The 136,143-nt window shown below is 42.0% G+C and overlaps 3 protein-coding genes and 1 long non-coding RNA gene across 22 annotated transcripts; 1 reads left to right on the forward strand and 3 right to left on the reverse strand.

Moving 5' to 3' along the window:
• Window positions 1-26,364: 26,364 nt before the first annotated feature.
• On the reverse strand, window positions 26,365-75,274 carry LOC110489916 (uncharacterized). 2 transcript variants are annotated; one of them, XR_016486633.1, is made up of 3 exons: window positions 75,109-75,269; window positions 33,082-33,188; window positions 26,365-26,552 (listed from the first exon to the last, which is right to left on the reverse strand). It is a non-coding gene; the product is annotated as an uncharacterized LOC110489916 (long non-coding RNA). The 2 variants fall into 2 exon arrangements; XR_005036076.2 differs by lacking the exon at window positions 26,365-26,552 and adding an exon at window positions 31,525-32,737 and having other exon boundaries at window positions 75,109-75,274.
• A 4,929-nt stretch (window positions 75,275-80,203) lies between these two features.
• Window positions 80,204-82,741, reverse strand: myc (transcription factor Myc). Its single transcript, NM_001124622.1, is given in 3 exon segments — window positions 80,204-81,150; window positions 81,471-82,125; window positions 82,502-82,741. Coding segments are annotated over 2 exon segments (1,221 nt in total). The 5' UTR covers window positions 82,114-82,125; window positions 82,502-82,741; the 3' UTR covers window positions 80,204-80,572.
• Window positions 82,742-98,306: 15,565 nt separating this feature from the next.
• LOC110489920 (progressive ankylosis protein homolog) lies at window positions 98,307-122,246 on the forward strand. Of its 2 annotated transcripts, XM_021562932.3 has the most exons (12): window positions 98,307-98,851; window positions 104,191-104,407; window positions 104,664-104,782; window positions 105,230-105,313; window positions 107,448-107,618; window positions 107,928-108,062; window positions 108,858-108,950; window positions 109,078-109,170; window positions 116,263-116,392; window positions 116,811-116,934; window positions 120,686-120,785; window positions 121,358-122,246. In XM_021562932.3, the coding sequence occupies exons 1-12, from the start codon at window positions 98,756-98,758 to the stop codon at window positions 121,481-121,483; spliced, it is 1,488 nt and encodes a 495-aa protein (XP_021418607.1). In that variant the 5' UTR covers window positions 98,307-98,755; the 3' UTR covers window positions 121,484-122,246. The 2 variants fall into 2 exon arrangements, with proteins under 2 accessions (XP_021418607.1, XP_021418608.1); XM_021562933.3 differs by lacking the exons at window positions 120,686-120,785; window positions 121,358-122,246 and adding an exon at window positions 117,231-117,595 and having other exon boundaries at window positions 98,308-98,851.
• A 35-nt stretch (window positions 122,247-122,281) lies between these two features.
• Window positions 122,282-133,115, reverse strand: LOC110489917 (uncharacterized). 17 transcript variants are annotated; one of them, XM_021562923.3, is made up of 12 exons: window positions 132,863-133,087; window positions 131,643-131,699; window positions 131,280-131,532; window positions 129,856-130,554; window positions 129,534-129,728; window positions 127,140-127,427; window positions 126,927-127,012; window positions 126,691-126,797; window positions 126,278-126,421; window positions 125,843-125,965; window positions 124,905-125,174; window positions 122,282-123,347 (listed from the first exon to the last, which is right to left on the reverse strand). In XM_021562923.3, the coding sequence occupies exons 3-12, from the start codon at window positions 131,432-131,434 to the stop codon at window positions 123,132-123,134; spliced, it is 2,283 nt and encodes a 760-aa protein (XP_021418598.3). In that variant the 5' UTR covers window positions 131,435-131,532; window positions 131,643-131,699; window positions 132,863-133,087; the 3' UTR covers window positions 122,282-123,131. The 17 variants fall into 17 exon arrangements, with proteins under 17 accessions (XP_021418598.3, XP_021418596.3, XP_090055930.1 ...); XM_021562921.3 differs by having other exon boundaries at window positions 131,613-131,699; window positions 132,863-133,058; XM_090199804.1 differs by having other exon boundaries at window positions 131,613-131,699; window positions 132,851-133,000.
• Between the last annotated feature and the right edge of the window lie 3,028 nt (window positions 133,116-136,143).

Below are 136,143 nucleotides of genomic sequence, written 5' to 3' on the forward strand. Positions count from 1 at the left end.
TCACTGAAAAACCCCTCATATGACCTCTTATACACACTATATTAGGCCCAGGAACTTTTCCTTGATATGGCTACTATTTTATGATCACTAAATCAGATGGATTTGGGTACTGCCTTGGTAAAGGTGTCATCAATACTGTGCTGTTCCTGTGCTGTTTGTGCTTTTTGTGAATACCCTGGTAGGTTGACTGATAGATCACCTGAACCAGGTGGCAGGCACTGGTCACAGTTTGAAGTTTTTTCTTGACTGGGTATCTTAATGAAGGCCAGTCAATATTTAGATGAATGTAGTGTTACAATCAAGGTGCCACACATCATTCACTGCTCCCTGCATTGGGCATATGAGGAAATAATTATAAAAAAAATAAAAATAAACTGCCAGTCTGGTTCAACTGTTCTCTTATAGAACATTACAGTAACATGCAATATGTTATTTAATCTGCATTATGCATTTGACATAACTCAGTAAATGTTTGCCCTTAGGGGAGGGGAAATGGATAGGTCATGCATTATTTCCTGTGCGCCATCACTTCTTATGCTAAATAGACACGTGTTTTCACCACTTATTGTAAATACATACCACTGCAATATTATCACAAGAGCTTGGCTGACATTCATTTACATTTGACAATGACACAGATTGGCATTTGGTTTGTTTGACTATAGGTTTAATCAAATATATCTAGTTTACTTCCCATCAATGCCCCGTCTGGCCTGACCTTGTCTCATTGGCCATAAAACAGTTGCCATCAGTGAAAAGGTCTTGGATAAATATTTGCTGGTCTTTAACCCTGTGCGGTTTGGTGCTGTGTTCTCTGTTTGCGTTGCCCTGACCCCAGTCAGTGTCAGAACGATGGCACGTGTGTCCCTGACGAGCGGTCCCTTGATAAGAAGAGAAGAGAGAAAAGAGAGAGGCGGTGAGGCCTTGTGGGATAAGAGGAGGAAAGAGGTGAAGGATGGGGTAAACATAGACAGACTGCTCGTTCACACACTCCTCCCACTACGCACATCACCATCAATCCCCCCTTCAGACATTACACACCTAGCTGACCAAGTGCTCTGCTTCCCTTACTCATATTCTGAGGTCAAATTTTTCCTGTGCTGTGTTCCTTGGCTTCAACAGCTCATGTTAGCTACATGTTGCTGGATGGTTGAGAGTCAAGAGAATTAATGTTTATTATTCATTGCTTTATTATCTAATCTGCAGCTTGGATATTAGGAGAGCCTCCCACTATGCTCCTCTTGAGTTTAGGAAAGCTCCCCCAAATCCCCTGTCCGCTTAATTATCCTTCATGCAAATCAGAGATCAATGCGCTTGTAAATATTTGATGTGTGTGTGTGTGTGCATGCCTTTGTGTGTGCACGAGAGTGTGCATGTGTGTGTCTGAGAGAGTGTGTATGCTGTATGTCTAAGAGAGAGAGTGTGTTTGCAGCACTTTTTGAATACGCTGTAAGTGGAGATATGGAATTAGCTGAGGAGGACGGGATTTTGTGGATTAGGCCGAGAGATTTGACTTAATGCGGGCCCGACTCCTGGACTTGGGCTATGTGTAATTCACTTTGGCGTCCTTGAAATCGCTACTGTGAGAAATGCAGCAGCTGCAACAGAGTACTGAGCGTCTCCAGATATGCTGGATTCAGTGTGCACAATCTCCACTTTCTCTGAAACAAGATTGCATGGGGGGGCCGGGGGATGTGTGTGTAATAGCTGGGGGGGGGGACATTATTGAGCCTAAGAATATTCAGATGGTGAAAGGCAGCAGAATGGGATGTTTCATCCATTGCCCTGTCCTGACAGTCCTTAATCCCATATGAGTGTGTCAGAGAGGGGGTTGTTGAACTCCTGCCTGCCTCTCCTTTCTGTTCATGGATTTGGCCTGAATTTGTGGTCCATCTAGAGACAGGAGCATGAGGAGGATTGACTGCTTTACACTGCATCATAAAAACTAAAGCCCATAGGAGATGTTCCGTTGAACGTCAGCAGCTGCCTTAAGTAATTGTATTTTTTTATTAAAAGAGAGGCTAAGGCCACAGAAAAGAGATCTCTCTCTGTATGGTTGCAAATGATCAAATCAAATCAAATTTTATTTGTCACATACACATGGTTAGCAGATGTTAATGCGAGTGAAATGCGAAATGCTTGTGCTTCTAGTTCCGACAATGATGCTTGTAAATCTGTGTAGGTTAGATCTGTGATACATAAACTCAGCAAAAAAAGAAACGTCCTCTCACTGTCAACTGCATTTATTTTCAGCAAACTTACCTTGTGTAAATATTAGTATGAACATAACAAGATTCAACAACTGAGACATAAACTGAACAAGTTCCAGTTGGTATTTGGTGTGGCCACCAGCTGCATTAAGTACTGCAGTGCATCTCCCCCTCATGGACTGCACCAGATTTGCCCGTTCTTGCTGTGAGATGTTACCCCACTCTTCCACCAAAGCACCTGCAAGTTCCCGGACATTTGGAGGGGGGAATGGCCCTAGCCCTCACCCTCCAATCCAAGAGGTCCCAGACATGCTCAATGGGATTGAGATCCGGGCTCTTTGCTGGCCATGGCAGAACACTGACCATTCCTGTCTTGCAGGAAATCACGCACAGAAGGAGCAGTATGGCTGGTGGCATTGTCATGCTGGAGGATCATGTCAGGATGAGCCTGCAGAAAGGATACCACATGAGGGAGGAGGATGTCTTCCCTGTAACGTACTGCGTTGAGATTGCCTGCAATGACAACAAGCTCAATCCGATGATGCTGTGACACACTGCCCCAGACCATGATGGACCCTCCAAATTCGATCCCGCTCCAGAGTACAGGTCTCTGTGTAACGCTCATTCCTTCGATGATAAACGTGAATCTGACCATCACCCCTGGTGAGACAAAACCGCGACTCGTCAGTGAAGAGCAGTTTTTGCCAGTCCTGTCTGGTCCAGCGATGGTGGGTTTGTTGCCGGTGATGTCTGGTGAGGACCTGCCAACAAGGCTACAAGCCCCCAGTCCAGCTTCTCTCAGCCTATTGCGGACAGTCTGAGCACTGATGGAGTTCCTGGTGTAACTCGGGCAGTTGTTGTTGCCATCCTGTACCTGTCCCGCAGGTGTTGTTACACGTGGTCTGCCACTGTGAGGATTATCAGCTGTCCGTCCTGTCTCCCTGTAGCGCTGTCTTACGCGTCTCACAGTACGGATACTGAAATGTATTGCCCTGGCCACATCTGCAGTCCTCATGCCTCCTTGCAGCATGCCTAAGGCACGTTCACGCAGATGAGCAGGGACCCTGGGCATCTTTCTTTTGGTGTTTTTCAGAGTCAGTAGAAAGGCCTCTTTAGTGTCCTATGTTTTCATAACTGTGACCTTAATTGCCTACCGTCTGTAAGCTGTTAGTGTCTTAACCACCATTCCACAGGTGCATGTTCATTAATTTATTTATGGTTCATTGAACAAGCATGGGAAACAGTGTCTAAACCCTTTACAATGAAGATCTGTGAAGTTAGTTTATTAGGGTCTCCGATCAAAAACACATCTTATGGATGATGGATAAAATAAAATGTTAATTGTGTAGATAATCCTCTAAGAAAGCAATGGTCCAAACCTCATGTCACTATCATAATCCATTCAAAGTCAGCCTAATTTTGTAAAATGGCCAGAATTAGGCTGACTAAATTAATTAAATCTGTAAAATTGCCTAGCGTAAGCTAGGAATTAAGGCTACTGGCTACCTGACAGATTGAACTTGTCATCTTTCTTCTCGAATCCGCAGGACATAAAACAATATAGAGGTAAGATGGATATCGATTTTGAGAGATGACGTAGTATTTTCAGGTTTTAGTATACACTTTTCATATTAATTTGAAATTGCTATTCTTTTTCGAAGATTTCTCACAAAAACAAGCGTATCTCTGAAGCCTTTTAGATTTAATTCAGCTCGTGTCGTACTAATTTTGCCTTTTGCAACCCGTGGAAACAACTTTGAAGACAACAACCACAAAATGTAAAATCCTCAAAAGTTGTTGCGAGAAACCTGCACCGCTACGTCAACAGAGCTCGGTGCTTATTATCGGATGTATTAGTTCACGAAATCCGGCTTTTTTGATATAATGTTAATTATATGTTGGAAAAAAAGACCCCACTGAACGATTCAGAACATGAGTAATCATATTTGTCTTGGTAAAATGTAATTTAGAACATAAGGAAGCGAAGTGTCATCACCAAAGTGCATTTTCACCAACTCTGGGCAGAGTGGACGGACACCCTATACATATTAATAACACTTTCACACAGTGAAAACTATCACTTGCTGTGTAAAATATACTGTCTGAATATACAGTCACTCACTGATGCTGCCATAACAGACTAGTGTTCCAGTGATCCTCCTCTGGCTTCTGCCAACATCAGGCATCAGTCTGGGCCCCACACAGTCCGCAGCGAATACATCTCCTTCATGCAGTCAAATGACCAAATCGCCCTTTAGTGGCCTCATGGGTGGAATGCTATTAATATTTTTCATCATTTCATCATTAATAAACATTGTTTCAAAAAACCTGCTGAAAATCCGGTGTTTCTATGTCAAACGGTTTTTGTTATATTTCAGTCTTCTGTGATGTATAAAAAGTGTAATATTGGGATGCAAACTCAAAATTTCAATCCTATATATGACATGGTACAGGTTTCATCTTTTTTTTAAGCCCCTAACCATGTGTGTGAGGTGTATACTTTTGTTTCAAAGGAGATTTGTTTAAGACTACCAAGAAACACTCTGTGTGACCTTGACTTAGCCCCCTGCACAAAGGGATGGAGTGGAACGATATTGCACTCAACGCCAGCATGACGTCTACCGGCACACAGGTCTAGGAGATCATAAAATACACAGCTGTTCCCATCCATTCAACAAAGACATACTGTAAAAAGGTGAGCAAAGTGCCAGAGTTACGTGCCACTGTGTAAAATCGACTCTGCTGTTCTCTGCTACCGCCTGTCTCTATCCCTCCATCCATCCACAGCTTGGTGGTGGTGCGCTGAGGGAGGGGTTAGGTGTGTTATTACTACAGAGAGAGAGAGGTCACCTGCCTGGCTGGCTGGCAGAGCACACTGTATACGGTAAGAGGATTAACTGGAGCAGATCCTCTGATGTCACTGTCTAGCCACAGTCTCACCCCCGCCGTTACCCTCTCTTGCACTAAATAGTGGAGAGGGGGTGGTTGCTAGGGGGGGTGAAGGTGATCATTTCAGGGGCACAATTCCATTCCACCCCGCTGAACCCAATGGTGACACATGAGATGCTTGTGGTACACGTTAAGATGCCCCCCCCCCCCCTTCCTCCCCACTGTACAGAATGACAGCCTACCAGCCTACTGACGGACACACTGTCCGCCACAGGAAACAAAGGACCATATGGAACCGGCCAAGGTGGCACATTAAGGCATTAGACCATTTGTCCTTCGAGAGAGAGTGACAGACAGAGGAGGCTACTGGCCTGGCTGTAAAATAGTGGCTTGTTAATGGGCATCAGAGTGATGCGTTCACACCTCAGTCATCATACTCTTGGCATGGTCAGCAAAGCCAGAAAGTGTAAATGTTTCAATGGCTTAAGGGTGGACACAACTTTAGGGACTTGAACTGTTGCCATGTTGATGAGTTTACCATTGTCCACTGTCTAAAAAGAGTCTTAAAAACAAATGGGACTCTCATTGGATCACCTTGCGCTGACAAAGAACACCCAATCATATGACGTTATATAGTCTACACCAGCTATTCCCCCCCAGGGGTACGTGCAATGCCGTCGGGGGTCTGCCAAATAAAAATGCGATTCACATTTTTTTTAAATATAAAAATTCTTCACATTTTCAAACAGTACATTTATATTTTCCAACGGGGCTATACATTTGGGTGAGGTTTTGTTCTCATCTGAGTAGCCTCGTTTCACTGCCAAAAATACAATTAAATCATCAGCGAAATAGCAACACAATGTCAAATACAGGTAGCCTAGACAAATAATTAACATCCAATCACATTAACCGTTAATCTCTCGTGGGAAACCTTCCCTCTTGCGCAGACATTTGGAAACGAAACATGACAATTTTAAAAATAAGCCACGGGAGTTTTTTTAACGAGAATAAATACGACTTTCAAGTAGTAAAACATGTACAGTGGGAAGAACAAGTATTTGATACACTGTCGATTTTGCAAAAATCCAGAAAATCACATTGTATGATTTTTAATGAATTTATTTGCAAATTATGGTGGAAAATAAGTATTTGGTCACCTCACTGCTCTAAAGGAGATCTGCATGGAGGAAAGGGCCAAACTACCATCGACAATGTGTGAAAACCTTGTGAAGACTTACAAAAAATGTTTGACCTCTGTCATTGCCAACAATGTGTATATAACAAAGTATTGAGATAAACTTTTGTTATTGACCAAATACTTATTTTCCACCATAATTTGCAAATAAATTCATTAAAAATCATACAATGTGATTTTCTGGATTTTTTTTCTCATTTTGTCTGTCATAGTTGAAGTGTACCTATGATGAAAATTACAGGCCTCTCTCATCTTTTTAAGTGGGAGAACTTGCACAATTGGTGGCTGACTAAATACTTTTTTGCCCCACTGTAAGTATTTGATACATCAGAAAAGCAGAACTTAATATTTGGTCCAGAAACCTTTGTTTGCAATTACAGAGATCTTACGTTTCCTGTAGTTCTTCACCAGGTTTGCACATACTGCAGCAGGGATTTTGGCCCACTCCTCCATACAGACCTTCTCCAGATCCTTCAGGTTTCGGGGCTGTCGCTGGGCAATACGGACTTTCAGCTCCCTCCAAAGCTTTTCTATTGGGTTCAGGTCTGTAGACTGGCTAGGCCACTCCAGGACCTTCTTACGAAGCCACTCCTTAGTTGCCCTGGCTGTGTGTTTCGGGTCATTGTCATGCTGGAAGACCCAGGCACGACATATCTTTAATGCTCTTACTGAGGGAAGGAGGTTGTTGGCCAAGATCTCGCGATACATGACCCCATCCATCCTCCCCTCAATACGGTGCAGTCGTCCTGTCCCCTTTGCAGAAAAGCATCTTCAAAGAATGATATTTCCACCTCCATGCTTCACAGTTGGGATGGTGTTCTTGGGGTTGTACCATCCTTCTTCTTCCTCCAAACACGGCGAGTGGAGTTTAGACCAAAAGCTCTATTTTTGTCTCATCAGACCACAAGACCTTCTCCCTTTCCTCCTCTGGATCATCCAGATGGTCATTGGCAACCTTCAGACGGGCCTGGACATGCGCTGGCTTGAGCAGGGGGACCTTGCGTGCGCTGCAGGATTTTAATCCATGACGGCATAGTGTGTTACTAATGGTTTTCTTTGAGACTGTGGTCCCAGCTCTCTTCAGGTCATTGACCAGGTCCTGATGTGTAGTTCTGGGCTGATCCCTCACCTTCCTCATGACCATTGATGCCCCACGAGGTGAGATCTTGCATGGAGCCCCAGACCGAGGGTGATTGATCGTCATCTTGAACTTCTTCCATTTTTTTATAATTGCGCCAACAGTTGTGCCTTCTCACCAAGCTGCTTGCCTATTGTCCTGTAGCCCATCCCAGCCTTGTGCAGGTCTACAATTGTATCCCTGATATCCTTACACAGCTCTCTGGTCTTGGCCATTGTGGAGAGGTTGGAGTCTGTTTGATTGAGTGTGTGGACAGGTGTCTTTTATACAGGTAACGAGTTCAAACAGGTGTAGTTAATACAGGTAATGAGTGGAGAACAGGAGGGCTTCTTAAAGAAAAACTAACAGGTCTGTGAGAGCCGGAATTCTTACTGGTTGGTAGGTGATCAAATACTTATGTCATGCAATAAAATGCAAATGAATTACTTAAAATTCATACAATGTGATTTTATGGATTTTTGTTTTAGATTCCGTCTCTCACAGTTGAAGTGTACCTATGATACAAATTACAGACCTCTACATGCTTTGTAAGTAGGAAAACCTGCAAAATCGGCAGTGTATCAAATACTTGTTCTCCCCACTGTATAAAAGCAACAGATACCATTAATAAGTATGGGCTAGAAGTGTCTTATGGTGAGCTATCGAGTGGCTAGGACAGGCAAGCCCCATACTATTGTGGAGGACTTAATTCTTCCTGTTGCTGCAGATATGGCTGGGACAATGCTGGGGGAAAAGGCCAAAAAAACTATAGACAATGCCTTCATCAAACAACACTGTTTCACGACGCATCAGTGACATAGCAGGAGATGTTCTGAAACAATTACTGCCCTCGCACACAAGCCAATGAATTATATGCGTTACAGCTGGATGAGTCACCAGACGTGGCGGGCCTGCCACAGCTCCTGGTATATGTCTGTTACGTTTATGGGGGGTGAATTAAGGAATACATCCTCTTCCGCAAACCAGGACAACAGGAGAGGATATTTTTAAAGTACTGGACAGCATTGTGACGTCAAATGGAATTTGGTGGTCCAGATGTGTTGGTATCTGTACTGATGGCTCAAAAGCCATGACAGGGAGACATAGTGGAGTGGTAACGCGCGTGCAAGCAGTTGCTCCCGACACCACTTGGGTACACTGCAGCATCCCCCGAGAGGCTCTTGCTGCCAAGGGAATCCCTGACAGCTTGAAAGACGTTTTGGACACTACAGTGAAAATGATTAACTTTGTTAAAGCAAGACCCCTGAACTCTTGTGTATTTTCTGCACTATACAATGATATAGGCAGCGACCATGTAATGCTTTTACAACATACAGAAGTATCAAGGGGCAAAGTATTGATGTGTTTTTTGGAATTGAGAGATGATCTTAAAGTTTTCTTTACTGACCATAATTTTCACTTGTCTGACCGCTTGCATGATGACGAGTTTCTCACACAACTGGCCTATCTGGATGATGTTTTTTCTCACCTGTAGGATCTGAATCTAGGATTACAGGGACTCTCCGCAACTATATTCAATGTGCGGGACAAAATTTAAGCTATGATTAAGAAGTTGGAGCTCTTTTCTGTCTGCATTAACAAGGACAACACACAGGTCTTTCCATCATTGTATGATTTCTTTGTGTGCAAATGAACTCAATATCACTCAATGTCAAATGTGATATAGCGAAGCACCTGAGTGAGTTGGGTGCACAATTACACAGGTACTTTCCCGAAACGGACGACACAAACACCTGGATTCGTTTTCCCTTTCATGCCCTGCCTCCAGTCCACTTACCAATATCGGAACAAGAGAGACTCATCGAAATTGCAACAAGCGGTTTCTGTGAAAATCAGAAGCTATTGCCAGATTTTCTGGTTTGGGCTGCGCTCAGTTTCTTGCCTTGGCAAGTCTCGCTGTTAAGACACTGATGCCCTTTGCAACCACATACCTATGTGAGAGTGGATTCTCGGGCCTCGCTAGCATGAAAACTAAATACAGGCACAGACTGTGTGTGGAAAATGATTTAAGACTGAGACTCTCCAATATAACCCAACCCAACAGTGCAGAGTTATGTGCATCCTTTCAAGCACACCCTTCTCATTAACCTGTGGTGAGTTATTCAAAATTCTTGATGAACAAATACGTTTTTATGTAAGATGGCTAAATAAAGAGCAAAATTATTGATTATATTATAAGAGCTCTTTATCTCTTCCCACGAGCAGGGTTGCGGCAAAACTAATACTCATTCTTAAGTTTAATAAATGTATCGTATAGTGTGTGTATGGCAGGCAGGCTTACAACGATGGCAAAGAACAACATTTGAGAGTGCGCTGACCCTGGTGCTAGAGGGGGTACGCAGCTGTATGTTTGACGGGGTACGGGACTATAAAAAGTTTGGGAACGACTGGTCTACACTATATCTTCTATACCCTCTAAGTCTAATTATGTCATTTTTTATGACGCCGCGTTGTGAACACCACACGGATGGTACTTAAAGAGTAAAGTCTGCCCAACAACTAAATAATACCCGGACGGGGTTTTCTCATTGCCATTTCAGCGTTTTTCAGTAATAAGTTTAACTGAAGGCTGTTCCTTGTACACTCTGGTCCTTCCAGGGTCTGGCTAAAAGACACTCACCTGGGATTATCCCTAGCCCCATTAGTTAATAACCTTCGCACAAAACCGCTCTTAAACCTACTGCTCCCACCATGGAACATGGTTGCCTCCCAAATGGCACTCTTATTCCCTATATAGTGCACTACTATATAGGGCATAGCGCACAATATAGGGAATAGGGTGCCATTTGGGACGAGCGCCATATCCCTCTACTGCAATCAATCAGCATTTAGTGCTCAGAGAGATGACGTTGGTGGCTGGTTGTGGCTGGTTGATCAGGCGTGTGTGTAATAAATTGGTCCTGTATACTGTAACATCTGCTCCATCTAATCGCAACAATCAGGATGATGTGAATGCAGATGTTAAGTGTTTTCGGTAAATAAAATAACATATTTCCCTTTAGGTTTAAAGCGTTGATCGCTTAAATCTCATTTAAAACCATTGCATTTGTTCTATGATTAGGATATGGCTCGAATTCAATAGAACCTACCATAGAAATGCTTACAGTGTCTTGGTTTACAAACTGTTTCCTGTGTGAAATAGTGTCTCAGGGGGTGTTGCACTCTAGGCAATGCTGGGTTGTTTGGTTGACACAACTGCTGGGTTGCAGGCATTGTGTCACTTAGTTGGTTTGTTTTCTTTGCAAACTGCTGGGTTATTGATGCTGGGTGCTGGGTTATTGATGCTGGGTGCTGGGTTATTGATGCTGGGTGCTGGGTTATTGATGCTGGGTGCTGGGTTATTGATGCTGGGTGCTGGGTTATTGATGCTGGGTGCTGGGTTATTGATGCTGGGTGCTGGGTTATTGATGCTGGGTGCTGGGTTATTGATGCTGGGTGCTGGGTTATTGGTGCTGGGTGCTGGGTTATTGATGCTGGGTGCTGGGTTATTGATGCTGGGTGCTGGGTTATTGGTGCTGGGTGCTGGGTTATTGATGCTGGGTGCTGGGTTATTGATGCTGGGTGCTGGGTTATTGATGCTGGGTGCTGGGTTATTGGTGCTGGGTGCTGGGTTATTGATGCTGGGTGCTGGGTTATTGGTGCTGGAAGTGTAGTTTAGTAGGGGTTTGACTTTCATATAGTTTGTTTCAGCCACCCATGAGAGTAAATGTCATTCCTGTTAGTCTGTTCTGTTGTATAGTTATCACATGGTCGAACGTTGATATTTTTGTAAGCTTCAATGGTGTATGAGTTCCCTAAAAGCCTGAATGTAAATCCCCATATTGGGATACAATAAGGTGGTATACCTTATTAGGCAATAAAGGGGTATACCTCATTATAATATTTATAAATAACTTAATACTGTAGAAGAATGTGTAAAGAAAATAAGGAAAATTTGAATTTGCAGTATGTACAGTACGAGTACGTGTGAAATAGGACAAATATAAGCACCCACTTAATTATTATTGTTATTATTATTAGGGCCCATAAGGCTCTAGTCAAAAGTAGTACACTACATAGAGAAGAGGGTACCATTTGGGACATATCCTAGGTCTCTCAGGAGCCCGGGAGAGAGGGGAAACCTCTACACTCCTCCTATTGAGGTAGGTACATATTCAGTGTGAATGGAGATCATGGAGAGAATTCTGGTTTGGGGATGGAGGACAACCAGATTTTTTTTTTTTAAAGAAGAAAAAAAAAGAAAGAAATCGGACAACTCTCAGTAAGGTCCTCAAGTTCATCAACGTCCCATTCTACTCTCTATCCTGACAGTTCTTCACAGTGCTTTCCAAAGTGAGAGAAAAAAAGAGTGTGAGAGAGTGTTAACTGTCTTCTGTAGAGCCATTCATAGCTCTAGCCCCTGGAAATGCTTCTGTGGAATTGTTGGAATGTGACTTCTCTGCGGAGATCAAAAGGGTTGAACATTAACGGTGCTGAACTCGGGTCCTGAGCTCTGCTCCCAGGGAATGTGTTTTAAGTTGAATGGTCCCGCAGGAGCCTGTGAAGATACCATGTCAATAGCAGGTAAGTCACATTGAGCAGTTACACCTGAGGCCCTGAAGCCATCGTATATCTGGTCCCACTTAAAACAAAATACAACCTGTAAAGGATTTATATAGCATACATAAGGCTTCATAAGCACTACATAAATGCTTAAAAAATCATTTATACGCCTATGTAATACTCTAGAAATGGTGCATAAACATAAATAGTGTGCTATGTAACATTTTGTAATTCACCCTGTATGCAACATTCACAAGGATGATTTGTGAAGTTTTTATGTAGCGCTTATGAAGCCTTTATGTATGCTATATAAAGCAAAGGAAAGATTCACCCATTTGAATGCTATATTGTTTTTGCACATCTCTGAGCGTTGTTCTATTGATTCACAGGGTTATTTCATGTTTCTATGTGTATCTGAGCTATTGCCGTAAAAGCCGGCAGAAACTCAGCCGGTATGACATAGCGTGACATAGCGTTGCGATAAAGCAGCTGTCAATACACTGGAACTTAGCAGGGATACAACTTTTAGATCGCAAAAACGTCTATCAAACATGTCAGATTTCAATACTGGCCGATGTCATAACGTGGGAGGTTGTCTCCTCTTGAATTAGCCATTGGTCATATTTTTTGCAATATTCCTCCCTCGAGAAATGTGAAATTTAACAGAGTATCTAGCACATTTCTCCTATTTGTCTGCCTTTTCAGTCCAAGGTGCATTGCATGGTGCCGTTGCATGACCATTGCGAATGTCAGACTCCACTCTTTGAGGCACATCGATCTGCAGGCTGAACATGGTGAAATTGTAGACTCCTAAATTGATAGTGCAGTTTGTTTAAGTGATTTTACAGCTAATTAGCTACACATGCTGATGTTGACTTTGGTGTTATTGTGTGTAGCTACCTAGCTAGCTAGCAAGCCCATAGAGAGTGCACTGCAGTGTGGTTTTTGTAGTCGACTTGAGCTGAAACAGATTTTCACAAGTTGCTACCAACCTTATTATAACGACAAAATAAAAACGTTTGTTCACAAAAAATTATTGTTCCCACATATGTGTTATTTAACACGGTAAATTATAGGAATCAAGGGTTTTGGGTGGATTTATCCTTTAATAAGTTCCCATTTGTTTTAAGTGGTATTCTATATCCCATAACCAACACACAGAAAGAGACACATACACACACACACACACACACAGAAAGAGACACACACATGCACACATGCACACACAATTAGATGAAAGAGCAAACTTTTCAGAGACTCAGACTGGCAGTTTTGCAAAAGTAAGAGAGCTGTCCATGTGTTTTGTAAGAGCTCTGGGCGTATGAGGTGAAGACTGTTCTTCAGATGACACTGAAGAGAACCGTCTGACACCTGCAGTGGTTGGGCCCTCCAGGGACAGAGTTGAGAAACAGTACCTGATTGTTCCCATGGGTTAAACTTAAGTAACATATGTTGTATCCCAAATGGCAGTCTATTCCTTATATAGTGCACTACTTTGGACCAGAGCCTGTCAAAAGTAGTGCACTAGGGAATAGGGTTTCATTTGGGATGCAACCTGGTGGATGCCCCCAATATCTGAGAGAAGGCTGCAAATGAGTAAAGATACAGCATGTAGACTAACCAAGGGAAAGAACGTAAATGAGAAGATCTTTGTGCAGATGTTCTTCAGATCTATTCATTGGTCCACCTGCCCCAGACTCAGAAAGAGAACTGTCATATCAACGTCATCCAGTCAGTGAACGAACCAACTGAACATCATTATGTTGGGTGAGAATAGGAACCTGCTGAGCCCAATAAGAACCCAATGAATGAAACACACAGGGGTGCCACATCCAGTGAGCGGTAGTTATGGAGTAGTGCCAGTGCTATGAAACTATTGTACCTCCAGGAGTATCTCTATACTGGTGCATTGGCAGCCATCCCAGGTAGAGAGAGAACTAATGAGCAGGCCTTTGGATGGGGGCCATGTTTTGACAGTGAGGGATGGGGACCGCCATGCAGCAGCTGTGGGTTTCTGTCACAGGATGGATAAGTGGGGGGGGGGGGGGGGTTCAACGGGGCCACAGAGCCTTGTCAGAGGGTGAACGGCTTCCTGCTGGTGGGCTAGCGGGGAGATTTCCAACCATGTACTGAGAAGTAGAAGCCTATAGGCAGGATGTCCTGAGGTACCGGAAGCATGGATGTCTATGTGTGTGTTTCATTCACACTTAATCTAGTGGTAGCATGTAGCTCCACAAAGAGTATTGTTTTACATAGAAAAACATGAAATAGTTCAAAGAGAGGACTGAAGGTCTACATAAAACAAATGTCCTTTAAAAAGGATAAATTGCCACTCAAAAAAGCTAAAACTGTAAAATCTTCTCCTGACTGATAAAGTCCTTGGCCTCATATGTTCTTTGACCAACCTCCCCATGCAACCTCTCTTGGGATGTGTCTCTCAGTGAGTCAGCGTACTCTGTACTGTCCACTTCCCCGTCTACGTCTGAGACCCCGGAGGGTCAGCTCTCTGGGCAAGGAGGACAGGAGGGCGGAGCAGCGTGGCAGCTGTGGTGGTCCCAGGCCCAGAGCCATGGAGTTATTTCGGGGCAGCCAGGGCCCCGTAATGAGATACATACTTGTGTGTACCGCCGGAACACAGAGAAGCCCTTCTTGTACCCTGTGGCTCTGCAGGCTCTTCAGCCCTCCCCTCGCCATGGGCTAACAAAACCAACCATTCACAGCCATAGAGCCCAGTATTCACTGTCACACTGCAGCACATGATTCACACCCACACGCCGACTGCCTAAACAGCCCTATTTACGTATGTGGTGACACATAAAACAGACATTTCATCTCAGAGGGCCTTCAGGAATAAACAATGTCTATCAACTTTTTATTCAATTTGTATCATAACCTTTTCATGAGTGAGTTTCAAATATCTCTAACGGTCGCCCCAGAGCAAGTTTTTTTAATGCGCGTGATGTCAGAATGCACTTACTGTTCCAAAATGTGTTACGCAACAGGACAGTTAACCCACGCTGCCCTCAAACCAAGGCACGCTGCTTGCGAGTTATCTAAAGGCTATGTTTCAACATGTCAATTTAAAATTCTTTTCTGACAAGTTTTCTTTTCTAACAATAGTTTGAATTCAGGTGTGTTCCCACCTCCTCATTAATTCACATAGAAGTAGACCATTTCACTGTTGCGGACAATTTATGTTTGAGGCATTACTGAGCCGAACAAACTTCTCTCTTTGATGAGAGCCTAAGCACAAACTTTATCCTATCTGGCACATTTTCTGTCTGGCGCCCACATTTCCTTCATTACTAACAATAACTTTGGACATGTGTGTGTTCCTATCAAAGGAAGTGCCTTATTAGGTTATCGTTATCATTTCTGGATATCGTTTTTGTCGGTTCTACTGTATGGACTGCCAGGTTGCAGTTGTAAATGAGAACTTGTTCTCGACTAGCCTACCTGGTTAAATAAAAGGTGAAATAACATTTCAAAACAAAACGGATCATAATGCACTTACTGTTTTATTGACGTTTTCAAGTCCTTGTGACAAATCATGCATTCCGATTCTTTGCATAGATTGTAATGGACACATATGATGTGTTTAAAATACTTTTTTGAAGGTTGTACTGGTTGTGATGAGCTAATGCTAAGCTAATTGCCAGCTATGTGTGTGGCGCCATGTTTGTTGACATGATGTTTCTGTGAGAAAACAGTGTGACCACCTCAAACGCTGATTGTTGCGCCAGTCGTAACTGGACGTTCTAAATAAGTCTTCTAATCACACCGGTTTGAGAGTACGCTACACAGACCACTGTAGAATGATCACACCCATGTGTTTGTCGTGTCAAGGGGATAAAAAGCTTTCCTGAGCTTTTTGGGAATCCTAATGTGGTTCTTTCCCCAGAGTCATTCGACAGGAAGTGACTCATCAGATGTTTAATTATCCAATTATCTGATTGGGTAGACAAAGACAGGATATGAGGTCCCATTTTACACCTCCCTTTAAGATCTGAACATCTCACACTTTTTCTGAACAGAAAGGATGCACCCGGTAAACCTTGTTGGTGTGTGTGTCCAATTTGTTTGAGTGCAGCGGCTCCTCTTTGGATAAACCTATCATTTGTGGATGCACATGATTCTACACTGCTCCTCCAATCAAAAGGCAGCATATTAAATGAGAGACGGCGCAACACGCTCCAAATTATAAACCTTTACCCGATTTGTGGTTTCTCTGAGAAAGAAAGAGGTTGAGGATTCAGTTGTTCTTGGGCTAAAGTCACAAGGCATTCTGTTTCTCAGATCTCTCTCTCTCTCTCTCTTTGACAATGACACCACAGCTATGTCAGAAACACGCAGGAAAGAATCGGAGGTAGGACTGAGCTCTGCACCCACTGGTCGGCTCCACTGTGTCTCAGACTTCCAAAGTCTAATTACAACTATCCCTAAGACATCTCAATTCACAATGGATAAGTGAATCAACAATTTTGGAATGACGGCAGCCATTATTAGATCAAAAGTGCTGCGTCATCTAGCAAAAAGTTGGTATCGCGAATCTGTCCACGTGTCAACACGTAAAACAAAGGAACCAAAATGCTGTATATTGTTGACATATTTATGGTTTTAACAATTGTGTCACTGCTGCCCTACATTTGAAATCAAATCACCATACCGTAAATAGAGCAGACGCTTGGTATCAATCATTGGTTTCGAAATACATTTAACATTGTATATCATTGATGTTACATTAATATAAACTGCAAAGTTATGTCCAGGAAGAACCAAATCACTGTGTCCTTACTAATGGTTGCATTTTGGGCACTGTAGATCAGGGCATTCCTTTTTATCACCTGATACTCATTACAAAGTTAATGTAGTTGAGCATGCTGAGCATCGGTGCCAACTGCAAAGACCAAAATGGACCGAGTTGTTTTTTACAAGTTCACCAATGTGCTTTCCAGCCTGCCATAACATGCTGAAAGCTAAACGGTTTTATGTTCATTTGCGGAGTAAACGCCTCCGATGGATAAACCTCAAACAGTTTGATCATTAATAATTCTGATTATCAACTCGCTCCGCTTTCCATTTGCAATTCAAATGACCCATGTACAAAGGGAGTGAGCACAAAAGGAGGTTGGAGAAGGTGGAGCTGGAGAGGGGGCACAGAGAGAGGGATCCTCCACCACCCTTTCCCAATTAATATCCAAAATGCTGACACCCCTCCAGAGATCTCCAAGCACCCAGCCCACATGGGAGCCGAGCTCAGCCCAGAATCAGCACAAATGGCTCCCAAATACTCTCATGTGCATAACAGATCATGTGTGGTGGTGTTGTGTACATTTGTGCACATTTTGTACACATATATATACAGTGCCTTGCGAAAGTATTCGGCCCCCTTGAACTTTGCGACCTTTTGCCACATTTCAGGCTTCAAACATAAAGATATAAAACTGTATTTTTTGTGAAGAATCAACAACAAGTGGGACACAATCATGAAGTGGAACGACATTTATTGGATATTTCAAACTTTTTTAACAAATCAAAAACTGAAACATTGGGCGTGCAAAATTATTCAGCCCCTTTACTTCCAGTGCAGCAAACTCTCTCCAGAAGTTCAGTGAGGATCTCTGAATGATCCAATGTTGACCTAAATGACTAATGATGATAAATACAATCCACCTGTGTGTAATCAAGTCTCCATATAAATGCACCTGCACTGTGATAGTCTCAGAGGTCCGTTAAAAGCGCAGAGAGCATCATGAAGAACAAGGAACACACCAGGCAGGTCCGAGATACTGTTGTGAAGAAGTTTAAAGCCGGATTTGGATACAAAAAGATTTCCCAAGCTTTAAACATCCCAAGGAGCACTGTGCAAGCGATAATATTGAAATGGAAGGAGTATCAGACCACTGCAAATCTACCAAGACCTGGCCGTCCCTCTAAACTTTCAGCTCATAGAAGGAGAAGACTGATCAGAGATGCAGCCAAGAGGCCCATGATCACTCTGGATGAACTGCAGAGATCTACAGCTGAGGTGGGAGACTCTGTCCATAGGACAACAATCAGTCGTATATTGCACAAATCTGGCCTTTATGGAAGAGTGGCAAGAAGAAAGCCATTTCTTAAAGATATCCATAAAAAGTGTTGTTTAAAGTTTGCCAAAAGCCACCTGGGAGACACACCAAACATGTGGAAGAAGGTGCTCTGGTCAGATGAAACCAAAATTGAACTTTTTGGCAACAATGCAAAACGTTATGTTTGGCGTAAAAGCAACACAGCCCATCACCCTGAACACACCATCCCCACTGTCAAACATGGTGGCAGCATCATGGTTTGGGCCTGCTTTTCTTCAGCAGGGACAGGGAAGATGGTTAAAATTGATGGGAAGATGGATGGAGCCAAATACAGGACCATTCTGGAAGAAAACCTGATGGAGTCTGCAAAAGACCTGAGACTGGGACGGAGATTTGTCTTCCAACAAGACAATGATCCAAAACATAAAGCAAAATCTATAATGGAATGGTTCAAAAATAAACATATCCAGGTGTTAGAATGGCCAAGTCAAAGTCCAGACCTGAATCCAATCGAGAATCTGTGGAAAGGACTGAAAACTGCTGTTCACAAATGCTCTCCATCCAACCTCACTGAGCTCGAGCTGTTTTGCAAGGAGGAATGGGAAAAAATGTCAGTCTCTCGATGTGCAAAACTGATAGAGACATACTCCAAGCGACTTACAGCTGTAATCGCAGCAAAAGGTGGCGCTACAAAGTATTAACTTAAGGGGGCTGAATAATTTTGCACGCCCAATTTTTCAGTTTTTGATTTGTTAAAAAAGTTTGAAATATCCAATAAATGTCGTTCCACTTCATGATTGTGTCCCACTTGTTGTTGATTCTTCACAAAAAAATACAGTTTTATATCTTTATGTTTGAAGCCTGAAATGTGGCAAAAGGTCGCAAAGTTCAAGGGGGCCGAATACTTTCGCAAGGCACTGTATTTTCATCAGCAAAAGGAAAACATGACATTATAGGCACTAACCCCCACCTCACCCCTCCCACCCACCCAGTGTGCATTAGCATGTTTATATGGGCTATTGCCAAAACTATAGTTGGTGTTATCAAGAATGAAGCTGACAATTTGCTTTAAAAAACTATCCATGTATCTTTCTCAGAATAAGAGATAGGTCAAGTCTGAAGTAGAACACTAATATATCAACCAGTTAGAGATCAACTCTCTATCCTATCACACGTTCCACATAAGTATGCTCAAATACTGGTGTTTTTTCTACGGTTGAACATATTGCTCTTTGAAGACTTGACTGAAGGCTCAAGAGGAAGCCGTCTCTCTATTTTAAGAGCAGGTAGCTGCATTCTGCGAAAGCGTATGTGATGTGATGACAACATTATAACTAGAAATGCCAGTGTGGCGATAACCCCTGAAGATGTCAACGCATACATATCCACAACTTCATGTCTCTCTACCAGTCAAAACTGAGCGATTTTTAACATGAAGGCTCTATGTAGCAAAGCTTAACCACAATAGAAGCAGATGGTCTTTGTAGTCATCATGACATTTTGTGAAATGTTTGCTCCTTCCAAGTATTGCAACACAAGGCTCTAATTTGCAATTCAAAATGTGGTTCTTTGAAGGCACCCTTCTCCTTGCATTCCAATATTATTAACAACATAACTGAACCTTCAAAAGAAGACAGAAAGTCTGTCTTTCCCTGACTCCAGAATTCAACGGTTACGTTTGAACGCCAACTTGAGTGATGTTGGTTTGCTTAACTAACATTCACACGTCCTGGATAACTTGTCTCTGCAGACATCCGCGTTGCCTCCCACAATGTTTAAAATGCTCCGGCTTTACAGCATCTGTACGTAGTAGAATGTCAGTTTGGCATAGAGGAACTACATCACTTCCTACAGCACTACCGTGTCCACTTGAATAAAATATATTGAACAAAAATATAAACGACACATGCAACAATTTCAAAGAATTGACTGAGTTACAGTTCATATATGGAAATCAGTCAGTTGAAATCAATTAAATGGGTGACATGTCTGGTGAGTACGCAGGCCATAGGAAAAACTGGGACATTTTCAGATTCCAGGAATTGTGTACAGATCCTTGCAACATAGGGCCATGCATTATCATGCTGCAACGTGAGATGATGGCGGCGGATGAATTACCTTACAATGGCGTTCAGGATCTCGTCACAATATCTCTGTGTATTCAAATTGCCATTGATAAAATGCAATTGTGTTCGCTGTCCGTAGCTTACGCCTGCCCATACCACAACCCCACCACACCATGGGGCACTCTGTTCACAACGTTGACATCAGCAAACCGCTCGCCCACAAGACACCATACACGTGGTCTGCAGTTGTGAGGCCAGTTGGACATCCTGACAAATTCTCAAAAAACAATGTTGGAGGCGGCTTATGGTAGCGAAATTAATATTCAATTCTCTGACAACAGCTCTGATGGACATTCCTGCAGTCAGCATGCCAATTGCACGCTCCCTCAAAACAAAAGTTTTGTGTGACAGATCTGCCCATTTTAGAGTGGCCTTTTATTGTCCCCAGCACAAGGTGCACCGGTGTAATGATCATGCTGTTTAATCAGCTTCTTGATATGGCACACCTGTCAGGTGGATGGATTATCTTGGCAAAGAGAAATGCTCACTAACAGGGATGTAAACAAGGACATTGGTGGCTGTGTTAGCTAGTAGCTAGCATGGTTTGAAACAGGTTTCCTGACACTATCATCTTTTATTACAGAAACTCATCAAATGGAAACTGACATGAGGGGGAAAAAAATAGTTGGCTTAAGTGTTGATGCATATCAGAGCTGTCAGTAGATCTGACAGGGTGAATGACCAGGTGGAATCCCTGGGACCAGGGGGAATCCCTGGGTCGGTAGCTCATGGCCCTTAATCTACATACACACTCCCCCTAACAATGAGTCAACCTCCACAAATGCAACCTTTTTTTAAAAATAGAGAACACATTTCTATTTAATATATAATAAACAGAACATTTCCATCATTCTCCCCCCTGTGTATTGTGATTAATAGCGAGTCTTGCGCTTTCTTTGAAATTAAAAATGCTTTGTTTGTATCAGTTTTGTTTCACACATTTCCACCGGCAAGGTCTTTTCTTTTCACTCCAGATGATAACAACATTGGTGTTCAGATCCTTTGGTGACACGGAAACAACCAGGCAGACTGATTTTGAAAACAAGCATTTATGGTCACTTCCACCTCACCTGGGTGGTTTTTTGACATGTAGTTGTTTATTAACCCATTCACCACCAGCCTTTTTTGGAGGGCATATCTTTTTTGTTTTTACACATTTTCTGCTACATATACATACCTTTCACATACACATTTTATGTACAAGTTACATTTATATACAGCAATCACAATTAAACATTAGCGAACACATCCCACACCCCACCTATCACCATAGACCACTCTCGTTTGGTTTCCATGTACATTTTGAACCTTTCTATTAGTGTAGTATCCACAGATTGTGAGCTACAGATTAAAACCTTTCCTACGAGTATTATTATATTATTGATTGATTGACTATGGCTTTCCAAATCGCCCATCACTGCTATTTGTAAGGCTCATTTTAAATGAATGTTGGGATGTTTGAACCATTCCTGTACCTTTGGCCAGAAACAAGCTGCCTAGGGGCAATACCAGAATAAATGATTGAGTGATTCTGTCTCTTCGCCGCAAAATCAGATTATTGTATGCCCCATATATATAGTATTCTGTTTGTATAATCATTTCAATTGAAAAACTCTTTGTATGTTCATATACCATGTGCCATGGAATCAGTATATTGAAAATCACTTCCCATTTGTTTTACAACCTGTTTGGCGCAGCTGTCAACATGTTTGTCGTCAAAGGAAACTGGTATATTTCTCTATATATGCCAATCTTTTTCAGCCAATTTGTATCTTTAATATTTGGCAGACAACGTTTTTCCCTACCTTCTCCCTCTTCCACTTGACTCTTCCATTTTTGTGATAATGCTGCAGTTAGTTGTAAGTTTGGATCTTTTCTGGAGGATAAATCTGAAATTGTAACCAGCTTTGTATGGCTTGTTTAATTAAGAAAGGCCGATACTTTAAACAAAATTACTTTTTCAATTAGTCGGAAAGGAGAAGTTGTAATCTGAATAAATGCACAACTAAAAATGTTGAACAAAGGATGGACCTTTCTTAATAATCTACTGGAGATCCATTTTAGGTTTAAGTCTAACTTATGTACGAGTGAAGCTTTTAGTGAGATGTTTAATGCTTTAATATTTAACAATAACACCTGGGTGTTAAACATCCTGAAACATGCCAAATTGACCCCATTATCAGTTTACAGGAAAACCTTTGATTGGTGACATTGACAGGCCAACTGACAAAACCACAGATCTGAAAAAGCCTTGGAAAGGTCAAGGGTCCATTAGAAGTCTAAAATAGAGGGCTGTGTAGTAAAATAGAGAGCTGTGTTGATCAAACCATACTGTCATTTGGACATTCTCACTTGAGTAGGAAATGGCAACAGTTCAAGAGGCAACGCTAGTCAGTTGATGAAAAGTGACTCACTGAAAGCACAGTGATGTGCTGGAAGTGGGGAGGTATACAGTTCTGAATGCCCCCTGCCTGCTCACTGAGTGTAACTTAACAGTGTGTGAACAATGCTTACATTTCTTAGCTCAGTTATCGTAGTCTTGTGAGCCTCGAAGCCAAGAAGACCAAATGTCTGATTAAAGACCACCGTTTGAATTTACATTGGAACTTTTACTATGTTTTACCATTGCACGTGTTATTCTAAGAAACCTTCCTAACCCAAACAAAGTGATGGCTTTAAATGAAATAAAAAGAGCCAGGCTGAGCATGGAGGCCAGTGATGCATGCTTCCTGGAGAGTGAGTTCCCACATGTGGGCGGATCAGCGAGGTCGGAGGGAGCAAGTATCAGCCTGCATTAGGGTTTGAATCGGGAGCGGGCATACTTGGAGCACATGCTCCTGCCAAGTATATGCACTGGACGACCTCACACGCACACACACACACGCACACAGACACAGACACACACACACACGCACACACACACACGCACACACACGCACACACGCACGCACACACACACACACACACACACACACACACACACACACACACACACACACACACAACACCTAAAACATGCAATGGCTGCACGATTTACACATAAAATTGGAATAGGTTGCATGGCATTGCATACACACATTGATATTAATAGTGTATCATGCAAACAGCAGCCAAGCCAGCTACAACCTGATCCATAAAATAAAGAGATTAAATGAGGGGTGTTCTGAGAGGCCAATTTAATTGAGGATTAGCTGGTAAGGACACAAAATGCTTAATAGGTATGTTCTATTTATATCACTGTACAGGGTCTTCACTATCCTCACTGCAAGGTGAAGACTCATCTATCTATTGTTGGTGAGGAATCAGTGATGGTAGAGACTGGCAAAGCCTGATTGGTACCTTCTGTAAATACACAATGCAAGAACGCATTTCGCTAAGCAAAATGACAACCCTGCCAAGTAGTGTTAGGTTACAAATTGTGTTGCTGCACACATATGCTACATTTTGTTTAGCGTAGTGCATACTTGCATTGCGTATGTGCGTAAGGTATAAATTAGGTTTAAGACAATTTGATTAAGTGAGCCATAAGTATTGTGATTAATTATACACTACTGTACTATTTATCACACTTTTGCTACATTGAGTGGATAAAACATTAGGAACACCTTCCTAATATTGAGTTGCACCCCTTTTGATCTCAGAACAGCCTCAATTGGGCATGGACATGATCTCAGAACAGCCTCATCTGGGCATGGACATGATCTCAGAACAGCCTCATCAGGGCATGGACATGATCTCAGAACAGCCTCATCTGGGCATGGACATGGTCTCAGAACAGCCTCATCTGGGCATGGACATGATCTCAGAACAGCCTCATCTGGGCATGGGCATGATCTCAGAACAGCCTCATCTGGGCATGATCTCAGAACAGCCTCATTTGGGCATGGACATGATCTCAGAACAGCCTCATCTGGGCATGGACTCTTCAAGGTGTCGAAATCGTTTCACAGGGATGCTGGGCCATGCTGTCTCCTATGTTTCCCACAGTTGTGTCAAGTTAGCTGGATGTCCTTTGGATGGTGGACCATTCTTGATACACACAGGAAACTATTGAGCATGAAAAACCCAGGAGCATTGCAGTCGACACACTCAAACCGACGCCTGGCACCTACTACCATACCCCGTTCAAAGGCACTTCAATCTTTTGTCTTGCCCATTCACCCTCTGAATGTCACACATACACAATCCATGTCTCAATTGCCTCAAGGCTTAAAAACTACTTCATACTTCTTGAACCTGTCTCCTCCCCTTCATCAACACTGATTTGAAGTGGTATTAACAAGTGACATCAATAAGGGATCATTCTTTTCACCTGGATTCACCTGGTCAGTCAGTCTATGTCATGGCAGCACTACCTGTCTCTCCCATCAAGAATTACCCCATGGATCTTAACTAATGCACATGGTTTGGTTACATCGAGAAGAGGAAAAATGGAAGGCTTTTAATGTCCCTTTAACAATGTTTAATGATCATAATTCTCTTCCACTAATGCAATTGTACATTGTCGGTTTTCTGCCAGACCAAGGCCAATACCTTGACATTACCCACAGTGTTTTAACCACTCTGCTCTCATTGGGTAAACACCAGTTTGTTTAGATTCAAATGACTAAGATGCTGCAAGAAAAAAATTCTGCTCCCAGAAAGTTAGGGCACCTTAACTGTAAACCGATACCGCGGCTTAGAGTTAAACGCTTGTGAAACTACAAAGGGATGAGTAATGTGGTTTCACAGAAGGGTAATTGGTACAACGTGTCAACATAGAATCATTGTGAAGACTGTCCACTCAGAATGTGATTTCTCAAAAATTCATAAGCCAACTGTTGATAGAAGAAAAAAGTCCAATTGTATGCGTTAGCAATGAAAGAGCGCATACATTAAAACAACCTACACTACATGGTGCTCGTCGAACATCTCATTCCAAAATCAAGGGCATTAATATGGAGTTGGTCCCCCTTTTGCTGCTATAACAGCCTCCACTCTTCTGGGAAGGGTTTACAGTAGATGTTGGAACATTTCTGTGGGGACTTGCTTCCATTCAGCCACAAGAGCATTAGTGAGGTCGGGCACTGATGTTGGGCGATTAGGCCTGGCTCGCAGTCAGCATTCCAGTTCATTCCAAAGGTGTTCAACGGAGTTGAGGTTGGGGCTCTGTGCAGGCCAGTCAAGTTGTTACACACCGGTCTCGACCAACCATTTCTATATGGACCTCGTTTTGTGCACGGGGGCATTGTCATGGTGAAACAGGAAAGGGCCTTCCCCAAATTCTTGCCACAAAGTTGAAAGCACAGAATCGTCCAGAATGACATTGTATGCTGTAGCCTTAAGATTTCCCTTCACTGCAACTAAGGGGCCTAGTCCAAACCATGAAAAACAACCCCAGTCCATTATTCCTCCTCCGCCAAACCTTACAGTTGACACTATGCATTGGGGCAGGGAGTGTTCTCCTGGCATCCGCCAAACCCAGATTTGTCTGTCGGACTGCTAGATGGTGAAGCATGATTCATCACTCCAGAGAACGCGTTTCCACTGGCGGCGAGCTTTACATAACTCCAGCTGGCGCTTGGCATTACGGATGTTGATCTTAGGCTTGTGTGCAGCTGCTCCGCCAATGAAAGCCATTTCATGAAGCTCCCGACAAACAGTTATTGTGCCGACATTGCTTCCAGAGGCAGTTCAAATCTCGGTAGTGAGTGTTGAAACCGAGGACAAATTACTTCTACGCGCTACGTGCTTCAGCACTCAGCGGCCCCGTTCTGAGAGCTTGTGTGGCCCATCACTTTGCAGCTGAGCTGTTGTTGATCCTAGACTTTCCACTTCACAATAACAGCACTTACAGTTGACTCGGGCAGCTCTAGCAGGGCAGACATTTTACGAACTGACGTGTTTGGGAAGGTGGCATCCTATGACGGTGCCACATTGAGCTCTTCAATCACTGAGCTCTTCAGTACGGCCATTCTACTGCCAATGTACAGTATGTCTATGGAGATTTCATGGCTGTGTGCTCAAATTTATACACCTGTCAGCAATGGGTGTGGCTGAAATAGCCAAATCAACTAATTTGAAGGGGTATCCACATACTTGTGTATCTATTTCCCACTCTTTGTTTTCTAATTGTTATTGTACAGAGAAACCATGTTAACAGTTATATCAAGGCACAAGGCGAGAACCAGATGCAGACACGGGAGGCAGATGATTGGAGTCTTACAGTGTTTATTCATCAAAACAGGTAGGCAAAAGAATGGTCGTAGACAAGCAAAAAGGTCAAAACCAGATCAGTCCAATAGGTACCGAAGAGCAGGCAGAATCGAGGTCAGGGCAGGCAGGATGATCAGGCAGGCAGGAAAGTAGTCCAGAGTCAGGCAGGGGTCAGAACCGGGAGGACTATAAAAAGAGAATAGAAAAAGTGTACGGGAAAAACACGCTGGTTGACTTGACTAACATCTCTCTGGCACAGAGAGATAGGAAACACAGGGATAAATACACTGGGGAAAATGAGCGACACCTGGGGGGGTGGAGACAATCACAGGAACAGGTGAAACAGATCAGGGCGTGAGAAGTTATGCACGTTGTCATTACAAAAGTGCCATTATAAGCCCAATTAAACAAATCCCAGGCTGTTGGCAAGCACTGCAGCTCTTCTCCATGTTCTATGTCATGGTCTGACCAAGTGCAATTTGTGAATGAAACTCTCTTCCATTTATGGTGTGTAAGTTCTCGTCCTCAGGCTATGAGGAACTGAACTCAGAGGTTTTGGTTTCCGCTTTAGGAAGTGTTTTAGCTTAGCAAATGTCTCAGATGGTGGTGAAGGACGAGTAGTGTAACTTCTCTTATCAATACAAAATACTGTATACAGTGTGCTGCTCAATGAATTTCAATGGAATATCAACAATAATATATATATATATATTGCGATTCAGTCTGGGATCCATATCACTTGTAGTGAACGCTTTGGATTGTTGCCTGAGACATTGACTAGTACTTATACTGTACTCAAAGTTTAGCAGTCTCTCACAACCCTGAACTTCAATAGACAGGTAATGTAAGAATTAGGCTGAGAATTTTTAAAAATGTTTCGGACACATAAATACAGTTTCTCTCCATACAACACATGAAATACAGAAGCTAGCTCTGTCTCTATTTTGGGAAAATGTGGAGCTTTTTTGAGGAAGCCAACATTTATTACAGAAGCAGTTTAGTAGATTCTACCGATTGATAGTGAAACTAGTCACAAAGTGAGACGCTATGCTGTCGATGAAGCATTCTCATTGCAGACCCACATTTGAATTCGACTGAAAGAAGTGCCGAACGTGAAATAACTCATGCTGAGACTGAGGATGTCCTAATATGGGCCCCTCACCTTTCGGAGTGGCTTCACAACAGAATACTGGGTCACGGTCAAGAGGTATTACGATCAGTGGTTGAAGTGTCTGACCTCAGGTGTGGACTGGGCAGCGGAGCCGACAACAAAAAAAAAGGACTGGCGCTGGGGAGGTGTGAATGAGACTGCATGTTTCACACCTCCCAGTGTAAAGGCAAACAATGCTGCTGCTGCCCAGCGAGGAGAAAGGGATTTAGCCAGTGGCAGATTGCTCAATGGGAGCGCAGACCACTGGCGCTGGTGAACAAACAGAGGGCCACATCAAAAGGCAGTGAGCGTGATCAGAGAGAGAGAGAGGCAGACAGCCCAGCCTTTTCCTGCCTGAGCGATAAAGCTTTCTTTCATCCATAATGTCACTATTGCTGATAAAGAGCTGCATTTAAAACACTACATGGTCATACATTGTGAGATTGATTGTTGGCAAGAAAGTTTTGTTCTTTCATCCTCCGCGAAAGAGGTATTGACCTAACATCAAAGAGTGGACTATCACTTAGCTGGATTAAAACTCCTCACAACTCTTATGTGACTTCTAATTGTTTTTTTTTTTTTTGTGAAGAGAGGGGTTACACTGTATAAAATCTACTTTTACAGTACATTCTGTCATTTATTTTGCCATTGTTAACCACCATTATTATTAACATTTACATTGTTGTACATATAATCACCACTTAATGCATACATATTAACCTTCTGGTCTGAATACCAATGCTTTACATAAAGTTCCCTTGTGTACTGTTCTCTAACACAGTTCTATCATTGTCGTAACATGCTGTTCCACAGTTAGTAAGTGATTCAAATCAAAATGACCATTGAAATGAACAGCAGGATATCTTGCGGTTTTGGGCCATTTTACGTTCCTTCTCACCTGCTGCACTCAATTTCCCCACTGTGAGGGAAAACATAGGAGAGTTCTCATAGGCCACCAACCCCAAATAATGTACATGTTGCTTATGTGTGAATTTCACACTACCTTTTCGATTATCATTGAATTGTAAGGCTCATATGAATGTCCTGCTTAATATAATGTTTGTGTCAACATCATAAATCAACTGCATTATACTTTTAAAAAAATACTTCAACTTCATCCAGTAAAATGGCTCTTTGGCTAGCTTTGCCACAGCCTATGTCAATAATAGCTATTTTGTAACCATTGCAACCCAAAAAAATCTTAGCGACTGTTTCAAGCAATAATCAAAACAACATTGCAAGCCTATGTGAACCCAAGATTTTTTGTTTTCTTAGTAGTAACTACGTAAATCTAGCCTATGTTGAACTGGCCAGATGGTGAAGGGCAGTTGTTTTTCCCCACGGTGGCTGTTGTACTTGTTTATGACATTCTGAGCATGTTCATGTGCCATGTGCCATAACAACCTTTTCCTTTAACAGTTGTGTTGCCGGGGTGAGTAACAGACATGACCCTGATTTGACCCTTGTAACTCAAATAGTGACAATGACCCTGCCCTGTATAAGGCCTTGCTTTAATGGCTGAAATCAAGATAACATAGACATTATCACATGTATTGAAATTCAGTCAGCTTCCACGACGGCTAAGTTACAGATAATGTAGGAATATACTCTACATGTGTTTGTGAATAGCGTGAACACGTATATGCTTCACAGTGTGAAACTGTTGTTATCAAATGTATGGAAATTCAGTCACATACCACTGCAGATCAGGGACAGATAATGTATGGTAATGTATGAGTATAGCAACAGTGTTAACACAAATATGCCTTTCAGTGTGAGAGCTGATCCCCTCTCCTCCTTTGCTGTCATAATTAGCTCCCTGCACTGCACGTGTATGTTAAGCCAACCCATTGCAAAAATCGCTGAAGTTGGAGACTTTTATCTCCCTCACCAACTTCAAACATCTGCTATCTGAGCAGCTAACCGATCGCTGCAGCTGTACATAGTCTATTGGTAAATAGCCCACCCATTTTCACCTACCTCATCCCCATACTGTTTTTATTTATTTATTTTTCTGCTCTTTTGCACACCAATATCTCTACCTGTACATAACCATCTGATCATTTATCACTCCAGTGTTAATCTGCATAACTGTAATTATTTGCCTACCTTCTCATGCCTTTTGCACACAATGTATATATAGACTCCCCTTTTTTCTACTGTGTTATTGACTTGTTAATTGTTTACTCCATGTGTAACTCTGTGTTGTCTGTTCACACTGCTATGCCTTATCTTGGCCAGGTCGCAGTTGCAAATGAGAACTTGTTCTCAACTAGCCTACCTGGTTAAATAAAGGTGAAATAAAATTTTAAAAATTAAAAAAAAAAAATGAAACAGGTTAGGCAACAATAGAACATGATTCCATTCACAGAGATTGGGAAGTCATGGGAAGGAAATGTGAGAACTGTAAAGCTAGATCTCCTATTAGGCCTTGGTTTGTACCACAAACATGTAGACACAGACAAAATGTTATTGGCAAAATGTACTTATATCTTCACTTTCAGTTGACATAAAGATCCTTCCAGTAAGAGCTCAAATGAATCCGTACCATAGGGAGGTGATTTCTCAATCACTAATCGTCAGAATCTCCCTCGGTGAGTCCTAAACTCATCAAATAGACTGTGTGGGTAGACTATCTTCAGCTGCTATACAGTACAGGTTACAGGAACACCTTAATAAGACCAAGAGCAGCTGCAGGGGGGAAAGAAACCGGTCACCCACGGCAATGCCGCAACACAGCATACACAAACCATCTTGCGGCATGTGCACTATGGTGTGTGGATAAGTTGTGTATGCAGTATGTCAGTGTAGGTTTGAGTCCTGTGTGTGGCAAGGCATCTGCCTGTGTGGAATGTGAGAATGTGTGTGTGTGTGTGTGTGTGTGTGTGTGTGTGTGTGTGTGTGTGTGTGTGTGTGTGTGTGTGTGTGTGTGTGTGTGTGTGTGTGTGTGTGTGTGTGTGTGTGTGTGTGTGTGTGTGTGTTCAATCGGCTGTAGCCACCTCCGATGATACGGGACTTTGGTGGGAAAGTCAGTCATCCTTTTCCATACTTGGTGTCAGGTTGTCCAGGGTCCCATCGTCAGTGTGTGGGCATCCCAGTTCATTCATTACCTAGATCCTGTACCTCTAGATGCTATCACCACACCAGCACAGTGTTTCTGAGTGGGAGGAAATGGATGACAGGACATTCCAGTCCCCCTGTGGAGGGAAGGAGTGGGAGGATGGAGTTGACAGCGGTGTCTTTTAATGAGATCTCTGTTTGTTTAACTCTCTCACTTTCTTTCGGATCCAATTGAACTTAAGAGTTAAGCGAGTGAGCGAGGGAGAGCACAATGAAACAAAATGAGGTGTCTAATCTAGACATCTTCTGTGGTTCTGTGGCTTCCTGTACAAAGGCAACATCTATTGTTGGGGAATTTACAGTACCTTAGTGAAAGTTATATAATGGAGATTAAGGAGTGGGTGGGGTGGAATTAAAATAATCCATTTTGTGAGTCATTTTTGCGTCATGTTTGAACAAGCGTGTGTCTGCAATGTAATCTGTAAATGACTGGTATAAAAATCCCTGTAACTGTAGAGAAAGATGTTGTTTAACTTTCGTGTTTTAAGAGAATGTGCACAGGTGAGGGTATGGTTTGTATGTATTGTATGTTAGTGTGACACTTTTGTAAGTGCATGTGGTCTATCAAGTCTATCTACACTCTTAGAAAAAAGGGTTCCAAAAGTGTTCTTCGGGTGTCCCAATAGGAGAACCCTTTTTGGTTCCAGGTAGACTCCTCTCTGAAAAGAGTTCTACATGGAACCCAAAAGGGTTCTACCTGGAACCAAAAAATGATTATTCAAAGGGTTCTCCTATGGGGCCATCCAAAGAACCCTTTTAGGTTCTAGATAGCACCTTTTTTTTCTAAGAGTGTAGAAGGTAGTCACACAGAAAATCCAGGTTCAGTGTCAGTGTTTGGTTCAGTGTAAAGAATGAACGCTGACTGCCTGTAAGAAACAAACAGTCAAATTAACTTTTGCCAAAGTGAGAGATTTATTCAGACTCAGGCATTCTGCTCCAGTCTCTTTCTGATTGACAAAGACTGATTAGTACAGATGGATGGAACGTGACAGCTACTGACACCCACCAGTCACAGGAGTACAACGTATTCAGGACACAGGCAATAAAAAGTGAAAATACAGGCAATAAAAAGTGGAAAATACAGGCAGCAGGAGCATGGCCTCAACATATTTCAGCCTAGACCAGGGTTTCCCAAACTCAGTCCTCTGGACACCAAGGGATGCACATTTTATTTTTTACACTGGCACTACACAGCTGATTCAAATAATCAACTAATCTTCAAGCTTTGAATCAGCTGTGTAGTGTTAGGGGGAGAAAAGAAAAACATGCAAGAAGGCTGAGCTTGGGAATCGCTGCACTATACTGTACCATTGTCAGTCAAACACAGACAAACAGATACACAGAGATACATACACAGATATGTAGGCACACACACACAGAGACAGGGATGCGTGCACGCGCGCACACACACACACACACACACACACACACACGTATGTACATGTACATACATGGGACTGACCTCAGTCCCCATAAAACAATACATTGCACAACGTATCATATCCTCTTTTACATCCCAGTGTTCCGTTCCACTGAGAACTGACTTTTGTTCAATTATCTTAAGCGTAATAGATGTGAATATGACATCATTGAATAGACCCCATGGGTTTTGCAGGCCTGCCTGTTAGGGAATTATGAGGATAAATACATTTTTCATGTAGTAGTGCATGGTCTATTGCTTACCCTTTCCCCAAGACTATGATAATGAAGCACTTTCTGTATAGTACACACATAAGCACACACGCACACCGTTTGCTTCGGTAGGTGAGACTTTGTATATGGACTGTCCCTTTCACTAGAATAAGGTTGTGGTAAGTGGATTTGCTAGTACATGATATTTGTGACATTAGGTACTTCCCGGTCACAGCACAGTTCACAGTGTACCGTTTCAGGGTGGGTCTTCAACATCAGCATGACTCTGAGAAAAGAGGAAGTGAGCAGCGTGCAACAACACAAAGCTACTTATTTCTTTCCTTTTTATTCATTTATTTTATTCGGACCCTCCTAAAACCCCATGGCCTGTATTCATAAAGTGTCTCTGTGTGGAAGTGCTGATCTAGGATCAGGTCCCCCTTGTCCATGTGATCGTATTCATTATGATCTAAAAGGAAAAAACGGATCCTAGATCAGCAATCAGGTGATGACCACTGTTTAAATATTCCCTAGTGACATCCCTCAAACCCTGACTAGACCTGGGGTCAGGTTCCTGACGAGGTGTGAAGTGAAATCACTTCTGATAATGTGTTAATGAGGGGATTTGTGGTACGTATGTGAGAGTGTGTCTGTATTAATGTCTGAGTTCTTTTAGTTTACTTTATTCATAGGTACACTCTCTAGGGCTGGTTTCCTATCATACAGCAGACTATTGACATAATATAAGGGACAGACATGACAACATAAAATCACGTATTGACCATAAACAAATCCCTTATGCTTTTTTTTCACCTTTTCATAACTTCCATCCAGGTGTCTTGATTTTCATTATAAATCTGCTGATCCTCGTTGATTGACAGCTGAGTAGAGCAGAGCGGGAAGGGTCTTCAACAGTCTTCCTGCAAACACAGAGAAAAATGAACTCATCAAAGGCAATAAAGCAAGAGTGAAAGTATTACCCTCCTTACTTATATGAGTGTGTATGCTAAAGCTGCTCTCAATCTAAGGTTAACCGTTTACCAGAAGAACTGTCTGGGTCTTTCGCACTTGGCCCTAGTTTCATATTGATTTATGAATCACTCCTCGGCTGCGTTTAGGATGCGTTTACACGGGCATCCCATATCTGATATTTTTGACAAATAAAATCAGATATTTTCACATCAGATCTTTTTCAGATCTAAATGGTCAAAAGACCAATTAGTGAAAAAATATCAGACTTGGGCAGCCTGTCTAAACCAACAGTGCTTGACTTGGGCACGAGTTCCAGCACCTACATTTTAGGTGCAGGACTACCGGCACCTAAAATGTTCTCTGCTTGAGCTCCTGTTCTTCTTATAGAACATTATCAAAAGTATTGTGGAGCTGTTGCACCTAAATATAAACAGTACTGGCTTCCAAAATGAGTACCGACACCTATTTCATTCCAAGTCAAGCACTATAAACCAATGACTGTATATATGAATGGACAAAGCCATCGACCATGTGACACCATTCATTCCTATGTCACTAGCGCATTGAAGCCAAATTAGGTCGGTTCAGATGGGGTCTCATGGAGACATATCATGCACAGTTTGAGCTATTCCAGGAAGTGACGTTGCAGGCTAGCTCAGTGCTGCCCCCTCATTAGGTAACTCAAGTTGAAGGCCGACCGTGGTACTGCAGGCTGCCATTAGCAACTTAATTATCCTAATAACTTAATCTGTGGGCGATTTTTTCAATAATCGGTTCAAGGACATACATCTGGTGTAAAATAAATTATTGGTACCATGATTGTCTTCAAAAAAATGTTTTGCTTACACAAACATTTATCACGAAGATTGTCATTTTTTATTCACTATAATGGGGATCCTGTTTTCTGCTAATAATGCCTGCAGTACCGTGGTCCATGGCTTCAATGAGAGTGGGCAGATTTTATCCCCTGGTCTAAAAGCAGCCCTCTTAAAGCAGAACTGTGGTTGCATTAACACAGGCAGCCACATTCTGATCTTTTTCCCACTAATTGGTCTTTTGACCAATCACAGGTGCCAGTACTTTTTCAAAAGACCGATGACTGATATAGATCAGTCTAAACCCAGCCTTGGTGACTTAAAGGCCAAAGGGTGTACGCACTTTTAGGATGCGTCCCAAATGGCACCCTATTTCCTTTATAGTGCACTACTTTCGATCCGTGCAACAGTTCAAACATATTAGCCTTTGACAGGTCTGCACAGTAAAATGCAAATGAATAGCCAGAGCAGCTCGTTCTACAGCTCTGGGTGGTCATAAACTCAGAATGTGCTGATGTCCTCCAATGACAAGCGTGTTCTTGCATACATGGGGTTAGGAGAGTTGAGACAAATCAAGGCATTGAGGAGACAAAAATAAAATACAATGTAACTAGCTTTCTGTTCTTTTAAATTGCTTAATTTACGCTACACCTAATGTTGCCTAGCTGAAGGGAACATCACTTTTGGAAAGCCTATGAGGAACATGTCATATCTTGACAGCGGTGAGACTCACACCGTTGTTGAGGAACATGTCATATCTTGACAATGGTGAGACACACCGTTGGTTCACTATTGTTTGTTCGGGTATTGGGAAACACGTTTTTTCTAAGAAATAGAACAATGTTCTTGGTTATTGTTCGCCCTCTCAATCATATTTTTCAAGGAATAGGCCAACTCTTTGCAGAATGGAATCCATACCACGCATTTTCTGTGGATGACATCATCAGTCTCAAGGACATCTCTTTATTACCCAATGCTATAAATCTTATTTTTTTAAAGAATTATGACACAATATTCCGTGAATGAACTTAAAAAGTACATATGAACATTTAATTTCAGGATTCAGTATCCACTTAGTTGTTAGGAACATTTTGCTCATGTTGAGCGCAATATAACAGCACGTCTTTGGTTTCTAGTGGTGGATGTTAATGTGGCTCGATGGTACACACTGTGTCTCCCCAGGGTTACGATATACAGTAGTCAAATCAAGTAGGCTCAACGAACCCTTCACTCACAGCAAGACTCCTTCCACAAAATAGTATTTTCACTCATATTCATTGACTCCATTATTGTCCTGCATGTAGGGCACTTTACGCCTCCCCTCAGGGGAGTGACTTCTTGGGCAGCTGTATGATTGCAAAAATATTGCGGCTACACCTCAGTGTGAGTGTATTTCAGGAGGGTGACAAAGTATTGAAAGGAATGTGTGTGAGTAAGGGGAGTGGTCGTCGTTTTAAAACTGGACCAAACTGGTATTGTGCCCTGTCCCCACTCACGTGATGATTGCACCCTATTTCTGTCAGGGTGGTATCTATGAGTGACCTGGCTAAACTAGCACAGGGGTGAAGTCTCCAGTCACATGTAGATGCAGCAACGAAGCATACGTATTAAGCACACAACAGGGAAGCGACTGTGCACCCACATACCCTAGCACACAATGTAGTCTGTCGTGTGTTACTTATCAGCTACACTGTAGATACTGTACGCACACAGACTGCACACAGGAAGTATAAAACGTTAAAGAATAACTACACTGAAACTGCTTAATTAATGTTTAAAGCATCAAAGGAGCTTTCCCGCCAAGGCGACAGAGTGCCTCTCCTTTACTACGCCATGCTTCAGTGGGAACGGGGAGTCCGATTTTGACTTGGTGGTGTTGATTCATGCAGGTCACCTGATAACAATGGTGTTAAAAGGCTGCCCTGAGGAGGAAGGCTTTGGCTGCAGCCCACACACTTTTTTTTACGGAGCAGAACAGTGAAGTCAAAGGGGCATTTCTACCTCTTCTAGCAGAACACATACTTCTTTTTTACAGCCCACCTATTGGGAAATCTGCTTCTTGCTGTACAGATTCATTCTTCACTGATTCAGATAAGCATGACATGAAGGCGGGCATTGAATCATAAAACCTTCTCACAATTCCAATACTGAGTGACAAATGGCCCTGTATCGGAGAGAAAATACATTTCCTGGTCCCACTCTAGTTGTCTCCTCTCAGAGAGTGGGGCGGCCGGGAGGGGATTCCCAGTGATCTGCTTTCAACTAGTTCCCTGAAAGCCATGTCAGCCCCCTCGAGTGATCAGTTACTGAACGCGTCCAACTCCAGCCAGGTGCTTTATATCTCAGCTGTAACATGACACCAACGGAATGTGCAACCGTATCTATGTCCCCGCCCGTCCAGCAGCGCCACACCATCCATCCGTGATCTGGTGCCCGTCAGTCATCGACAACAAGCTCTTTACTCATAAGAAGAGATTAACACCCTGGGGAGGGAGCCCTTCAACTCCCCTCCTCCCTCCCCCTACAGCGGAAATTATCTTCAGGTTATGACTTGGTTGATGACAGCTTAGAGGACCTCACTGACTATAAAGCAGTTAACATGGAACGACTAAATCAGTGCACAGCACACAGGAAGACACTACATTTTATGTTCACATTTTAGTAATTTAGTAGACACTATTATCCAGTGCAATTTACAGTTAGTGCATTCATCTAACAATAGCTAGGTGGGACAACCACATATTTAAGTTATAGTAAGCACATTTTTCCTTCAAAAAGTAGCAATCAGCAAAGTCAGTTCTAGTAGGGGGTAAAAAAGTGTGCGTGTTAGATTACAGGAGAAGGGGGTGCGGATGCTGCGGGATTATTTAAGATACTATTTGAAGAGTTAAGGTTTCAGATGTTTTAGGAAGATGGGCAGGGACTCTGCTGTCCTAGCTTCAGGGGGAAGCTGGTTCCACCATTGGGGTGCCAGGACAGAGAAGAGCTTCGACTTGGCTGAGCGGGAGCTGCCCTCCTGTAGGGGTGGGATGGACAAGAAACCAAAGGTGGCAGAAAGGAGTACTCAGGTTGGGGTTTAGGGTTTGAGCATAGCCTGAAGGTAGGGAGGGGCAGTTCCTCTTGCTGCTCCGTAGGCAAGTACCATTGTCTTGTAATGGACGCGAGCTTCGTCTGGAAGCCAGTGGAGGAGCGGGGTGCCATGGGAGAATTTAGGAAGGTTGAACACCAGGCGGGGTGTGGCGCTCAGGATAAATTGCAGGGATTAGATGGCACAAGCAGGGAGCCCAGCCAACAGTGAGTTGAAGTAATCGAGATGGGAGACAACAACTACCTGGATTAGGGCATGCACCGCTTCCTGTGCAATGTAGAGGCTTTACGGATGTTGTAGAGCACGAACCTGCAGGAGCGAGTCACTGCTTTGATGTTTGTAGGGAACAACGGTGTTGTCCAGGGTAACGTAAGGTTCTTTGCACTCTGGGAGTGGGACACTGGAGTTGTCAACCGTGATTGAGAGGTCTTGGAGCAGGCAGGCCTTCCCTGGGAGGAAGAGCAGTTCTGACTTGAGGTGGTGGGCCGACATTCAAGCTGAGATATCTGACAGGCACGCAGGGATGCGTGTCACCACCTGGGTGTTAGAAGGGGGGAAGGAGAAAAGTAGTTGTGTGTCATCTGCATAGCAATAATAGGAGAGATCATGTGAGGATAAGATGGAGCCGAGTGACTGTATAGAGAGAAGAGGGCCTAGAACCGAGCCCTCTAGAAAACCAGTTGTGAGAGTACGTGGTGCAGACACATAAAGAAAATGGTGTAAAGAAATTAATCGAAGGCAGGCATCGGAAGGTTGATGTCACCCAGTACAATGTGCGGTGAGCCATCGTCAGTAAATGTGCTTATGAAGGTGTCAAGCGCATTGAGGAACTCTCTAAGGGCATCTGGTAGGCGATAGATGACAATGCTGAGCTTGAGTGGACAAGTGACAGCATGGAATTGAAATGAGGAAATGGAGAGGTGAATGAGGGAGAAAAGAGAAAATCCCATTTAGGAGAAATGAGTAGCCCTGTGCCACCACGCGACATCCAAATGCTCTCAGACTATGAGAGGTCAACTAGTCAGATGAAGAGATAGCCGCTGGAGTAGCAGTGTTATCTGGGGTGATCCATGTCTCCATCAGGGCCAAAAAGTCTAGACTGAAGGACAGCATAGGCTGAGATGAAGTCGACCTTCTTGACTGCAGAGCGGCAGTTCCAAACGCTGCCGGAGACCAGGAATTCCACGTTGTGCGCGGAGGATACATTAAATTAGAAGGGTTGCAGCCAAGGGGTGGGGAACGTCTGTAAAGCCTACAGGGAGAGGAGCGTTTTGTGTCATGCTGAAACAGGAAAGGGCCGTTCCAAAACTGTTGCCACAAAGTTGGAATCACAGAATCATGTAGAATGTCATTGTATGCTGCAGCGTTAAGATTTCCTAGGGGGCCTAGCCTGAACCATGAAAAACAACCCCAGACTTTACAGTTGGCACTATGCATTGGGGCAGTTAGCGCTCTCCTGGAATCCCCCAAACCCAGATTCGTCCCTTGGACTGCCAGATGGTGAAGCGTGATTCATCACTCCAGAGAACACATTTCCACTGCTCCAGTCCAATGGTGGTGAGCTTTACACCACTCCAGCTGACGCTTGGCATTGCGTATTTGGCGATCTTAGGTTTGTGTGCGGCTGCTCGGCCACGGAAATCCATTCCATGAAGCTCCTGACAAACAGATGTGCTGACGTTGCTTCCAGAGGCAGATTGGAACTTGGTAGTGAGTGTTGCAACCGAGGACATACAATTTTCAGCACTCGGTTGTCCCGCTCTGTGAGTTTGTATGGCCTACCACTTCACAGCTGAGCTTCTAGACGTTTCCACTTCACAATAACAGCGCTTACAGTTGACCAGGGTAGCTCTAGCAGGGCAGACATTTGACAAACTGGCTTGTTGGAAAGGTGGCATTTAACCTATGACGGGGCCACGTTGAAAGTCACTGAGCCTTTCAGTATGGGCCAGTCTACTGCCAATGTTTGTCTATGGAAATTGCATGGCTGTGTGGTCGACATTATACACCTGTCAGCAATGGGTGCAGCTGAAATAGCCGAATCCACTAATTTGAAGGTGTGTCCACGTACTTCTGTCTATATAGTGCAGTTGACAATGCTACAAAAGAGCAAAATGATACCATCAGAAAATAACCAGCTATGATACTCAAGTGAGAGGGTGGTGTGGCACCTTCCTCTCTTTCCTTCCTCGAATATCTTGACTGAACGGTCTTAGTTTTGCAGACGAGACCACCAATGACAGGGGAGACTGAAGTACTAACACTAATTGCTAATTGCCTAGCAGAGGTGAAGAGCACACCTCCCTGTACTAATTGCTGATTGCCTAGGAGAGGAGAAACCACATCACCTCCAATACAGCCACTGATTACCAAAACTAGACCACATATGAGCAATAATATCAGTCAACTTGAGCAAAAGATTGAACAGAATATCCATGTTTTGTATGGATGTGATCTGACGTCATATTGACCCCCTGTCCCCCCGGATACCCCAGGAGACCCCCGGAGGCAGCAGGGGAACCTCATCACTTAATGGGCTGTGTGATGTGGCTTTTCCTCTGGAGAGTTGAGGGCCAGGTCTTCCTGAAGAGCTCAGGCCTCATTAGTAGTCTCTATTCTAGGGATTACCCACTGACATGCTGGCCAACAGCTGCTCCCGTACAGCCTGGGGAGGGAGAGAGAGAGGGCCAGGATAGAGAGCTGGAAGGGGTGAAGGGAGTCGCAAGACCCCCTTATGTGGATTTCCTAAAACCATAAGACAACCAGCCAGGACTGTTTCCCTGCATTTGCTGCCAATAATACCGGGAATAAATTGGTCCAATGTGTTCAGGCCACTCTGTGTAATGAGTCAGCGTGGCTAATGTTGTCCCTCACAGCTGCTTGCCTCGTAAAAGCATGAGTCCTTCTTCTGATGCCAAAGCCCACACAGCTACAGCAGAGACAGAGGTAGCACGGTAGTCTCTTAGCATGTGATTTACATGATTACGTTGCACATATGGGCGTATATCTGCATGTGGCTTTGTTTACGCTGGGCAACCCAACTGTGTTCAGTCAGTGTTGTATCTTAAACTATAGCTAGCGGAAAGAGAGTTACAACCTGTCTATGATTGGATACATGTATGCATCTTTTCTTCTCTCACAACCAGTTGCCCTAGAAGACTATAACAAGACACTGAGGTTGCATTTACATAGGCAGCCCAAATCTGATCTTTTGCCCAATTATCGGCAAAATATCTGATTAGTCAAAAGACCAATTAGTGGCAGAAGATCAGAATTTAGCTGCCTGTGTAAACGCAGCCTAAGACAGTGAAATACAGCAGTCACCAATGGGTGGTAAACTAAAGCTCCACAACAATTAACATCCAAGGAAAACTATATCCATGTTATATTCCTAATTTGTGATGGTCTAAACACCAACAGAACTAGATAAGAACCTCACTAACAGCTGATGGGGGAGCCATATCAAATTAGAGCATTATCAACTTTCAGGGCCTGAGTCGTTTTCATCAATGTCTTTTACATGAGGAGCCAGCGAGGACATCCCAGGCAGCTGCTGTGGCCATCCTATAGAAGACAGAGTTTAAGGTTGTCTCTCTACAGCTGAGGGCGATAAATTCAGGACGTAAAACATGAAGGACAGACAGCCACCCTACTCAACAGCTGCAGATCTAGAATGAATGGAGAAGGGTTTTTCTTCTAAAGAGATACAAAGATACAGAGAAGGGGAAGAAAGGAGCATTTAGTGTATAGAAACGTTCTGATGCTCAATCAGGCTCGTTGTTGGTGCACAATGTATGTCTGTGTATGTTCCATTGACACATTTGCGTACCATGATTCTACGGTTAATACGATTTCCAAAGTATATTTTAGGGCTTACCTCTTCTCCTCTATAGGGTCGTGAAAATGAAATAATGGTAGACAAGACGGAATATTCTAGGGTCCGGTAACTCTTTACTGTTATGTGGATTATTCATGCCATTTTATAAGTCTATGGTGCTGGAGATGTCACAGAGAATCAACGACAAGAGGTATATATATATATTAGAATCTGATAGACATTACACATGTGAAGTGTCTATTTAATTCGAGTCATATAGAGAGCTAATAATACTGTAATACAGAGTTCACGGTGTACCCATAGAGTAGATTACATCACAGCCCTTATCGTCTATACAAGGCCAATTGTTCTGCAGTTCGGCCCATAGGCTATATTCTATATTCTCTGCATCTCTCTGTGATTAGGCTATGCTTCTTTCATCCACTTCCAGTCTTTAAGCATGTGTCCCCACGCAAATTAAATAAATGGACAGCCAGCCTTACATTAACATTCTACAAGAGACCGCTTCCTTCCTGACAAATGAATAACCCTATTGTCATTCTGGAAGAATCCGGGTCTTTCCGTTTCTCTCCTCCTAATGTGTACTTCCTCTGGAATGAGAGATTGTTAGTCAGAAGCACAACTGTCACTGAGGCACAAGGGATGACATAATTCCCGGCACTGCACTGATATCATCCACTTAAACTCACTGACATACTGTATGCTGCGTCCACTTCACGGAAAACTTAAATGAAACATCTCGGTTTCCTTTTTAACAGCAAAGGCTAGGAAAATACCCCTCAGGTGGTCCACGTTCCAAACCACAAGCATTTCCAAGAATGCTTTTATGGAAAATGTAGGGAATATTTCCGTGAGAAACTGCATTTAAGCCTGGCACGATTAAGCGTATAACCGCGTAACGAAAGGTTATGGATGAAGACCGTCATGAAAATACAATAACTGTCACAACAAACATTTAAATAAATATATGTATACAGTACCAGTTCAAAGTTTGGCCACAGCTACTAATTTCTTTATTTTTACAAATTTCTACATTGTAGAATAATAGTGAAGACATCAAAACTAGAAATTCCACAAATGAACTTTTAACAAGGCACACCTGTTAATTGAAATGCATTCCAGGTGACTACCTCATGAAGCTGGTTGAGAGAATGCCAACAGTGTGCAAAGCTGTCATAAAGACAAAGGGTGGCTACTTTGAAGAATTTAAAATATAAAATATATTTTGATTTGTTTTACAATTTTTTGGTTATTACATGATTCCATGTGTTATTTCATAGTTTTGATGTCTTCACTTTTATTCTACAATGTAGAAAATAGGATGCATATATATATATATATATATATATATATATATATATATATATATATATATATATACAGTGCCTTGCGAAAGTATTCGGCCTCCTTGAACTTTGCGACCTTTTGCCACATTTCAGGCTTCAAACATAAAGATATAAAACTGTATTTTTTTGTGAAGAATCAACAACAAGTGGGACACAACCATGAAGTTGAACGACATTTATTGGATATTTCAAACTTTTTTAACAAATCAAAAACTGAAAAATTGGGCGTGTAAAATTATTCAGCCCCTTTACTTTCAGTGCAGCAAACTCTCTCCAGAAGTTCAGTGAGGATCTCTGAATGATCCAATGTTGACCTAAATGACTAATGATGATAAATACAATCCACCTGTGTGTAATCAAGTCTCCGTATAAATGCACCTGCACTGTGATAGTCTCAGAGGTCCGTCAAAAGTGCAGAGAGCATCATGAAGAACAAGGAACACACCAGGCAGGTCCGAGATACTGTTGTGAACAAGTTTAAAGCCGGATTTGGATACAAAAAGATTTCCCAAGCTTTAAACATCCCAAGGAGCACTGTGCAAGCGATAATATTGAAATGGAAGGAGTATCAGACCACTGCAAATCTACCAAGACCTGGCCGTCCCTCTAAACTTTCAGCTCATACAAGGAGAAGACTGATCAGAGATGCAGCCAAGAGGCCCATGATCACTCTGGATGAACTGCAGAGATCTACAGCTAAGGGGGGAGACTCTGTCCATAGGACAACAATCAGTCGTATATTGCACAAATCTGGCCTTTATGGAAGAGTGGCAAGAAGAAAGACATTTCTTAAAGATATCCATAAAAAGTGTTTTTTAAAGTTTGCCACAAGCCACCTGGGAGACACACCAAACATGTGGAAGAAGGTGCTCTGGTCAGATGAAACCAAAATTTAACTTTTTGGCAACAATGCAAAACGTTATGTTTGGCGTAAAAGCAACACAGCTCATCACTCTGAACACACCATCCCCACTGTCAAACATGGTGGTGGCAGCATCATGGTTTGGGCCTGCTTTTCTTCAGCAGGGACAGGGAAGATGGTTAAAATTGATGGGAAGATGGATGGAGCCAAATACAGGACCATTCTGGAAGAAAACGTGATGGAGTCTGCAAAAGACCTGAGACTGGGACGGAGATTTGTCTTCCAACAAGACAATGATCCAAAACATAAAGCAAAATCTACAATGGAATGGTTCAAAAATAAACATATCCAGGTGTTAGAATGGCCAAGTCAAAGTCCAGACCTGAATCCAATCGAGAATCTGTGGAAAGGACTGAAAACTGCTGTTCACAAATGCTCTCCATCCAACCTCACTGAGCTCGAGCTGTTTTGCAAGGAGGAATGGGAAAAAAATTCAGTCTCTCGATGTGCAAAACTGATAGAGACATACCCCAAGCAACTTACAGCTGTAATCGCAGCAAAAGGTGGCGCTACAAAGTATTAACTTAAGAGGGCTGAATAATTTTGCACGCCCAATTTTTCAGTTTTTGATTTGTTAAAAAAGTTTGAAATATCCAATAAATGTCATTCCACTTCATGATTGTGTCCCACTTGTTGTTGATTCTTCACAAAAAAATACAGTTTTATATCTTTATGTTTGAAGCCTGAAATGTGGCAAAACGTCGCAAAGTTCAAGGGGGCCGAATACTTTCGCAAGGCACTGTATATATACAGTTCAAGTCAGAAGTTACATACACCTTAGGCAAATACATATAAATCTTGGTTCTTCACAATTCCTGACATTTAATCCTAGGAACAATTCAGTCTTAGGTCAGTTAGGATCACCACTTTATTTTAAGAATGTGAAATGTCAGAATAATAGTAGAGAGAATTTATTTTATTTTTAATTTTACCTTTATTTAACTAGGCAAGTCAGAATTATTTATTTCAACTTTTATTTCTTTCATCACATTCCCAGTGTGTCAAAAGTTTACATACACTCAATTAGTATTTAATTGGCATTGCCTTTAAATGATTGAACTTGGGTCAAAAGTTTTGGGTAGCCTTCCACAAGCTTCCCACAATAAGTTGGGTGAATTTTGGCCCATTCCTCCTGACAGAGCTGGTGTAACTGAGTCAGGTTGTAGGCCTCCTTGCTCGCAAACACTTTTTCAGTTCTGCCCACAATTTTTCTATTGGATTGAGGTCAGGGCTTTGTGATGGCCACTCCAATACCTTGAATTTGTTGTCCTTAAGCCATTTTGCCACAACTTTGGAAGTATGCTTGGGGTTATTGTCCATTTGGAAGACCCATTTGCGACCAAGCTTTAACTTCCTGACTGATGTCTTCAGATGTTGCTTCAATATATCCACATCATTTCTCTCTTCATGATGCCATCTATTTTGTGAAGTGCACCAGTCCCTCCTGCAGCAAAGCACCCCCACAACATGATGCTGCCACCCTATGCTTCACTGTTGGTATGGTGTTATTCGGCTTGCAAGCCTCCCCCTTTTCCCTCCAAACATAACGATGGTCATTATGACCAAACAATTATATTTTTGTTTCATCAGACCAGAGGACATTTCTCCAAAAAGTACATTGTCCCCATGTGCAGTTGCAAACCGTAGTCTGACTTTTTTATGGTGGTTTTGGAGCCGTGGCTTCTTCCTTGCTGAGCGGCCTTTCAGGTTATGTCGATATAGGACTCATTTTACTGTGGATATAGATACTTTTGTACCTGATTCCTCCAGCATCTTCACAAGGTCCTTTGCTGTTGTTCTGGGATTGATTGGTGCTTTTCGCACCAAAGTACGTTAATCTCTAGGACACAGAACGCGTCTCCTTCCTGAGCGGTATGACGGCTGCGTGGTCCCATGGTGTTTATACTTGCGTACTATTGTTTGTACAGTGTGGTATTGTGGTACCTTCAGGCGTTTGGAAATTGCTCCCAAGGATGAACCAGACTTGTGAAGGTCTACAATTTTTTTTATGAGTCCCTGGTTGATTTCTTTTGATTTTCCCATGATGTCAAGCAGAGGCACTGAGTTTGAAGGTAGGACTTGAAATACATCCACAGGTGCACCTCCAATTGACTCAAATAAAGTCAATTAGTCTATAAGAAGCTTCTAAACCATGACATCATTTTCTGGAATTTTCCAAGCTGTTTAAAGGCACAGTCAAAATAGTGTATGTAAAATTCTTACCTGCTGGAATTGTGATACAGTGAATTATAAGTGAGATAACCTGTCTGTAAACAATTGTTGGAAACATTACTTGTGTCATGCACAAAGTAGATGTCCTAACCGACTTGCCAAAACTATAGTTTGTAAACAAGAAATTGGTGGAGTGGTTGAAAAATGAGTTTTAATGACTCCAACCTAAGTGTATGTAAACACACCTACTCATTAAAGGGATTTTCTTTATTTTTACTATTTATATATACAGTGCATTCGGAAAGTATTCAGACCTCTTGACCTTTTCCAAATTTTGTTACGTTACATCCTTATTATAAAATTGATTAAATAACACATTTTCCTCATCAATCTACACACAATACCCCATAATGACTGTGGCGAAAACAGGCTTTTAGAAATCTTTGTAAATTTAAAACAAAAATCAGAAATGCCTTATTTACATAAGTATTCAGACCTTTTGCTACGAGACTCGAAATTGAGCTTAGGTGCATCCTGTTTCCATTGATCATCCTTGAGATGTTTCTAAAACTTGTTTGGAGTCCACCTGTGGTAAATTCAATTTATTGGACATGATTTGGAAAGGCACAAATCTGCCTATATAAGGTCCCACAGATGTGCATTGAAGGTCCCCAAGAACCCATTGGCCTCCATCATTCTTAAATGGAAGAAATTTGGAACCACCAAGACTCTTCCTAGAGCTGGTTGCCCAACAAAACTGAGCAATCGGGGGAGAAGGGCCTTGGTCAGGGAGGTGACCAAGAACCCGATGGTCACTCTGACACAGCTCTAGAGTTCCTCTGTGGAGATGGGAGAACCGTCCAAAAGGACAACTATCTCTGCAGCACTCCACCAATCAGGCCTTTATGGTAGAGTGGCTAGATGGAAGCCACTCCACAGTAAAAGGCACATGACAGCCTGCTTGGAAAAGACACCTAAAGACTCTCAGACCATGAGAAACAAGACTCTCTGGTCTGTGAAACCAAGATTGAACTCTTTGGCCTGAATGCCAAGAGTCACATCTGGAGGAAACCTGGCACCATCCATACGGTGAAGCATGGTGGTGGCAACATCATAATGTGGGGATGTTTCCAGCGGCAGGGACTGGGAGACAAGTCAGGATTGAGGCAAAGATGAGCGGAGCAAAGTACAGAGAGATCCTTGATGAAAACCTGCTCCAGAGCGCTCGGGACCTCAGACTGTGGTGAAGGTTCACCTTCCAACAGGACAACGACCTAAGCACACAGCCAAGACAACACAGGAGTGGCTTCGGGACAAGTCTCTGAATGTCCTTGAGTAACCCAGCCAGAGCCCGGACTAGAATCTGATTGAACATCAGTCCGAAGAGACCTGAAAATGTGCAGCGACGCTCCCCATCCAACCTGACAGAACTTGAGAGGAGAAGAAGAGAAGAGAACTTGAGAAGAGAAGAATGGGAGAAACTCCCCAAACACAGGTGTGAGAAGCTTGTAGCGTCATAAACCAAGAAGACTCGAGGCTGTAATTGCTGCCAAAGGTGCTTTAACAAAGAACTGAGTAAAGAGTCTGAATACACTTCTTATGACTGGCAGCATGGTGCAAGCAGCGGTGTTATAACTCTGAGATTAGGCTGAAAATATGTTAGCATTGTCAGAAATGCTACAAAAAGGTAGCACATAGTTGGTTCTGGGGCGGCAGGTAGCCTGGCAGGTGGGCGCGTTGGGCCAGAAACCGAAAGGTTGCTGGATCGAATCCCCGAGCTGACAAGGTAAAAAAAAATGTTGTTCTGCCCCTGAGCAAGGCAGTTAACCCACTGTTCCACAGGCGCTGATGACGTAGATGTCAATTAAGGCAACCCACCACACCTCTTTGATTCAGAGAGGTTGGGTTAAATGCGGAAGATGCATTCAGTTGTACATCTGACTAGGTATCCCCATTAACCTTTCTAAAGCGATAAATGTAATAAACACTATTGCCCCTAGAAGCGTATGCAGTTCAAAAGGTAGCAAGTTTAATGGTCACTTTATAGACTCTTTACTCTCGTTCTTATCCAACCCTAGATATTGAGCTAGTTCTGGGTCCAAAAATTTGAAAAATGTGGTTCTCGGTAACAGACAGATAGATGGCTCATGACGAGAGATTGGTGTCACATTGGCTTAGATATGATGGTAGGGAGATTTGAATTGAACACTGAGCTTCAACCAATACTGCGCTATAAAAAAATACAAAAAAATGGGTAGCTGACAGCTGACTGAAGACAGGACGGCCGGGCATCTGTGCAGTTGAGTCCATTTCTGTGGTAACATGGACTCTGAACAACAAGATTAAACTTTGTTGCTCCTTGCTGAACCCCCCCCAATTTGACTGGTAAACTCATGGGTACACTTGCAATGGCTGCCTGGTATAGTGATGCAATAATTTTCATGGTAATGTAGACTGTCCATTGAAATTATGTTAACTGATGTGGCTCATGTGGCAATGGAATGTAATTTTTGTAATGTCAGTTGAGTTGAATCAACAAAGTACAGTGCATATTGAAGGCTACACTTCCTGCTTTTACTTCCTGCTTTGCTCACATGTTTACACTGGCAATGCCCACCAGTCCACCCATTATGCCATAATTTACTTGAATGGGGATACTCGTTCTATTCATTCTATTCCTAGGGCAGCGTCAATCTTTGCTTTTCGAATGGTTATTATGGAGGCCGCGGTCATACGCCTGGCCAATTACCGTCATCGAAAATTCCATGACCGTCACAGCCTTACTTGCATTGTCTTTGAAGTTGATTAGATATGCATAGCTGTTCCAGACAGCTGTGACATTTCCCACAGTTCATTTGTTATGATTAACGGGCGGTCGGTTCAATGATCCTTCTGCTGTTGTAGATAATCAAGATGTTTTTCTGATTTTAGCATCTTTACTCATTTTGTGATTCCAAAACAGATTCTCAGGCCATGCTACTCTGGTACATCATGATAAATGTTGCATGATATAAATTATATCGTCTCAGGGTAGGAGCTGATATTCGGTGGCTATAGAAGTGGCTTAGCATAATACAAGTTTGATTGATCTAATGTGAGTCGTCTGCTACTTGGATTTGCATTTGAACCTTCAGGTTGCCTAACTAATAAACCATTCAAAAATGTACAACAGATCATAGAAATTATTGAAATGGTCCAGACAGGCCTATCCGCATCAAATGTCTATGATGATTAATTCAAATATCCTACACTTTAAACTTGGGATCAATATACCTCTCTAACCCCAACTGAGGCTGGTGCCCAAAATGTATCACGCATGTTGAGTGAGGACTAACGCATTCATTTCAGTCAGTTTAGTTCGCACAGTCCTCCTAATGAGCCCTCCCCAGCTAGCTAGCTTATGCTTGTGGCTAGAAACTTCAGCGAGAATTTGAAACTTGTCTGCCGAAGTTGGGACTTGGGAGTGTTCAGAATCATTGTTTCTAACGGACTCTTGCAATGGTCATTTACACCGGCTTGACGTTACCCTTAGCTAATTGGCATGTCACGTGACATCCATAGGCCATCGAGATAATCAACACTTTCTTTTACAGGTTTCAATAGCGCATGCTGTTGCTGTTGCCAGCTAGCCAGCATAAACTAGCTAGTTGGAAAGGGCTCATCAGGGCGACTGACTGAACTGACTGAACCAAATCCATTCGTCTCCACTCGACTCTCAGCTGCACGACATACGTCATCAATTTGGGCACCAGGCATGTCCGTATAGCCTCTCCCCAACTGATTAACGTCAGGAAGTTCTTAGGTTCAACAGGGGTCATGTGACCTGAAAGTTCAGCTGGACATCTGGACAGTGGACACCCAACAGTATCTGAAGGCTACGACTGGTGTCTAAATGCGCACCGGAGCAGGACTTTTCAATGTCACGTCAAGGCACATTCCACGACATCAAGCTGTGTAATGCTTCCTACAGGTGTGATTTTAGTCCTTCTAAATGTTGACATCAACACAACAAACCTATCCCTTTCGAACCCTTGATCTGGTAGATTGGAGTTTAAACTATAGCGAGAGCTCTGTGGTTGGTCCTGTGTGTGTCCTCTATTCAACATGCAACACAAAAGGCATGTGCTTGTGATTAATTACTGCCTCTGCCATAATGAGCCCATCGCCAGTTAGGGAGCAAATTACTTCTCCAGTTTACAGAGCCCTGGAATTTCCTTTGTTCTCCTATTAACACTCAGATGTGGCCATTCATTTCAGACTCCGTTATCTGAGCTTAGATATAATGCAGTGTTTATTGGGAAGCCGGAGAATGTCTTCCATTCACTTGTACATGCCACCTTTGAACTCGCTTAAACATGTAAGGCTAAATATTTACACGTGGGACCCTGCTTGTTTAACATTGCAGACACACTTGCGCCGTAGAGTAAATGAATGAAAAAGGTTTAGACAAAACACCTTCAGGCATGTGATGGCTGCCAGGCCACTTTGTGGAGCTGGCCTCCCCAGGTTCAACCTCCTTTTGAGGGCATGTGGACTTGGGAACCAGGGGGCTAGCAGGGGGTTCGCTGGAGGGCCAAAACACTGCTGACTTTGCTGTCTCCCTCTCTGTCTCTCCATAGAGAAGAGATCAACGCATTTAGAGTTGGCTCGGGCTCTATGAGATTACGCAGAGGTGTAGAGCATCATGTGAGGGCATTACGAACAAAGAACCGTTACCATCTAATCAGTACCCAGCATTTTGCTGCTTGAATGAGACTGACAAAAGCTCAGAGTATTGTGGCAGGTCGCTACAGTATAGGGTGAGAAGGACAGATTGCAGCTGTAGTCGGATGGTGGTAGGGTTTCATGTCATATCCGCATATGCTTTCATTGCTCCATAACGTGACACTCTGTCTCACTTATTCTCCCTGAGTTCAGGGTAAAAGTGCTCTCTCTAAGCCTTGCTGTCAACACGTCATGCAAATGTTCTCATAGTCAGTTTATTGTAGAATCTCATTTCTTCACACGTAGTATTCTTAATGGGGTGGAACATCGTAGAACCATGACTTTACTGTTGCCATTTCAATAAAGTTTGGAGAGAGAGAGAGAGAGAGAGAGAGAGAGAGAGAGAGAGATTGCAGCCAGAGCCTTCTATTGACTCTCCCTCTTAATCCTTAATCATTTTACATGTGTTTGCAAATCTGGCTTATTCTCTCCCTCCAAGCGTCTGACTGTCTCTCATTCACAACTAATACAGATAAGAGCCTGTTTGAGTAGCTTCAGTATATGAGTCAGAGAGAGTTCATTTTACTAATGTAGGCCTATAGGTAAGTCAAAACTGTAACTCGGCCACTAACTCAGTCACTGTCTTTTTGGTAAGCAACTCCAGCGTAGATTTGGCCTTCTGTTTTAAGTTTAAGAACCAGATTTTCCTTTAGGATTTTGTCTGTGTTTAGCTCCATTCAGTTTCTTTTTAATCCTGAAAAACACCCCAGTCCTTAACGATTAGGCCTACAAGCATACCCATAACATGATGCAGCCACCACTATACTTGAAAATATGGAGAGTGCCACTCAGTAATGTGTATTGGATTTGGCCCAAACGGAAATGTTTTTATTCAGGAGAAAAAGTCAATTACTTTGCAACATTTTTTGCAGTATTACTTTAGTTCCAAAACTGGATGCATGTTCTAGAATATTTTTATTCTGTACAAGCTTCCTTCTTTTCACTCTGTCATTTAGGTTAGTACTGTGGAGTAACTACAATGCTGTTAGTCCATCTTCAATTTTCTCCTATCATAGCCATTAATTAAACTGTAACTTTTTAAACCATTGGCCTGATGGTGAAATACCTGAGCGGTTTCCTTCCTCTCCAGCAACTGAGTTAGGAAGGACACCTGTATCTTTGTAGTGACTAGGTGTATTGATACACCATCCGAAGTGGAATAAATAACTTCCTCATGCTCAAAGGGATATTCAATGGTGTCCTTCTTTGCGAGGCATTGGAAAACCTCCCTGGTCTTTGTGATTGAAGCTGTGTTTGAAATTCACTGTTCGACTGAGGGACCTTACAATTATCTGTATGTGTGGGGTACATCGATAAGGTAGTATTTACTATCACTACACTCTTATTGCAAACAGAATAAGTTTTCATTTTTTATTAATTTGTAAAAGATTCAAAAAACACAAATCCACTTTGACATTATGAGGTATTGTGAGCGGAGTTGAGCAGTTGGAAATCCAGCTCGTTGCACATAGAGCAGAGCAGAGCTCGGTGCTCCACGTCATTTCAACCGCTCCGTTAAAAAAACCGCTCCGTGCTCATTGGAAAGAAAACAGCTGCTTCAAATTCGCTCCATTCATTAAAATCTCAATTTAACCAGCACGCATCTGTTTTTTTCTGACAACCTGGATCTACCACTTGGTTTTGAAGTATTAAAACCAAACCATATGACTTGAATGAAAAGTATTTGAATAAACACGAAACGGTCAATGTAAGAAGCTTTCATAATTTCAAATGGGCTACATGTCATATTAAACAGCATATAAACACTCTAAATAGATCAGACAGGGAGACTAAGAAGGGAAATTAATTATTTAGGCTATAGTATTTCAATTATTTCAAGGCTATAGCCTACAAACAAATACAAAAAAATTCTATACACACAAAAAGCTTATTTCTCTAAAATGTGCAAAATTAGTGTTCGTCCCTGTTAGTAAGCATTTCTCCTTTGCCAAAACAATCCACCCACCTGACAGATGTGGCATATCAAGAAGCTGATTAAACAGCATGATCATTACACAGATGGACCTTGTGGTGGGGACATTAAAAGGCCACTCTAAAATGTGCAGTTTTGACACACAACACAATGCCACATGTCTCAAGTTGAGGGAGTGTGCAACTGGCTGCAGGAATGTCCACCAGAGATGTTACTAGAGAATTGAATGTTCATTTCTCCTCCCAACGTCATTTTGGAGAATTTGGCAGTACGTCCAACTGGTCTCACAACCCCAGAACACGTGCAACCACACCATCCCAAGACCCCCACATCCGGCTTCTTCACCTGCGGGATCGCCTGAGACCAGCCACCCGGGCAGCTGATGAAACTGTGGGTTTGCACAACCAAATCATTTCTGACCAAACTGTCAAAAACCGCCTCAGGGAAGCTGATCTGCGTGCTCGTCGTCCTCACCAGGGTCTTGACCTGACTTCCGTTTGACGTCGTAACCGACTTCAGTGGACAAATGTTCACCTTCCAATGGCCACTGGCACGCTGGAAAATTGTGCTCTTCATGGATGAATCACGGTTTCAATTGTAGATGGCAGGCAGGGTGTATGGCGTTGTGTGGGCGATTGGTTTGCTGATGTCAATGTTGTGAACAGCGTGCTCCATGGTGGCTGTGGGGTTATGGTATGGGCAGGTTCAAGTTACTGACAACGAACCCAATTGCATTTTATCGATGGCAATTTTAATGCACAGAGATACCATGATGACATCCTGAGGACCATTGTCTTGCCATTCATCTGCCGCCATCACCTCATGTTTCAGCATTATAATGCACAGCCCCATGTCGCAAGGATCTGTACACAATTCCTGAAAGCTGAAAATGTCCCAGTTCTTCCATGGCCTGCATACTCACCAGACATGTCACCCGTTGAGCATGTTTGGGATGTCCTGGATCAACGTGTTCCAGCTCCTGCCAATATCCAGAAACTTCGCACAACCAGTGAAGAGGAGTGGGACAACATTACACAGGCCACAATCAACAGCCTGATTAACTCTATGCAACGGAGATGTGTTGGGCTGCATGAGGAAAATGGTGGTCACACCGGATACTGACTCATTTTCTAATCCACACCCCTACCTTTTTTTTAAGGTACAGTATCTGTGACCACCAGATGCATATCTGTATTCCCAGTCATGTGAAATCCATAGATTAGGGCCTGATACATTTATTTCAATTGACTGATTTCCTTATATGAACTGTAACTCAGTAAAATCTTTGAAATTGTTGCATGTTGCGTTTATATTTTTGTTTAGTATAGAGTTAAATACAAATGAAACGAAAATGCCTTTTAGTGCCATTGAATCCATTTTTTTCGAAACACGAGTTTGGCCAGTCTGTGACTTCTGGTTTATGCGATGGTGCCTGGAGAGCAGGCCAGCAGCGGAGAATATACTATTTACGCTTGCTGAGTCACTGGGGATGCTAAACACCCTTTTGGCCACTCTTGCCAGGCTGGGAAGAGATGCAGAGTTGTTGTAAAAAAATTATATCGGTAAGCTAACATTCTTTAGGCTAAATAATTATTATTTAGTTGTGGACACCACACTCACTATCTTGCTCTTGGTACTCTTTGTAAGTCACCTTGATTTTGCACCTGTGTGTTTTATCAGTTTCTTCATGAAAATATTTAGCAAACTCCATGGCAGTAGCTAAAGCAAAGGGCTATAGCAGCAGTGCACACAAGAAGACTACAAATGCATGCTGGGTCGGGCATGCCCTGAGCTCGTGAAGTGAGTGCTACTGGAGCGCTACTGGATTGAACTCAGCGATTTTGGAAATAAAGCAAGCAGTAGAAATAAAGCGCCATTGTCTTTCAGCCACAAAAGGTTTGTTTAAGTCGTTGTCATAATCAGTTTTTCTGGAAGAGCACTCTGTAATCTGTGGGTGGCAGGTATTGTTTTCAAAGTGAATCAGCAGCAACTGAAAACTGCTCCGTTCCTGCTGCTGACTGATAGATTAGAGTACAACGACCAACCAATGGCTAGTCTCCAACAGGAAACACATTAGCTACAGTGTGTCCATTCAATGAGTTCAGCAGAAAACAGCTGACCACGCGCAAGTACAAAAATATTTGCTATACAAGAATCAGGCACTCCTGAAATCGGTTAGAATGGCCAAAATAATTGATTTCACTAATGTCCTTGACGAGGAGCTATTTGCCTTGACAAGGCAGCAGACAGGCTACACGCTACAGTATGTGGATAAATGAAACAAATGCTTTTTAAACCATCTTGTTGAGCAGAGTTTGCCACCAAAATCTCAGACACACAATGACTATCTGTGCAGGCAACGAACAGCTCCTGACCGACACTGGCACTTGGATGGCTGAAGAACGGAGGGGCTTTACAGTAAATCTGTCAAGAGTCTGAAGAGCATTATGTCCAGTTATTAGATTTAATGCAGCACAGTTCTAGTATGTTCAGGACGTGTGGGTATAATACATCTGTCTGCTAGACCCATGAAACTCATACAATGACAAAGGTTGACTGATTTGTGATTGATTCGTTAGTAATGGTTCATATAGTAGAAACCCTTAGGTTCGAAGCACTACTTTCTCTGGAATTGAAAATATGAACACAGAGAAACTTTCCTTTATGAAGGACCACTATGAAGGACCTTGGGTGAAGCCGTAGCCCTGGGTAGCCCCTTCTTTGTGACCTCTGACCTCAAATATGTTTCCTTATATGAACAGAGAGAGATCAGTTAGGGACTCCAATGCTAGTTAATAAATGCATTCTAAAACTGTATAAAGTTTTAGAAGCTTTATGGCTGAAATTTTAGGAGCAATCATTTCTGCTCAGGGACTGATGGGACATAATGTCCTAGATATGTCCATATATTGCCCTGTAGAGGGGGCCTGTAATCAGGGTATGTGGGTTTACTACATGATATATGGTAGTAGAGCTGAGAGTCTATGGGAGAGCCTCTTGAATGAGGCATATTTGAATGCCTCAGCAGTAGCACATCTACAAATACCCATGGGGTGACACCACCACCAGATCTCAGTCTCACTCCCAGAGCACATTGCAGTGAGTACAATGGAGAAATACAAAGTTGTAACAATGTTTGCCGGAGAATAATGAATAGTGTGCCTAGTAACTTGGGACTGGTAGTTAAGCCACAGAGGTGACCTATGGGACAGGCTGTTATACAGGGAAACCAGTGGGGCTCAGGAAGATTGAGGATGCTCAGCTGCCAAGAGGTGCAAACGACCCAGGGCCCCAGGGGGCCCATCTGTTGTGGGAAAATAAACGGTCAATGGGTGAAAAAAAAGTTGGGTCAATGGTTGAGAAAAAGGCCTGCTCCTGTGCTCCTCTCCCCCTCAGGGAACATAGCAGACAGCTCCATAAATCACCTCCAGGATGAGCCTCCTGCCCCCAGGGTGACATGACAGTCAAGAGTGCTTCACGTTTTCCTTTCCTCCCCCATTGCAAGTCCATTACAGGGCAGAGGTGTGAGCTCACTGCTGTACTAACTGCCGCTGTTGTTCTGCTGTTTCTGGTGTTGTCACCTGTGTTTTCACAAATGCACCCCCAGCAAAACGCAAAACCAAAAGGTGAGACAGATGTGAAGAAGTGATTTGTAGACTGTGATTGATCACACCCATTAAAGGGATAATCCACTTCCAGAAAAAAAAGTCATGAAACTCCTGTCAATTTGGTGAAAGCCTATGTTCTATCAGTGGGTAAAATAAAAATGTTCCCTGTGAATTAACTTCTAAATGGTCTTTCTGTGAAATCAGGAAATTGTGTAGGAATGAGTCATACAGTTGAAGTCCGAAGTTTACATACGCCTTAGCCAAATACATTTAAACTCAGTTTTTCACAATTCCTGACATTTAATCCTAGTAAAAATTCCCTGTCTTCGGTCAGTTAGGATCACCACTTTAATTTAAGAATGTGAAATGTCAGAATAATAGTAGAGAGAATTATTTATTTCAGATTTAATTTCTTTCATCACATTCCCAGTGGGTCAGAAGTTTACATACACTCAATTAGTATTTGGTAGCATTGCCTTTAAATTGTTTAACTTGAGTCAAACATTTTGGGTAGCCTTCCACAAGCTTCCCACAATAAGTTGGGTGAATTTTGGCCCATTCCTCCTGACAGAGCTGGTGTAACTGAGTCAGGTTTGTTGGCCTCCTTGCTCGCACACGCATTTTCAGTTATGCCCACAAATCTTCTATTGGATTGAATTCAGGGCTTTGTGATGGTCACTCCAATACCTTGACTTTGTTGTCCTTAAGCCACTTTGCCTCAACGTTGGAAGTATGCTTGGGGTCATTGTCCATTTGGAAGACCCATTTGCGACCAAACTTTAACTTCCTGACTGATGTCTTCAGATGTTGCTTCAATATATCCACATAATTTTCTCTCCTCCTTATGCCATCTATTTTGTGAAGTGCACCAGACCCTCCTGCAGCAAAGCACCCCCACAACATGATGCTGCACCCCCCCCATACTTCACAGTTGGAATTGTGTTATTCGGCTTGCAAGCCTCCCCCTTTCTCCTCCAAACATAACGATGGTCATTATGGCCAAACAGTTCTATTTTTGTTTCATCAGACCAAAGGACATTTCTCCAAAAAGTACAATCTTTGTCCCCATGTGCAGTTGTAAACCGTAGTCTGGCTTTTTTATGCCGGTTTTGGAGCAGTGGCTTCTTCCTTGCTCAGCTGTCTTTCAGGTTATGTCGATAAAGGACTCTTTTTACTGTGGATATAGATACCTTTGTACCTGTTTCCTCCAGCATCTTCACAAGGTCCTTTGCTGTTCTGGGATTGATTTGCACTTTTCGCACCAAAGCACGTTCATCTCTAGGAGACAGAACGCGTCTCCTTTGATTTCCCCATGATGTCAAGCAAAGAGGCACTGAGTTTGAAGGTAGGCCTTGAAATACATCCACGGGTACACCTCCAATTGACTCAAAGTATGTCAATTAGCCTATCAGAAGCTTCTAAAGCCATGACATCATTTTCTGGAATTTTCAAAGCTGTTTAAAGGCACAGTCAATTTAGTATATGCAAACTTCTGACCCACTGGAATTGTGATACAGTGAATTATTAGTGAAATCATCTGTCTGTAAACAATTGTTGGAAAAAGTACTGGTGTCGTGCACAAAGTAGATGTCCTAACCGACTTGCCAAAACTATAGTTTGTTAACAAGACATTTGTGGAGTGGGTGAAAAACAAGTTTTAATGACTCCAATCTATGTGTATGTAAACTTCCAACTTCAACTGTAGCTACATGGTTCTCCTCACAGGTAATGTGCAGTAACTGCAGTCAACTGTGGTATTTGGATGCAGTAATTGCAGAATAACTGCAATGTACTACAGTTGAACTGCAGTTATACTGCACTCTAACTGCAGTTACACTGGGAAAAAAAGTGTTATTTTGGATGCAGTATTTGCAGCATACTGCAGTTATATTGCACTCTAACTGCAGTTATACTTCAGTGTACTGCAGCTACTGCACTGACTGGAAGGGATGGTATGGGCATGCTTGTCTAGAACACATCCATCTGTTTATATCGTCATGACAAAGTATATATTTCGCTTAGATCTAAACAGTGTACTAAATTATTAAACTCAGTTTCTCCTTCAAGTACCATCTCGCAATGCGCCCTGTGTGTCTGTGGGAAACGTGGGAAAGAAGGGTCGTTGTTGCCATAGCAACGTACTCTGCATTCACTCTGGGTAGACGTGAACTGCAAAGTGAACTCTGTGAGATAGATAGAGGAGTTTGTTTAGGTGATTTTACAGCTAGTTACCTACTTCACATGCTGATATTGACTCCGGTATTATTGTGTGTAGCTATGTTTGCTAGCTAGCTACCGAGCTACCCAGCTAACAATTCTAGGGAGAAGGTTTTTGCAACGTTACCCGTACTGTCCCCCTAATGTTTGAGAGTCCGGTTTTCCATTTGTTTTTGGGAACATTTTGTTAGCAAAAACGTTGAGAACCGTTCTAGCATGTTTTGGTGTTAAAGGTGGGAGAACATTCCCTTAATGTCAAAAAATACATATATCTATAACATGGTTACAATGTTCTCAGACGATACAATATTGATGTTCCCGACAGTTTCATCAGACGTGGCAAGAACATTAATTTGTCCAGTTTTCTGATGGTTAGAAGAATATTTCATCAACATCCCACCAAACATACACAGAACATGGTTGCCATGTTCTCAGAATGTAAGATATTAATGTTCTTGACACGTTTCAGGGGAACTTTGCAAGAATATTTCTGTGTATCATTTCTCAGGATGTCGCCTGATGTTCCCAAAGAAACATTCTCCAAAATATGTTTTTGTTTCATTACACAACACAACATCTTGGTTCACCGTACTCCAATCTTCCTGCTACACCATCATGTCCTTGTCAAGTATCAGTTAATTTGACAATTCTCTCATCATTTATTTGATTTACAATTTAAGGGCTTTCTGTATCGTCTAATGTTGGTGGGGCATATTAACCTGTTTAATAACGACACTCCTGACTCATTATGATCAATAAAAGTATTTATTGAGTGTACTTTTAAAAGACCTGAGATTTGTGTCAAAGTGCATTCACCCTATTGCTAACACCTATCAAGTGCCTACAATAGGTAGGAGGGGTTAGGTATTCTTCTGGACAGGGCGTAACTATACTGGCCCAATAAGCACATGCCCTAGAGATATCCCAAATTAGGACAGTGGTTAGGGTGTTCATTATTGGTGCTAGTGTCCTGGGTTTGAGGCCTGCTATGGGAGTCACCCTACTCTCACATTCTTAACAACATACAGTACCAGTCAAAAGTTTGGACACACCTACTCTTTATTTTACTATTTTCTACATTGTAGAATAGTAGTGAAGACATCAAAACTATGAAATAACACATATGGAATCATGTAGTAACCAAAAAAGTGTTAAACAAATCAAATTATATTTTATATTTGAGATTCTTGAAAGTAGCCACCCTTTGCCTTGATGACAGCCAGCTTTGCAAACTCTTGGCATTATCTCAACCAGCTTCATGAGGTAGTCACCTGGAATGCATTTCAATTTCAATGTGCCTTGTTAAAAGTTAATCTCTGGAATGTATTTCCTTCTTAATGTATTTGAGCCAATCAGCTGTGTTGTGACAAGGTAGGGGTGGTATACAGAAGATAGCCCTATTTGGTAAAAGACCAAGTCCATATTATGGCAAGAACAGCTCAAATGAGCAAAGAGAAATTACAGTCCATCATTACTTTAAGAAATGAAGGTCAGTTAATCCGGAAAATTTCGAGAACTTTTAAAGTTTCATCAAGTGCACGAGCAAAAACCTTCAAGAGCTATGATGAAACTGGCTCTCATGAGGACCGCCAAAGGAAAGTTACCTCTGCTGCAGAGGATAAGTTCATTAGAGTTAACTGCACCTCAGATTTCAGGCCAAATAAATGCTTCATAGAGTTCAAGTAACCGACACATCTCAACATCAACTGTTCAGAGGAGACTGCATGAATCAGGACTTCATGGTCAAACACCAATAAGAATAAAATAATTGCTTGGGCCAAGAAACACAAGCAATGGACATTAGACCGGTGGAAATCTGTCTTTTGTTCTGATGAGTCCAAATTTGAGATTTTTGGTTCCAACGGCCATGTCTTTGTGAGATGCAGAGTAGTTGAACGGATGATCTCTGCATGTGTGGTTCCCACTGTGAAGCATGGAAGAGTTGTGATGGTGTGGGGGTGCTTTTCTGGTGACACTCTCTGTGATTTATTTATAATTCAAGGCACACTTAACCAGCATGGCTACCACAGCATTCTGCAGCGATATGTCATCCCATCTGGTTTGCATTTAGTGAGACTATCATTTGTTTTTCAACAGCACAATGACCCAAAACACACCTTAAGGCTGTGTAAGGGCTATTTGACCAAGAAGGAGACAAATGGAGTGCTGCATTCAGATGACCTGGCCTCCACAATCACCCGACCTCAACCCAATTGAGATGATTTGGGATTTGTTGGCCCACAGAGTAAGGAAAATCATCCAACAAGTGCTCAGCATATGTGGGAACTCCTTCAAGACTGTTGGATAAGCATTCCTCGTGAAGCTGGTTGAGAGAATTTCAAGAGTGTGCAAATCTGTCATCAAGGCAAAGGGTGGCTACTTTGAAGAATCTAAAATTAGTTTCTCTTTGAAAGATGGGAACCGGTAGAATTATAGATAGTTGAGCATCTCAAAGAGAACTCTCTGTCGTCTCTTTGAGATCCATACCACATACTCAGTGTCTTTGAGGAATCACATTAGCTTTCGTCAATGCATTTCTATCTGTAACATTCCTAGTTCAAATAAACATGGCATCTGAGTTGATACCCCGCTTAACCGTTTCCTTGTGGATATGCTCCCATTATTTTGAGTTAATCGAGGAGAAAGGGAACAACATTTTAGTAAAATGCAAACTGCAAAGGCACCATTGTTCTATTCATCCAGAAACACCACATCAAACCTGGAAAAGCATCGGGAAGTTGTGCACAAAGGCACAAAACTGGTGGCCAAAGTTTCAGAAATGCGTGAAAGAAATCTATACACATTATGAGAGTAAACAAAGATGCATAAATAGTATTTCCATGTGTTCTAAAGAAATTTCCATATAAACAATTAAAATGACCGATAAATTCAAAACGGCAATAATGAGTAACATATTTTGCTAAGAATGTGAGAGAAGCGTAACTGTGCAAATCCAGCCCACAGCCTTTGTGACATACTATCTTTCGCAGAGTCTCTCCAATCTCCAATAAAATGAAATCTTAATTTGATATTTCACAGTTGTACTGTTAAAAATGTGATGGGAAACAAGTCTATTTTGCACTCTACAAATCCTCTACATAACACACATTGTACCAACCTCTCCACCACTTTCAACAAGACAGTCTAAAGGTTTTCTGTGCAGATAGGCCCCGAAGCGTGACACAACTACCACATTAAGATAAGTTACATCCCTCTAGCCCAGTAAACGCACTATCTTCTCTGGGAGGGAGATGGGGGCAGTGGGGCACAGGAGAGGCATGAGGGAGACAGATAGGAAGAGGGACCACTTTAATAGTATGATTCAGCAGACAGAGGTATCACTTCCCCCAGATGGCAGGCTATCTCCTATTGCTTTACATAGAGGTACGTACAGTATGGGGGAGTACAAAAGCAATCAATCCCTCCCTAGGGATGGTCGGTCAGTGCTTCAGAGAGGAACAAGATCAGTGTGTCCCCAGCTAACCATCAAAGCCAACAGGAGAGGGGGCTGAAGGGGGCTTAGGTCCATGAAGCACCATAAAAGTCTAACAACCGGAACAAGAGGGCAGATTGATACACTGTACCATGCATGCTTTCCCAGGGAACTTGTCATGGATTTCGGCAACACAGGTTATTCTCCATGGCTCCATGCTCCAAATCCAACACTGAACACTCTGTCTGATGTGGTTCAAAGCCTGAGGGCTCAGAATACATCTACTCCTCTCCTTTCTAGAGCGGAAATATTACTCATCTTACGGAGAATAGGATCTGTCTAAAAACAGACCTCCAACCACTGGGATGACGAGTCGATGAGGACCTGCGGTTAGTGGGGTACATTCCCTGCTGTTAAAAGTATGCCTTAAGGTGTAATGTTTTGATGGGGCATCCGTGGAAGAAATGTGCCAGGAGAAGTTGATCACCCAGGGATCATACCTCAGCTGAGTTCCCCTCTGCTCAGCAAGCCTGCATCCATCCACACAGACAGCTGGGGGTTTGAGTGACAGGTCAAGGCTCCATACACAGGCTACATTTAGAGTGGTTGACGTGCGAGGGGACACGCTCTGACACCTGGCGACGCTGCGCTGGTGTATATTCTGACAGCAACTGACACTGTACTGCTCCTCGGAGCCAACTGCTGTCCCACTTGCCCTGCAACCCCTGAAATAACGCAGTAGCCCAACTGTGTCAGGCAGTGAGAACAGAGGAACTACAGAAATATATTTCCACCTGGCTGGCTGAATGGAAACTCTAACTCCAAGTTCTACATACGAAACATGCATTGATATCAAAGAGAGATTTGAGTGACAATTCAAGACACTCCCGTATCTAAAATTAGATTCCTCCCTGTATGAATTCTATTCATCCACTGAGTAGACCACTACAGCATGACAATCTCTAAGGAGATCTGAAGATGGCTAGGTTAGGGTTTGGGATTAAGATTCGTTTTTATTTATTTATTTAACCTTGATTTAACTACGCAAGTCAGCCAAGAACAAATTCTTATTTACAATGACGGCCTACCCAAAGGCAAAATGCCTCCTGCATGGACGGGTGCTGGGTTGAAAATAAATATATATATATAAATATAGGACAAAACACACATCACGACAAGAGAGACAACACTACACTACATAAAGAGAGACCTAAGACAACAACATAGCAAGGCAGCAACACATTACAACACAGAATGGTAGCAACACAACATGACAACGACATGGCAGCAACACAAAACATGGTACAAACAGACAACAGCACAAAGGGCGAGAAGGTAGAGACAACAATACATCACGCAAAGCAGCCACAACTGTCAGTAAGAGTGTCCTTGATTAAGTATTTTAATGAAGAGATTGAGATAAAAATATCCAGTTTGAGTGTTTGTTGCAGCTCGTTCCAGTTGCTAGCTGCAGTAAACTGAAAAGAGGAGCGACCCAGGGATGTGTGTGCTTTGGGGACCTTTAACAGAATGTGACTGGCAGAACTTGTGTTGCATGTGGAGGATGAGGGCTGCAGTAGATATCTCAAATAGGGGGGAGTGAGGCCTTTAAAAATAATTTTTTTTTAAAAATAAGCATCAACCAGTGGGTCTTGCGACGGGTACACAGAGATGACCAGTTTACAGAGGAGTATAGAGTGCAGTGATGTGTCCTATAAGGAGCATTAGTGGCAAATCTGATGGCCAAATGGTAAAGAACATCTATCTGCACGAGAGCACCCTTACCTGCCAATCTATAAATGATGTCTCCGTAATCTAGCATGGGTAGGATGGTCATCTGAATCAGGGTTAGTTTGGCAGCTGGTGTGAAAGCGGAGTGATTACGATAGAGAAAACCAAGTCTAGATTTATCTTTAGCCTGCAGCTTTGATATTTGCTGAGCGAAGGACAGTGTACTATCTAGCCATACTCGCAGGTACTTGTATGAGGTGACTACCTCAAGCTCTACACCCTCAGATGTAGTAATCACACCTTTGGGTAGAGGGGCATTCTTCTTACCAAACCACATTACCTTTGTTTTGGAGGTGTTCAGAACAAGGTTAAGGGCAGAGAAAGCTTGTTGGACACTAAGAAAGCTTTGTTATTGAGCATTTAACACCAAATTCGGGGAGGGGCCAGCTGAGTATAAGACTGTATTATCTGCATATAAATGGATGAGAGAGCTTCCTACTTCCTGAGCTATGTTGTTGATGTAAATTGAGAAGAGTGTGGGGCCTAGGATCGAGCCTTGGGGAACTCTCTTGGTGACAGGCAGTGGCTGAGACAGCAGATTTTCTGACTTTATACACTGCACTCTTTGAGAGAGGTAGTTAGCAAACCAGGCCAAAGACCCCTCAGAGACACCAATACTCCTTAGCCGGCCCACAAGAATGGAATTGTCTACCGTATCAAAAGCTTTGGCCAATTCAATAAAAATAACAGCACAACATTACTCAAGGGCAATGGTGACATCATTGAGGACCTTTAAGGTTGCAGTGACACATCCATAACCTGAGAGGAAACCGGATTGCATACCAGAGAGAATACTATAGACATCAAGAAAGACAGTCAGTTGATTATTGACAAGAAACAAGAAGCAAGAAACAACAAGAGACAAGAAGTTGTATTAGAAGGGGTGGGAGATGAGGAAATATTGGATGGGCAAGGAGGCATGCCTGAGTCAAATAGGAATCCTGACTTAATGAAGTGGTGATTAAAGAGCTCAGCCATGTGCTTCTTGTCAGTAACAACCAGATCATCAACTTTAAGGGACATGGACAGCTGTGAGGAGGAGGGTTTATTCTCCAGGTCTTTAACCGTTTTCCAGAACTTCTTGGAGTTAGACCCACAGAGAGAGAACTGCTCCTTAAAGTAACTAACTTTGGCCTACCGGATAGCCTAAGTGCACTTATTTCTCATTTGCCTGAACAAGACGCATGTCAGCCTGAGTATGCGTGTGCCGAGCCTTTTGCCAAATACAATACTTGAGGTGGAGTATCTCTGCAAGATCATAGTCGAACCAGGGGCTGAACCTGTTTTTAATTCTCATTTTCTTTATAGGGGCGTGTTTGTTAACAATACCACTGAAAATATCAAAAAAGAAGGCCCAAGCGTCTTCGACAGAGGGGATCAAGCTGATTCTATACCATTTTACAGAGGCCAGTTCATAAAGGAAGGCTTGCTCTTTAAAGTTTTTTAGCAAGCGTCTATGACAAATCAGGACAGGTCGTTTCACTGAGCAGCCATTACGAACACAGGCTGTAAAAACAGTGATCACTAAGGTCATTACAGAAAACACCGGAGTGATACCTCTCAGGATTATTTGTGAGGAAAACATCAAGGAGAGTAGCCTTTTCTGGGTGTTTGGAGTCATACCTTGTGGGATTGGTAATAGTCTGAGAAAGATTTAGGGAGTCCCATTGCTTTAGGACTTGGTTAGGTGGTTTAAGCATGTCCCAGGTCACCTAGCACAACAAATTCAGACTTAGTGTAAGGGGCTAGGAGAGAGCTTAGGGCAGGTAGGGTACAGGCCGGTGCTGATTGGGGACAATAGCACCCATCAACAGTCAACAAAGAGCTATTTGAAAGTGTAATGCTTAAAACCAGCAAATCAAATTGTTTGGGGACAGACTTGGTGGAGACAACCGAGCACTGAAGGTGATCCTTGGTAAAGATTGCCTCTACCCCACCTTTGGAAGATCTGTCTTACCCAAAAAAGTTAGAACCAGAAATGTTAACATCAGTGTTCAAAACACTCTTCCTTATCCACGTCTCAGTAATGACCAACACATCTGGATTGGAGCTGTGAACCTACACTTTCAATTGATCAATTTTTAGGTAATAAGCTTCTATTGTTTAAGTGCAGAAACCCCAGGCTTTTACGAGAGTAGAAATCAGTGAAGCAGATATCAAAGTCAGAATTGGGGCTAGCAACAGTAGATAGGCCAGGGTGTACATGCACATTTCCAGATCATCAACAGTAATACAATCAAGGCACGGCAGAGGACAGGGAGAGCTCTGCAGTGCTGATTTATGACATCTGAATGTGCATTAGATGGCAACAATATCATATTGTACAGCAATTTTATCATGTAACACGAATACAAAGCTGGCGAGAGGTGGTTAGAATAGGACGGGAGGCCAAAAGTTTGTGTAATCAATAGAGAGTCAGAGTCCCGAATGTGGGAACAAACATAGTCTGTCCCACGGTTGGGTAAAGAAAGTTTGTAGTCAACAAAGCATGCAGGAGTCATGAGGCAAAATGCACAAGAAAAAAAATATATATATATAATGACTTGGGGCTAGCCATTGTAAGTTCAGAGTCACTCGCCCCAACAGTGCGTGTGTGCTGGAGGCGAGCGAAAGCTCAGCAGAGTGGAGTGAGTGTGGTGGGGGTACCTGTACCCGACAATTGGAGACAGGCAAGGGCAGATGGTGAACAGAACAGGGTTAGGGGTTAGGGAAAGTAGGATTTTGAATGGGAGTACATTTTTTGGTCCAGACAAAGATCGTAAAACAAACGTGTGTGTGTGTGTGTGAGAGTGAGTGAGTGTCTGTGTGTGTGCATTTACCTTCTGTGTGTGCAATAACCTAATGCAATGTCTGTCAATCAGGCTAATTAATCCTGTGAGACAGACCGACAGCAGACTGACCCAAGACCCCTGATGAGCACGTGATGGAGAGAGTTGGCGCAGATCCGGAAAGGTAGTCATTAATTTTTCATTCATGTTGTTTAAACTCTCATTAAAATGCACAGTGGAGTAAGGCGAAAGTTGCCCCTAGATGCTGATCTTGGGTAAGTTAAGCATTTCCCACACAAATGGTTAAGGTTAGGATTGGTGAGGGGAAGCTGATCCTAGATCTGTACCTAGGGATAGTGCGGCCCTCTCTAGGCAGCACACGTGATCCCTAGGCTGTCAGACTGTCTTGCTAATAGGTTTGGTTTTCATTTCCAACGGCATGTGTTAGATGGAAAAGGCTGTTAAAATAACAGCCATTAGCACTAAATGGTTCATAATTAGTTAATGACACATTTTTTGAAGTCTATTACATTTATTAATCACCTCTTAGGTAAATTAAGATAAGTTCCCAGCTAACAACAAAAATCCCCATAACTTTAGAGAACATTCTATTAAGTGTCTTATTCGGTCATTATCTAAGGTTTTCATAGGAATGTTCCAGTGATATGCAAGGACACTTTCCAAGAGACCATTCCCTTAATGTCAAATAGAACTTACCAGAACGTGGTTACCATGTTCTCAAGAACTCAAGATATTAATGTTCTAGACATATTTCATGGGAACGTTGCCAGAACATTTCTGTGTATCAGTTGTTAGGACGTCACCTGACAGTCCCAAAGAAACATTATTACACATCATGACTTGTTACTGTTGACACACTTTGACATACAGTACATGATTACATTGTGCATGTATATAGTAATTATTGTTCAACATGTCCTCACCTGGGATTTGAACTCACAACCTCTTGGTTCATGGTAGACTGATCGTCGCGGTAGTACGATCTACGCCACCATGTCCATGTCAAATATCAGTTAACCTGATTACACTCTCATCATTGATTTGATGTTCTTATTTCAGCTATTTAAGGTCTTTCTGTATGTCTAATGTTGTCTAATGTTGTCTAATGTTGGTGGGGCATATTAACCTATTTTAATGATTCTCCTGAATGACTATGATCAATAAAAGTTTTTCTTGAGTGTTCTTTTCAAAGAGCTGAGATTTACTTCAAAGTGCATTTACACCTATCAAGTTGTTTCAGATTGACACAAGTGCCTAGGGAGGAGCAGTTAGGTATTCTCCTGGACAGTGGAGATATCCCTTATATTCTGAGAAAAAGGCGACCATTTTTTCAGTGTACATATTCGGTGGGACGTTGATGGAATAATCTACTAACCCTCAGAAAACTGGACACAATGTTCATGCAACGTCCCATGAAACCTGTCTAGAACATAATATCTTATTCTGAGAACATGGCAATCATGCTCTGTGTATGTTTGGTGTCATGTTAACCCTTTGACACGTACAATCACGTATTTGTGATCATTGTTGAGTGGTCCCTGCAGTGTACAATCTCAAATACGTGATTGGAACAGTAGCAACAGAACATATGACGCAACAAACGTGTCTAAACATCATTGTTGTCTAAAAAGCATCTAAATATTTTTTTGTACTAATGGAAAATGAAGGTCTTAAACTTTATTCCTCAATTTGACCTTCTTCCAAGCATCACACGGAACACATCCACAGCCAAACTCATTCCATAAACCAGTCTAAATAACAGGTTGCGCTGACAAAAAAACTAAGCAAAACATAAGTTAGCGACCTAACAGCTAGACTAGTTTACAATGTACCACATCTCTGGTGAGCACAAGAGACTAATGTAATGTTGTTTAGAAAATAAATGTGTGTCAGCTAAGCTAACAGCAGCTACATTCTTTATAATGGCAGCAATGTTTGTTTACGCTTGACAAGCGAAATCTCCCAAATCCAGAATGCCATCATAAGACGCAAATAAACAAAGTCAATGATGGCTGCGCTCATTGCCTAAAAAATATGGGGGAAGGTATGGTGGGGGGATATGATGCAGGAAATACTACTATAATGGGGGATTTAACAATAAATGGGGGCAAACACAAGAGAAGGTTATACGTTAAAAACAAATAAACCCCCTGGAAAGGGGGGTCTGAGCTGGAAACCCTGAGGTACCAAAGTTACAATCTGATGCCACGTTCAAGACAACTGGGAATTCGGGAGAAACTATTTTAACGGTCATCCAACTCTGAATTCCAACTCGGGAACTCAGGCCTCTTTCTAGCGCTCCGACTTTCCAACCTGAAGATCACTGACGTCGTGATTTTAAGCAGTGGTTTTCAGAGTTCACAGTTGTCTTGAAAGCACCATAAGTTAGTCGAGTGAACTATCCCTTGCTATAACATCTTTGGTCTGACAGATGCTTACGTGACAAACAGAATGCATTGTATGATGTCAACAAACGTGGTGCCACACATAGCCGGCAAATAGCTTAGCATTAGCTGATCATAATCAGTGTCCATATCAATCTATGCAAGAATCGGAATGCATAATCTGTCACCAGTACTTGAAAACATGACACGACAGAACAATATACAGAAAATAAGAAACTTACTTTGATAGGAATGCACACATGTCCAAAGTCCAATTTGTAAGACAAACAACAATGAAGGCAATGCGGGCGCCAGCCAGAAAATGTGCTGTGGAAAAACGTTTGTGCAAGGCCTGTTCTGACTAGAGATGCTCAATGTCTTCATATTTGATCTGGGAAAACACTAGGGAAGTGCTTGGGCTCTAGTTGAAGAGAGAAGTTTGTCCGCTCAGTAAAACCTCAAACATAAATTGTCCGCAAGAGTGATATGGGTTACAGTATGCGAATTAACGAGGAGGTGGAACACACCTCAATTCAAACTGTTGTTAGAAAATAAAACTTGTTGGAAAATAATTTGAAATTGACAAGTTGAAACATGGACTATTGATAATTAGCAGGCAGTGTGCCTTGGTTTGAGGGCAGCGCGGGTAACTATCCTGTTGCGTAACAATCACATTTTGAAACAGTGAAAAAACAGGGGCGACGGTTAGAGATATTTGGAACTCACGCGTGAAAAGGTTAATGGAATATTCTACTAACCCTCAGAAAACCGGACACATGAATGTTCTTGTAGCGTCCTATGAAACGTGTCTAGAACCTTAATATTGGATATTCTGAGAACATGGTAATCACGTTCTGGGTTAGTTCTGTTTGACATTAAGGTAATGTTCTCCTAACTCTAATTCCAAAACATGCTAAATACATTCTCAGGAGGTTTTTGCTAACATACATAGAATGTTCCCCTGAATAATGGAAAACTGGACATTCAAACATCAAGGGAACAGTACGTGTAACATTACAAAAACGTTCTCTCTCCCTAGAATTGTTAGCTGGGTTGAAGCTGGAAATGGTGGGATACATTTCTCTCTTATGTTAGAAAGATTTCTCTCATCTCTCATAAAATAGACCTATGCTTTGTGTTAACCCTCCCAAGTCCTGCATTGGTGCAAACGTCATGGATTGTGTTTAAACGTTGCTGGTTGTGTTTTAACATCATTGGTTGTACTGCAATTTATTAGAGCTGGAGAACTATAGTTATTTTCATGGATCAGCTCCTTAGTCTAATAGTGGCAGCAGCAGCACATGTATTGCTGTATGTGGGTCAGTCAAACAGTGTGAATCACTGTGCTGCTTTCTCTTGGAGCTGGAGGTAAACTGACAGCAAAATCAAACACATTGTTTAGAACATGACTCATCACGTCTGCAGAACCTGGGAAGTAGAGCAAAGATCACACTTCTGATGTTAGCCGCTTTTCTCTGCTTGCCTGCCAGCTAAGGTCCTTGCTTTCTCTCTGTAATTCCATGTTTGTTTCGTGTGTGTGTGTGTGTGTGTGCGTATGCGTGACTCCCTGGGGACATACGAAAACAGAGAGGAAGTTGTGATCTCGCAACTTTGTTGGCGTGAGAGGCAGGGGGAGGAGCTTGGTGTGTGTGTAAACCATAGAGGAAGAGGCGAAGAAAGTGGTTTCACTGCTAAAAATCTGTCTAAAATAAGGCCAATGCGTTTCTATGGGCTTATTTTGGACCTAAGCTTGTCACCTGCCCCCCGCCTTCGGGACAACGACTACCATTGTTAGGGCGGAGACTTGCATCTTGTCATATAATGCATCTTGTCATTATATACAGATCTCTAGTGTAAATAGGAAGGTGCACACAGTGGAGCGAAGGAGATGAGACCAAAAATACAACTTGATAACAATATGGGACACTGTGCTGAAGGGAGTTGTAGTTTTTATTATTCAAATATTCAACGTAGTTCAGTGCAGAAATGTGGTAATTAACTACAATGACCATAATCCTGTTCTTTTCCAGCTCTGACAGAGATGGATCCACTTTTACGCCTGCTACGTTAGGTTGGATACACACAGACTGCATACGCCGCCACATGAGAAAGGAATGTACACAACACAACAACGAGAGAGTGGACAGAGACACTTCGTGAAAGTATCTACTTTGAAAACTCGTAAAATGATTGTCAGACAGCTCTGCAGAATACTTAGGCAGGCTAGCCTAGCTAAATAGGAGGACTAAAGACAGTACGGTATGGAGAGAACAGAGATAACGTTAGATGGTGGTCTGGCTGGCACTGCCTGAGCAGGGATGAGATGATGACTTTAAGGAGTGAAATATTACAAATTCAAAGTAATACACACAACTGAGACAATTGAATATTTTAAATGTTTTGGCAATTGAATGTTCACAATTGTTGTCTTTGGAATATCCATTCAAAGCTCTAATCATTTTATTGTAAATATTTCAGAATGCATTTAATGTTGAAAAAAATGATCAAAACTGAAATCGAAAAACCGTGATATCTTTTTAAATAATCAAACCGACCTCAAAAATCAATAATCGCTCAGCACTACCACTGACATTCTTCTCACTCACTCTCTCCCTCCCTCCTCTCCTGGCCCTGTCTATCCCTTTAAACTCAACACAGTGCTCTTTTGACTCACAAACCCCAGCACAAATAAGGCTGTGCGCAATATGCATCTATGGCAGAGAGGACAATCTCAGAGGAGAATTAGTTCTAATCCAGCCAACACAGCATGATAGGCATCATTGGAATAAAACACATGACAATGCTCTCTCCATTCTGCTCTCTCTGCATTGACACCCAGCACATCCAAATACAAAAAGGTTCTACAGATTCCAGCCATTCAGCAGCTTTTTTATCTGCTTCCCATCTGAACATGGATTGACCGACGGGGCCTGAAACGTCAGGGTGTGTGTGACAAAAGGCTTTTCAGGCTGACTTTCTATGAGGTCACTGTGGCCCTTTTTCTGAATCCAACCACTCCGCGAGCGAGGCGACAGAAAAGTTGTCTGGTACCTCCGTGTTTCCATACTGTAGGCAGCATTCTGCTTCAACTATATAAATGCTAGGCTATAGCGTCTTACTAAATCTTGCCTATAAAGAGAAAGAGACATTTCACTTCCTGTATTGTCATAGTTAAGCCTATAAGTATGGTGATTTACTTGGTTGAATGCAGCGACTGGGAGTTGCTCTGGATAAGAGTGTGCTAATATATAGTCCTAATAGTCTACTAGCTAAATGATTCAAAAGTAAACGTAAAATGTGATCTCATCTCCAAGGTTGTGCTGTAGCACACCATTCTGTATGGAAATGTTTTTGTGGGGCCAGTTGTATCACTTCTGCATTTCCAACTTCTCTTTCTCCCTCCCCTATTCAGTTCAATACATAGAGATCCTATCTCATTCCTAATTCTATGGTTAAATATTCCTTCAACGTGCCTGAAGCTAGCCAGTGACTTCATTCAGCAGGGGGAGTAGCATTACATAACAGACAGACAGGCCTGTGACCACCCCACAGCTCTGCTCTATGTTTTTAATCATTCCAAGGAACTCAGGGAACTCTCTGGAGGCGTTTTACTATGAAAAACTCCCTCGTTTGAGCCTAAGAAAACACGGAAATTCAACCAATTAGAGGCCAAGACAGTGAACAAAAACTTATTCGACGTGAGTGTGTGTTTTTCATTTGATTTCAAACTGCAAATAGGATTGAATTATATTGTAGATGGCATCTGCCATGGTCACATTACCTGTGATTGAAGAGATTGACCTCTATCTCATAAAAAACGGTCCCCCAAATAAACAAATGCAATACATGAATAACATTCACACAGTACATTTTGTGGTGAAAACAATACGCTGAATAATCACAACATTCATTTCTGATTAGCTGTTTACTGGAGGATGGCAGGGTGGAGGTTTAGGGAAACCCCTTATCAGACGGTAACCACATCCATATCACTTCTAAAGTTTGGTGCTTTCTGCTTTACATGTTGTGCTGAATACTGAACGGGGCAACTAACTACCCTTTTTGGGTTCCACAACTTTATTTCTTACTGTGCCTCTCATAACCCATCTCTCACACTGAAAACATTGTGCAGGGAAGCACTTGGCAGGCAGACCCAGGTCCCGGCTGCCAAAGAAAACACAGACAGGCTGCCGTCTAATGGATAGAGAGAATGAGAGCGCAAGGGAGGGAGGGGTTGAGAGAGGGAGAATGAGTGAGAGTGTGAGAGAGAGAGAGAGAGAGAGAGAGACAGAGAGAGAGAGAGAGAGAGAGAGAGAGAGAGAATGAGCGAGAGAGAGAGAGAGAGAGAGAGAGAGAGAGTGAATGAGAGAGAGAGACAGACAGAGAGAGAGAGAGCAAATGAGAGAGAGAGAGAGTGAATGAGAGAGAGAGAGCGAGAGAGAGAGAGAGCAAATGAGAGAGAGAGAGAGTGAATGAGAGAGAGAGAGACAGAGAGAGAGAGCGAGAGAGAGCTACACATAAGTGGACCCGAGTAGAAAAGTGATGATGTCATCAGAAAGTGACGTTATTGTAAAGCAGGGCGTAGGGTTGGCTGCTCTTCACGTAGCCAGCCCACTGTAGGGGAGGACTAGCTGTGTGCTTAATCTACTCCAGCTCCTCTCTGCTGAAAAAAACACATTCTTACAGGCTGAATTACATAACGTCAGATAGTCCCCCATGTAGTCCTGCCTCCCAACATGTGCTGTCTGCTTGCACATAGTGAGGTAGTGCATTGGCTTCACACCAGACTCTTTCATAACAACTCATCCTGTGCTGTGCAATCTACTCTTACCTATATCTTTACCTATCATATTCGAAGGCCGTGCTCCCCTATTTCATATATTGCACTACTTTTGACCAGGGCTATAGGGCCCTTGTCAAAAGCAGTTGACTGTATAGGGAATAGGGTGCCATATGGGATGCAAACTAAAACAAAAACATTATGCACTGATTACATGTAAAAGCTGTTTAATTGGCTCTGAGGGTTTAAAGTGGACCAATGCGTTATATTTTCCTGTCATCCCCGATAATGAACATGTGTATCAGAGGGAGTGAACCTGCTGATCTGTGCGCAAGAGAAAAGCAGAAGTAACAGGCTATTTGCAAGAGGAATAAGAACACCACAATCCTCTAATAATTGATATCCCTCAGTGTGTCTATAGCTCAGTATGCCTATTGGCTCATTCCCAGAGAAAGCCACAAGGTTTTCTGTCTTCAGTCATATTACCGGGAGGCAAGGCCCTCATCGTAAGTGACAGACCATCACAGACTAAAAGCCAAATGAGCACCGCTACCTGGATGATTCTGGATCTGTTTTCCAGAAAGGGACCGTGTGTTATCTTGTTACCATGCAAACCAGCACAAACATACCATAAAGTGACAACAAACGTACTGACCATTGACTCGTATGGGTGCCAATATCCCAGAAGCATGACACTCCAGTGTCTTTGCGCCTATGAAACCTGACCACGGGGGGGACAATGACCTTGTATTCTGTAAACTAGTGTACACACACACACACACGTGCCGACGGAGCCATGTGCGCCTATCACAAAGTGCTAAAAGGAAGGTGTGTGCATCTGAATCATCAACGATCATATCGACGTCCTTGTTAAATGTGCAGCCAGGGCTGGATGAATATCAGCAAGAATGCTCAGGAAAATGTGATATGGTGTATAATTACGTCAATCTAGAATCGAAACGCTGCACATGCCCTTGATGGCCTAGTACTATAATAGGACTATAAACGGCTCCACCATTAAATCTAAACCCTTGACATCTTTTCATTTAAAAAATGATGTGCTGAATATAATATATTGGATATACATACATACATATCGCCAGGTCGCAATTGTAAATGAGAACTTGTTCTCAACTTGCCTACCTGGTTAAATAAAGGTGAAATAAATAAATATATATATATTGCTATAATAGGACATAGTCCCCCTTTGTTTATTTCTCTGTTGATATCAGAGACAGACGATGGATTGCTCTTATAGGCTACTGTATAAAGTATCACATCCAATATGGCTGCCTACCCTCTGGAATTTGTTGTTTTGCAACATAAAAAGGACACAACTAGAAGTGAAACAATGCAACTGAGTGCATCATCATTCACAAATATGACAAACATGGCATATAGCAAAAGGAAATTAGATAAATGTATTCATGCATTAATGAATGTTGGGCTGGTGGAGGAGGTTTTTGATGTTAGGAAATGATTATAAAACAAATAGAATATAGTAAATATTAAACATAATAACATTATCATCAACAACAACATTGCAAAAAGTGTACCTTACAATGCATTTATAGTAGGTTATTTGAAAGAAAAGCTTTCAACAGTAGAGTATTTGCAAGAAAATCTTCCAACACTATATTTATAAATGGGATCAAATGAGATGAAACAGTTCTGTGGACAACAATATTATATAGATGAGCCATTTGATATTGGACGAAATAAACATCCAGCCCATGATAAGTGATACAAAAATGTGGTAACATGTTGAAAAAAAACATTAAATTATCATCTGGAAGCTCACCAAATAAAAAATAACTTTTAACATGAAAAAAAAAAAGATTACAGGTTCCATTTGAATAAAAACATTACCGCAGTTAGATTACATTATTAGAATGCTATGCACTGAAAGGATTTTGATGGAACATTAACACATACATCGACATAAAGCGATGTATACCCGATATGGATAGTATAGAGAGAGCTCTTACCCGTTCTCTGACTCTATTTTGCGCATTATTATTTATATTCCATTTCGGATGAATAGGTGCGTGTCTTTCAAGCACAAATCTCGACCTCCTTTCCATGTGCTCGCAGCCACGCGCTCCATGAAGGGCTGCATACAGTCAGATACAGTGGGTGACGTCACGATAAGTCAGCTCGAGCCACATAGGAGCTGCAAAGTCTAGAGATGATGATAATATCACGTCCACATCGGCGTATCGACGTGCAGCACGCATGATTTATTGGGCTCGTGCTATAAATAAGGCAGATGCTGTCGGTGTAATTCATATTTCTGCAAATGCATGCAATAATAAATAGCCACCACATACTGCCAATACTTGCAGCTTGATGGTAATGTGGATGTACCATTCAGCACTTGTCATGTGTCTTGTCTATTTATTAAAATGAGTATTATTGGGAGTGGCAGGTGGGCTTCTCCATTACAACCTGATGAAAAGGCAACAGTTTTATGCAACAGCCTGCACTGCAGTATAGGGCACTCAACCCATACAGGAAAGGTATAGCTCAGGGATCATCAACTAGATTTAGCCACAGGCCAGGGCATAATTACAAATAATTTGTAGACTGAAAATTGTCCGCAAGAAGCCCACACAGATATAATATTTGGCTAAAACATCATTATTTCAAACCTTTCTTATATTTGTATTCAATCACGTGTCTCTCTATTATGCATGGGAATAGGTGGGAAAATATTTCCAAATTAAAACCACTTGGAGCTCAATTTCTGGTGTTTTTAACAGTCTTTTATGTCCAACAATGAAAATGCTCAGAAAACTTGAGGGGTCAAATAAAACCACCCGCGGGCCAAATTCGTCCCACGGGCTGCCAGTTGGGGAACCCTGATATATTTTATGATATAGGGTTGGCATCGTTGTAAAACAGTCCCTTTGCAAATAGCTACTGACGCAACAGGTTACTAGACAGACAGATATAGGACATGTGAAAGTGTCCTGTCAAGGTCTCATGTACATACCCCTTGACTTATTCCACATTTTGTTATGTTACAGTCTGAATTCAAAATGGATTAAATAGATTTTTTTCCTCATCCATATACACACAATGCCCCATAATGACAAAGTGAAAACATGTTTTTAGAAATATTTGCACATTTGTTGAAATTTAAATACAGAAATATATCTAATTTACATAATTATTCACACCCCTGAGTCAAAACATGTTAGAATTACCTTTGGCAGCGATTACAGCTGTGCGTCTTTCTGGGTAAGTGTCTAAGAGCTTTTGCACACCTGGATTGTACAATATTTTCACATTATCCATTTGTAAAAATTCTTCAAGCTCTGTCAAGTTGGTTGTTGATCATTGTTAGACAGCCATTTTCATGTCTTGCCATAGATTTTCAAGCCGATGCAAGTCAAAACTGTAATTAAGCCACTCAGGAACATTCAATGTTGTCTTGGTAAGTAACTCCAGTGTATATTTGGCCTTGTGATTATTATTGTCCTGCTGAAAGGTGAATTGGCCTATTGGAAAGCAGACTGAACCAGCTTTTCCTCTAGGATTTTGCCTGTGCTTAGCTCTATTCCGTTTCTTTTTATCCCCAAAAAACTCCCTAGTTCTTGCCGATTTAAAAGCATACCCATAACATGATGCAGCTACCACCATGCTAGAAAATATGAAGAGTGGTACTCAGTGATGTGTTGTTGGATTTGCCCCAAACATAACGCTTTGTATTAAGGACATAAAGTTAATTTCTTTGCCACATTTCTTTGCAGTTTTACTTTAGTGCCTTATTGCAAAAACGATGCATGTTTAGGTAGTTTTAAAGTCCCCACTGTCCTCATGGTGAAATCCCTGAGCGGTTTCCTTCCTCTCTGGCAATTTAGTTAGGAAGGACACCTGTATCTTTGTAGTGACTGGGTGTATTGATACAGCATCCAAAGTGTAATTAATAACTTCATGCTGAAATGGATATTCAATGTTTTATTTCAATGCTTTTTAAAATGTTGAGCCATCTACCAATAGGTGCCCTTCTTTGCAAGGCATTGGAAAACCTCCCTGGTCTTTGGGGTTGAATCTGTATTTGAAATTCATTTCTCGACTGAGGGACCTTACAGATAATTGTGTGTGGGGTAGCAGAGATGAAGTACAGTACCAGTCAAAAGTTTGGACACACCTACTCATTCAAGGGTTTTTCTTAATTTGACTATTTTCTAAATTGTAGAATAATAGTAAAGACATCAAAAACTATGAAATAACACATATGGAATCATGTAACCAAAAAAGTGTTATACAAATCAAAATATATTTTATATTTGAGATTCTTCAAAGTAGCCACCCTTTGCCTTGATGCACACACAATGCACACCCTTGGCATTCTCTCAACCAGCTTCATGAGGTAGTCACCTTAAATGCCTTTCAATTAACAGGTGTGCATTGTTAAAGTTAATTTGTGGAATTTCTTTCCTTCTTAATGTGTTTGTGCCTATCAGTTGTGTTGTGTCAAGGTAGGTGTGGTATACAGAAGATAGCTCTATTTTGTAAAAGACAAAGTCCATATTATGGCAAGAACAGCTCAAATAAGCAAAGAGAAATGACAGTCCATCATTACTTCAAGGCGTGAAGGCCAGTCAATCTGGAAAATGTCAAATGCAGTCGCAAAAACCATCAAGTGCTATGGTGAAACTGGCTCTCATGAGGACCGCCACAGGAAAGGAAGACCCAGAGTTACCTCTGCTGCAGAGGATACATTCATTATAGTTACAAGCCTCAGAAATTGCAGCCCAAATAAATGCTTCATAGAGTTCAAGTAACAGATACATCTCAACATCAACTGTTCAGAGGAGACTGTGTGAATCAGGCCTTCATGGTCAAATTGCTGCAAAGAAACCACTACTAAGAACACCAATAAGAAGAAGAGACTTGCTTGGGCCAAGATACAAGAGCAATGGACATTAGACTGGTAGAAATCTGTCCTTTGGTCAGATGAGTCCAAATGTGATTTTTCTGGTTCCAACCTCCATGTCTTTGTGAGATGCAGAGTAGGTGAACAGATGATCTCTGCATGTGTGGTTCCCACCTTGAAGCATGGATGAGGTGTGATTGTGCTTTGCTAGTGACACTGTCTGTGATCAATTTGGAATTCAATGCACCCTTAACCAGCATGGGTACCACAGCATTCTGCAGCGATACGCCATCCCATCTGGTTTGCACTTAGTGGTACTATCATTTGTTTTTTCAACAGCACAATTACCCAAAACACACCTCGAGGCTGTGTAAGGGCTATTTGACCAAGAAGGAGGTTTGGGATGAGTTGGTCAGCAGAGTGCAGGAAAGGAGCAAACAAGTGCTCAGCATATGTGGGAATTCCTTCCAGACTGTTTGAAAACCATTCCTCATGAAGCTGGTTGAGAGAATGCCAAAAGTGTGCAAAGCTGTCATCAAGGAAAAGGGTGTCTACTTTGAAGAATCTAAAATATAACACATATTTTGATTTGTTTAACACTTTTTTTTTTACTAGATGATTCCATATGTGTTATTTCATAGTTTTTGATGTCTTCGCTATTATTCTACAATGTAGAAAATAGTAAAAATAAAGAAAAACCCTAGAATGAGTAGGTGTGTCCAAACTTTTCAAAAATCATGTTAAACACTATTATTGCACTCAGAGTGAGTTCAAGCAACTTATGTTAATTAAGCACATTTTTACTCCTGATCTTTTTTAGGCTTGCCATAACAAAGGGTTTGAAAACTTACTGACTCAAGACATTTCAGCTTTTCATTTTAAATGAATTTGTAAACAAATCTAAAACGTAATTCCACTTTGACATTATGGGGTATTGTGTGTAGGCCAGTGACACAAAACCTTACTTAAATACATTTTAAATGCAGGTGTGTCCATATGTTACACAGGGCCAGTGGAGTGGAATGGATATAGGCATGACAACTTATATTATGGTCATTGGTGATGAAAGAACTAAGGATAATAAAGACAAATTCCTGCAAGAATTAAGAGAATGCTGTGGATGTCACTAAAAGTCAATGTGTGCTTAATCCAAAAATGTGGATGGAATCTCCATATGGAGGAGATGCAATTGCGACGGCTCCAAAGGCAAGCAAGAGGCCAAACTGGGCTCCGTACAGCATCTCCGATCACCTCCCAAATTTTGAAACAATGCGTATGGCTCCGTATAGCTCAGCATAGACATGATTGGTCAACGGTAGGTAAGGGCGGGAGGTCCTGCATCCCAACAGCTCTGTGCTGCTCCGCGAAACTCAATAAACAACCATGACCTGGGAGTGACTGCAAGAAAAATGGTGTGTGGAAGATTATTTTGGCAACCTAGAACAAAATCTCACCTAACACATGTTCGGTCACAAGAGACTAGTCGAAGATGATTTCAGACTTATCTTGTAAACTTCAGAGGTCAGCAGGTTCAAGGCTTTAGTTAATGAAGAGGGTTGTATGCAAATTCTGCATAACTTCTTGCATAGATTTAACAAATGGATGAAAAGTCCCTCCAGCCAATGCTTACAACATTCCTATGCTTTTGAATCCATAACAGGAAGTGTGCAAGTGCACAATTCTAAAAGGGTGGAGAATCATGACAGTCCAGGTCCTTTTTCAACTTACCTTGGTTTTCTTCCATCTGGACCATGCAGGTTAAGACATCACTAATTCTTGCGAGGCCTACACTCATCTAATATAGAAATGAGGCATAAAGCACCAAACCTTCAATAAGAAATTGATTCAGCCTCAATATATTTGACCCGTGACTGTTAAAATGGCAGTTGGTTTTGCTAGTCACCGCTAGATAGAAATAGTTTGTCAAATCCCCGACACATGTAAATGTGTAGGCGAATAAAGGTGAGTCCAATTCCATTGGTCTTTTATAACTTAAGACTTCAAAGAGAATACATTGGTGAAACCTGTGTCCCTTTTAACAGTTTTTGGACACCCTTTCCCATGAGTGAAATATATTTGTTAACTGTTACCATCAGCACCTTATATGTTCATCTATTTTAGAGAAGTGTATTTATACTGTCAAGAGTTAATGCAAACAGAGCTCATGCAAGTGTCTCCATAAGTAAAACAGACCGAGGCATGATCAAAAAGAAATGCATTTATATTTCAAATGAACATAATATGGAAAAACCATTCAGTGAAAACAAGTGTCAGAACTTCTAGACAATTGAGATCCAAAAATACATTTCAAGAAATAGTCAGTAATTATATACAAAACATAAAATCCATATTTTAGAGCGGGCATGCAACATGTGTAGCCCTATTTTTTATATTTTATTAATAAAAATAAACTTTAAATATTTTACTGCCCATAACTTCAATTGAGTCAGTTTAACATTGAAATCAGACAGCACCCCCCCCCCCCAAAAAAAAAACATACTTTCGCATTTCAATATCAACTATACACACCAAGTCTTAACTTGCATAAAAATGCGGAGCCCAATAAGTCAATGGCGCTTTGAGCTCAAACATGAGTTCTGCAGTTGTGCCAGCTTCTGTTTCAAATGTTCACTTTTCCTCCTTAGTTGCTCTTTGAGGTTGACTAGTCTCTGCTCATCTGTCTGCATGCTGTAAATGCACTCTGTAGCCTTCTTTAGGATGACCACTTTGGCTGCCTTCTCATTGTTGGCCACATCCGGTATCTCATCCCGTAGAGCGAAAAAGCTCAGCTTGAGCTCGTTCCTCCGCTGGCGCTCCAGTACATTATGAGTCCTTCTTTTGTCGTAGTCCTCCGTGTCCGATGTCCGGGGACTTGAGCATTTGCGGTTGCTGCTGATCTGCTTGAGGACCCGGCTGCTGCTGTTCTCCAGCCTCAGCCTTTTGACAGCTGGCTGCTCGTGCCGTGTGGAGGGGTGGGCGGCGTAGTTGTGCTGGTGGGTGGAGACATGGCACCTCTTCAGCACAAGGGGACTGTGATGTCTGGTCTCTGACGTGCTGGGGTCGCACCGCTTCACCGCTTGCCTCTTCTCCACAGTAACGACATCTATCTCCTCCTCGTCCTCATCATCTTCCTCCTCATCATCTTCTGCAATGATATTGAATAAAACTAGTCAGCATTTACATTATTTTTTAGGAGAAACAGCAACCACAAATCAGCCACATAACACATCATGCCCTTGTCAGAAAAATCACTGCATTCCACCCCACCCCCTTTTCCACATCAGCTGATTTCTCAACATTGCAGCCTGAAACCCTCCCCCTCAGACTAGTCTCTAGGCATATTCGACAGCGTCAACATATGCAGAGAGAGATTGCATTTTGCTCAAATAAAAACTGCCATTAAACAAAACGGTCAAGTCAAAAATCCTAAATCGCAAGAAATTATAACACTGCTATTCAGCTTACCGGAGTCACTACCACTGCTGCTGCTGCTACCACTGTTGGGTGGGGTGTCCAATGCCAAATCCGTGGGTGGTGCCACCTTACTTGGTTTGGGAGTCTCAGTTATTGGGTAGGGGAAGACCACTGAGGGATCAATGCATTCTGACGCGGAAGTATTCGGATCCTGCAAGTAGTTTGCGTTCAACCGAGTAGGACACTCTGCGTTGTCGCCAACGGCTGAATCTTTCCTAGCAGCCTGGAGCGATGCGAGTCTTTCAGACACCACTTTCTCTAACTTGGCTGTGGCAGAGAAGCCGCTCCACATACAGTCCTGAATGATGATTGACTTAAGGAAGGTTTGGGAGTAGTCGGCATCGCAGATGAAACTCTGGTTTACAACGTCGTCCCCGAGAAACTCGGTCACCATTTCTAGTTGGTCAGCAGTCGATGGGAAAATACTAGACAGTGATGGTCGGCTCGGGGAGAGAGGAGGAGTGGGGAGCAACTCAAATTTCTTCCAGATGTCCTCGCTTGGAGCCGGTGGCTGAAGCTGTCCTGGCTGCTGGTGATAGAAATCCTCATCTTCGTTGTCAACATAAAAATATGGCTGGATAGAATCATAGTCGTAGTCGTAGTTTTTACTCGCCAAACTTGAATTCAGCGGCATGGTGGCTCTTTTCTGAGAGAAAAATATGGTTGATGTAAATTAGTTGGTTAAAAAAAAAAACGAATGCATCAACTTGCATGCAAACTGATATTGGTGCATGCACATAAAATGCCACAGTTCATAAAAGCCCCGTCAAACAGCTAGCAAGCATGCAAAACCCAACAGCAGCAGCTGATACAAGTACTAAGTAGTTAGTCGGTGTGTGGCGCCCAGGACATTTAAACCGAGTAGACATCGCAAGAATAGAGGCTAGTAAAGTGCATTTATTATATAAGACATTTGCAAACATGTAACAAGTTCAAAATCTTTACCAGATAGATACCAAGCAAGTCTACTTAACCAACGGTCAACTACACGGAGAATGCAATGTCATCAACACCTTCCTTACCTTAATTTTGAAAACAAAGTGGAGAGTACTTCACTCCGAGATGTCGAAGTCGAAAACGCGAAAAATGGAGCTTGTAAGAAGTATTCCAACAAGATAGTTACGTTAATCCCTGCCAGCGTGTGCGGCAGTGAGATGTTTTCCTAGTAAAATGATTGCTGGCTGAGAAGCATTCATAAAGCGCTGAGGCTTGGTCCGCGATGTAGAAAGATGCGTTGCCTATCAATTGCTGCATGAGAATCACAGCTGAGTATTCCGCGGGGTTCAATAAAAAGGTTGTTGTGCTCTACATTTGACGTATCCCTCCGCCACAATTTTCCCGCCAAACACCCATCGCATTTTTAAGTAAATAATGAAGAGTCCCGTGTTGACTATCGATGATAATTATCGTTACAATGTTCAATATATGTTCGAATTCACATAATTCAGTCATCGGAATTTATTTCAGGAGATCCTCATTCAACTGGAACTATTTGTTGCGGAAGGAGAATTAAGTGGGAGGAGTTTCAAAAGTGCATTATTCCACAGTGCATTATACACAAAATCAGAAGTAAAAGAGTGCTTATTGGAAATTGCATACATGCATAAAAGTAGAGATTGTACTGCCCACTGCTGACCTAAAATTGGGCATTTACAATTTTATGAAGTTATTTAGCATACTTACCTTGCCAAAGTTGAGTTAAATCTGATGTGAGAATGAGAAGATGCACGACCAGTTCATGTGCACAACACTTCAAAGCCTGTCATCAAATACATCAAAATAAATGTTTCAAACAGGGTTTTCAGTAGGCCTACATGTCTCCCCCTGTTAATTCCCCAAAGTAAGGGTGACTATAGAGGGGATGAAATATTTTGCCTGGGGTGTATTCATTACCTTTTGCAACAAAACCGTTTACCGTTTAAGAAGCAAACGGAAGGAAATGAAAGGGGCCTACCTGAATTTGTCAAATATGAACTATTTTTTGTTGCAAAACGTTTGGTCTTGGAAAACGTTTTGCAACATAATCGGCATAATGGATACACCCTTAATTGACAAGACATGCAACATACAGCAAGAAGACATGCTTCTTTAGGTAGGCTACTGCTGCAGGTGAACCCAGTTGATAATTCCTGATATGTGTTGGGTGTGAGCTTTGCCTTTGGGCACACCAAGGTTAATATAATCAGTAGTGAGGAGATAAGATGTTGGCTTCTAACAGGCCAGCTATAAATGTACTGCTAAGTTTCGTTTAAAAAAATGAGCACATTGAAGGAGAAGAACGACATTGGAATGTCCTCAATGAAAACAGGCGGTTGTTCGATTGACATGGCACTGTAGCCTACCTCTTATCCATGTAGCTTTGCTACTGCCATGCTGCGGTCAAACAGACATGTGGTAGTGATGCGCTAGATATGAGAATGGTTCCGTTAAATTGATAGAACGTACCAATGGTGCATACTGTGATAAATCAATTGTACGGTTGTAGAGCACCCCCTGGCATCTAAAATTCGACAGTGCAACATCAGAACAGGTGGTGTTTTAGATTTTATTTGATGAATATAGAGACAAATGGTCTTAAAACACAATTTTTAAAAAGTGTTTATGATGAAAATCGATAAACAATGCATGGAAGATAGCCCCTATCTAATAAATGCAGGTGGAGTCAGGGCCAGTTGATGCTACTGGATTTGGATTCTTTTAAATTCCGATTTAATAAAATGTGTATACAAACAATGTATACAATAAGTCATGTCCATAGATAATGCAGGTGGTATACAATATATTTGACAGAATATTTTTCAAAATTCATAAATTAATGTACTTTTATTTTTATTAAATCAAAATACTATACTAATATTACAGAGCAAGCCGTGCTTTGTAGCACCTACTGATACAACATTATGGACTCTTAAAGGAAGGCCAAAATGTAATAAATATGGCAACTATTATTAATTACTTCTCAATTATTCTTTTAGATAAACAATTCTAATAAATGTCAACAATCCTTGCTCCAAAGGACCATTAAATTACTTCCTTTTTGTGAGAAAAAGTTTTGTCCTGGTTTCATATGGAATCACTCATATCATTTAGCTTGAGACCTAGTCCTTGCAGAAGTAAACTTAGCTCGTTACATAGGTTCCAACTACCCAGGGGCCCACTCACTGCCACTGATTCAACAGTTGTTTAGGGCCATTTCACAACTCAGTGGCCTTGTGGTTAGTGTTCACCCCAAGATTAGAATGCTTGGGACTGCCCTTACTGAGTTCTTGTCCTTGGCATACAATGTTGTAAGTTTACAAGTATATTATTGCACCAATTTCCTATTTAGGTTCCTGACATATTCATTTTGCTGCTTTTTTCAACCCTTTTTACTGCACAACCCCCATAAAAAGTTGTGGTGGAGGATCTGGAGGATACTGTCAAACTATTTTATGTAGGCTAGTAGTGTGTTTTAAAATGTATTCAGCTGACTAACTTTATCCCCCTGAGACTGAGCAACAACAAAAAAGGGTTTTGGATTATGATTAAACATGTTTTTACATCATAAGTGTTGGGGTGAAATATTTATTGATTTTTTTTTATTGAATGTGCACTGAATTTGCCATTAGGACTTGGTTGAGGGTACATATGAAAAATCTAACATTACAGTGAATGGGGACAATAAAAATTTAAAAAAGCATATCCTTATGTCCACTACAGAGGACATTTATTAACAAGCTCTTATTTAAAGTATTTAAAAATATTACACTGCTCTGCAAACTCAGCAAACTATTCCTGAGATATTTACCTATTAGAAACAATTTGATTATCAAACTCACAAATATTATAATACACAATTACACACACTTACCATAAATGTGCTAATTATGATGTTAATTGTGATGGTAGCCATTTTGAAGAACCAGAAAAAAAACATTGGGTACGTTCGAGTGGATCACTTGTCAAGTCAGTGACCATCATTGGTCACATCTTTCAATGTGTGTTGCATTATGGAGTTACAAATTGTCCGACATGTCGAATGAACGTTACAAAAAATCCTGTGATCAAATTCATGAAGTTTTGACTGCAAGTTTCTGCAATTGCTCTTCACCAACTTCATCCTGCAGCCAGAAAAACTTTTAAAACAAATGGCAACACTGCCATGTTGATATGAGCCTTGCTGTTGAAGAACCACATTAGCGTCCGACTTTTGACACGCAGGTTGAAATATCAAAACTAACTCTGAACCAACTATATTAATTTGGGGACATCCTGAAAAGCATTAAACATTTAATGGCAATTTAGCTAGCTAGCTTGCTGTTGCTAGCTAATTTGTCCTGGGATATAAACATTGGGTTGTTATTTTACCTGAAATGCACAAGGTCCTCTACTCCGACAATTAATCCACAGTTAAAAGGGTAAACTGAGTTTGTTTCTTGTAATCTCTCCTTCAGGCTGCTTCTTCTTCTGACTTTATATGGCGGTTGGAAACCAACTTTAAGGTACATTAACACTATTAACTGGACTGGAGTGTGGACCTCTTTCAATCACCCACGTGGGTATTTGCTCCTAAAAACAATTAGGTGATGGGAGAAGCAGGACTTGCAGTGAGTCAAGCATCACAAATAGAACAGAGTTCTATTTTTATGCTGACCAGACCGGACGTGTCAGAAAATAAATGTACACGTACATGTTATTTAATCATTGCACCCAAACTGCTTGCGCGTGTCAGCAAGTGTCTGCGTGGCCGGGAGCTAAAATAGAACTTGATTATTTTTGTGATGCTTGACGCCCTGCAAGTCCTGCCTCTTCAATTTCCTCATTGGCTTTTAGGAGCATATACTCACGTGGGGGATTGAAAAATAAACTGAGGTCCACACTGGTCGATTGTGACATTTCATGTAAAATAACCTCCAAATGTTTATATACCAGGACAAATTATCTAGCAACAGCAAGTTAGCTAGCTAAATTTGCCATAAAATGTTTGTTTTTCAACCTGTCCCCAAATTAATATAATTGGTTCAGAGTTTGTTTTGATATTTCAACCTGGGTGTCCTGATCGTGTCTGGGGTTGGGGGACAAAAATCAACCTAAGCGTGTTTCCGGTTTGGTCAGCATGTTATATGCTGACCAGACCACATCTGCGTGCATGTTGATTTTGTTCACCCACACCAGAAGCAATCTGTCAGTCCTGCTCCTCCTCTTTGGCACTCAAGGGTGCCAGGCTGCCCATTATTACACACACCTGCCACCATCATTACGTGCATCAGCGCTCGCTGGACTCCCATTACCTTGTTGATTGCCCCTCCTATATCTGTCTGTTCCTTGGTTAGATCCCGGTGTCAGCATTATTGTCGTTTTTGTTTTCCCCTGTCCGTATTCTGTTCCTGTCCGTGTTTCATTAAAATGTTTGCTCCCTGTACTTGCTTCTCATCTCCAGCGTCTGTCCTCACACGATCAGGACATGCAGGTTGAAATATCAAAACAAACTCTGAACCAATTATATTAATTTGGGGACAAGTCAAAAAACATTAAACATTTAAGGCAGGTTAGCTAGCTAGCTTTCGGTCGCTAGATAATTTGTCCTGTATATAAACATTGGGTTGTTATTTTACATGAAATGCACAAGGTCTACTCCGACAATTAATCTACAGATATTCAGTTTACCGGTTTTAGTTTCTTGTCATGTCTCCTCCTTCCTTCAGGATTCTTTTTCTTCTTTGGACTTTATATAGACAGCATTACAACTGACCGGAGTGTGGACCTAAGTTCATCTTTCAATCACCCAAGTGGGTATATGCTCCTAAAACCAATGAGGAGTTGGGAGAGGCCGGACTTGCAGTGTGTTGAGCTCACAAATAGAAACAATTTCTATTTTAGCGCCTGGCCACGCAGATGCTTGCTGCGTGCAAGCAGTGTGGGTGCAATGATTGAATAACATGTAGGTGTACATTTATTTTGAGACTGGCGCACGCGACGCCAACGGTGTTGTCAGCATGTTACGTTCAAACGCGCTCATTATCAAGGTGACACCCTCACACATGTAGAATCATTGAAAAGCCGAGAATGTTCTGTCCTCTCAAACGGACAACATGACCAAAGACAGTGGCATGAATGGCCTTGGCGATACGGACCAAAAAGTCCATTAGAGACGACAACAATTAATTGCTGGAGGATATAGTTTTTACTTTTCCTCCTGAGGAAAAGTCGTATACATAGACCTACAAACTCTGCCTACCTAAGAATAGAATGAATGACGTCAGGAGTCGGCAGAGGGAGGGGGGTTTAATGTGCCGACCCACGTGTGGCGCGATTTGGTTGTGTGTGTCGTGAACAACATTAGCGTGAGCAACAATAGTGGAAATGGCGGTTCGCCTTCAAAATAAAAGTCCCCTATTGAGCCTGCCGCAAATTTATAACAATTGTGGAATCATGCCAGAATTGGATTAGATCATGCTAAACAAGTTTGGAATGTTGTTATATAAATTAAACAAAATACAATAATTCATTAAGTTGACAAAAACATAACAATAATCTGTTGAAATTAAACTTCAGAATTGCATTGGGGTTATCCTTTTATGCAATGTTTTGGCCACTAAGAAAATTCAGTGCAACTTCCAGCATTTACTGTGAGCACTGAAGCTGTACCCACTTTAAGGTACAATTTTAACAGTGGCCATTTGATCATAATGTAGGCCTACCAGAGTGGCTTACCATCAAAAACAATGGAGAAAATGCATCCCATAACATTTTAACATGGAAGTAGCTGTTCTATCATTCAACCTATAGTAGCAGCCAATGTGTGGTGTTCATTGTAGGCCTACATTCCATTACGGATTACACTTTTGAGAAAAAAAGAACATGCAGGGCATGCATTAACCTGAGATAGAATAGGAGGTGACTGAAAATGTTGTTGTGATGTTTGATGCAAGAAACCACTTTACAAAATAAAATGCATTATTATTCCCATACCATTATTAGAGAGATTCAGACAAATTATGCTACCCTCTGCCTATTGGCTACTTATCTTATTCAAACCTGTCTCAAATTACAACACTGCCCCTTTAAGACATAAAAAAGCTCTTCAACTGACTCAATTTTCACAGATGTACATGTTTTGTGCTCTTGTAGGAAGCAATCACTCCCCTGTTGCTTACTACAAATGATATATAACTGGGCTAATAACTCACTAACTAGCAAAGGATATTAACTAAATGTGCACACATGGCTACATGCAGCTCTCGCTTTGATTTCAAAACAAGTGCATCTCCTCACGACCACTCATGCTGTAAACACAGTGCAGTTCAAAGTAAATGGCATAGATCCATATATGGCAATTGTCTATTTGCATATAGCCCTACTGCATCTCTGATTGTTTATGCCACACTGGTCTGTGTAAAGTTTGGGCTGAGTTGTATTTGTATTTATTATGGATCCCCATTAGCTGCTGAACTCTTCCTGGGGTCTGGCAAAATTAAGGCAGTTATACAATTTAAAAAACATTACGATACATTCATAACAGATTTCACAACTCAGTAAGTGTGTGCCATCAGGCCCCTACTCCACATATCTACAACACAAGATCCATGTGTACGTGTGTATAGTGCATATGTTGTCATGTGTGTGTATGCGTGCCTATGTTTTTGTTGCTTCAAAATCCCTGCTGTTCCATAAAGGGTATTTTTATTTGTTTTTTCAAGCTGATGGTACTGCTTGCATCAGTTACCTGATGTGGAACAGAGTTCCATGTAGTCATGGCCTATGTAGTACTGTACGCCTCCCATAGTCTGTTCTGGATTTGGGGACTGTGAAGAGACCTCTGGTGGCATGTCTTGTGGGGTATGCATGGGTGTCTGAGCTGTGTGCTAGTTGCTTAAACAGACAGCTCGGTGCTTTCAACATGTCAGTACCTCTCACAAACACAAGTAGTGATGAAGTCAAGCTCTCCTCCCCTTTGAGCCAGGAGAGATTGACATGCATATTATTAATATTTGCTCTCTGTTTACATCCAAGGGCCAGCCGTGCTGCCCTGTTTTGAGCCAATTGCAATTTTCCAAAGTCCCTCTTTGTGGTACCTGACCACACGACTAAACAGTAGTCCAGGTGCGACAAAACTAGAGCCTGTAGGACCTGCCTTGTTGATAGTGCTGTTAAGAAGGTAGAGCAGTGCTTTATTATGGATAGACTTCTCCCCATCTTAGCTACTGTTGTATAAATATGTTTTGACCATGGCAGTTTACAATCCAGGGTTACTCCAAGCAGTTTAGTCACCTCAACTTGCTCAATTTCTACCTTATTTCTTACAAGATTTAGTTGAGGTTTAGGGTTTAGTGAATGGTTTGTCCCAACTACAATGCTTTTAGAAATATTTAGGACTAACTTATTCCTTGCCACCCATTCTGAAAACTAACTGCAGCTCTTTGTTAAGTGTTGCAGTCATTTCAGTTGCTGTAGTAGCTGACGTGTATAGTGTTGAGTCATCCATATACATAGACATACTATCTTTCCTCAAAGCCAGTGGCATGTTGTTAGTAAAGATTGAAAAAAGTAATGTGCCTAGACAGCTGCCCTGAGGAATTCCTGATTCTACCTGGATTATGTTAGAAAGGCTTCCATTAAAAAACACCCTCTGTGTTCTGTTAGACAGGTAACTCTTTATCCACAATATAGCAGGGGATGTAAAGCCATAACACATGTTTTTTCAGCAGCAGACTATGATCGATAATGTCAAAAGCCGCACTGAATTATAACAAAACAGACCACAATCTTTTTATTTTAAATTGCTCTCAGCCAATGATCAGTCATTTGTGTAAGTGCTGTGCTTTTTGAATGTCCTTCCCTATAACTGCGTGTCAATGCAACAGAATCCTACTCTGGTGCGTTCTGCCTACAACAAACTCTTTTGCATAGTTCGTTTTGTTTTGGGTTGTTGCATTGAAAGTGGCTAATATTGCATTGATTCGATCACAATTGCAACAGTAAAGGGAAACGTTGATAGTGTTAAAAGGGAAAACCACTAGAACAGTGGTCACCAACCTTTTCTGAGTCTGAGATCTACTGTTCAGATTTTTTTTCTAATATGACTTAGAAAACGTAAGCCTATGCAACACTAACCAAGTAAAAACAGTACTGTAGCAGTGAAGTTTGTGCAGTAAGCTACAGGCCCAATACATTATCACCACATATTGTCTTTACTTGAATTGCCCTGCCAATGCATTGTTGTTTGGGCAATTTAAAAACAATTATATTTCCAAATTTGAGGTAGGCTATATGATCACATCAGTAATTGATCCGTTATTTTGTTACTTGCGAAGCACATCTGAGAGAGCATACATTTAAATAATTAGCTTTTTTATTTTACTGGGATAATGGTGCCTGAATCTGATGCTCAGTCTCAGTGGAGGGCGAGAGCAGCAACATCCCCCCACTCTCCCTTTCCTCCACTGACACTGACCAAAACGGGACACCGTCTTCCAGCTGATGGCGAAACTGGAGTCGCATCCCATTATTTCTGCCTCGTGCACAAATTCATGTTGTTACTCCTATGAACAGAGAAAGTGAAATATTCCTCAATATTAAAAAGACCCAAGCCGCTAATAATAACAACAATGCAAGCCTAAAGATACACTTGCCTACTCATTCATTAGTGCTGCTTTTCTTATTATAGCGCTGAGTGGAAATAGGAAGAATGCGCATTTTATGGCTTATAAAAGTGTTCAATACAAAGTGTTGACAGTGCTGAGTAAGAATTTAAACATTAATTCACATATAAAAACAGCATCGCTTTGTTGTATTGGTTGACAGTCTCTCTCTAGTCATGGTTTAAAACGTTTGAAATCTCACAGTATCATATTTTCTGTAGCTTTCTTTCATGCCTGCCACTTCACTGCAGACAAGTTCATCTGAGCCAACCGATTGGCCAGCGTCAGACCTATAGTGCACTTGATTTGCCCACTGGGCCCGCCGGGAAGGAAGAGTTTGTACAACAACCAACTTGACAGAGCATGAATAACTTTTTAAATAATAATGTGTAAATATTGTACAATCCAGGTGTGCAAAATTCTTAGACACTTACCCGGAAAGAGACAGTAGTCGTCGCTACGAAAGGTGATTCTAAAATGTATTGAGTCGGGGGTATGAATTCTTATGCAAATTAGATATTTCTGTATTTCATTTTCAATACATTTGCTAAAATGTCTAAAAACGTGTTCACTATTGTGTGTAGATGGGTGAAAAAATAAATACAAAAATATTACATTTTGAATTCAGGCTGTAACACAAGGGTTCCCAAACATTTTTGTCTCACGACTTCATTTTGATATCTGAAAATTCTAGTGACCCCAACCATGTGAAAAATGTAATTAACAGCCAATGTTTACTTTTTTTCGGGGGGGGGGGGGGGGGGCTATGGCAGTCGATTGAAAAACATTCAAACAGTATTTCTGATTCTCAACTCACCATCACATACTTTCAACGTGGGGATATGACAGTCAATTGCAAATTAGTCTGACATAATCTTATCTCACCACTACTACTAATGAGATGGCTGTTTTTGATGTTGCGCCAGAGCTTCTCAAATTAAGGGGGCGTGGTCGACAGTGCACACCTCATCTATGCTGTCACATCCAACCTGGATCGATATTTGGTTATAATGCAGACGAGAGCACTGAATCCAGCTTCACACAGATATGAGCTGGCAAAGGGTAGGCTACCATGAGTTTTATGGTGCTTTCAAGACAACTAAGAACTCAGAAAAATACGATGTCAAATCATGACGTCAGTGATCTTTAGGTCGAAAAGTCGGAGCTCTAGAAAGAGGCCCGAGTTCCCGAGTTGGGATTGCTAGATGACCGTTCAAAACGATTTTCCCCAGCCAAAGCTAGTTTTTTTCAGAGATCCCAATTGTCTTGAACACACTCAAGCTGGAAGTCTGAGTTTCCAGAGTTCCCAGTTGTTTTGAACACGGCATTAATGCTCAGTGGGAGACGTCAGGATATTTATTCATTTTGAGTCAGGAACCAAAACTCCTCAGTAGTGACCCATGAATGCGTTGTCTGCCGCATTCGGTCACATGACAGCTCGATCAGCTGTTCGATTTGACTTACCGGCATGTCAACTGAGCCAGGATCACAGTCAAACGGATCGCGAAGTAGGTCCCAAAGTGCTCTTCCAAGCGTTGGAGGGGAGTAGTCATCACTTGTGTGGGACACTTACTGATGCTGTTTTCTGTTAAAAACACGCACAGCCGAGGGAAGGGGGCATGGTTCGCTTTTGAAAGAGCCTATCCAATAAGAAGTCTTTCCTCTGAATCGGTAACTCATCTGTAGAATGTTTTTGTATTTCCCCTGCATGCTTGCTTTTCTTTCAGTTTCCCAAATATGTCTGTTTATTTGTATTGATTAAGGATCCCCATTAGCTGGTTCCAGGGCAGCAGTTACTCTTCCGGGGGTCCAGCAACATAGGCAAGGAGACACATTTTATTTTAATTACACAGAAAGTCAACCCAGTCTTTATTTTATTATTTTATTACATCCATTGTAATAAATGCGAAAAATCTTTCCAACACTCCCCATCGATAACCACCAAGCCTCGGTGTGAAATAGAACATTGTCATGCGCCAATCCCATATCTCCACATAGTTTTTGCGAACAGGCGTGCGCACGGTGGATGTGTTTTTTCGATATTTTATTAAGATCCCCATTAGCTGTTGCAAAAGCAGCAGCTACTCTTCCTGGGGTTCACACGATAATTTATTTTATTTTATTTAACCTTTATTTATCTAGGCAAGTCAGTGAATAACACATTGTTATTTACAACGAGGACCTACCCCGGCCAAACCCTAAACCAGATCACGGCCAGTTGTGATACAGCCTGGAATCAAACCAGGGTCTGTAGTGACGCCTCTAGCACTGAGAGTCAGTGCCTTAGACCGCTGCGCCGCCCGGGAACCATGAAACGACCTAATACATAACATTAATAGACAAGAACAGCTCAAGGATAGAACTACATCAATAATTTAGCCTACATATCAATACATATTCACAAACTATCTAGGTCAAATAGGGGAGAGGGACTGTGCCTTGAGGTGTTGCTTTATCTGTTTTATAATTTGAGCAATATGAGATGGAACGGAGTTCCCTGCAATAATGTCTCTATATAATACAGTACGCTTTCGTGATTTTGTTCTGGATTTGGGGTCTGTGGGGTCCCAGCTAACATCCATTTGGAGAGCATAAGCTGTGGAGTTTTTGAGTCGTTCAGTCAGAGTTTCCTCATGATTGTTAGCAATAGCTTTCATTATTTGTTTAACAGTATTATCTGACAAAGGTATTGATGTGAGTTTCTGTAACTCTCTCCCATATCAATTGCGGCCGGTAATATCAAAGTCTCTGCAATAGTGTGTGGTTTCATAGGTTAGCGGGCCTAGCAATTAACCGTGGGAATGATTCAAGTGCAACAGTCAAGTGTGGCTTTTCCCATGAGGGCGAATTTGATCTTTTAGATTTTAATCATATTCATTTAGATTTTTAAGGTTAACCACATTACAATGATTTTGAGATACAAAGACAATATTATAATATATAATATATATATTTGTCACCAGCAAAGCACCATCACACCTCCTCCATGCTTCACGGTGGAAATCACACATGCAGAAATCATCCGTTCACCTAAAGAAAATCTCACATTTTGACACACCAGATCATAGGACAGATGTCCATTGATCGTGTTTCTTAGCCCAAGCAAGTCTCTTCTTCTTATTGGTGTTCTTTAGTAGTGGTTTCTTTGCAGCAATTCGACCATGAAGGCCCGATTCATGCAGTCCCCTCTGAACAGTTGATGTTGAGATGTGTCTGTTACTTGAACTCTGAAGCATTTATTTGGGCTGCAATCTGAGGCAGCAGTTAACTCTAATGAATTTTGTCCTCTGTAGCAAAGGTAACTCTGGGTCTTCCTTTCCTGTGGCGATCCCCATGAGAGCCAGTTTCATCACAGCGTTTGATGGCTTTTGCGACTGCATTTGAAGAAACTTTCAAAGTTCTTGAAATTTTCCGGATTGACTGACCTTCATGTCTTAAAGTAATGATGGACTGTCGTTTCTCTTTGCTTATTTGAGCTGTTCTTGTCATAATATGAACTTGGTCTTTTACCAAATAGGGTTATCTTCTCTATACCACCCCTACTGTTTCACAGCACAACTGATTGGCTCAGACGTATTAAGAAGGAAAGAAATTCCACAAATCAAATCAACGAAATGTGATTGGCAGCTTCATTAAATAGTACCCGCAAAACACCATTCTCAATGTCAACAGTGAAGAGGTGACTCTGGGATGCTGGCCTTCTAGGCAGAGTTCCTCTGTCCAGTGTCTGTGTTGTTTTTCCCATCTTAGTCTTTTATTTTTATTAGCCAGTCTGAGATATGACTTTTTCTTTGCAACTCTGCCTGGAAGGCCAGCATCCCAAAGTCACCTCTTCACTGTTTTTTAAATATATATATATATATATATATATATATATATTTTACCTTTATTTAACAAGGCAAGTCAGTTAAGAACAAATTCTTATTTTCTATGACGGCCTAGGAACAGTGGGTTAACTGCCTGTTCAGGGCCAGAACGACAGATTTGTACCTTGTCAGCTCAGGGATTTGAACTTTCGGTTACTAGTCCAACGCTCTAACCACTAGGCTACCCTGCCGCTACCCAACCTCTTCACTGTTGACGTTGAGACTGGTGTTTTGCGGGTACTATTTAATGAAGCTGCCAGTTGAGGACTTGTGAGGCGTCTGTTTCTCAAACTAGACACTCTAATGTACTTGTCCTCTTGCTCAGTTGTGCACCGGGGCCTCCCACTCATCTTTCTATTCTGGTTAGAGTCCGTTTGCGCTGTTCTGTGAAGGGAGTAGTACACAGCGTTGTACGAGATCTTCAGTTTCTTGGCAATTTCTCGCATGGAATAGCCTTCATTTCTCAGAACAAGAATAGACTGACGAGTTTGAGAAGAAAGTTATTTGTTTCTGGCCATTTTGAGCCTGTAATCGAACCCACAAATACTGATGCTCCAGATACTCAACTAGTCTAAAGAAGGTCAGTTTTATTGCTTCTTTAATCAGAACAGTTTTCAGCTGTGCTAACATAATTGTAAAGGGTTTTCTAATGATCAATTAGCCTTTAAAAATTATAAACTTGGATTAGCTAACACAACGTGCCATTGGATCACAGGAGTGATGGTTGCTGATTATGGGCCTCTGTATGTAGATATTCCAATAAAAATCAGCCGTTTCCAGCTACAATAGTCATTTACAACATTAAAATGTCTACACTGTATTTCTGATCAATTTGATGTTATTTTAATGGGCAAAAAAAAAAGGATTTTCTTTCAAAAGCAAGGACATTTCTAAGTGACCCCAAACTTTTAAATGGTAGTGTACGTGGTTCAATGCACTAAAGTGGAACAATGGGTACATCTTAAAGCTGCACAAGCTCATCCCCAGAATCTTTTTACATGTCTATTTTCTAAGGATAAAGATAAAAACATCAACAACTTCATAGTTAAGAACACTATAACAATATGAAAGAAAATGAAACGTATTTAACAGGAACCAATATCCCCCTCTAAAAATATAACCCTATGGAACACTCCTTGGATAGCTTTTCAGAATGAATCAATACATTGGTCTACATGGAAAACTAAAGGCATAGAAGCGGTTAAAAAAAAGGCCCTACTGCTCCCGTCCTCTCTACCTAAATTTCCCTCGCAGTCCCTTTAGTGTCCCTTGAGTGCCGTTAGTTTGGCTGTTCAGCCTACCTTAATTATCTCTCACCCATCATAGCCCTGCCTTTCCCAACCAATCAGAGCGCATCTGGACACTGCACCCACCCATTCAGGTCAGTGTTATTGTTGAAGAAAGAAGACACACATTTCTGAGGACTATTTTTATTGTGGACAGTAACAACAATACCTGAATGTGGTGCGTGCATCGAAATGTAAGATGCCGGGGGGTTTCTTGGGTTCCTTTTTACATGTTGTTTAATAATGGGTAATTACCACAAATCACTTAATAACTTTGATAAGTTTGCAGCCATATGTTCTATTGTACAGCTAATTTTTTTGTGTGTATTTTACCCCCTTTTTCTCCCCAATTTCGTTCTTGTCTCATCGCTGCAACTCCCCAAGGGACTCGGGAGAGGCGAAGGTCGAGTCATGTGTCCTCAGAAACATGCCCTGCCAAACCACGCTTCTTAACACCCGTCCGCTGCCTGCTGCACTAATGTGTCTGCGTAAATACTGTTCAACTGAAGATCAAAGTCAGCCTGCAGGCCCGCCACAAGGAGTCACTAGAGCGCGATGAGTCAAGTAAAGCCACCCCGGCCCAACCCTCCCCTAATCTGGACGACACTGGGCCAATTGCGTGCCGCCCTATGAGACTCCTGGTCACAGCCGGTTGTGACACAGCCTTGGATTAAACCCGGGTCTGTAGTGACACCTCAAGCACTGCGATGCAGTGCCATAGACCACCGCGCAATTCGGGAGGTCCAGGGATTACTCTTCTTTAATGTTGGAGTTGCCAATACTGCTTGGCATATTGTTTATAGTATGTAGCATTGTGCCCGTTGCCATAGATGCCATTGTTTTATTGGTAAACATAGTTTTCATATGAGCATGATACTGTAGAGCTCTCCATGGTGGCCTTCCTTAAAGTGGTTGTTGCGCTGCCATGGGCGACCTTCTAGAACCCTCCCAGACGGGTCTTGGAGCTCACGCATGCGCAGAGTAATATATGACCCTGTGGTGCTGGGGCAGATCAAATAAGACCTCAGCACGGCAGGCTCTCGCACTAGGCCAGAGAGCGAGATGGTGCCATAAATCTTTATCTTGTCAGTCTCAGTAATTGGTTTCTCTCTCTCCGACAAGAGGTTCATCTCATCTTTAGGTTAATGTTCATGCTGTTAAGTTTATAGCCCTGTTTATAGCTGTGTTGTAATAGTGTACTATTATGCTTATTCATCTATATTGCATAATTATGACACTTTACTGTTATGTTGTGCATGTTTTTGCCTTATAGAACCACAATTCATTCAGAGTAACTCAAGTACTATTCCACCAAGATTCACTCCCAGTCAAGATTCATGTTATATGACGAAAAGTGTGTGTGTGTGCTTAATGTGTGTTGGTAAAGAGGAAAAGGCAATAAAAACCTTGAAAAGAGAAGCATCAGCATTGTTCTTATAGAACATCCTGTGGAGGGTCAAATCACAGTCAGCATAATTGTACTATCGTATGATAAATACGATATACAAAACCAGCTGATAATCTCTTAGAAAAAAAATAAACTACTGTAACCAAGACTTAAAAAGAACTGATATTGGCATCTGTATGCTTAATCCATTTTAAACTAATGTATAGAATTTATTACAAAAGAGACAAAATTCAAGAATTCTACAGCACAATGGCTGAGTCATGTATTAAGTGTAAAACTAACAATGCCTCAATAATAGATACCTTGTGTTTCCTAATAAGATCTAAGATGTTAATATTTCTGTACACTTTAGTATTGTAATCTGTGGCTGTCACTGAGCAGGCTGATACTCCATTTCATGGACCCAAGATCCAGAGGTAAGACTGTCCCCAATGCAATTCTAAAGTCTAACACATCCACAGTGCGATTTAAACATATTTTTTTGTGTGTCAAATTAAGTAATTATTGTATTTTGTTGAATTTATATAACAACATTCCAACCTTGTTTAGCATGATCTAGTCCAATTGGGACATGTTCCACTATTTTTATCCGTTTGCATCAGTTTCAATGGGGGACCTTTACTTTGAAGGCGAACGGTAAATTTCACTATTGTTGCTCACGCTAATGTTGTTCACGACACACACGTGGTTTGACGCCAGTCAAGGCGGGATGGCAGGCTGTCGAACGCTCAGAATATTATACTACAAGAGCTGTCTCTGGAATTCCCGATTATTGTTATGATTCAAGTCGAGACCTTATCGCTGGATTTTCTGTCTAATTTTCATGCAGCTAGCTGTCATTTTCTCCTTCACCGATGTCGAGCAATGGAGAAGCGCCCATCTGCAATTGCTGATGACCTTCTCCTCTGCACACCGAAGCATATTTCTTGGAAACTGCGAAGCGGGGAGCGTTCTGACTTGTAACGTACATTATCATCAATTGAATTGACATTTATTTCACGAGAAGTGAAGTGCCTACAATCTATTCTACCAACACATTTTTTTAAATAGTCAAGACAGAGGCAGATGCCCCTCGTTCTGTCACCCCGGCTACACTATGGTGGAATTTCCATCTCTCATTCCTTATTGGCCTCTCATCCGCTTTCTGGTGCCTTTGGCTATTACCAATGTAGCCATCGACCTCGGCGAACAGGTAGGTTTGCGACATCAAATTGACACGATACAACCTAGTTTGCGTAGGATATGTGTCGGTAGCCAACATTGGGGGTGAGGCAAGGCGATGAACGTCAAGCAGCTAACTAGCTATCTGGCACGGTCAAAACACTGTCGCGCTAACTAAACCTTGCTTGATTTGACTACTATGTTGACTTGAGCTAAGCTTTCAACATGGTACAGAATGTTTTTATCTATCCACCAGACCACCTCCACTACTAGAAGTAGTGGCCCACAGTTACATAATTTGACCATTCTAAGCTTAGAGAATACAAAACAGACGCGTGCATAAATGTATGTTTGTGTAAATGAGTGCTACTAGATATTTTGATGTTGGTAAACAGTAAACAAATTCTGCTACAGACAAATTATCTAGCTAGCAGCTGATGTAACCCATATTTAGACAATGGCTGCTCTTCTGTGTTTATATCAGTGGAGGCTCATCATCCTCAGTGAATTTCATAAATAAAAACCTTTTTAGATAAAACTATGCTAAATATATTCACATGTCACCAAATAATGGATTAAAACACACTGTATGCAATGAAGGTCTACAGTATCCTAAGCAGCACTCTAGTGTAGCACCATGGTGTAGCTGGAGGACAGCTAGCTTCTGTCTTCCTCTGGGTACATTGACTTCAATACAAAACCTACGAGGCTCATGGTTCTCACCCCTTCCATAGACTCACACAGTAAGACAACTTCCGGAGGACGTCCTCCAACCTATCAGAGCTCTTGCAGCATGAACTGACATGTTGCCCACCCAATCAAAGGATCAGAGAATGAACCTAGTACTGAAAGCACAAGTTACAGATAGCTAGCACTGCAGTGCATAAAATGTGGTGAGTAGTTGACCCAGAGAAAGAAAATAGTTGAACAAATTGATTTCTTCCAAAATTAAGGAGAAGTGAGAGAGAAAGCTAGCCATATTTCGTAGTATAAACGTTTTCACTTTCACTGTCTTAGTTAGCATTAAATGCAGCTAGCTAGCTTAGCCTACTCAAACACCCAGCTCACACAGAGAGGGAGGCTATATTAGCTAGCTGGATATGGCTATCCAACACGGGAACTCTTCCAAGTCAAGGTAAGCTTTTGGTTTTATACATTTATTGCCACTAAGGCCTGCGGTGTATTTGCTAAACTGCTTGCTGCTGACTACACTGTACTGCATGATTCTAGCAGGTTTACTAACATGTTAGTTATAGTAGCTATGGTGATTGACTATAATGTGACAATGATGTAGGCTGTGTGTAGCAGTTAGCAGTCATGAAATGAAGATTTTTTTTCACCTGGTCACAGATAGATGATGTGTTGTGCACAAGTCCACAAGCTAAGAAAAAAGGTGAGCGGAGTGCTCGTAGATAGTTGCGAGAAGGAATTACAATATATATAAATAAATAACAATCTGTTTGTATGTGACTGCTATGAAAGTGAACTGTGGTTAAGTGTGATCAGGGGTGTATTCATTCTGCCGATTCTGTTGAAAAACGTTTCTTAAACGGAAGCAAACAAAATGGGGATAAACACCTGAATTTGTCCAATAGAAACTTGTTTAACTTTTGGACTAATGATTACACCCTGGATTTTATGAATGACAGTCATCCAATATGCTGTAATAGAAATTTGAGAACTTGTTCTCAACTTGCCTACCTGGTTACATGAAGGTAAAAAAAATAAATAAGGCCATGCTCATGAAAGAATGTAAAAAAAAAAAAAAAAAATCCTCCCTCATCTTAAACGTCACCAACCACCACTGGTTTATACGATGTAGCCTAGCCTTCATTGGTGGTTAGGAGGGATTGGGCTATATATCCATCAGTGATATCTAGAGCAGTGAATGTAAACTAAAAAGCCCTTGAATTGTTATAGGGATCTAGGGCATTGATCAAAGTGAGGTCCACTAGATATAACTGGGAAATAAGAGTAGATTTTTGGTTTAATAAACGCTGTCACTGATTTAATCATTAGTAGATGTACTGATACTTGTGCATCTTTGTGGCTTGTGAAAATGCCATAATGCATGCAGAACTAAAGCACAGTTCGGTGGAGATGTTATGATTGTCCTTCCCCTGCCATAGCCCCACACCAGTGACCCACAGCTCCCATTCAGGCTCAGTCATATGACAGATGACAGGCCTAGCATCCTAGCTGGTATTCTTTCCTTGTGGACAGTGGGAGTCCAAGCTGCACAGTGTGTCTCGGAAGAGGTTAGGATTATGCTTATGTAATGGCCACGTGAGCAGATATAAATAGCACCCGGCTCCCTTCTATGGAAAGAGGCAGCTGTGGATGCTCTCTGGAGGCAAAGCTAAATGGAAGTGTTATTTAGTTGAATGACTAGTTCAGGATCACGACAGCGTGTAACGGAGAACAGTATTTTTGCATCCTGGCTGCCCTAGCAGATCATATTTCCAAACATCTATTATGTTAAAGGTCCAATGCAGTCATTTTATCTCGATATTAAATCATTTCTGAGTAACAATTAAGTACTTTACTGTGATTGTTTTCAATTAAAATGTTCCACACAAAAAAACTTAAGCAAGTATCAATTTCTCAAGCAAGAATTTTGCGAGGACTGCCTGGGAGTGGTGTGAGTGGAAAGGGGAAAACTGAAAATGAGCGGTAATTGGCAGAGAAGTTTGGAACTCTCTTTCTCATTGGCCTATTAACTAATTTACTGCATGGTGATGTCACCATGGAAGGCCAAAACTCCATCTCATCAAAACACGGTAACATTTCAGGCAGCCTTTTCAAACAGCTCTTAGACTAAAAGGGCATTAACATAATTGTAACAATTTCACAGTATTATTCCAAACCTCATATTGTGGAAATATTTATAAAGCACAGAAAAATCAAGTTTTTGACTGCATTGGGACTTGAATGGCAATTCCGTGGCTGAGACTCAGATTTTTCACTTTAAAATGTATGCCAAATAAAACCCATTGATTTCAAAGTTTAACAAATCATACAACTCTATGCACAAGGACTACTTTGAACAATTTACACAAATGTTCACAAAAACACATTTTACTGGAAGAACTGTGCAGATGCAAAGCTTGGTAACAGAATTATGGTAAAAAATTTCCCTCAGTTTTTATGCGACCAGGTTTTCCAAAAGCTTTGTTAAATATCTGCTACGAATTAATATTTAAATATGTGTAGAAAGGAGGGTGTGTCAGCTATGACATGACACCTTGAGTTTGAAAAAAATCTGTTTTGGTGATTGAAGTACAGTAAGCGAAGTAGAATTACATCATGGGTCCCTGATCTGTACTACATTGATATTCATATCCATAATTATGCATTTCTTTCTATTTCATGGTGATGTATCCTGTTTAGGTACACAAAAGGTAGAAATATGCAATTGAGTCCTTTGCATATATGAGTATTATTCTACACTCTGGCTATTATTCAAATGAGCTCCGACAAACCAAGTTTGGTTGGTCCAGACCAGACTAAATCTGAACCAATCGTAGACATCTGTCTCACAACTGCGCCATATGCTATTTTGTCCATATCGCCCAGCCCTAGCTTAGACCCTTCTTTTACACCATCTAAGGTGTTTGTGTAATGCCCGCCATCGGCTGAGACATAGCATGCTCTTGAATATAGGGTGGGTGTCATGTTTTAGCGGATAAATGTACTAAAATGGGAATAACATGGACATTTAATCTTTCAAAATGGTACCACAAAGAGATCCACGCATCAGAGAATGTTGACTTGAATGGGAATATCAGTTGTTTTTTAAATGACTGTCAATCTTCCATAGGAAACCTATTGAAATCAGAAGAAATATAGATGACAAAATAGACATTCCCATTTAAGTTGACATTCGACGGTGGGTGGACGGACCGGCGGCCATATTTGTGGTACTTATTGCAAGTTAACATTTCAATTTCAATGGTGTACAAGCTAAATTGCAGTGGTCTGAAGGGATATGCCCATTCTATTAATTCTATTTCTATGATTGAAATGACACCCACCCTGTATTCAAGAGTATGCTGTGTCTCAACCGATGGCGGGCACAACACATACACCTCAGATTGTCAATTAGGGTCTGAAACTCTGTGTTTTAAGATATTTGACATTAAAGGTTAAAATAACTTTTTTATAACACTTTTTTTCAAGAAATTATTAAGTAGTTTGGCAACCTTGTTTGTAAGCTTTTAAATTATGTCAAAATCAACCGTTAATCTTTTCCAGTGATTTAAGACATGGATGTCTCATGGTATAGTGGGATATGCAAAATGGGTGAACTTTGAGCACCTCTATCATCTGAATGTTTTGGCATTCCGGTCCAAAATGTCACTTTCTGACCACTTCTACCGACCAGCAAGAATAGTTTCATTCAAATCAAAAGGGGTGCAGTCAAAAAGTTATTGAAATCAAATGAAACAACAAAAGACAGTTAGAAGCTTATCATAACATAACTGTGGTAAGTGACTACTATAATTTCCCATTGTAGCCAATTCAGTTGCAGTAATTCCGTTAAAGATTTTTCAGTAGTTCTGTTATCGATTTGTTAGTTAGCATTGGCTGGCGAAACTACCTCAAACTTCCTTCATACTGAGCACAGAGACATAATAATGGTATCCACAAGTTCATTTGACTCTGGGGAAGTAGATACAGTTCCTAATTGCCAAAATCCTGATATGTCAATTTTTGTTAACGGAATTACAAGGCAATGTTTCTTAAACTTATAGAAGGCAAATCCTTTCTCCAAAACCAAATAAGTGTTGATATTGGTTGGCAGGGGTCTTTACTTCAACATTATTATGTTGTCATGTATTTCTAATACCTTTTGTTACATGGTTTTCTAAATTCCCTTTTCCATCCGTTTCACCAGAAATCAAAGCCATTACTTAGGCCTCATTTTTATTTTTAGATGGAAAATGATTGAAAATGCATGTAAACTCTTAGCTTTCATTTGACACCCAATTTGAAATGTTCCCAATGAGCTTCACGTCAGTGCTCATGGGTCCCTTTAAAAAAAAAATATGTAAACATTTTTTTAACATGGGAATGACCTTTACAAAGTATGTCACTGCTATCTTTTCACTGTATACAGTGTAAACCTGCCATTTGCTTACTAGTAAATCGCAGTACTAGCCTGGTCCCAGATTTCTTTATGCTATCATGTCAGCTAACATGTTTGGCATGACAATTAGTGACAAGGATTCGACATGATAGCACAAACAGATTTGGGACCAGCCTAGCGCGGCACTGGTATGAATGATGATGGTATGATGATGAGCCTAGTGGGGCTAATAAATTCTCACTCTTTCCAATCCATTCCCTTGCCCTTCTGGTCCTTGGCAGGCTCTTAACCGGGGTTTAGCAGGTTTTAAAGAGGATGCAGTTGAGATGCTAGCCAGCTACGGGCTGGCTTATTCGCTAATGAAGTTCTTCACTGGGCCCATGAGTGACTTCAAGAACGTGGGCCTGGTGTTTGTCAACAGCAAGAGGGACAGGGCCAAGGCTGTGCTTTGCATGGCGGTAGCAGGCACAATAGCATTCATCCTTCATGTTCTCATAGGTGAGGCTTTATGGGTGGTTTTGTCCCAAATTTTAATAGTAACTAACTACCCATATTTCTTATTAATTCCAAGTTATTATTTTACAATCCAATGATATGTGTCGGTTGTAAACTTTGGGTGAGCTCTTATTTTTGGGGATAATTAAGAGGCAAACCTACTACTGTTTTTCTTATATCATGTTCAACTTTTCTAATCGTTTTAGTTGTGTCATCTCCTCAGTTCTCATAGTATCCTGACTGTCTTCCCCGTCTCCAGCCCATACAGACTTAGGCTACTACATCATCAATAAGCTGCACCATGTGGACGACTCCGTGGGCAACAAGACCAGGAGGGCTTTCCTCTACCTGGCCGCTTTCCCTCTGCTGGACGCCATGGTGAGCGCTGAGTAGAGTATACGGCTTGATTTCAAGGCTGCGTCCCAAATGGCACGCTACTCCCTATAGGGCCCATTAGGGCTTTGGTCAAACATAGTGCACTATGTAGGGAATGGGGTGCCATTTGGGATGCAGGCCAGCTCTTCAATGACCCAAAGTATGGCCAGTCAGAGAGCCATAATCATGGCAGAGGGAAGCTTAAAAACACCTGACCTAGAAAAATGATTTGTAATCCTCTGCTCATCATGCTGGGTCTTAAAATGGACAGACGCCTGTCCCTGTATTTCAACGACTGCATATCTTCTCTTTGCTTGGTCGAAATCAGATTTCAATGTGGGCCTTTGGCTTGCTGTTTTTAAACAAGCCAGATAAGAACAATGGGTACTTGGTGTTCTGAAATTCTTGGGTGGAGAAGCATCAATTGTCTCTTTGTTTATTGTTTTGTAGGCTTGGATCCATGCTGGAATTCTCCTTAAGCACAAATACAGCGTCATCGTAGGCTCTGCCTCCATCTCTGATGTTATCGCTCAGGTACTCCGCAGATTGCTTCCTTGTTTTTCACTAATCTCCATTACAGTGAAGATTGGTCCTTGTTGCCAAGACTAATGCAATTGACCTCAAAAGTGGTCTTGGCAGTATGCCCTGCTCTGATAGGTTGTGACAGGGATGTGGTCGTAAGGGAGAGTCTCTAAGTTTTAATGTCATGTGAAATGCCTTTCTTGCAAGCTCTAAACCCAACAATGCTGTAATCAATATCAATGTAGTACTACAAATAACATAAGGTAGAACAAAAATACTTGAGGAATAAAATACGAAATAAGAAGAAAATGAAAAGTAGGTAAGCTACAGTTGAAGTCGGAAGTTTACATACACCTTAGCCAAATACATTTAAACTCAGTTTTTTCCACAATTCCTGACATTTAATCCTAGTAAAAATTCCCTGTCTTAGGTCAGTTAGGATCACCAGTTTATTTTAAGAATGTGAAATGTCAGAATAATAGTAGGGAATGATTTTTCAGCTTTTATTTCTTTCATCACATTCCCAGTGGGTCAGAAGTTGACATACACTCAATTAGTGTATGGTGGCATTGCCTTTAAATTGTTTAACTTGGGTCAAATGTTTCGGGTAGCCTTCCACAAGCTTCCCACAATAAGTTGAATTTTGGCCCATTCCTCCTGACAGAGCTGGTGTAACTGAGTCAGGTTTGTAGGCCTCCTTGCTTGCGCACTCTTTTTCAGTTATGCCCACAAATTTTCTATAGGATTGAGGTCAGGGCTTTGTGATGGCCACTCCAATACCTTGACTTTGTTGTCCTTAAGCCATTTTGCCACAACTTTGGAAGTATGCTTGGGGTCATTGTCCATTTGGCTGATGTTGCTTCAATATAGCCACATCATTTTTTCTCCTCATGATGCCATCTATTTTGTGAAGTGCACCAGACCCTCCTGCAGCAAAGCACCCCCACAACATGATGCTGCTACACCCATGCTTCACGGTTGGGATGGCGTTCTTCGGCTTGCAAGCCTCCCCCTTTTTCTGCCAAACATAACAATGGTCATTATGGCCAAACAGTTCTATCTTTGTTTCATCAGACCAGAGGAAATTTCTCCAAAAAGTACGATCTTTATCCCCATGTGCAGTTGCAAACTGTAGTCTGACTTTTTTATGGCAGTTTTGGAGCAATGGCTTCTTCTTGGCTGAGCGGCCTTTCAGGTTATGTCAATATAGGACTCGTTTTACTGTGGATATAGATACTTTTGTACCTGTTTCCTCCATCATCTTCACAAGAGGAGTGGTCTGGTCCTTTGCTGTTGTTCTGGATTGAATTGGCACTTTACGCATCAAACTACATTCATTTCTAGGAGACGGAACGCATCTCCTTCCTGAGCGGTATGACGGCTGCGTGGTCCCATGGTGTTTATACTTGCGTACTATTATTTGTACAGATGAACGTGGTACATTCAGGCATTTGGAAATTGCTCCCAAGGATGAACCAGACTTGTGGAGGTCTACATTTTTTTTCTGGGGTCTTGGCTGACTTCTTTAGATTGTCCCATGATGTCAAGCAAAGAGGCACTGAGTTTGAAGGTAGGCCTTGAAATACATCCACAGGTACACCTCCAGTTGACTCAAATTATGTCAATTAGCCTATCAGAAAGCCATGACATAATTTTCTGGAATTTTCCATGCTGTTTAAAGGCACATTCAACTTAGTGTATGTAAACTTCTGACCCACTGGAATTGTGATACAGTGAATTATAAGTGAAATAATCAATTGTTGGAAAAATTACTTGTCATGCACAAAGTAGATGTCCTAACCGACTTGCCAAAACTGTAGTTTGTTAACAATAAATTTGTGGAGTGGTTGAAAAACACATTTTAATGACTCCAACCTAAGTGTATGTAACCTTCCGACTTCAACTGTATATACAGGGTCAGTTCCAGTACCATATTTACAATGTGGAGGGATACTGGAGTGCTGGAAGTAGATATGTGTAGTGGTAAGGTGACGTGCTAAACAGAGTAGCATCAGCGTTTATGATGATTGTATCTAAGTGCGTGTGTATAGTCAGTATAAATGTGTGTGCGAGAAAATTCAGTGAGTCGTGTGTGTGTTGGGAGTGTGTAGAGATCTGACTGTGGTCTCCCTCCTCTCCGTGGCAGATTGTGTTTGTGTCCATCCTGCTGCACAGTAACCTGCCGTGTGTGGAGCCCCTGCTCATCCCCATCCTCTCACTGTACATGGGAGCCCTGGTGCGCTTCACCATCGTGGGCCTAGGCTACTACTACAACATCCACGACAAGATCCCCGACTCCAGTGGACTTGACGTGGGGGTACGCCGTTTCCTTAGTCGCCCTACTGGGACCTTTTTTTAAATGACAGATGGAGTTCAACATGTAGTGTGTCTTTTCTGGGGCATCAATTCATCTTGGTCTTCTAAAACTTGTCTTTGTTGCAGTTGCAGACTACCTGTGTAATAGTAGCTTATGTCCCAAAAGGAACCAGGACAATTAGGTCAATGGCCCCTATTTTATCTAGTAATCAATACTACTGCCCTCACATGAGGAGCTAGCTCTACAACTACAAAGCACCCAGATTGAACATACCCTTGTTTCCCCCTCTCGTTCCTGTTCACTTTGCAGGGAGATGCCACCATCAGGAAGATGTTGAGTTTCTGGTGGCCTCTGGCCCTCATCCTGGCTACCCAGCGGATCAGCAGGCCCATTGTCAACCTCTTTGTGTCCCGGGACCTCAAGGGGAGCAGCGAAGCTACTGAGGTGAGTTTGTAGACTACTCGGTCCACTCACCAATAATACCCCATTTAGCTCAGTCCCACTCACTGTTATTCGGCAGCTGCCAAACACAATGTCCTTTACCAGAAGTGGTCTGGATTCTAATCTAATGTTTTGTTGTCTGAGGAGAGAGGCTGCTGGCTCATGGGAGGAGGAATTTCTAATGTCAACTGTGTGGGTGGGGGGGGGGGGCTTTTGACTGCTAGTGTTCATTACCATGCTAAAGTGACTTCATACAGCCAAACTCTTAGCATCAGTTTGGCCTGTAGTACAGGCTTTGCATTTATCCACTCGCTAGGTTGATTCCCTTCTCATGATATCATAGCTGAAATGCCCAAATTAATTTGAACAATCTGTCTGGACCTTTCGTGCCTTCAGAGACCTAACCAGAGGCAAAACAATAAGCTGTTTACCAGAATGAACTAGAAATAATCAAAAGCACATTGGCTGCCAGTGGTGTTTACATGATTCAACCTGAAACTCAGAGGGTGACCTCACACTGACAGTGACTGAAAACATTCCTAAACATCTCTACTGTGTCTGTGCAAAGACTGTCACTGCCTGTTTTTATTGGTTACACACAATGCTGACAAGCCTGAGGCACATGCCCTGGTATGAACATGGGAAAATCCTAATGCGATTACAAACTAAGCTAATTGTCTTTGCTGACAGGTTTTGGCTAGTCAGTCATGTTTTAACATCTTGGCTACATTGCTGTAAGCTGTCCAAAAAGGAAATTAAATGTCATGTGAATCCTAATGACTCTTTTTGCTTGGCCAGGCAGTGGCTGTGCTCACTGCCACCTACCCTGTGGGTCACATGCCCTATGGCTGGCTGACTGAACTGAGAGCTGTCTACCCCGCTTTCGACAAGGTAAACCAATGCCAGTCTAACAATAGCCTCTTGTTGCAGATCATAACATATTATATATATTTGGGTACTGAGTCCAGGTGGCATGCATTTTATTTCCCACTAATGATAATGTTCTTTTCTTCAATAGACCAATCCCAGCAATAAGCTCATATCCGGCACACCGGTCACAAAGACTCATATCAAAAAGTTTACAGCCTGTTGTTTGGTGCTATCGCTCACGGTAAGAAGGATTTATGGCTCTTTTTTGTTTTTATTCCAATACTGTCACACAATCAAATACTATTGAGAAGTATACTAACTCTATAGAGAGAGAAAATGAGAATCCAGAGTAGAATTCAGAGCCAAAACCAAGACGATCTTAGCGCTTGTGTTCTGTTTGTCAGTTATGGCACAAAACGTGCCACAGATCAGAGAAAAACAGTTTTGAGACTCACACAAGCAGAGCGGAACATCCTTTCAGTGTTCTATGTGGGCATTCTTGGCGTTTGTTCATGTCAATGCTTCTTACATAATGATGTAGTCAGACTGGTATCCTACTTAATCATTTTCTGAACTATAGCCTATTTTTATTTTTTTGAAAACTACTCCTCGTGCGAAAAGGAAGAAGTAAGGCGAAGATGACACTGGATGGATAAACACTATGCCATAGATAAATATATACTTATGCTCTGGATAAGCCCTGGGGCTTGAAGCGCTAAGCCACCAAACGAGCAGGTATAGAACCAGCTATGCGGAATAAGTGGTTTCAATACCTGTACGTTTGGACAGAATGTACAGTGTTTGTGTAGCAGTGTTTTTTTTTGTTCTATATCTGACTTCAGGAGTCAGGTTGCAGTGTGTCAGAGTGAGAGGGAGAGGGCACACCAGGTTGGTGTACTGTTGTTTCCCCGAACACTTCTTCTCCTGGTTTAAAGGGCATAATACAATTGTGGCATTTCCAAAAACATATGTGTTTCACATAACATATCAGTTTCTATATGCATGTGAATTTCAGAGCAAAGTAATGGAAGCTGACTTCTATTTTTCATCCAGCTCTATTGATAATAGAACAGAGCACAACAAGTTGGCCTTGTAAAAGCACTGTTGAGAAAGGTATAGTTCCGCCTTGTCATAAATCCTCTGGTTTTTTTTCACGGTTTCGGTATCGGGATATGTGGTAAATACAGGGTAGAAATGGGAACAGAAAAAAAACCCTGAGACTGATTTGATGGGGAGGAAATAATGTGTCCCTAATGACTTGGGATGTGAAAAACAGGAAGTTGGTGGAAAAGCGAAGGCCTTGGAGCCACAGAGAGGAGTGGCGGTAGCATGCCAACCAGATGTGGAATTCCACTGTTATAAACAAGTGGGTGTGGGCTCAAGCCTGGCAACCAGGGTTCTGTGCTTGCCATGGTGCCGTAAGGCAGCCTAAACAGAGACATCTAAAATATGTACAGAATTTAGAGATATCAGCTTTTTTTGTTTTTGATAAGTTATTGACTTGTTGATTTGATATATCTGGTTGTTTTAACCCACATAGTTGCAGGACTGATTGCAGGTTGACTTGATTAACGTTAATGTTTGCATTTTAAAGATCCATCACAGCACCAGCCTCTTTTTGATCAATGAGACCTGACTGCATTATGGAAATGGAAGAGCGCTCGCAGTGAGGATGACTACTGGTCTGGTTTGGACTGATGTTTAGTGGGATGCTTTGCGCTGTAGCAGCAGCATCAACCAAGTGGGTGCTACACAGTTGTGGAGGAGTACGAAATCCATGCTACAGAGTGGCTGAGAGTCGACTCCAAAATAATCGATTTCTCGACTCCTTGCCCGTCGATTCCCGGTGTCAAGCTTCGATTATGCTAAGAATAAACTCCTCGACTCCTAAGATTCAGTAGTTTTGCAATGGAGGAGACTGAGTAGACTAGTTGCCGTAGGCTACTTCTGAGAACAAACTCTCGCATCTTTCACAGTAAAGAAAGAGCAAGCTGGGGGGAGGGGCACATCCAGGCAGGACAAATACCAGGCATACAGTCAGAACCATGTATCGCTAATCAAAAGCTGTATCTCACAATTTCTTGGCTTGCAATGTCTCGCAAGTTCACTAAAGTAAGGGCTATTAATTATTTGGAAAATCTATTTGAAGTATTCAACCCCTTTGTTATGGCGAGCCTAAATAAGTTCAGGAGTAAAAATGTGCTTAACAAGTCACATAATAAGTTGCATGGACTCACTCTGTGTGCAATAATAGTGCTTAACATGATTTTTGAATGACGACCTCATCTCAGTACCCAAGACATACAATTATCTGCAAGGTCCCTCAGTTGAGCAGTGAATTTCAAACACAGATTTCACCACCTGGGAAGTTTTCCAATGCCTCGCAAAGAAGGGCACCTAAAAGTTCCTTTTTTCAAGACCCTGTCTTTCAAAGATAATTCATTAAAATCCAAATAACTTCACAGATGTAGATTGTAAAGGGTTTAAACACTGTTTCCCATGCTTGTTCAATGAACCATAAACAATGAATTAACTTACACCTGTGGAACGGTCGTTAAGACACTAACAGCTTACAGACAGTAGATAATTAAGGTCACAGTTATGAAATAGGCATTTTTACGGACTCTGAAAAACACCAAAAGAAAGATGCCCAGTGTTCCTGCTCATCGGCACGAACGTGCCTTAGGCATGCTGCAAGGAGGCATGAGGACTGCAGATGTGGCCAGGGCAATAAATTGCAATGTCCGTACTGTGAGACGCGCTACAGGGAGACAGGACGGACAGCTGATCGTCCTCGCAGTGGCAGACCATGTAACAACACCTGCACAGGATCGGTACATCCGAACATCACACCTGCAGGACAGGTACAGGATGGCAACAACAACTGCCCGAGTTACACCAGGAACGCACAATCCCTCCATCAGTGCTCAGACTGTCCGCAATAGGCTGAGAGAGGCTGGACTGAGGGCTTGTAGGCCTGTTGTAAAGGCAGGTCCTCACCAGACATCACCGGCAACAACGTCGCCTATGGGCACAAACCCACCGTCGCTGGACCAGAGAGGACTGGCAAAAACGGCTCATCACTGACGAGTCGCGGTTTTGTCTCACCAGGGGTGATGGTCGGATTTGCGTTTATCGTTGAAGGAATGAGCGTTACACCGAGGCCTGTACTCTGGAGCGGGATCGATTTGGATGTCATGGTCATGGTCTGGGGCAGTGTGTCGCAGCATCATCGGACTGAGTTTGTCATTGCAGGCAATCTCAACACTGTGCGTTACAGGGAAGATTACCTGCGTTACAGGTATGCCAGCAGCCATACTGCTCGTTCTGTGTGTGATTTCCTGCAAGACAGGAATGTCAGTGTTCTGCCATGGCCAGCGAAGAGCCCGGATCTCAAGCCCATTGAGCACGTCTGGGACCTGTTAGGTCGGAGTGTGAGGGCTAGGGCCATTCCCCCCAGAAATTACCGGGAACATGCAGGTGCCTTGGTGGAAGAGTTTTTATTTTTTATTTTACCTTTATTTAACCAGGCAAGTCAGTTAAGAACAAATTCTTATTTTCAATGACGGCCTGGGAACAGTGGGTTAACTGCCTGTTCAGGGGCAGAACGACAGATTTGTACCTTGTCAGCTCGGGGGTTTGAACTCGCAACCTTCCGGTTACTAGTCCAACGCTCTAACCACTAGGCTACCCTGCCTGGGGTAACATCTCACAGCAAGAACTGGCAAATCTGGTGCAGTCCATGAGGAGGAGATGCACTGCAGTACTTAATGCAGCTGGTGGCCACACCAGATACTGAATGTTACTTTTGATTTTGACCCCCCCTTGTTCAGGGGCACATTATTCAATTTCTGTTAGTCACATGTCTCTGGAACTTGTTCAGTTTATATCTGTTGTTGAATCTTATGTTCATACAAATATTTACACGTTAAGTTATGTTATGACAGTGAGAGGGCGTTTCTTTTTTTGCTGAGTTTATTGGTATATGGGTTAAAACAAAAAATTGAATATCCCTTTTGAGCATGATGAAGTTATTAATTACACATTGGATGGTGTGTCAATACAGCCAGTCACTACCAAGATACAGTTGTCCTTCCTAACTAAATTGCTGGAGAGGAAGGAAACCACTCAGGGATTTCACCATGAGGCCAATGGTGACTTTAAAACAGTTTAATGGTTGTGATAGGAGACAACTGAGGATGGCTCAACAACATTGTAGATACTCCACAATACTAACCTAATTGACAGAGTGAAAAGAAGGAAGCCTGAACCGAATAACAAGGCACTAAAGTAATACTGCAAAAAATGTGGGAAAGCAATTCACTTTTTGTCCTGAATATAAAGTGTTGTTTGGGGCAAATCCAACACATTACTGATTAGCACTCTATATTTTCAAGCATAGTGGTGGCTGCATCATGTTAAGGACTGGAGAGTTTTTCAGGACCAAAAAGAAAGGCAAAATCCCAGTGGAAAATCTGGTTCAGTCTGCTTTCCACCAGACACTGGGAGATTAATTCTCCTTTCAGCAGGACAAGAACATAAAACACAAGGCGAAATTATACACTGGAGTTGCTTACCAAGAAGACAGTGAATCTGCCTGAGTGGCCAAATTATTATTATTATTATTATTATTAAAAAAATAAAATCTACTTAAATCTGTGGCAAGACCTGCAAATAGTTGTCTAGCATGATCAACAACCAATTTGACAGAGCTTGAAGAATTTTGAAAGTAATAATTGTTAAATGTTGCACAATCCATGTGTGGAAAGCTCTTATAGACTTACCCAGAAAGACTCAGCTGTAATTGCTGTCAAATGTGTTTCTACAAAGTATTGACTCAGGGGTGTGAATACTTATTTAAATTTCAAAAAATATATATTTTTCATTTGACCTTTTATTTAACTAGGCAAGTCAGTTAAGAACAAATTCTTATTTTCAATGACGGACTAGGAACAGTGGGTTAACTGCCTTGTTCAGGGGCAGAACGGCAGATTTTTACCTTGTCAGCTTTCACTTTGTCATTCTGGGGTATTGTGTGTAGATGGGTGAGAAAAAAATAATCTATTTAATCCATTTTGAATTCAGGTAAAATGGAATAAGTCAAGGGGTATGAATACTTTCTGAAGGCACTGTATGTTGGTGTTTCCTTTACTTTGGCAGTTACATGTATATAGCATACTGCACATTGGGCCAGATAGCCATGGCCTACGGGCTTGATGGAAACACAGGCTCAGCCTCTGACAGCCCACATGCCAAGACTTGCTCTGATTGCGTCTGACTCTGTGGGAAAGTGAACAGTGCAGAGAGGAGATAGACAAGTGTACAATAAACACCACAAAGGAAACGTTTCACTGCCAGTTTAGACTGTAAACAGAGCAAATGGGTTTTAAATTATTTTCTTTATGACATCAAATTGACTTTAGATGGCTTTTCGAGATTTAGACAGAGTGAGGAAGTCTGGTGAAAAATGGAGGAAAACCACGATTCATTGATGACTCAGCATGACCTGTCTATTTGTATAGAGTATTGTGACTGACTAAACATAGACATTCAGCAAAACATCCGAGCGTCATCGGCACGACTGCACTGCTACATTTTCTTTGACAATTCAAATATTTCTAACCAGAACCAAAGGAACACATCATATACACTGAACAAAAATATAAACGCAACATGCAACAATTTCAAATATTTTACATAAGGAAATCAATCAATTGAAATAAATTCATTAGGCCCTAATCTATGGATTTCACATCTGTTGGTCACGGATAAAAAAAAGTAGGGGCGTGGATCAGAAAGTCAGTCAGTATCTGGTGTGACCACCATTTGCCTCATGCAGCGCGACACATCTCCTTCGCATACAGTCGATCAGGCTGTTGTTTATCGCCTGTGGAATGTTGTCCCACTCATCTTCAATGACTGTGCAAAGTTGCTGGATATTGGCGGACACTGGAACACAATGTCGTACACGTTGATCCAGAGCATCCCAAACATGCTCAATGGGTGACATGTCTGGTGAGTATGGAGACCATTTCAGAACTGGGACAATTTCAGCTTCCCGGAATTGTGAATAGATCCTTGCGACATGGAGATGTGCATTATCATGATGAAACATGAGGTAATGTCGTCAGATGAATGGCACAACAATGGGCCTCAGGATCTCGTCACGGTATCTCTGTGCATTCAAATTGCCATCGATTTAAAATGCAATTGTGTTCATTGTCCGTAGCTTATGCTTGCCCATACCATAACCCTAGCACCACCGTGAGGCACTCTGTTAACAATGTTGACATCAGAAAATCCCTCGCCCATGATGCTATACACGCTGTCTGCCATCTGCAGGGTACAGTTGAAACTGAGATTCATCTGTGAAGAGCACATTTCTCGGAGCGTGCCAGTGGCCATCGAAGGTGAGGATTTGCCCACTGAAGTCAGTTACGACACCAAACTGCAGTAAGGCAGGTCAAGACCCTGGTGAGGACGACGAGCACGCGGATGAGCTTCCCTGAGATGGTTTGTCAAGAAATTATTTGGTTCTGTAAACCCACAGTTTCATCAACTGTCCGGGTGGCTGGTCTCAGATGGTCCTGCAGATGAAGAAGCCGGATGTGAAGGCCCTGGGCTGGCATGGTTACACGTGGTCTGCGGTTGTGAGGCACGGTTAGACTGCCGAATTCCCTAAAACGACGGAGGCGGCTTATGGTAGAGAAATTAACATTCAATTCTATGGCAACAGCTCTGGTGGACATTCCTTCAGTCAGCATGCCAATTGCGTGCTAACTCAAAACTTTGTTTTGCATTGTTTTGCATTGTTGTGTGACACAACAGCACCTTTTAGTGGCCTTATTGTGCCAAGCACAAGGTGCACCTGTGTAATGATCATGCTGTTTAATCAGCTTCTTGATATGCCACACCTGTCAGGTGGATGCATTATCTTGGCAAAGGAGAAATGCTCACTAACAGGGATGTAATCAAATTTGTGCACAGCATATTTGAGAAATAAGGTTTTTGTGCGTATGGAACATTTCTAGATAAATAAAATTCAGCTCATGGGACATGCGTTTATTTTTGTTCTGTGTAGTTTATAAGTTGCCTCAGTGATTGAGTTGCAATATTGTGTTATGTACGGTATTGTACATTGTTACTGCAATTAGAATGAATTATATTTGGGTTACAAGCCTGGCTTGTGTTAACTTCAAAAGGGACTACGATGAACCTAAACTCATTAGAGGAATGTTTTGGCAAGGTTATGTAACTGAGTTAAATAACTTTGTTTTTGTTTGCCCGGCTACATGTGGTGTATAACACCTCTTGTGTGTTTTTGTGCGGCCAGCTCTGCTTTGTGGTGTTCTGGACCCCTCACATCTCAGAGAAGATTCTAGTGAATGTGATTGGTGTGGACCTTGCCTTCGCTGAGCTCTGTGTGGTTCCACTAAGGATTTTCTCCTTCTTCCCTCTGCCAGGTAAGGAGTGCACAAAGTGCGTAATATCTGTTGGTTGCAGCACTAGAGTTGTGAGTTTGATTCCCCCATGACCCACACATACTTGCCATATATAACAGGAAGTGTTACAGGAAATGTCTGCTGGAAATGTCTGATCATTTAGGATTAGTCACCCAAATGAGCCTCCTAGTATGTGTTAACACAATGCTGAGCCCGGAGTCATGGTCTGTGGTCCAAATGGCACCCTTATTCCCTATATAGTGCACTACTTTGGACCAAAACTCCATTGGCTCTGGTCAAAAGTAGTGCACTATAAAGGTTATAGGGTGCCAGTAGGGCACTACAAAGGGAATAGGGGGCCATTTGGGATGCTGTCATGGTCTGCTGAGACAGCAGTCTGATTTGACGTTTCCACTGACTCGGTCCCCTGTGTGTGTAGTGACAGTCCGGGCCCACCTGACTGGCTGGCTCATGACCCTGAAGAAGACCTTTGTGCTGGCCCCCAGCTCTGTGCTCCGCATCATCGTCCTCATCACAAGCCTGGTCGTGCTGCCTTATATGGGGTAGGTGGACACCTCACTGAAATGGCACCCTATTCACTACCTTTGACTGGGTGCACTGTAAAGGGAATAGAGTTCCATTTAGTACACACGGTCTGTTTCCTTCAGCTAACATGTTTGAGTTCCTGATTCACCAGTCTCATAATAATGTAAGCTATGATGTGGCCTGAGAGATTTGATATTGTAACGAGCCTGTATGGCTACCAAAACTCACACGTAGTTTGTTATCTAGCATAAACAGCCCATGACGATAATTTCCCATGAAATAATCAAGTTGTCGTTTATTTGGATCCACATAGTGCGCACCGACCTGACGCACATAAGCGCCTCTAGAACTGACAGACCCAGCATGCCACAGCATCATCAACTACAGCAACTCATTTGCATAACATTGTGTGATATGCTGAGAGTGACGAAATCAGCTTCTATCTCCAGGCTATCATCAGACTGTTAAACAAACAGTCACCACCAGCCGGCCTCCGCCCAGTGCTCTGCACCTTAGAGAATGATGCCCTATGTACATAGTCATTGAACACTGGTCAGTTTAATAATGTTTACATACTGTTTTACCCAGTACATACATACATACATACATACAATTTATATTCTGGTCTTGGACATTGATTGTTCTGATATTCCTTAATTAAAATGTTTATGGATTGTGTGTAATGTTTATTTTTGTGTTTTACTGCACTGTTGCAGAGCTAGAAACAAGCATTTTGCTGCACCTACGACAACATCCTCAAATCGTTGTATCGACCAAAAAACTTTGATTTGACACATTACAATATGAATTATGTTCTCTTCTAAAACGGGATACCTAAAGATGGTTAATTTGAATTCAGCAAACTTTGTTTATTGCTTAGTGTGACATTTTGATTGGACTCCAATCTGACACGGAGTTGAGGAGCTGCTCTCTGTTTCATGATAAGCAAACATGAATAGAAATGTATTCCGATAAGATTTTAAATCAGAAATATGTAAATTGTCACCGTTCACCACATCACCTACCATCAAATGCAGACTTTGCAAATTCAGTGTGAGGGTATGAGTTCTGTGGTTTTATATTTAGCCAATAGCCTCATTAAATCTTTAGACCGGTTATTTGTGCATGGTTTTCAATTAAACATAAGGTAGCATAATATACAGTACCAGTGAGAAGTTTGGACACCTACTCATTTCAGGGTTTCTTTATTTTTTACTCTTTTCTACATTGTAGAATAATAGTGAAGACAAACTATGAAAGAACACATGGAATTATGTAGTAACCAAAAAATGTGAGATTCTTCAAAGTAGTAACCCGTTGCCTTGATGACAGCTTTGCACACTCTTGGCATTCTCTCAACCAGCTTCATCAGGAATGCTTTTCCAACCGTCTTGAATGAGTTCCCACATGCTGAGCACTTGTTGGCTGCTTTTCCTTCACTCTGCGGTCCAACTCATCCCAAACCATCTCAATTGGGTTGAGGTCGGTCGATTGTGGAGGCCAGGTCATCTGATGCAGCACTCCATCACTCTCCTTGTTCAAATAGCCCTCACACAGACTGGAGGTGTGTTTGGGGGGATCATTGTCCTGTTGAAAAACAAATGATAGTCCCACTAAGCGCAAACCAGATGGGTTGGCGTATTGCTGCAGAATGCTTTTGTAGCCATGCTGGTTAAATGTGCCACCAGCAAAGCACCCCCACACAATTACACCTCCATGCTTCATGGTGGGAACCACACATGCAGAGATCATCTGTTCACCTACTCTGCGTCTCACAAAGACACAGCGGTTGAAACCTTGGTAGGCTGTCATTTTAAATAAGAATTTGTTTTTGTCTGACTTGCCTAGTTAAATAAATATTAAAAACAAAATCTCATTTGGACTCATCAAACCAAAGGACATATTTCCACCGGTCTAATGTCCTTCAGTAATGGTTTCTTTGCAGCAATTCGACCATGAAGGCCTGATTCACTCTGTCTCCTCTGAACAGTTGATGTTGATGTCTGTTACCTGAACTCTGTGACGCATTTATTTGGGCTGCAATCTGAGGTGCAGTTAACTCCAATGAACTTATCCTCTGCAGCAGAGGTAACTCTGGGTCTTCCTTTCCTGTGTCGGTCCTCATGAGAGACAGTTTCATCATAGCGCTTGATGGTTTTTGCTTGTGCACTTGAAGAAACTTTCAAAGTTCTTAATTGTCCGGATTGACTGACCTTCATGTCTTACAGTAATAGACTGTCGTTAATCTTTGCTTTTTTGAGCTGTTCTTGCCATAATATGGACTTGGTCTTTTACCAAATAGGGTTATCTTCTGTATACCACCACAACTGATTGGCTCAGACGTATTAAGGAGGAAAGAAATTACACAAATCAAATCAACGAAATGTGATTGGCAGCTTCATTAAATAGCACCCGCAAAACACCATTCTCAACGTCAACAGTGAAGAGGCAACTCTGGGATGCTGGCCTTCTAGGCAGAGTTCCTCTGTCCAGTGTCTGTGTTGTTTTGCCCATCTTAGTCTTTTTTATTTTTATTAGCCAGTCTGAGATATGACTTTTTCTTTGCAACTCTGCCTGGAAGGCCAGGAGTCACCTCTTCACTGTTTTTTAAATATTTTATTTAACAAGGCAAGGCAGTTGAGAACAAATTCTTATTTTCTATGACTGCCTAGGAACAGTGGGTTAACTGCCTGTTCAGGGGCAGAACGACAGATTTGTACCTTGTCAGCTCAGGGATTTGAACTTTCGGTTACTAGTCCAACGCTCTAACCACTAGGCTACCCCAGGGTTATCTTCAGTATACCACCCCTAACTTGTCAACTGTTTTGGCTCAAACACATTAAGAAATTCCACAAATGAACTTAACAAGGCACACCTGTTAATTGAAAGGCATTTCAGGTGACTACCTCATGAAGCTGGTTGAGAGAATGCCAAAGCTGTCAAGGGAAAGGGTGGCTATTTTGAAGAATCTCAAGTAACATATTGATTTAACACTTGTTACTACATGATTCCACATGTTCTTTCATAGTTTGTCTTCACTATTATTCCACAATGTAGAAAAGAGTCAAAAATAAAGAAAAACCCTTGAATGAGTAGCTGTGTCCAAACTTTTGGACTGGAACCGAGTTAATAAAACATGCATCTATGCTCAAAGCGAGTGTTTTTGCTGCACAAGAATTTGACCTATCGACAATACTAGCTGCACTTTTACTCTACCTTATCTGTAAATACAAGTGAATGTGTCACTGCCATTTCTGTCTGAACCATATGCGACAAAGCAGTGTGACTTCAAGATGGTCATTTCACTGTGGGCAAACGGTATCTGAGCATAAATCACTATAAAAGACTGACCATAATAGAGAGGACTTTTCTTCCATTGCTTAGCAACGCCTCTCATCCGGACTGACAAGCCGAAGCCAGTATATCAGACCTGCTGCTATACTTTCTTTACCCCAGAAAAAAAACATCCGTGTTTGCTAGACGCCAGGCTATTTCACAGCAAGACATCTAGGATGACTTGCATTCTTCCAGAACTAATTCACACATTTTTCACTTGCCACACACTGTAGGCCTACAACTAAATGGCAATTTTCTTTAGTTTATTTTGGAGGAAGTGTGAAATGGGCATATTTTAGTCTATACGGCCCCCCAAAATGTATTCCAATAGGGTAAGCCTATGTACCACATAGGCCTACGGTATATCCTGTATTTTGAGCTCTACTGGTCAGTTGTTCCAGTGTTAATGAAAGCTGCTGTTTTGTGTTTCAGTGTCCACGGGGCCACACTGGGGGTTGGGTCTCTGTTGGCTGGTTTCATAGGGGAGTCTACCATGGTGGCCATTGCGGCCTGCTATGTCTATCGAAAACAGGTGAGAGAACCCCCACATAAAGAGTAAGAAACGGTATAGCAGGGTTCCCCAACTGGCGGCCCACGGGTGATTTCATTTGGCGCCCCCCCCCCCCCCCCCCCAAGTTGAGCAATTTATTGTTAGACATATGACTGTAAAAACACCAGCAAGTAAGCTCCAAGTTATTTTACTTTGGAACAAATTCCCTAAATTATTCCCACACGAGAGATATGTGACCCTATACAAATGCAAGCATGATTGTTGTAGTCATATGTTTGTGCTTCTTGCGGTCAATTTGTCGTCATGTTCCAGCCCCCCTGACCATCCCCCCGAGAAAATAGTCCCGTGCCTGAATCTAGTTGATGAGCCCTGCTGTATAGTAAGTTGCCCTTAGGCTAAGATCAGCTCACCTTGCTGAAATTCTAACATGAGCCATTTAAGCATCGGCAATCATGAAACTGATCTGGGATCAGTTCTGACTAAGCGATCAATCTATTACCTATACAGTGAAGTACAAAATAACTATAAATTACTCTTCATTCCTTTCAGCTCTTTCTTATATTCCTTTTCTTTCATTCTCTCCTTTCCCACAGAAAAACAATGAGATGGCCAGCGAGCTGGTGGTGGAGGGAGAGGACTCGGCACCTATGAGCGAGGTGTGTTCCAGAACTCAGATGGATGCCATTGAGGAGCTCCAGGAGGAGGAGCTCCAGGAGTAGAGGCACATGGAGAGAGAGAGAGAGACAGACAGACAGGAGAAATTGGAGCTGAGCTCCATTAGAAAAAAGGGAATTCCAGCGGAAGAGGACCATGGGTAGGCCCCAATACCGGACCTGAGAGAAGAACACAGATTGCTTAATAGGCTCCTTGAGTGGATGATCAGCCATGAGGAACACGCACTGTACAGACAAGCCATGCACTGAAATCCATGTAAATACCTTCCAATCCTCTGGACAATTAATGTATTCATGAACTGCAGAAATAGGATAAGTATTAATCACTTTCATCATCGTGTTACTGCTAGTTGAGCATGGGAAATAACTGATGTAGGAAAACCGGTCCTCAGCTAAGGGAAATGTGTTGTGGAGAAATTGAAACATTATTTTACTTGGATAATCAAGTAAAAGAAGCACAGCTTTATTTTATTTTAATGCTGGAACATTTTAAAAAGGACCTGTTGAGTTGGGCAAGTGTATTTTACATTGAATGGTGTTCAAGAACTAGAGTTCTGTTTTATATAGGCGACGGGAATTTGCAAAGTGTATATTAACTTGCAGAAAGGGGTCGGGAATCCCTCAGTATCTTAGTGGGTGTGTGTGACTGTGTTTGCATCATTATGCTCGTCCACTTTATGCAGTCTGGGAATGTTTCATTTTATTTTGACAAGTATAGCTATTTTCTTAATAGCACATTCTGACTGTTCGATGTACATATTGTAAAGGCATTATATTATTTGGCAAATAAATTGTTATTTAAAGAGCCCATCTGACTATTGAAACATTGACACGTAGTGAGAATTTATTTTGAAAATATTGATTTTATTTCCTTAAACTCTGCAATCATACTGCACAAAAGTGTTTACCCAAGTGGTATAATCAGTGTTAGCTTTTTTACATTTAATTTTTTTTTACCAAAATGGTCTCCAGGCAGCAACCAATGTTCACCCATATTGTGCATAAAGGACTTAAGGCAACATGGAGGACCAGGCCAGGCTTCATATGTAGAACCCAACTCAGAGGCTGCTGGTTTGACAATGAACCAGGAAACTGTTGCCAGTATCTGGATTTTGCAACAACATTGGCACAATGCATTTTCTCCAAGAGCACCTTGGTTAAAGGCAGCATGTTACATTTTGAAATAATACCACACCTTTACTCGAGTGTATGGCAGCAAGCAGAGACCTGGCATGCCACTGACGCAGGGACAAATTATCAAACAAACTTCCTGTACTCCAGTTAACCATCTCTAAAAATGCAGTTACTGCTAACCTTACAATAAAATTGTGTATTTCATGAGTTACATAAAAAATAAACTTCTAAAATTGATTCAAGGTCATGGTTTCAGTGTCAAACAAGGCTAAAATGTGCTGTGAGGAATTGACCTCTGCCTACTCTGCTCTCAACCTTTATGGGTGTTTTAGTACCCATTTACACCTGCTGTTAAAAAAAAAAGCATCCTGTGATCTGATATCTATTTAATCATCAGTTTTAGTCAGATTCCAAAAGCTCTTTTTCTAACAGGTGTAAATGGGGCCATAATGTCAATAGGCAGGAATATGTTCAGTGTTCACTCAGTCAACATGAGTGTTTTCTGTTCTGCCTGCCATGAGCAGCTTCTTCAGTGGCAAATCAGGGACTTTGAGTCCAATCAGCTTGCATTGAGGTCTTCTGGGACCTGGAGTCCATTGGGCTGGCCCACTGGGACATTGTAGTGCCGGTCATCCTCTGTGACCAGACATACACAGGGCCAGTCTTCCTTATGGTCGTCGGGAAAATAGGTGATAAACTCCTCTGTGTGTGCCATGTACAGCCTGTAGACTTGGATGGTGCACTGCAAGGCATACCCCAGCAGAAACATCTCCACCTACACTCAGGAACCAATGAGATAGGGAGTTGACGCTTTATATTTAGAACATCATTATGGTTTTAGAAAATTGGGTATTGAGAGTTAGTGGGTGTATTGGATCCATTGTTTAAGGACTTTGAAAATTAACTTATCTGTAGAAGCCTCTTAAAAGTTCCAGGGCTCGAATATTGGTTTATTCGGATCAGTTGAACGCTATAGCGCGAGTTAAATCAAAGTCATTTCCGATTGAGCCGACATATTGCAGTCTCCGAACGCGGGAACATTGCCTTATTCTATTGCGCTATAGCTCGGAATTGAATCGAGCCCATTCTATGTTATACATTCTTCCCTGAGATACTGCTCTGTCATTGATGCTAAGCTTCAAATCCAAACTCGAATGTTAATCTCTGGCCTGCTCTGACCTTCCCAAGAGTCACTGAACAATCCAGAAAGACCCTGAGGCTTAGGCTGAACTGTTGTTGAGGACAGAAGAACAGATGGTACAGTGCAAGTGTGTGCATGTTAGACTTCAAGGTTTGGTCTGTGGGAAAGCAAAAACACACCCATCCTATTGTATCCTCTTGTTTTGCTCAGCACTGATTATGACTACCGGTTAAATGGTACCTCTACTATGGGTTTGGATGGGAAAAGTCCAGCTAAAAGATCCTGGTTTACCACTGTTTAACTGCCAGGAAAGGCTGCAGTGTTGGGGAAAATATTTTCCCACGCTACCAATTACTTCACACTGGAAGAAGTTAAGCTACACAAAAGCTACCCGTAAAAAGGAAAATTCCACCCCAAAGCTATTTTGGTATTTGCAAAATACAGAAATCTGATCCGTATGATGATGCAAAACGCAGCATCATATGGTTCAGATCTCTGTATTTTGAAAGTTGCATATCTTGAAACTTTGACTGCTGACAAGCAAAACATTTTGGGACTATCAACATTGGACTAATGAAACAAATACAATTTCTCTATGAATTTGGTCAGGTCGCCCAAAAAGGTACATATTGCAGCTTAAAAAAAAAAAAATATATATATATATATATAGTTTACTTAACTACAGTTACTTTGAAAAAGTAGTTCACAACATCCAAAGTACTTTGAAAAATTGTAGTATGAAAATCTGAAATGTCAGAGTACAAATTGCAAGAACAGAATTCTCAGATTAGTCTATTAAACCAAAAGACTGTTTTAAGAGAATTGGGCAGGTCTGATGATGAAAAAGAACGAACGTCAACTTCATCCATAGTTTTTCTTTTTGCAAAAAAAGTGTGTAGTTCCAGTAGTTAGCTACACCTCTACATGGCAAGAAAGTCCTTAACTACTGAAAAAACTAAACATATTTAGGTCAACAACCACCAAGCTACTGCAAAATGTAGTTAAATGACAAGTTGAACTACATGTAGTTCCCTACTCCAACACTGAAAGACATTTAATTGATACCTATGAAAACCCTATTAGAGAAAGTGTTTGGGCTTATGTATATCTAGAAGTATTAATGCATGTTCATTTGAACAGGGGACGGGACCATGTTTGTGTGTTACGTCGCCACAGCAACCTGCTGCTCACCTGCTCCAGCCCCCCGCTGAATCCCACTTGGCTCAGGTGGTTGGACAGGAAGCTGCGTGGGCAGTCGGAAGAGTCGCGTGCGTAGAGAAGCCAGCAGAAGACGGGCACGTCTCCTCCCTCTTGCATGCTGGTGTGGAGCTCCACGGCCCGGCCCAGCATGAGGAGCTTCAGGGCTTCCAGCAGGCCGAGCTCCTCCTCCCCTCCCTGGAACACACGCTCACACAGACACAGTCTCTCCTCCGCACTGGAGCAGCCCACCGCCGCCTGCCACTGTGCACAACACACACACACGCCACATACTGTCATCACCACCATGGCTGGAAATCATATACATTGAATTATTGCTCTTTTCTCAACCGCAATTCACACACAGTCAACATTTTATGGCTGGATGTCATACTGCTCTTATCTTGCAATTCATGACTTCAGTGTCAGTCAGTTGTCACCATAATATGAAGGTGACAGTATCCACCATTTTCCCATTAGTTGGTGATATTAGGGTACAGCTACCAACCATCTAACGACAGAGGGAGAAGTCTTTGAAGTCTAATCAAGAACAGAATTCCTCCAGAGGTGGAATAGGCTGTTTGATGCCAGCCAGAGGTCTCACGTTGCGATACAGTCTACTTTCCACAGATAGGTATTAAACTGTTTCCTGAAGACTGACGATCAATCTATCCTGTCTCTTGTTTAAGATCAGGCTGCTTCAATAAAACACAGCAATCCGCAAGGGAGGGTACAGTCAGCGCAGTACACCACAAACTACTCTAAAACTGCCATTAAAAACACCCTCCCATGTGGTCATAATTACAACCATAAGGTTTGGGAATCAGCTACGTCTCCATTCAAAGTCTGGGAAAAGACATTGGTGTTTCCGCCTTAAATACAGTACAACGTGTACAGTACATAGGGCTGGGTAAGGAAGGCACGGGCGGTACCCTGTTCTGGAGGAGTTCCATGTAGCGTTTGAGCTGTTGGGCGGCATCTTCGCCTCCCTCCCTCTGTCTGCACTCTGAGGGGAACATCCACTGGCCAATCAGGCATTCCAGCTCCTCCAGCCACTGTGGATAAGAAACAGGGTTGTATTCATTATGTACCAAACAAATAGAAACTGATTAAAAATGGAGAGGGACATCCTTGAACTTGTCTAATAAGAAACATGCACATCTTTGTTTTCCATTGCAAAATGTTTAGCTACGGTGTGCACTAATGAATGTGACCAAGACACAACAGATTATCACGGCAAGCCATACTGACCATCAGGCAGCTAATGTCCATGGTACTGGGGTCGTAGGTATAGACAGTATGAGGGCTAATGACTTATATACAAGTTTTAGAGCGTACACAGCGTTAGTTATGCAAGCATGGTGTACCGTGGAAATGTGTTCGTCCTGCAGCCAGACAGGCAGCTGGGTGCTGGTGGAGAGCACCTGGAACAGAGTGGCTCGGAGGGCACAGTAGTTATCTCCTCTCACCCGTCTCAGGCTCCCAAACCTCTGAGACAGCTCAGTGTAACCCTGGGACCAGACAGGAAGAGCAAACTAGTATGAATCATCTTGTAAGAATGTCCTAAATATTCATCTTAAAATGGGACAATCTGGTATTTGAAAAACAACAACGCAGTCGCTCCTCTGCTCCGCAACAACAGCAGCAGTGGTGGGGGCGGTCAGCGGTGCCGTTTCACCCTACTCCGGATTCCATCTTTAAAAAGGTCCATAAATGAAGGAACCAATCCTTTATTTCCTTTTTAAAATATAAGATCATAGTAACTGGCTAATCAACTGACCTTTCTAATAAGGGTACTTTTGGCAGTGTTTCCCTTCCACTCTCTCTCACTGTAGGACATAATATCCACCATCGGCTCCAGACTGCATCGGTCCTCAACCTTTGGAACTGAGATAGGGAGAGAAGAGAAAAGGTGAGAAAGAGAATACTAAATATTGAATCAAAACATTTGTGGGTATACCATTAAAGGAGACACTGGTGTTCTGGTAAAAAGGAAATGATCTGAAATTGACTGACGTGTGATTTCAAACAGTGGCTCCGGGCCTGTATGTTTGACTGGCCCCTGGGGGAGCTCTTCAGCTCCTCGATACAGGTCTTCCTCGCTAAAAAAGTGGATGACAGTTAATGATGTTACTATTGACATGTCAAATAATAGAAGATAATTTTGGTTCAATTATGTGACACTGATCTGCAGTCAGTTCTAAGGTACAAAGAGAGACATTGACAAACCTAACTCCCAGATCATCCCCAGCAGGACCATCTTCTTCCCTCACTTGTAACACCTCCAAATCAGCCGAGGTGCTGGGCCCCTGATGGGCCTCTCCTTTTTGGGCCTCCTCCCCTCCCGTCTCATCCCCTGTCATGGGCCCTGCAGCAGCACTCTCCATCTCCTCATCCTCCTGTTCCTTTGTTTCTGGCACTTCTTCCTCCGCTCCTTCATCTAAGAGGTCTTCCAAAGATGGGACTTCAACCAATCCATCCTGGGAACCTTCCTTCGCTTGTTCACAGGAGTTTTGACTGGAGAGAGAGAAGTCGAGAAAGCCATTCTGTGAATTGCATGCGTTTGCACTTCACGTCATGAGAAGAGCATCTCTACTGTCATGGTCTTATGTTCTTACACCACATTCCTCTCGTACAGTCTGGCCTCAGGCGAGCCACAATGTTAGTACCATTCTAATGTTCAACTGTAGAAGACGACACTTTGATCTACCTTGTGAGGAATCATCTAAACTCAGCCACAAAAAGAAACGGCCCCTTTTCAGGACCCCGTCTTTCAAAGATCATTAGTAAAAATCAAAATAACGTCACAGATCTTCATTGTAAAGGGTTTAAACAATGTTTCCCCATGCTTGTTCAATGAACCATAAACAATTAAATGAACATGCACCTGTGGAACAGTCGTTAAGACATTAACAGCTTACAGACGGTAGGCAATTAAGGTCACAGTTATGAAAACTTAGGCCTCTTTAGTGTCCTTTCTACTGACTCTAGAAAAACACCAAAATAAAGATGCCCAGGGTCCCTGCTCATCTGTATGAACATGCCTCAGGCATGCTGCAAGAAGGCATGAGGACTGCAGATGTGGCCAGGGAAATAAATTGCGATGTCCATACTGTGAGACGCCTAAGACAGCGCTACAGGGAGACAGGACAGACAGCTGATCGTCCTCGCAGTGACAGACCACGTGTAACAAACACTTGCACAGGATCGGTACATCCGAACTTCACACCTGCGGGACAGGTACAGGATGGCAACAACAACTGCCCGAATTGTAACAGGAATGCACAATCCCTCCATCAGTGCTCAGAATGTCCGCAATAGGCTGAGGGAGGGTGGACTGAGGGCTTGTAGGCCTGGGGCAAGGCAGGTCCTCACCAGACATCACCGGCAACAATGCCGCCTATGTGTACAAACCCACAGTCACTGGACCAGACAGGACAGGCAAAAAGTGCTCTTCACTGACGAGTCGCGATTTTGTCTCACCAGGGGTGATGGACGGATTCGCGTTTATCGTTGAAGGAATGAGCTTTACACCGAGGCCTGTACTATGGAGCGGGATCGTTTGGAGGTGGAGGGTCCATCATGGTCTGGGGAGGTGTGTCACAGCATCATCGGACTGAGCTTGTTTTCATTGCAGGCAATCTCAACGCTGTGCGTTACAGGGAAGACATCCTCCTCCCTCATGTGTTACCCTTCCTGCAGGGTCATCCTGACATGACCCTCCAGCATGACAATGCCACCAGCCATACTGTTCATTCTGTGCGTGATTTCATGCAAGACAGGGATGTCAGTGTTCTGCCATGGCCAGCGAAGAGCCCGGATCTCAATCCCATTGAGCACGTCTGGGACTTTTTGGATCGGAGGATGAGGGCTAGGGCCATTCCCCCCAGAAATGTCCGGGAACTTGCAGGTGCCTTGATGGAAGAGTGGGGTAACATCTCACAGCAAGAACTGGCAAATCTGGTGCAGTCCATGAGGAAGAGATGCACTGCAGTACTTAATGCAGCTGGTGGCCACACCAGATACTGACTGTTAATTTTGATTTTGACCCCCCCCCCTTTGTTCAGGGACACATTATTCCATTTGTTAGTCACATGTCTGTGGAACTTGTTCAGTTTATGTCTCAGTTGTTGTATCTTGTTATGTTCATACAAATATTTACACATGTTTAGTTTGCTATAAATAAACACAGTTGAGAGTGAATGGACGTTTCTTTTTTTGCTGAGTTTATGTTCACAGCAGGAAACAGTATGGAACATGGATCAAATTACACTCAAAATAACGCTGAGATGCCAAAGGTGTAGAGGACAGTAATGTGGACCACTCAAGAGTAATTAATTCCTATCCCTCAAACTCATTTCACTATTAATCATGGTCATTTTTTGCTTAACTTTTAGGAAAGTAAGGACTGCATTCTTTTCATATTACATCACAGAGATAGATGGTTGAAAGCACGCCTGCACAATTCCGTTGTGTGATATTCTTTTTATGATCTTTGGATGCCCCCTAATGGTGGCAAAGGAAATTACAACCCAAAATATATATTTTACAGTTTATATCATTCAGTTAATTTTGACAAGTTGTGATAACGAACATTTCCAATGTAAATATTAGTCTACTCACCTCTTGCTGGTCCCAGATGGACTCATTCTCACTGGTTCCTTCACCAGTCCAGTGAGGTTTTGGGGAACCAGACCATTCTGTGTGGGCTCCGTAGCTCCTGTTAAAGCTGGAGAAGCCTCAGGATCCTGTGGACTGTCATTCAGGTGCGCTACAGAGCTCCTATTCTCTTTACCATCAACCCCCTTTATCACAGTGCTATACACGAGGGGACAGGGAGGAAAGATGTATGTAATGCACACTGTAAATACACAAAGAGTCACCCAGAAATCCCAATGGTTTGAACTGAAGCTACAGCCATTTTAGCCATAGACGTTTGACTTACATAGTGGGAGATGGAGATGAGGGCAGGTGAGGGACACTGTCGGTAGATGCTGCCTTCTCACAGGCCTCTGGTGGGGTGAGCTGGGAGTCTGGGAGAGATGTGACCACCACAGTGCCAAGACAACACTTCTCTGGCTCTGACAGTACATCCACTGCATTGTGGAGGGGTATTGTTGAATCCTCATCCACAGTTTCAGAGGTAATGGATTCTACTGGTATCTCAGCTTTGAGGGCAAAGGCTTCAGGGCATTTGTCCTTAGCATCAGGTGTAACTGTTATATTATCTGAGTGTTCATTCTGGACCACAGTGGAGGTCTGCTCAGCAAGTACAGCTACATCTATCTCAGCCAGGACCTTCTCTGCATCTCCTCCTCCTTGCACCTCTTCCTTATGGGGACCCTGGGGAGGACCTGAAGTGCATATCTGAGCTTCTACATTTGTGCTCTCTGTGGCTGTATCCTCAATGCTTTTGTCCAGTGCTGTAAGGATGGAGTTTGCTATGTGTCCAGTGCCTGTGTTGGGAGACGGCTCCTCAGCCTGTCTGTCTTCTGTCTGGAGGAGTCCATTCTTCTCTATAGTCTGGGGCTGGGCAATGTCTTCCTTTCCATTGGTTTTGGGAGGGACACTACAGCACACCTGCACAGTCACAACAGCCACCTCTTTGTCTTTATTGTCCTCTGCATCGTCTCCTCCCGTTTTCCTGCGACAAATCATCCATGGAAACAAAACTAGCATGTTTCAAAATACATGTACTACAAGGCAAAAGTATGGAAGATTACAAGTACTACAAGGCAAAAGTATGGAAAAATACATGTACTACAAGGCAAAAGTATGGAAGATTACATGTACTACAAGGCAAAAGTATGGAAGATTACATGTACTACAAGGCAAAAGTATGGAAGATTACATGTACTACAAGGCAAAAGTATGGAAGAATACATATGTACTACAAGGCAAAAGTATGGAAGATTACATGTACTACAAGGCAAAAGTATGGAAGATTACATGTACTACAAGGCAAAAGTATGGAAGATTACATGTACTACAAGGCAAAAGTATGGAAGATTACAAGTGCTTCATGTGTTTGCCAATGGTTTGACTTGCTAATTCAAGTGGTGTGTTCCCACTGGGCACAGACGTCAGTTCAACGTCCGGTTTTGATTTACATTTGGTTGAGTTGTCAACTAACTATTTAGGTTAAAAGTTGAATGAAATAAAATAGAAAACGTCCTTATGTTGATGATTTTTTTGCAAATCCAATCAGTTTTCCACATTGATTCAATGTCATCACATTGTTTATGGGGGTTGAAATTACCTGGAAACGCTGTTGATTCAACCAGTTTTTGCACAATGGGTTTTGATTGCAGTCCAATCAATGACTGATTTAATTAGGTAACCAATGGCAGTGTTGAGTCATAATCTTACCTCACTTCAGAATCTTTCTCGGAACCATTGTGGAATCCAGCGACCTCTCCACATTCTGATGAGGATGCTGGAACCTTGACACCCCCATGAAGTAACCCACGTATTTCCTCCACATTGTCACAGGGACTAGCAGCAGGACAACACCAGTTTCCCATTCCCACTTAGACAATGCACACCCTCTGCCTCTCGAAAGTAGGTCTTGGGTAAAATGGTGTAACGTTACTCTGAAATCCACAGAGTCTTGGTTCCTACCCTGGTGATTGGAGGAGCTTATTCAGAAATAGAGATTTTAGGTCCATTACAAACTGTTCAGAGCATTTGTAAAAACCTGACCTAAAAATCTATAGGACAGAGAGAGGATACCAATTCCATGCTGTGAGAGCCCAGGCCATACTGTAGCGTCAGGATGTATTGTTGGTCCTATGAGCAAAAGAGAACATACAGCAGAGGCTGGTGGGATGGGCTATAGGAGGACGGGCTCACTGAAATGGCTGGAATGGAATATATGGAACGGTATTGAACACATCAAACATATGGAAACCACATGTTTTACTCTGCTCCATTAACACTATTCCAGCCCTGACAATGAGGCCGTCCTCCTTTAGCTCCTCCCACCAGCCTCCACTGACATGCAGTGAAATTCAACATTAGATTTCCTATTTATTTCACCCTTGTATGAAGTAGCCTATATCTTTATACTGACTGGAATATATGTATACTGACTAAAATTACATGAGGAGCAATGGCATGCAAATCACTTTTTTACAAGGGGGAAAAAAATAGGTATACAAAAAAAGGCGCATGCGCTATTAGGACTCCGCAGGCGGCTGTGGGAGAGAAGATAAACGGTCGATGCAAATATTGGATCCTTGGGAGGTCCATACCCCCCTTACCATTTTAAACTTCCACTTCAATTGAGTAGGGCCGTCCCAAGGATCCCGTAAAGCAAACACCGAAGAGCAATAGCGGCACCTCACCTTGATGTTGCTTGTTTACCACAATCCGGTGCTGCGATTACCCTTCGGTTTCGATACATTTTCAGAAAAGACACAACATACTGTATCATTCACGGCTAGGCTGTCATAGACGCTCCTCGAAACGTGAGAATGTTGTTTAGCCAATTCAACTGACTGGCGTAATCAACGCTTGTGCCACCCCGTCCGATGCACGGAAGTACAATAAATAAATGTGGAGGGTGTGTCTTCCAACAGCAAGAAATGTGTAGTGTAGCGAGCCATCAGATTTGATGACAAATGTTGTGACGTAAATTTATTGGAAAACGTTACATATAATTTGTTGTGAGAACGCTACGATAAGGGTTATCTGTTATTCCTTCCAACATTGTAGCACAGCTAAGCTTGCAGACTAATAATAACAGTTTGCTACAATGTTACAAGCAGCATGCGCTCGAGACAAAATAACTGCATACGCAGGAAGTTTAGCGCACGACAGTTTCATATTTTGGTCTGAAACTCTTGACAGCTCAGGTCTGAAAAATGTGATTCTTGGCCAACATACACACAGCATAATGCTAAGGATATATACATGAACGACGTGCATTCGACACTCACATGTCTACTTACTTTCAACGCTGACTGCTGCTGTACACGGTTTCAAAATATAGTTTTACAGTTGTCCCACTTGTTGTGAAATACAGCAACCAGTTGATAAACGTCGTTCTGCTGGAATGGGGGGGTGTTTGACAGTTCAACATATACAACAAAGATGTTTGATATATGAAGATGTCATACTCAGCATTTTACCATTGAAAAAAAGGTCACAGTTCCGGTCTGCTTAAGGTGAAATATGCAGAAATCGCTCCGCCTTTTCCTGGTTGCTAAAATTCTAATAGTTTGCCTAATTTCATGTGACAAAAAAGCAGTCATTGCGTAGAGAATCATTGTACCATTTAAACCGCTGTGAAGTATATTATCCATAATGCAAAATATTGTATGTTTAGTGGTTTGAAGCTGGTATACAAAACCGAAACTAAAAGCAAAAACTACACTTTTTTTCAACCTTTATTTACCTAGGCAACTCGGTTAAGAACAAATTATTATTTACATTGACGGCCTACACCGGCCAAACCCAACGCTGGGCCAATTGAGTGCCGCCCTATGGGACTCCCAATCACAGCCGGTTGTGATACAGCCTGGAATCGAACCAGGGTGTCTGTAGTGACACCTCTAGCACTGAGATGCAGTGCCTTAGACTACTCCACTCGGGAGCCCAACTTCAGAAGGGGGCGCATAGAAATAGCTCACATAGAACCTCTACCTCTTCTTAGACTTGCTTTCAATGAGAATGACAGATGTGTAATTGTATGTGAATTTGGTTGGGTCTAACATTAATTTGACAAAAGCTGGACCCCTTCTAGCCATGACCCTTGTTAATAAATGACTGTATGAGTGGAGGCTGGTGGTAGGAGCTATAGGAGGATGGGCTCATTGTAATTGCTGAAATGGAATAAATGGAACGTTATCAAACACAAGATCATTTTCTCATGATCACGACATGATCACAAAATAATAAAATGATCACGACATAACACAAGTTGTTTTGTCGAGATCCCGAAATAATAAAAAGTGCATCATTAATTAATTTGTTCAAATGCATGATAAAGCACCACTTCTCGTCTCCCAGCTCTTTAGCTCAAGGCAAGGGACCTTGATTTATCTTCCTAACGTTCTAATATATAAACTGGTAATGAGCTCCAAACACACATTAATTTTACTAGGCAAATCAGTTAAGAACAATGGGTTAACTGCCTTGTTCAGGGCCAGAACAACAGATTTGAACTTGCAACCTTTTGGTTACTAGTCCAACAGACAGATTTGAACACTTTTGGTTACTAGTCCAACGCTCTAACCACTAGGCTACGCTGCCACCCCACAAAGAGTTATGTTAGTATGAAACGTAGCAAACTATAAAAATGTACGTGCTAATCCATCACTGCCACCTCAGCCGTACTGTCAATCTATCATCAATACGTCCACTCTTATTTAAAGAGTTTATCTAGTGATCTTGACAAAACAACTTTTGTTGTCTTCTAAGGAAGTCTCAAGGTTTTGCTCACCTGAGGTAGAGTATCTCATGATAAGCTGTAGACCACACTATTTACCAAGAGAGTTTATCCATATTCTTCATAGCTGTCTATTTACCACCACAAACCGCTGCTGGCACTAAGACCGTACTCAATCAGCTGTATATGGCCATAAGCAAACATAAAAATGCTCATCCAGAGTCGGCGCTCCTAGTGGCCGGGGACTTTAATGCAGGGAAACTTAAATCCATTTGACCTCATTTCTACCAGCATGTTAAATGTGCAACCAGGAGGATACATCTCTAGACCACCTTTAACTCCACATACAGAGACGCTTACAAGCCAAAACTAAACCAGGAAGCACCAGTGACTCAGTCAATAAAAAAGTGGTCAGATGAAGCAGATGCTGAGCTACAGGAATGTTTTGCGAGCACAGACTGGAATATGTTCCGTGATTCTTCTGATGGCATTGAGGAAGACACCACATCAGTCACTGGCTTCATTAATAGGTTCATCAATGATGTCATCCCCACAGTGACCGTATGTACATACCCCAACCATACAGGCAACATCCGCACTGAGCTAAAGGGTAGAGTTGCCGCACAGAGTTACACAATAGAAAAAAAGAAAGTCTATATACATACAGTGTGTGCAAATGGCGTGAGGAGGTAAGGCAATAAATAGGCCATAGTAGCGAAGTAATTACAATTTAGCACATTAACACTGGAGTGACAGATGAGCAGATGATGATGTGCAAGTAGTGATACTGGTGTGCAAAAGAGCAGAAAAGTAAATAAAAACAATATGGGGATGAGGTAGGTAGATTGGGTGGGATATTTACAGATGGACTATGTACAGCTGCAGCGATTGGTTAGCTGCTCAGATAGCTGATGTTTAAAGTTAGTGAGGGAAATGTAAGTCTCCAGCTTCAGCGATTTTTGCAATTTATCGTGACCAGTGAGCTGAGGTAAGGCGGAGCTTTACCTAGCATAGACTTATAGATGACCTGGAGCCAGTGGGTATGGCAACGAATATGTAGCGAGGGCCAGCCGACTAGAGCATACAGGTCGCAGTGGTGGATGGTATAAGGGGCTTTGGTAACAAAACGGATGGCACTGTGATAGACTGGATCCAGTTTGCTGAGTAGAGTATTGGAAGCTATTTTGTAGATGACATCGCCAAAGTCAAGGATCGGTAGGATAGTCAGTTTTACTAGGGTAAGTTTGGTGTCGTGAGTGAAGGAGGCTTTGTTGCGAAATAGCAATTAAATTCTAGATTTGATTTTGAATTGGAGATGTTTGATATGAGTCTGGAAGGAGAGTTTACAGTCTAGCCAGACACCTAGGTATTTGTAGTTGTGCACATATTTTAGATCAGAACCGTCCAGAGTAGTGATGCTGGTCGGGCGGGTGGGTGCGAGCAGTGAATGGTTTAAAAGCATGCATTCTGTTTTACTACTGTTTAAGAGCAGTGGGAGGCAATGGAAGGAGTGTTGTATGACATTGAAACTCGTTTGGAGGTTAGTTAAGTCAGTGTCCAAAGAAGGGCCAGATGTATACAGAATGGTGTCGTCTGCGTAGAGGTGGATCAGGGAATCACCCGCAGCAAGAGCGACATCGTTGATATATACAGAGAAAATAGTCGGCCCGAGAATTTAACCCTGGGCTACCCCCATAGAGACTGCCAGAGGTCCGGACAACAGGCCCTCCGATTTGACACACTGAACTCTGTCTGCGAAGTAATTGGTGAACCAGGCGAGGCAGTCATTTGAGAAACCAAGGTTATTGAGTCTGCTGATAAGAATACGGTGATTGACAGAGT

The sequence above is a fragment of the Oncorhynchus mykiss genome, chromosome 15 (assembly GCF_057628025.1).
Source record: "Oncorhynchus mykiss isolate SJ-2025 chromosome 15, ASM5762802v1, whole genome shotgun sequence".
Lineage (NCBI taxonomy): Eukaryota > Metazoa > Chordata > Actinopteri > Salmoniformes > Salmonidae > Oncorhynchus > Oncorhynchus mykiss.

Bases quoted from the DNA above. Each gene is read 5' to 3' on its own strand.
- LOC110489917 (XM_021562915.3), bottom strand. From the start codon at position 131,434: ATGGGAAACTGGTGTTGTCCTGCTGCTAGTCCCTGTGACAATGTGGAG. The intron at 125,966-126,277 runs GTACACCATGCT...TCTTATCCACAG, and splicing joins AGGACGAACACATTTCCACG to TGGCTGGAGGAGCTGGAATG. The intron at 123,348-124,904 runs GTGAGCAGCAGG...TCCTGAGTGTAG, and splicing joins TCAGCGGGGGGCTGGAGCAG to GTGGAGATGTTTCTGCTGGG.
- LOC110489920 (XM_021562932.3), top strand. From the start codon at position 98,756: ATGGTGGAATTTCCATCTCTCATTCCTTATTGGCCTCTCATCCGCTTT. The intron at 104,408-104,663 runs GTGAGGCTTTAT...CCCCGTCTCCAG, and splicing joins CATCCTTCATGTTCTCATAG to CCCATACAGACTTAGGCTAC. The intron at 108,063-108,857 runs GTGAGTTTGTAG...TTGCTTGGCCAG, and splicing joins GGAGCAGCGAAGCTACTGAG to GCAGTGGCTGTGCTCACTGC.